The sequence below is a fragment of the Equus asinus genome, chromosome 3, assembly GCF_041296235.1.
Source record: "Equus asinus isolate D_3611 breed Donkey chromosome 3, EquAss-T2T_v2, whole genome shotgun sequence".
NCBI classification, from domain to species: domain Eukaryota; kingdom Metazoa; phylum Chordata; class Mammalia; order Perissodactyla; family Equidae; genus Equus; species Equus asinus.
The window spans coordinates 39,245,415-39,389,593 of NC_091792.1; the positions used below are offsets into that span (position 1 = coordinate 39,245,415).

Below are 144,179 nucleotides of genomic sequence, written 5' to 3' on the forward strand. Positions count from 1 at the left end.
TTAGACCCAAGAGTCCCAGCTGGCATTAGGACCTGCTGACAGAGCGGTATGGCAAAGACCTCACAGAGACAGGCTTGCAGAACTGCCCAATGGAGAAAAAGTGTTTCTGTAAAGAGGAGGAACTTGGCTTACTCTCCTGGGTTGGGGATAAAGCCTTATAAAAATGTGCCTCCTGGGGATTTTTTTAAATCAGAGCTGTGACCTAAGCCATCTCTTGACTCTCTCCCTACAACCAAGTGGCAAACTGACCTCCAACGACCATGACTTGTAAGCTCAGAAAAGGTATGTGTTTGTACACGTCTGTGTGGCCTTAAGATTGAGCAGTAACTTCATCATGATTACATCTATTAAAAACCAAAATTCTGAATCCGTCAATGATTTGTTTTAAAAGCAACTCTCATAGCTTCTATTTTTGAAAGATGTCAATTACTTTTTTCCTTATTTGACAATGGGATAATACGATGGTTGGTTGATATTTTATCTAACCAGGAGTTATCTACATATCAACAAAAGTTATCAGTTTTGCGATGAATTATAACAAAATCACAAACAACCCGAAGCCTGTGGTGAGCATGATTTCGTCTTTGATGATTCTACAGGCACAGGATTGCGTGGTACTTGGAATCATCATTAAGAGCATCACTTGTCACTACGTAGGAAAAATATGGCCATTTGAGCATCGCACATGAGCTTTTGGATAAATGGGCACTCGCTACTGACTTTGAAAAATGATACTTGGGAATTAATAAGAGCTCAAAATAGTTGAAAATTCGCTTTAATACAGATGAAATGTATACCTTTTTACTAAGAGCACAATTGTGCGCCTGTTCCCCTTATGAAAATATGATTACGTTCCACAACGAATGGGCATAAATAAGAGTGACATACACTTGAGGGCTTCAGGGTCCATCCGGTTATTAGTTCTTCAGCATATTCTGGTCTGATGGAGTCACACAGTTGGTGGAGTTAGAGTTTATTTCCAAACCAAAGCAAGGAGGATAATCAAAATGACTTTTTGCTGGAAGCTGTGGTGAGCCCTAAGAAAAGGGCTCATTCTGGGTTTAGGACACACTACTTTGCAGAGTGAATTAACTCAGAGAGCCAAATAGGAGAAGTTACCTCCCTCCCACAAGCCAAAAAGAGCGCAACTCTAGTAAGGCAGGCACAAGTAAAGAGTCTGAGCAGTCATGCAATGCTAAAGTTAACTTTCTGAATTTGAGGCCAATGTGCTCTGGTTGCAAATACACAGCTTACATAAAAAATTAAACAGTCTTGAAAGACACTGAATGATCTATGTTATGAAATTTGCGATTTTCCCTCTTCTTTGCATCCTGGGTTAAATTTCGTAAGTTAATGTTTCATGAGTGTTATTTCAGTGAGTTTCGTGTACATGTTTAAACAAAACAGTGCTCATGTAGAATCATGTGAGGATGTGAGCACTTGGGAACGTGGAAACGACTCGTGCTATGGACTTTCTGTTTTGTGGGGAGAGAGGGATGCTGCACATGATGGTAAGACCTCCTTGCAGATATGTAGTGTTTTCTGGCAAAGCGTCCTTTGTCATTTATCTTCATTGCAACCTCTCAGGTAGGCAGGGAAGGGGTTATGTTTATGGCAAGAGTGATATGATAAAAATAATGGCAACAAAGAGTTTCATAAAACCAGTAAAGCTAAATTCTAACCAAAGTGCCCCAGTACACAGGGCGGAAATGCATTGCAATGCCCAGTCAATAAAGTGATAGGCCACATTTGGGTGAGATACTCATTAACCATTCTCCCATCTGCAACAACTTCATCGATTTCACTCTTCCTTCACTTATTCGTCTCTAGTAGGAACATTTTCATCAAAACTGGGTATTTAGTGTTTAAGAGTTCTCCTGACACTGCTTCCTACTCACCAAATAGACTTATAATCCTTAGCATGTGACTTCAAAATCCTTTACACAATAACCAATTGCTTCCCCAAAGAGGATTGTGACTTCAGATGGAGACTAAGCTGCTGAAGGAAATTAACTCTCAAGAAATGAAAGTCCTGTTTCTGTGCACTTGGAGGCACGAAAGGAAAAATCCAGAGACTGTCATACAAATGCCAAAGCATCCTTTATTCTGCCTATAGAATGTCAGGACCAGACAGGTTACCCACAAGGTTACTCCGCCTTCTGCATCAAAGCTGGTCGGGGAGAGGAGGGGTAGGACTCATTCCCTGGAATCATTTGACTCCTTTCAGTAAACTTGCCCGAGAGGCCATGGCTCTTTAAGATCTCCTCAATTCCCTAACAAAATGATACTCAAACCCTTTCACTTACTTTCCCCTTTAGATTTTTACGCACTAGCTGGATCCTAAAAGATTTTCTGCATTTTGCACTTGAAGAAGGGAGGGGAAAATCTCACAAGTGAAAGGAAACCAGCACATAGCATTTAGTTTGGAAAAAAGAAAACACAGATACACGGTTTGAAAAGTGGTGTATGCATTCTCTTGATCAACATGTTTGCCCTCAAAGTCAAATTAGCAAAGATTATGACAGCAAATCCACAAGAGCATAGAAATGCCACATGAAGTCAGGCAAATCCTCCGCATCTCGTTCTGTGCCCGATCTTTCCAGGGGCACCAATCAACAACGGGTGGACAGCTGTGTGGAGGTGGATGAGCTTGGTGACCAGGGTCGAAGCTCTGAGTTCTGGCATCACTAGTGGGTGAACCTGAGCAAGTCACTCACCTCTGCGACTCTAGCTTTCAGCTGGACTGTGAGGTATGGGATAATACCTGCTCCTTCCTACTTAAGGGGTTGTTCTGAGAGGCAAATTAGACAATGGATAAGAACACGCTTTGTAAACAGTATGGTTAACATCCTTGCACAAAATGAGGTACCCAGACATCTGGATGAGGAGAGATATGAAGGGGTGCTCCCCAGCACCCCCGTGCCAGCACCATGGATTCCCAGCTCCTCCACTGCACGGTTATCAATATATGGTTCATGTCCTTTCCAGCCATTATTTCAGTTAAGGTAACCGTCCTGGGTGGCGTTCCCAGAAGCAGAGCCTGAGATGGAGATTCTTGCATAAGTGACTATGGAGGGAGTATACTCAGGAGAGAAAGTGTGAGGAAGTGAGGGTTGCAGGATGAGGCAGGAGGGGAGGTGAAGGAGAGACGTGGTATCAGTTGAAGACCAGACTCAGCCAGATCCACACAAGCTCTGGAGCATGAACAACTCCACAACATGAGGCAAGGGGCCAGCCATCTGTAACCTGGATCAGTCAGTCCTTGGCTGTGGGCTGCACCCACCTCTCCCTACCTGCACGAGTGAGGGTGGGGTGGGGGTGCCATAACCTTCCAGGTGTTTCCAAGTGATGTAGCTTTGCTGGCAGAGGACAAAATCTCCAAAGGGACAGCTCTGAGCTGTTGGCAGCCAATACTCACAGCAGCTAGGGGAGGTGTGTAATGGCCTGGTGTGGACCACCAACAGCATTAACAACACCTGGGGAGACTAAGGCTCAGAAAAGATAATCTTGTTGGCCTCAGTGCCTTCACTTCTGCCTGGAACTCTCCTCTCCTCCCCCTTCACTTGTCAATTCTTATTGATCTGTAAATTTCAGTTCAGAAGTCATCGTTTGAGGAAACTTTTCTCCCTACACCCCAGATTGTCTAGGTCCTCCGGATGTTCTCACAGCACCTTGGGCCTGCCCTTGGAGGCCCTTATCAAAATTGTAATTTAAATAATTATTTGCACAATCATTTATTTGATATCTGCCTTCTCTGCTAGACTGTAAACTCATTAAGGGCAGGGACCATATACATCTCATTTGCTGTTAGAACCTGTTGTGTAGCTCAGCGCCGGTACATAGTGGATGTTCAATAAATTTTTGTTGAATGAACTATGGAAGCCAGCTCAGTAAGAGAGTTTAAAACCAGGTCTCTCTGCTCAAAACCACATTTTTTCCCGCTCTGCCTTCGATCATGCAAAATCCTTGTTTATTTATATTTAATGTCTGTACAAACTTTTGGAAATTCAGTCTCAGAAGTCAGTTTCCTGCTACATTTGTATTTACATTTATGCTATACCTTATGCCAATAACGGACCTGCCGTAGAAAGCAGTACTTTGGTTCTTTATCTTAAAACTACATCTCGTCAGGTTTCAGGATGTGCTCCTTTGTATGGGTTTACAAGTTTCAGTGAGCCAGACTGTCTCTTCCTCTCCCTCTGTCCTCTTCATATTGTGAAGCCTTTGATCACATCTTGCTCAGCCTTGGAGCTTCCAGGCTGAAGAGTTCCAAACATTTTAGCTTCTCTTCCTACAAAATTCACATTTCCTTGGTCATTTTAGTTCTTCTCTTCTGGACATTTTCTAGCTCCCTATAGCTTTCTAGAGAAGTCCAATGGCAGCTGGGCTCTAGGTGAGCCATCCCTTTGACCATCCCTCATTGATTCTCCACATGGTACAGGGAGGATGAGTTTCAGACCGTGCAGTCTCTCCTCCAGCCCAACACCCACTCCCACCCAGCAAGTTCAGTGGTTAACCTCTCGCCTTCTCCTTGCCAAAAGATTGGGTCATCCTATGGAATCCCTCAGTCTTGACTCCTGTCCTCTCAGCCTCTCTTCAGCTTCCCAGGAAAGAACTGTTCTCCTTTCAAAATTCCATTTTTTCCTGAATCCTGACAAATGCTGCTCCTAGACTTAACTTGTCCCTCTCTTTCATCTCATCCTCTCCTCCTTCGAAACAATTGATGTTAGCTGTTTTACCAAACAATGCCCCAAGTTTCAGTGGCTTAACACAACAAAGACTTAATGTGTCACTTTCACAGAGTCCAATAAGGGTTGGGTGGCCTTCCTCCATTCTGAAGTGATGCTATCTGGAACATGATGGCCTCCATGGTTGCCAAGTCAGGGAAAGAGGGTGATGGAGAAGGCTCATTGACTCTTGCTAACCTCCACCCAAAACTACAAAAGTCGTAGTCTGCTCATAGTCCTGCTCATAGTCCATGGCCAGAAATTATCACATAGCCCCAAATCAATATGCAAAGAAGGCTGGGAAATGTGGGAAAGCATATGGACTATTTGGTGAATGCCAACTGTCTCTGTTACATCTTTACAAGTGCACGAATGTCCTGTGCCTTGAGCAAACTTTGCCTAATCCTCTTGGCCCTCAACTTCCTTTCAGTGAGAAGCTTCCTAAATGAGTGTGTATTTCTCCTCTGTGTATTCATTCATCAGCCACTCTTTCTCTAATCCTCTGCAGTGTGACCTTTATCCTATTGTTTAATTACAACACACTCTCAGAGGTCACTAGTCACTCTTCCTTACAGTCCCCATTTCTTTGGTCCATTGGGAGTCTTCAACATGTCAGCCTTTCTTTCCTAAGGAAATTCTCTCCTTCTTTGGCAAATGTCATCACCCACCACTTTTTCTGGTTTCCCTCACACCTCTCCATTCACTCCTTCTCTTTCTGGTCCTTCCCTGTAGGTGATTCCCCAAACTCAACCATTGGGCCTCTTCTTTGACTTTATACTCTCTGAATTGAAGAACTCATTGTTTTTCATACTTTGAATTATTACCCTTGTGCTCCCGACTCCTGACAAGAATATGGGTTTGAAGTCAGGTAGACCTGGGTCTGCCACTTACCTTGGACAAGTTATGTAATTCCTCTGAACTTCAGTTTCATCTGTAAGACTAGAAGAATAAAGCATACCTCACAGGATTATAGGAAAGATTAAATGAAAGCATTAGTGAAAGCGTTGGGTTCAAGAAAGGTATTCAATAGATAGTAGTTTCTCTTCACCACTTCTAGTTCTGCATTCCACCTGAATTTCATTTGTTGAAGAATATAATTCATTCATTCCATATTCCTTTTACATCTCGACTACCTCCTATCTGCCAAGCTCTCAGGATAGAGATGGGAATAAGGCAGACCCTTCAATAGCCCAAAGTGGAGTGGATATCCCCACTGGGTGCACATGCGAATCTACTACAGTGAAAGTTCTAATAAACATCTAATTCATTTTCATGCAAAAACTAAGAGAGAAATTAAGCTTTGTTAGTAATTCGTATTTCTGTGGACAGTGATTCTTCACTCAGTCTAAAAGGCAGCCAGGCATGGGTCATGTGTTGTACACAGTGGCTCTTGAAGGCTTTAAAGGATGCCCACAGGAGGAAAGGTTGGTGGTGGGGCCGCCGCTCATTGAATGCAGGTGCAGTCTATTACTGCATATATGTTTACACGTACCTGTTAAGTGGATTTGCAGATTGTACCATCTATTTTTGACTAAACTAGCCCACCCAAGGTGGACAAGTGGTTTAAAATGTTTCCTGCAATAAAACTGTGAATTGAAGATAATAATCATAATTAGCATGATTTCCTAATTTAACATCCAAACAGTGACTCTTTTGAGAGTAAAAGGGGCACTATTAATCATTATGCCAGGAAAGTGATGTGAACAGGGAATATCTTAAGCAAACTGGGACACGTGGGTTCACCCTACAAATATGCAAGCACCAGCAAACCACATGAAGACAGCAGAGCTGACATTTTTACTCCAGATGCAAGATTTCCATCAACCAGATTCAAGGTAGAAAAAAAGTCATAATATAACAAAGTCTGTCAAGAAACTAACCAAAATGTTTTTAAATTATTTGAAGTATGAATTTATATTCACTATCATTCACAATAAACTTCACTCAGAGTTTATTGCTCTTTAGACTATTAACGTTAGTTAATCAAATGAGGTCATATAAACAAAATATTTTAAAATATTGTCTTTTTCATCTTTATCATCAATTTCAATTTTTATGTATAGTTTGTAATGTATCTAATACGTAGCATAGTATTATATGTACAAAATTTAATAATAAATAATAGCAAAAAACATTTTACTGACCAGGGTATATGACGGAAAATGTTTGAAGACCATTGGTCTAGAGAGTGCCAACCTAGCTGCAGTCCCATGGCCCAGCATTTTGGTCTCAATGTCCCAATGTCACTCTGAACCCAATAAGTTCAAAATGGAATATATCCTTTCCCCATCAAGAGAACACACCTTTGGCTGCCCATTTTCCCTCACTGGTGCCCCCAGATTTCCAAGCTCAAGGCTTTTAAGAGAGCTTTGAGTTTGCCTTGTTCAAGACAATTCCCCCTAATACTTATTCTTCAGGCTGTTTCTTCGCTTATCTCTCACCATCCTTTCCATTTTTCCTGCCATTACTTTCCTCCAGCCTCTCCTCACATCCTCTCCTTAATTATTATAATAGTTTCCTAACAGCTCTCCCTTCCTTCAAGCTCCCCTTCTCCATCCCTTTAAGCACTTGGCTACCACATTCACATTTCTAGACTACTAGGGTCATTCTGTCCCTCTCCCAATCCTAACTGAAAAAGCATAATAGTAAGTCTCTCATTATCCTTGAATTTGAAGAGGCTATAATCTAAAACCTACCTTCTATAATCTGACCCCACCCTTTCATTGATTTATTTAGTCAAAACATATTGATTGAACATCTCCTTTATTCTAGGCACTGTGTGGGTCACTAAATGTACGTTAGTGAATAATGGAACAACAATGATTTAGTAAGTGCCTACTATGTGACAGACACTGTGCTGGTGAATAAGATAACCCATAACACTGGCCCTTCACACAGACTCATCAGGCTACACTACAAGGGCTCATACTTTCTATCAGATCTTATATTTGACTTTTCCTCCATTTAAATCCTTCAGCCCAAATCCCTTATTCCTTACAAACTTGCTAGATTCATTTTCTAGTTCTCTCCAGGGTCCCTCCCCAAAACCCTCATTAGTCTAGCAGCCTCTCCCCGCCACAATTCATCCAGTCTTTAAAGTACTACTCATTTCCCATGACCTTTGTAGAGTTTTCCTTGACTGCTAACCCTTAGTCCTTTCTTCCCTCTCAAGACCTACGTCATTCAGCCTGTATCATTCACTGACCCGTTCTACTCATTATATGCACATGTGGGGCCTTCCCTCCTAGCCTGCAAACCTCTTACTTTATGCTTCTGTTGCTGTGGTGTTTGTTCCACCACACTGCATCTACTATTGTGGATGCTCCTTAAATATTATTCAGTTAACACCAAGATGGACGCAGTGGTCTTGGTAGGGCAGGGGATTATGGGAGTCTTTTTTTCCAGTATATTTTTCATATTCTCTATAATGTGGCTATATTACTTTTATAATAAAAAAATTGCAAATAAAAACGAATAAAATACTTCTTTAATTCAATTTAATTGAAATCCAGAAATAATTGTTCTCATTTGGTAGCTAGACCCTGGCAGTACTAGGGCTAATTTAGACCAGATTGGAAAAACTCAAAAGTGGTTATTAGCATACACTAGTTCCTCCAAATATAAATTGCTTTTTCTCAATGACAGACCAGATTTTCTGGGGCACGGCTAATTTTGCCCTAGTTCTGGATTTCCTAGAACACCCTCCAGGGTCAGGCCAGGAGCGGCTGTCAGAAATGCCTAATATCAGGATTCACTTATAACCCGTTAAGCCTATAAAAATATGTATTCATGTAGGTTTCTAGCAGTGGCCATATGGATTTTGAAGGATTTCTGCTTTCAGTGTATCCTATAACAGTAAGTTGGAAAATGAAAGAAACCCAAATTACCAAGAAAAGTGGGAGTAGGTGCAAGGTTGTTTTCTCCTACTGCTGTCAAAAGAGAGAGGCATGATTTGAATGGGGTGATGGATATCCTTGGTCTAACTGGCTAATACTTTAAAATAACAGAAGGTGGGGAGGTGAGGCAGGTGGACCTCCTATAAAATTAACAACCAGCCTGAATTATGCAGGTGAACCAAGCAGGTTGAGGTGACACTGCAACATGAATGTCCGCTTTTCTTCAACCACCCATCCCCTCCACCTCCTGCCTCTCCGAGTGACTAATTGAGCAGGGAAATTTATTGCTTTGATTATTTATGTCATATATTTTTATCTCTCTCCCACTTAACTCTCCCTGGTCCATGAAGGGCAGTTTTGATGTCTAGCTCTGTTGAAATTTGCTGGACTGCGTCAACGGACCATGTATCTGGTGTATTAAGCTGCAGGTGCCTCTCCCCACCTCGGTTCTGCTGAAAAGAAAAATGCATTTTCACCCCACTTTTCCAATAAAGAAAGTCCAGAGCATTCAGCTCTCTTTGGATGTAGATAATAAATAGGGAAGACAGAGAAGCTTAGAGGCCTGAAGTACAAGCTGTGTTTCTGCTCAGGTGTTCTTTGCTTGAAGATCATATCGTGGGGGTGTTAAAGGTGGAATGGAAAACTTCTGGATCATACAAAACAAGCACCCCAAATGCTTTCCTTCTCTGAAGAGGTATGACGATGGCATGCGGTAGGGAAGTTGTCCCGGATGATAAATGCTCTTTCTCTTCCAGCTCCCACCTCTTCTCCCTTCTACAGCAGAGAAAACGTTAGCAGGGCTATGATGTGCGACACTGTAAACACTTCTCTTCAGTCAGTTCCAATTGCAAAACGAACTATGGGTAGAACAAGATAATGTGGGGAAATCGAGTGTCCAAGGACTACAGAGTTCAGCATTCTCCCCAGCGCCATCTGAGTAACAGGGCTTCCAGGGAGCGAGAGCCCTCCAAGCGTGAATCCGATGCAGGATAAACAAGGCAAGCTGCCAATGGCCTTCTCTTTCCCCAGCAGGTTACATAAGCACCTTCCCACTTTTCCAGAAATTAGAAACTCTATTGATTTAGTGCTCACCATGCCTCGATGTGATTTATGACCTAGAAGATGTCTGACAACATTCAGGCTGCCTGGTGAGGTTCCAGGCCAAAAACACAACGAAGAAATGTAGAAGGAACTTTCCTCTCTTGCACTTAAGCCTCTGAAAATCTCATCTCTGTCTTTCAACTCGCCTCTGCTTTGCTTAAGGCCTTCTTTAGATAAATCATGGGAGAAATTAAACTTCAAATCTGACCACTTTCTCTGCAAATGTTTATCTCTTTGGAACTGAAATACCATGGCAGCTGCCTTATTCTGTTTTCTGATGGTCTTTTCAACTCTTTTCACCCTCCTGTTTGAGAAATTTAATTTTTTAATGTACCATTGCTTATTTCAACCAACATTTGTCGGATGTCTGTTTTATGCCAGCACCATGATATATTTATGAAACTAAGGAAAATGAATGCATTAAAGCTTATAGTCCTTCCTTCAAAGAGCTGGTAATATAGCAGGTGTGTAGCAAATGTGGGTAGCTGTCCAACAGACTTCATGCAACCCTTCCATAGTGTAGAATGTCATTGGGAGGTAGCCGCACATGCAAGGACTACATTTCCTAACTTACTTGCACCTAGGTAGAGCCACTTGACTATTTCTAGTTCTAAATGTGAGCAGAAGCGTTGGATATCTTCCAGCCATGGCCCATAACTCCACCCCCACCCTCCCAAACACATGCATATATATTTCTCCATTCTCTCTTCCTCTACTGTCTGGGCAGAATGAAGGCGAGTCTTAGGGCAACACTGGAAACTATGTATTGAAAATGGCAAAGCTTCCACCAGCCTGCATCCCTGAATGACTATGTGGAGGAAGGGTACTTGCTGACTTGTTCACCTTCCCTGTATGGTTATTACGTCAACAAGAAATATATTTCTATGGTATTTGAGCCAGTATATATTTTCCAGGTCTGTTAATTATATCAGTTATAACTAATATAAGGGAAGAAAGAAATGTTTTCAAATAACAACAATTCAGCATTACGAACAAAGGAGCGGGGAAAAGCATGGAAGTAGCCAAGGTTCAAAACCGGAACAATTTTGCAGTGAAATCCTTGGGCCAGGAGCAGCATCTTAATGTTAAAGCGGCACAATGGACAAGGACATCAAAATGGGGCAAAGGAATCCTTCAAAATTGTGTTTCCCAAGTGTTAAATGATATAACAAGTCAAATAAGTTGGAATAACTGGGTTAAAGAAAGCTTTACAGATTTCTTCCTCTCAGAAGTTCCCAGGGACTTTAATATCCCACCGTGTACTGGATAGAAGCTACTTAAAACCTTCCAGTGACTGCCTGTTCTAATCATAAAAGCGAAGTCCTTGCCATGATTTCCAAGACCTTACATGACCCATCTCTGCCTTTTCTCTGACCTTACCACGTGCCATGATCCGCCAGAGTTCAGGCATTGAATGACTTGTTCATCACTATGTCCCCAGCACTTAGGAAATAATTTTTGAAAGCATTTCCCAAACTTGATCAAAGTACTCTTATTTGAAGAGCATCTTGAGAACTAGCATTCTGTGGAACACATTTTAAAACATGCTGGTTTAGAGAAAGTCCTAAATCTTTCCCTTTAACTTTATGCGGATTCAGATATATACATAAATACAGTGGAGAATTATAGTTCATCTTATCAGGCACTGGGGATAAGGAAGTGTCCTTTGCTGTTATGAAGAAGACTTTGTCAGGGAGTAACCCGACAAACAGGTTCATAAAGGGAATGTAAAATGGGGGGCTAGACTCTCCATAACTTCCTTGCTTCTCTCCTCAACTGCCAAGATATTGATGATGAGTGTTTTTTCCAGGTCAAAGAATCCCCATTGGGCTTAATGGCCAAGTGTCAACAGCACTTAGCTGATTTAATCTCCAGCAATTCATCAAAGATCCGACCTGCCATTTGGTTTTGAACCAACTTAGTTATTATCATTGGCTTTGCTATAGCAAAGTAGGGTATGTTCAGCTTTGGTGAACCCTCACTTTCCTTGTCCACTTTACACAGCTTCCTCCAGCACGCCAAAGTAGATAGGGCTCACCTTCCACATGTGTTACCCTTTGGGGAGTTTGGCATTGCTGAGAAGTCAAATGAGTTTCATCATCATCATTACCCCTGCAGAGTATGTGCTGCTCACCTCCTCCGAGGCTCTGCGTGCTATACATCTCTGCATAGCAACCTCTCACGAGGTTGGCATCTTAAGGTCAAAGAAATGAGGGAACAGAGTAGTTAATCATGTGCAACTCCCATCTGTTAATAAACAATGTAAATGGGACAGAATTCATCATTTGCTTTTGGAGACACAAAGGTTAACTGCTTTGTCCCACCCTACAAATCAAGGAACTGTCAGAGCCCAGAACGGAATAGGGAGAATTGACTGGGCTTTCTCCAATCCACCAACACCTTCTCTTTCCACAGAAGTGTGAGTTGGCTAAAATAACTCCTTGGTGGAAGTCAGCAGATGGCAGTTAAAGGAAAACTTAAAGCACCCGAAGCAATTGGTGAATGCTTGAGGTAAAACTATGAGGGAGAGTCCAAGTAGAAATGTTCAGTCAACAGATTCCCATCGTCCCCACATTGAAAGGCAAGTGTGATTTGCTAAATCCCATTCCATTAAGACTGTAAAACAAATGAGTACCAGTTAAAGGAAAGGTTTCAAAATTCTCCAATCATATCGACTCATTTACTCCTCATTTTCAGGCTTGTTAAACAAGGCAGAATGCCATCTCATCACATCTGAAAGTAGTTTGGGCAAGATCTAAAAAAAAATGTATATGGACATTATTCGTTATACAACTTTTTCTTAAAGTGCCAAGGGGCAGAGAGAAATATAAAAAACAGAGTGTATTAGTTGGCTGTCAGTCCCCTCCCCGACTCTTAGCTTGTATCTGGCAAGGTTCATACTGTATGGTTTTGGGACTTTCCTGAGAGATATAGTCTGGGTCAATGGACCTCAGATGCAGGAACCTCAGGTCTCTGAGGTCAGAAAGATCCTGACCTACCCTTCCCAGACTTTGGATTTCAAGCTTCTAACTTAGGACAATGCCTCATTTGACTTCTTTTACCTGATAAGGCCCCTTCTTTCCTGGATCACTATACTATTTTTCCAAGTCAAAGCAACTGCTAAAGGCATGGATTCATGAAGCCAAGGACAAGGTTTGATCCTCAGATGGATACCTTAGCTTCCCTCTGTGTCATTGGCACAGGGCGCATCATCTTGGAATCCCATTATTTCAGAGATGAAAGAGTGAGCAAGTGTGGGTGAATTAGAAGAAAGCAACCTTCTTCCAAAGGCTGCTCATTATCTTTGAGATCAAGGCCAAATCCCCTAGTATTGTTGAAAAGATGCACCATAGCCTTGGTCAATATTTCCAGCCTCATCTTTCATCACTCTCTCATACGAACCCTTGGCTCCAGCCTCGCTGAGGTGCTTGCAGTTGCCAGAATTTTCCATGCTCTTTTTTTCCTCCCTGACTTTTACCACATGCTCTTTGTAGTTTACACATGATGGGAATTCCTCAAGGAAGTACGAACGTCCCTTCCTCTGGGAAGCACGTGCCAGGCAGAGTTAAGGGTTTCCACCTTTGTGCATCCATGGTACCTTGAAATATACTTCTTTTGAGCATATGCTATTTTGTGGAATTTCTGTGTTCACATATTTCCCCGCCACTGAATCGTGAGCTCCTGGAGAGAAACTGGGCTTGGTACAATACAAGTACTCAACAAATGTTTGCCAAATGGAGGATTTGATTATTAGAAATACAGCCTTAAGTGCAATTCCTAATGATAGTGAGTGGGAAGTCTTGTCTTGCCTGCATATTTTTACCCATGAGCTTTAGATTTTCATGCTGTAGATCCTTCAACTGTGAGTCTGAGAGTCTGCTAGTGACACTTTGGAATGACACAGACAGAGTCTCATAAATTTAATAGAGAAAAACAACTATTAAAAATTCCTGTGGAAAAGTATTTCAGTTTACTTTATATTTGCATGCAGTGTATCATATTAGTAAAGCTGTTCACTATTTTAGTGAGATTCCATTTTGTTTCTGTCCATCAAGGAGAAGTCCTAGGCAAGGAATTCACCAAGAAAAGAATGGTAAAGTAAAATGATGCTACTATGTGTAATTTTTTTAAAGCTGCAGATATGGAGAAAAGAATGTTCTGAGATGTGTTATTGCGTAATTTATAATCCTCTCAGTCCTAAGAAGCAAATTAAAGTCTAGCAGATGGTTCTCTGAAGCCCTGTAATACAGTTTGTCTGTAGCTATAGCTACAAGTTTTAAGAGTCAGAAACATCTTGGTAAATTGTTATCGAATTGTAGAGCTTCTCCAAGATGTGGAAAGTCTTCTCCACCCAGAAACGTCGGCCAGAAGAGGATGTGTGACTCTGAGGCAGCCAACCTCTCTAGCTCATTTCCTGGCAAGTATTTTCGCAGCTGTCTGAAGCTGCCCTCCCCAGGCAGCTCTTGTCTTAAGGAACAAACCACATAAGTCACCTTGGTCTCATTTGATGGATGAGGCTTGATGTGGAATAACTGATCCCCCTAGAATGCAAGTTCCATTAAGGAGATAGTTTTTTGTAGCTTTTGTTCACAGATGTATCTCAGTCCCTGGAACAGCGTTGATATACAGCAGGCATTCAATAATTGTTTGTTGAATGAACGAATGAATAAAAGATTCTGATAGTCTGTCCTCTTGGAATATCTCTGTGTGACCATCGTGCTCATGTGTGTTCCCCAAGCACTGAGAAGTTCTTGTCAGGAGGGACATGATCCTTGAACTCCTGGGCTTAAGCTCTAAAGAGCACGGGTCTGCTTCTCTCTCTCTACCCAGTACTCAAGCTGGTTCTTGCCCAGATTCCCGTTCAAGTCTCCTTCATCTGCTAGACATCCACTCTTTTTAGCTCCCTGAGAAAATGCTTTGCTTCTCTATGGCTGGAGATGGCTGCTGTTTGTTTTGCCTACTCATTGAACTTGCATGGTACACAAACCACGCCTCCTCTATAGGGTGTGATGACAGGTACTGGTCTTTCCTCAAAGCCCCACCTCCCTGTGAGTAAACAACCATGCCTGTCCAGTGAGCCCTGAGATACACTAAGTTTTGAGAGAAATTATGAGCCCACTGATACCCTGGCACTGAAGCAAATGAGGTCATCTGAGAGAATTGTGGATGCCTCCGTAATTGGACACTTGAGCTATATCTTTACATCAGTTGGTATATTTTTCTAATTCAAGCTTCCTTGCTTGAGACAGAAACCCCAGAGGACTCAACTTCTCCCTTTCAATGGTGCTTTTCAGACAAGACCCTTTAGAGATTACCAAGGGTCATTTTAATCAAAATGAAAGACATCTCTTATTACGATGGCTTTGCTGACAAATAATTAAGATGAATTACTAGCATATACTTGTCCCAGCTGCCTCATTGGTGTCCATTTGGAGTTAGCATATGAAGCTCAGAGTCCATGCCTCAGCTCTTTAAAAGCGATTTATAACGGAACTCACCATCCTAACTACCTGAGAAGATTTTAATCCTAAACCTGTCACCACCCATTATTTTCACGGGGTCCTGACAGTTCTACATTAAAACAGTTTATAAGTAAAAGTTAACAAGGCCTAGAGAGAGTGATTTATGTTTCAGTGTGTGAAACAGTCAACATTCTTTCTCTGGCCAAAGATAGCCCAGAGCTCTCTGTGGACTGAAAGAAGAAAATTATCTCAGAAAGATGAATGGTTCCTGCCTTTGGGCAGGTGGCTGATGTGTGGTCCTGGGCCCGAGGCCCAGGCATCAAGCAAAGCTTATGAATGTGAGGAACAAAATGCAGTCCCTCGTGCCCCCTCCCCGCCCTTCCTTTCTGGCATCACTATCCTCCTGGGTCTCGTCATCTCTCAGGTATTTGGCAGTATGAAGGATGTGGAAGACTTCGCCTTTGTAAAATGTTGATGACTCAGAAATTATCCCTGATTCATTAAAGCCAATAATGAGGCGTCACTAAATTGTCCTGTTTGCCACTGTCTAATATGGTTGGGTGAGTCAGAGGAGGCAGCAGGGGCATTTATGAAGTAGACCCCTCTCCCGCAAAAATCCACATTTCAGGGAAGGTAGAGAGGTTGATGGTTTCTTCAACCCTGATCTCCTTCCCCAGTGCACTGAGAAGCTGTCCTCTCCATAAAAGGACGCCTCACTCCCACCCCAGTTGTGTCAGTCTGCTCGGGCTGCCATAACAAACTACTTTAGATTCGCTGGCTTGCACAGCACAAATTAATTTTCTCACAGTTCTGGAGGCTGGAAGTCCAAGACCAAGGTATGGGTAGGTTAGGTTTCTTCTGCGGCCTCTCTCCCTGGCATGCAGAGGGCCACCTTTCTCTGTGTGCTCACACCGTCTTCCCTCTGTGCACGCACATCCCTGGCGTCTCTCTGGAAGTCCAAGTTTCCTCTTGTAAGTTCACCGGACAGACTGGATTAGGGCCCACACTAGCAGCCTCATTTTAGCTTAATCACCTCTTTAAAGCCTTGACATCAAATAAAGTCACATTCTGAGGTCCTCAGGGTTAGGGTTTCAATATGTAAATTTTGGGGGGACACAATTCAGCCCATAACACCAGCCAATGGCAAAAGCTCTCCAGCTGAAAATACCTTTAGAAGAAATATATCGAGGTTTCTCTAACTTCTGATATGGCCAAGATAATCCCATTTTGAGGAATCAAGGACAGCCCATCTAATAAAAGGAAACAGAAATGCTGTTTTAGAAAAAAGGAAGCTGTCAAAGCACTTATAAACAGCTCAGCAAAACAAACTCCCCCTAAAGATATTAATTGTGTTTCCTTCCTATGCTGCATCATTGATCAAATCTCTCTCTCTCTTTTTTCTCTTTAATGAAGGGGCTTGTCCTTTCTCGTTTTATTCAAGTATATCATTAAGGCGACATCCTCTCTTTGCCACAACTGCATTCCATTTTTGGTACCCAACTTTCTAAATGTGAACTGAAACTAATTTAGAGCGCTCAGTCTGAAGCCGGAATGGTAGGTATTTCTCCATCCATTATTTCAAGTTATAATAAGCGGTGTGATTGGAGCTGCTCCCAAGATAAGCAGGCCACAATATTTTCACTGTCACCATGATCACAGACTAAGATAAGAGGCCAACATGCTATTTTTACTCCCTATTTCTTACTCCTGGTGTTAAATACAAGGAGAACAAGTGGAAAACAAACGGCCTCAGCCTCTGCAGCAGAATACAAAACGCCCAGCCTCTTTCTTTTTTTCAAGTTGGCCATGATGTTCCTCAAGGATGACACAGATACTATTGAGGTGATTCGGTGCTCAGGAGATGCCTCTTAATTGTATTTGCAGCCCAGAGCGGAAAGCATGCCCATTCGAGGTACTTGTATCATTTTTAAATCAAGGCCATCTTTTTCTCAGTGGTAAACGTGAAATGTTTTTAAAGGCCAGACTTAGCATAAAATCTATTGGTTGCTATGGATACCACTTACCACACAGGACCGCGATCTGTGTTCAACTGTGTGATTTTCTCTATTCAAAGGTTCAGCATTGTCAAAAAACAAATTACTTTTTCTGTTGTTTATCTCAAAGTTCATTATGGGGGAGGCAATAAATAAGAAGATATTCACGTATGGAGGGGAGCGACGTGGGGAGTCACTTGGGCACAAGGCCTTAAAATTCAGTATTCTACAATAATTATGGCCAAATTGGCTATTGTTAGGAAATAAAATGCATTTTGATCTTTTTTGTGTATGTGAATATAAAGTAAAGCAGGTACTTGGAAGTCTGCTCCCAACAAAATTACATGGTAATAAGGCATTTCACACCTACACAGCACTTAGCAATGAAGCTCTGAAAGCTCAAGATTCGGCTCTGATAGGCTGGAAACTTGCTACCTGAGGCGCCTGGCTTTCCTCTTTATGAGAGAAAACGTGGGTTCAGGACCTGGTGCTCACTGAATTATTCATGCCATCTTTCCACCACGTATCTTTAGGGTTGAAACCTGTTCGGCTGCTATTATTAAGTGCATAGGGCCACCCCGCTCTACTCTGACACAGCCCAGACACTGGCCCCGCCGGCCTGGCCCCAGCCCTCTGCTAATTAGCTTGACTTTTTGCAGCTTGCAACTCCTTCCAAGCCCCACCTCTTCTTCCAGCCCACCTTCATTCCTCATGGAAAAGCGGGAAGGAAAAAACCCACAAAGACTTGACATAAGTAGCAAGAAGGAGTTTCTTATATTACTGGAGGGTATTCAAAGATAATTTGGTGTCAGCAAGTTCCCATTGGCTGAAGCCTGTAGTATTTTGCTATAACTCCCAATTCATCAAGGAATGCCCTGAACATTGACTTGTTACTTATTTAAGATGCTCTCCTAGCACCTCTCCAGCACTTTTTAGACTCCTTGATTTGGGCTATTTGCATGACAATGAGGTAAAGGGGAGACCTTCATAAAGCCATCTGTTTTTGAATGTGCTTGTTAGCATAGGATGCGTGTAATAATCGCCTGGGGGCAGGTGGAATTCTTATTTGGGTTCACTGCAAACCAGTACACTGATGCGTGCTACTATGCAAATTCCTACTTGTCACAAAAATTATGCCTATAGCTGGTGGAGTCGTGGAGGCTGCAGTGCAATAGTCAAATTGTTGCCTGGGCATAACTACTTGCAAGATGCACTGGCAATTAATTTACATATTGCAGACAGAAAAACAAGGCAAAAGAAAAGCGAGAATGCCCAAGGAAAGTGCAAGTGACATTGACAATCTCCCTGTGCATTTGCTCTTGTGGGAAGCTGGCTGGGTCCGACTTGAAGTTTTAGGCCCGCACTGAAGGAACTGAGACGAGAGCCTGATAGCCAAGAGTTTTGCTCACAGAAAGTCAGAAGAGGCGGCTGTGAAGGAGAGCGCAATGAAGGCAGGGCTGTAATCTGTTTTGTTTATCTATGGATCCATGGGCCTAGAATATTGTCTAGCACACAGTTAGAAGAATGAGAAATCTTTGTTATTGAGTTAAGCAGCAGGCAGTTACTAAGAGGCAGCTATATCAGTTGCATCTTTCTTGCCAGAAATAAACACCTGCACTGGTTAGCTTAAGCAGAGACGTACTTACAGCCACTCCATATAGATAGGTAAAAACCGGACATGAATTAGGGCAGTTCCAGGAGTCTAGGTGGCAGAAATCAATGGAGGATCTCTTTAGGATGCTGCCACTGGGATAGATCAGCTCCAATCATTTTCAGTCTTTTTGCCATTCTGCTCAAGATTCAAATTTCTAGAGAGAGTGTTTGAGGGAGAGTGTCCTTTACCTTAGCTCGGATTATGTGCTCACCTTTTGCCTAGAGTATGGCTGGAACACATGGGGCCTGGCTAGAAACTTTATGTTCCAGCCTCCCTTGCAGCCAAGTGTAGCCAGCTGACCAAGTTCACACTAATGGACTAAGACTCGAAGTAATAGGTAGCCACTTACAGGGCCGGCACTCCTCCATGCTCCCTTTCCTTCCTGCTGGGTGGAAATGGCAAAGACTGGGGCAAGCTTGGAAACCGTATGTTGAGAATGGCAGCTCTGACCTGCTAGCCTAAGTCCCCGGGTGACTGTGCAGAGCAGAGTCTGTCTACTGGCTCTGGATTATTATATGAGAGAGAAATAGCCTACTATCCTGTTTGAGACATCACATTTTGGAGTCTCTTTGTTATGGCTACTAAAGCATTTACTTTAACACAGGGCATGGAAGGGAAGCGTTCCCCTCTCCAAAGCAATCCGTGGGGTCACTTTCATCAGAAGATGGAGAAACGGACACTTGGAAGCAAAAGCAAGTGTCCATTACAATAGTTGCTATTATTGGCCATATGATCATCAGGCATAAGCTACATTCAGCACAAGTATTCACAGCTCCTGCTTCCAGATAGACTGTCTGGTTTGAAATTCCTAACCAGAAAGTGTCTCTTTCTTTGTCCCTCAAACCCATGACTTGCCCCAAGTGTGCAACTCTCCTTTACTTAGTGAAATACCAATCATAGAATTCCTCATTTGAGGGACTGATGAATTAAATCACAACCCACTATAAAATGAAAAGAATGGAAGTTTCGTGCCTGTCTTCTCTGCTCTGTAGCTACCACCACTTGAGATACAGACTAATCTCTAACACTGATTAGCACATGCCCAGCCTCAACAAGCACCATTTTGTACTAACAACTCCTAAGGAGAAGCCGTCACCGGCAAAATCAACAACTCATTAGTGTGGGGAAAGAATGGTTAGGAGAGGCACGGACTCCTAATTTGTATTTTTATCTTGTGATTTATTTTCAATCAATCAACAAGAACTTATTGATTGCTTACTATGTGCCCATCACTGCTTTCATTTTGAGTAGAACGATGTATTGTTTTCAACACAAGTATTGTTATTAGCATTCAATAACAAAACGTTACTGAATTTTCTCCTAGTTAAAATACACACACACACTCATGTATTTTAACTCTTGCTGCTTTGTTAAGGTAACTTTCCAATTTCTTGCTGGAAGTCAAAAGGAAAATGGGATTTACTTAAAATAATTCCATTCTAGGGGCTGGCCCCATGGTGTAATGGTTAAGTTTGGCATGCTCCACTTTCACGTCCCAGGTTCATGGGTTTGGATCCCCAGAATTGACTTACACCACTTGTCAGCCATGCTGTGGCGGCGACCCACTCACAAAACAGAGGAAAACTGGTACAGATGTTAGCTCAGGGCAAATCTTCCTTCAGCAACAAAAAAAGATTGGAGATGGGTGTTAGCTCAGGGTGAAACTTCCTCAGGAAAAAGAAAACAAAAAACACCTAAAATAATTCCATTCTACAGTAAACTTTTTCTGAAACGTGCTTATTTCATTGGAGAGGCTTTATTGTTTTCCTTTTTCTTCAGTTTACTTGTATCCCATTCCTGAGTCAATCTCTTTGCCCACATTCTGGAGTTGGACTCACCAGCCTCTCTGCTCACTTCCATCTCTCTCACTCTGCAAATCTTTAGATATGGTCTTTCACACTTTGGCCAAGAACCCACTTCTGATTAGCCCAGCTCTGATCATTAATGTCTGTACACAACATCTAGATGGCTCCCCCAAGTCTAACCCTCAGATTCCTCCTTGGCCACGGCGCTGCTGGCCCTCACGGGGGCTAGCTTGCTCCTCCCTTCCCAAAGGAAAAGGAGAAATCACTTCAATGCTTCAGCAATCCAGCAGAGAGGTACAGTTCTGATCAGAGGGGGAGAGGCGGCTCTTTGGTGTAGGGAAAACCTTTGAAGAAACTTTCCTTACATAGAGATGAATGGAGCCTCAACTAGGGAGGAGGTTTAGACAAAAAAAAATTGTGGTTTTTTTTACGCATTATAAAGGAATGGAAATATGGAGGGAGGTGAGTCCAGAGCTAGAAGAGGAGTCGGGGTAGAAAGCCTAGGTCAGAACTTTCTGCGATGATGGAACTGTTTCAATTCACTGCTGTCCAACATGGTGGCCACTAACCACAAGTGGCTATTGAACACTTTTAATTTGATTTAATCTTAATACATTTAAATTTAAATAGCCACACATGGGACTGGTGACTACCCTGTTGGACAGCATAGGTCAAGATGGAGAAGGCTCAGCAATTCAAGTTGAAGTCTTGGAACAAAACAGCCAGTGAGAAATTGCCTGTGGTGAGGATGGCTGGAGGCCTTTGGTTTTCTGTCCAGTGTCACAACAGTCAGCCACACAGAGTTGAGAAGGGAAGAGGAGGGCAGAGGATTTATGCGACAAGGGAAGAGGGAGACAAAAGGTCGGTGTAGCAGATGAGAGGGTGAGCAGGGAGACTCAGGCCAGACATGTCTCCCCGTATTTAGCACCCAGTTTTGCCTCATTTCTTTAGGTCCCTGGTGCTTATAAGGTACCTGTGACCCATCACTGCCCTTGGTCTGAAACCAGGTAGGCCTGGGCAGGGAGGCCAGCACCTTTGAGCAGCCCACAGCCCACAGCAGCTGTGACTGGATGGGGCAACAGAAGTGGAGTCTGACCTGCTTTTACCCACAGCCCTAGGACCTCTGCTCCCAGCTAGCTCAGGGCTGTCTGGGCACGAGAAACAGCAGAAGAAAGCAAGATTGCAGAGGAATGCTAGCTTCACTCAGCTGTCTGTTCCTCCCCTTCAGCACGTGTTCTGAGTGGCCACCAGAGGCGAGATTCTTTGGGTTCCTCTTCTGCCTGTGGCCGTCACCATCAAAGCCCAGACTAATGTGAACCCTCACATTCATAAACCTCCACTGGTTCTGAAGTCACAGTGCATCAAAGAGGTGGCACTAGGAGGTGGGGAGGACTGTAAGAAAAGAGATTTACTTGCAAGTACAGATGGAATAATATCTCCAACTTTTCACAACTTTTTGTTTTGTAAGAATTACCCCATGCTAGGAGCAGTAGATGCAGCTGGATGTTGGTGAATCCAGAAATAAAGAAATAAGCACATTATTTATAATTATGGTGGTAACTATAACAAAAATGAAAATCTTTGCTTAAGAGTGGGATGGGAAGATGGAAGAAAGAGAATTTTCATTTTCCTTTTATACTTCTTTGTATGGTTTGAACCTGAATAATTTTTTCAAGAAAAGTCTGGCCATGTTTATACTAATGTTGATATTGAGGAGAAGCAACAGGTCATGAGACAGTTCATTCCTGAAGGCTCTTAGGGTAAGAATGGAGAATTGGAAATCTAAGATGGCATTTCTTGGTGGTACATGTCTAATCATGGGAGGCAATGTGCCAACGTTTTAATGGAACTGTGGATCCCAAAGTGTGGGAAGGGACTGGGATAACAGAGGGCAGAGTCTGGACTTGAGTTCTCTGCAGAAAACCTCAGAATCTTGTTTAGAGACATTCTGTGGACACATTCCTACAGAGCCACCAAATAGGGTATCAGAAGAGGCACAAGAGGAAAATCTGAGGTCTTTACAGAAAGGTCCTTTGAACCCTGGTATCCAAAAGAGTGTGACTTAGATGAAACCAATTCAAACGGAGGACAGAGAAAGTTAGAAGTGGGCCCATAAGGGCTTGAATGTCTGATCTACAGGTTGATGTGGCAAAGCTAAGTGCGAGTAATGAGACGGGGTTTGAATTCTGTTAATGTGGTTTGCAGGACAAAAGTCCCACCCACTGCATTCCACGGCTGAACTTCAGAGGATGTGGTAGGGAGGGGAGGACTTGCTGGACACCCACAGGATAGACAGCCCCCCGGGGCCTACTTTCGGGGCAGAAATATTAATCCCCCAAGTGGTGGAAGCTGGGTTACCCAAGCAGAGGTCGGGAGGCCTGCCCTTCAGAAGCTGCCAAGCGTTGAGCTCATCCCAGAAGGTCCTCTCCTGAAGTGCTCCAGTCTGCTTCATTTCTCCTTCTCCTCCTCTTCCTTCCTTCTATTACATCCTGAATCCTACTTACAGAGAGGAAATGAGCAGAATCACTGAACACCCACGGGATGAACTTGCAGCTACAGTGGCTGCCTGATAAATTTGGAGGCAAATCACTGTGAGCATCCACTGATAAGGGACCTGAGGCCTGTAGCACAGAGCAACGTGAGCCTCTCAGGTGCTCCCCAAATGGCTGGACAATCAAGACATATTCCTCCCTTAGCAGGAGGCCAAGGGCTATCTCCAAGACAAGGGCCTCTGCTCCTCCTTCCGTCCGAGGCTAAATATCTTCTCTGGCTCTCAGTTCACCAGGTGCTGGTCTCAAAGTGCTTACAGACCTTCAGTTCCTCCTGGATCCCACTGCTGACAAATAGCAGGTCAGGCTCTCCCAGGTTGCATATTCCAGCCCTCTCTGGAACACTACATTGGCATAATTATTTGAATTGAACAAATAGGCAACTAATGATGGCAGTTCTGTCAGCCAATACATAATGGAACCACAAAGCTAAAGGAACCGAGGTCCACTGTGAGTGTTTAAAGGCTTGCTGCCTCCGAATGGCTCTCACACTTGGATGGGAGCAGGGGGCTCCCACTCCTTTTGGGAGGGCTAGTTAACGTAGTTAGTGTCAATTCATTGCTTCTGCCTTTTGTGGAAAACCCACCCCCTAGCTCTGCCTGAGTCAGAAGGGTTCTGGAGTGCCTATGATTTCTTGCTCAAGAAAAAGAATACCTTTTTGTATAATTCTGAGAGCAAGCAACACGACTCTCCATCACATCCTGGAAAATTCCGAGATACACAATACATAAAATGAATAGAGGTCCCAGCACGCAAGCCATGATAAGGAGGTGTGTGGCATTCCACAGCCAGTCTCCTGCCTGTGAAGCAACATAAAAGCCCAGTTAGTGCTGTGTAACAGCTGTATTTTTCTTGTCTACAAATTCCAGTTGTATGAACGTGGCATGCAACAAGGAAACACCGTGTCTGCCAATAATGGAAATTGTTTGAGATTTCTGAGGAATTGGTGAACAAGAGGGGGTTGCAGAGGTGGCTTTGGGGGTTTGTGTCTTGGCTTGAGATTTGGGACACAGGCATCTTGTTCTTAGCAGCCCCAAAGAGGGGTGAGAGGAAAGTTGGTACGTATATCTGGTGGGGGGTTTTGAGGGGAGGGGCACGCAATTTGAGGGTCTGTGGAGGCTAGAATTGCAACATGAGGAGAGATGAAGGGGATAGAATTCATGCCCAACCAAGAATTAGGACCCCTGCCTCAGGTTCTCCTTACCTCTGGCCAATTAGCATATCCTGAGTTCTGCTGAGAGGACCTCAGATGAGCTAGAGCCGAGACACATATGTAAGAAGCTTCTACCTCTGGATCAAGGTGTCCCCCACAAGGAGCCTCTTAACTGTTCTCTCACCTGCGTCTCATACCTTCTAGATGTCAGGTGTATGGTGAGGGGAGACAAGGGGCATGGAGTCTCACAACCACTTCTGAGGTGGGCATGGGGGTTGGGTATCCTTATGTCCAGCTCTACAGATGAAGACATGGGGACTTCAAAGCTTTAAATGCTCACATCTATGCAGCCAACATAGAATCAGCAGAACCAGGATTCCAACCCACGCCTTTTGAAGTCACGCTCACTGCTCTTTATTTCCTGCACTGCCTCTCTTGTAGGTGTGCTGGTTTGTGACCATCAACCTACCCTTTCGGCCTCTGCCTTGCTTTGCCCCTCAAAGTGTCCATCTGGCTCTTAACAGCCTGCTTGCCTCAGCTCCAGTCTCCACATGTGCTCCTGTTTCTGCTTACAGGCCTGGCTTCAGAGAGCTTGCTGGTGATTGCTGGCTTCGCAAGTTTCCAAACTTGTGACAATCTATCTGCCTGCTTTCTGACTCCAGCTTCAAACTGCTCTAGGTCTAACAGCCTCAGAGTTTTGCTCTGTCTCTGTGCTTCGTTGGTCATGTTTGCTAGAGGACTGCCCATGAAGCTGGGCCATATTTGGTGGGAGCTGGGCCAGACAGCAGGTCATTAGCCAACGACTGCTCCATGGAGATGCTGGACCAGATGGGAGAGGCAAAGTGAGAGCCAGGAAATGGAGCCAAAGGTGCATCAGGTCCAGGCACCGGGGAGAAGAGGCATCAGACCTGTGTGAAGGTCAGCAGTGTGGGAGCCAAGGGGAGATGCCAGGCAAAGGCAGCTAAAATAGGGGCACTTCTGGAGTTAATTCTGTGAGCACCGGGGGTCTACCCATGGGTGTTCCTTGAAAGCATGGCCAAGCATGTTTTACTAGGGTTTTTACCATATTACGTCACGTGAGATGTGGTGAGGCCAGATGCAGATCAAGAGACAGAGGCCTGAGAGAGTTTTATAGTTTGTTATTCTCACAGTTCCCTGGGAAGAGCACAGTGCACCATGCAGGACCACGCAGGGAAGCACCAGGGTGGGTCACAAGAGAGAGAAAGTGGAACTGTGGGCAAGGGCCTTGATCGTGGTTTCTGTGGGAAGGAACAAGGGAGGCAGGGGAAGCAGACTTAGGATTGGCTAGTTTGAATAATTTCATCGAGCTCTGGGGCTTAGGGGCTGTCCCTGGCTGTCTAGTGCCCAGCCCTGGGGTGATTAGGACAAGTATATCGTGGCCTAGAGTGCGAGAGCCCCATAAAGGAGGTGGTTGGCGTTGTGGAACTAATTAACTACTTGAGTAGGGGAACTGATCAGCCTCTAGCCAGGGCCACAAAACTGGGTCAAGACAGCGTTTATACAAACCATATTACAACGGGGTTGGGATGCACTCCTAAGGAGAATTTTTGATTTTTTTTTTGTGATTACAAAATTAGTATATGGAGGTTTAAAAATTCAACAATACACTGAAAACTGTTTTTACAGTTTTCAACAATACATTGATTTTAAAAGTGACTCCCCAACGTCACCGGAAGATAAATTTAGTAGATAAATTATGTATATAAATTTAAATAGATAAATATGTATTGTTTTCAGAACTTTGGTTATGCCCATAGGAACTGTGTGTCCACAAACACACACATATAGACTCACACATATACATATTGTTTTGTAGTTTATAATAAAGATAAAAATAGGACAATACTATGGCATAATTTTCTTTTTTTTTTAAAGCACAATGGTATAACATGGACCTTCTTCCAATTCAATACATACAGAGGGACATCATTATTTTTAACAGCTGCATAGCATTCCACAGTATGAACCAACCATAATGTATTATGAGTCATTCTACTATTAATTAATATTTATGTTGCTATCAGAGTTTTCCTATTACATTGATTAGTAAACATTGTACACATTTGCATGACTACTCTGGAGAATAAATTCCTATAAGTGCAATTCTTGGGTCAAAAATTACATGCATTTTAAATTTAATTAGGAACTGTTGAATTCTGCTCTGAAAATATTACACCAGTTTATAATCCCACAATAGTTTATCACTGGACATTAGACATTATTGATCTTCATTTTTTCAATCTAATTGGTGAGAAATGTGTCTCTTTGTTTTAGTTTATATGTGTCTGATCACTAGGGAGTTTTGTGGATTTATTAGCTGTTTGAATATCCTCATCTATAAATAAACTCTTCAGGGCTTTTCCCTATTTTGAAATGTTTTCACATATTAAAAATATCAACTTTTCATTATGTAGATCATAAATACTTTTATTAGTCTATTATTTGCTTTTAATTTTGTTGATAGTGTTTTTCTGTGTGAAAACTTTTCTGTTGTGTAATAAAATCTCTCCATATTTTCTTTTATGGTCTCTGGGTTTCCTATCCAGCTTTGGAAGGCTTTCCCATTGGGGGTAGCGTTTTGAGGGGACTAGGCTGGGCTGGGCAATATTCCCAGGCCTGGTATTGTCCTGATAGGAGCTTTTTCTGCTTTCCCGGTAGTCTCCTGGTTGCTAGGGGGCTGGGTAGGGATGCCAAAAGCACAAGTCACTGATTAAGTGGTTCTTAACTTTTCATTTGCTGTATACCTCTTTGAGATTCTGATCAAAGCTATGGACCCCACACACAAGTTTGACTATGATTTCAGAGGTTTTAGACTACCTGAAGTCTATCCTGGAGCTCTGTTTATTCTTTGTCAGATTAAGAACCCTCCCCTACTGCATTTATAAATATCTGATCTAGGTAAACATTTCAAATGATTTCTGCCATCAAATGTATAGTCCTAGTTGTTTCTCCTCTAAAATTTCACCTGGGAAGCTCGTTATGCAGCCCTCCTTGTCCGCTTTGGGTATTCATGACATCCTCATGGCCCCAGATGTAAGGGCAGCAACAGCCCAGCTCAGGACCTGTGTCCCAGCCCCTTCCCAGAGGGCAGCCTCCTCCACTACACCCACGCATTCCCTAGATCACTGACTTCGCACCTGAGTTCAGACACAGGGAGATGACAGCCTGGGCTTTCACAAGCTACACTCTGAGGCGGCCGAGGCAGGGAGGGGGGTTTCCAGGGAGGGAGGCCAAAGGCTGCAAGGGAGTCATCAAGGAGATTAGAATCTACCTATCTTCAGGAAGCCCATGAGGAAAGACAACAAATTTAGCAGCAGGATCTTACAAGGGCTCTGGAGGGGAGAAGCAGAAACTCGGAGGTTCAAGGCCTCTTCTGGGAAAACCAATAGATTGTCATCGAGGGGAAAGGTTCAAGGACCTTGTCAGAGTGTTGGGCCTCCCCAAGTGCCAGGGAGGAAAGGAAATCCATTATGGGGACCTCAAGTCCTTGCAGGTCTAGGAACTTCAAAATAGATGCAAACATCTTCTGCACTGATCTCTCCCTCTGATAGAAAACTTCCTGGACAAATCTAATCAATACTTTAACAGGAGCATGAAGGGGCTGCTCTCAGTTTGAGAAATGTCAGCTTTAAATGGTTCTGATTGCTTTCCATGAGGCTTTGGTCGAGAAAGGGTCAGCTCAGAGCGTAGAGATCGGCACATTCAGCACTTGAATTTAGGAACGTCATCTAAACCCCCATAATGGGAATTCAAATCCCCTCTGACGCAGGCTCCAGCCCTCTGCGGATCTGTTTCTCCTGGGCTTCCCTTTCCATTTTGGATTTCCTTTGGGCATCCATATGCAATGAATAAATGTTTGTCTGGCTAATGGTGCCTCCAAACATGAGCACTCTTGATCATAATCCTCCCAGAGAAATAATTAGCCGAGATTCAACTCAGAGAAATATGGAGAATAAGCCATTCAACTCAAAGGAATGCAGGTCAATCCGATTTTAGCCATAGGCTTTCTTTCTCCCAACTGGCTGTATTTCTTTAATCTTCCATTTCTCATAAAACATTTCAAGTGAAGAGGAGAAAGATTACTACCCACAGTGGAGATCTGGATGAAGCGGAGAAGGCTGCTGGAGTCCCAGGCGTAACCGGTGGCTGCTGGTGAGAGCATTTTTCTAGTCCCTGTTACCATCCGGGTGCTGCTGAGAAAAGCATGCATAATTCCTGCCCTCAAGGGGTTTTCAGTTTAAGAAGCTTCCATTGACAGAAAGGCATGGGCAAACAGTGGCTAAGTGCCATTCAATGCGGTTTTAGATAAAGCATTTGCTTCGTGTACCAACCTAACATGAAGCAGGCCGTACACAAATGAGCCCTGATGGGAATGTGGTCTGGACGGATTGCTGCTTCCCTGTTTTCCCCGGGCACTAAATCCTGACAGTAAGGGTGAGGTAAATACCTTAATCTACATATTCGTAATCAGTGCCTGAGGTGTTTTGTTTTTAACCTTGAGATTTTACCCAAGACAAAAAGACAATCACTGAGTCCACATTCTAGAATAAGAACATTCTAGAAATATATATTTTACTCTGGTGCTTATTTCTAGAGAGTAATGTATACCATATCTTGGAGATCCGATATCAGTTTCCAGTTTCTCCTCTTCAGGGAACACCTGCAGACCCATACTCAGTGGGTCAACAAGAAGAGTGTGTTCTGGTCTGATCTTGAGTCTTCTTCATGGGGATTTTCCCAGTTCTTCTTTCATATGTCCTACAATACTATTATCTGGTAGGGATCGAAGTTGGAGTATCTCTTTCTTGTTTCACCTGCAAGAAATCTTTAGTGTCATCTTATATTCTCTGTCAACTAATTTCTTCAAAGGTTAGTCTTTATAAAACTCCTACAAAATGCTGTTTGTCCACAGCTCACCTCACTCTCTCTCTCTTTTGGTCTGTGTCTGTATTCTCTGTTCATTCTCTGCTGCAATCAGCATTCTCCACACTGTGAAGATGGAAGGGGAATTTTACATTTCTTTTGGTGGAAAAAGTCACTTCCTACTTGGCTCATAAAATCTGAATTGATTTTCTCAACTTCCCCTCCTCTTGAGGCAGCAATATGAATGCCTGGTGATGCCTGCGTAACACACCTAAACATCCTTCCCCCCATTCCCCCCCCACACAATTGCATAAGACCACAGTACTGTAAGAAGGGTTCTTCTTACCATTCTACACCATATTATATAAGTTAAGGGGCAACCCTGGCTAAAGTGGGCAGTATTTTTAGTAATACAGATTCCTGAGCCCACCCTGGACCTTTGGAGTTAGGATCTTAGGGGGTAGGTCCTGAGAGTCCTTATGTCTAGCTAACTTTGGTGATTTGCTTGGCACAGGTGTAAAAACTAGGGTAGTTTACACAGCAAAGAGTAAGTGCTTTGAGGACGTTGCATAATCCTGCTAAGTAAGAGAAGCAGAGAAAGCCTCCCTTTCTTGAAATTGGGGAACGATTCACGGAAGAGTGGGTATTGCAGACCAGCGAATGAAGAGATCTCACAGAGGAGTGGGGCATTCTAGGCAGAAATGGAGCCGGGGGAGATTCAGAAGTGGGCACGGAATAAAGGGGAATTCAGTCTTTTTCCTGGGAGGAATAAAGAGGCACACTGAAAGGCTCCAGGACTTCACTCTCCTGGGATTCTCAATCTTTGATGAGGAAGTGCTTTCATCCCCAAAGCCATGAATAGGAGGAGGGAAGGCTGTGTTGATAGTGATGAAATTCCCAAGCAGACCAAGGGAGAGCCCTACTCTGCCCCCACCCCAGCCCCCAGGAAATCCCTGGATGGAACTGCACCTCCTGCCTGAGCCACCTACCATATGGTCTACAAGCCCACCCACCGTTTTGCACATTAGAATCACCTGGGAGCTTTTACAAATACCAATGCCTGGCCCCTTCCCCAATATTCTGATTTAATTGGTCTGAAGAGGGGCCCAAGCATAGCATTTTTAAGAGCTCCCAGGTTATTCTAATGTGTGGCCAGAGTTGAAAACAATTGAACTGGTCATCTGGAACCCACCAGTTGGGAAATTCTTGTTTAACCCTGTGCCTCAGTTTCTTCATCTGTCCTGAAGGATGTTGCCCAGGTGTCAGGTCTTCAGTGCTGCTCCATGTCTGCTGTCCCTCTCCTCTTCACAGGCATCTGGTCCTCTCTGTGTTGCTCCCTGGGGTGTCTCCCTCTCATCTTTTCCCCTTCATATCTTATCTGTTACGCTTTGGTTCCTCTGGGCCCCATTTCTGCTAAGTGACAAAGGCTGATAATTGCTTAATCAGATGAACTAATTGCTGTTAACACTATCTGGCCAGTTAGAATTCATTCCCAAAGAGCAGTCCCTACAAAGGGAATTTCAGGCAGGGCCAGCAGTAAACACCAGGGCCTCTCAGTCCCTCCAGCCCTCCCCTCGACAGGCCATGACTGTGGAGGGTTCAAAGGGCAGGGATCAGTCCTTACTAGTTGTGTAAAACTGGGACATCATATGGTCTGTCTGCGATTCAGGGGATAGTAACACATCTTCTAGAATCATTGTAAAAGTCTATCAAAGGGTATGGAATATGGTAGGTGTTCTATAAATATTAGCTTTGTTTTCTTTCCTGTCGCAGGCCAGATCCAATTACGTCTCTTAATAGCCACATCTCACTTTTAACACACAGAGATTAAATCTCCAGCTAAGCCACATCTCTTTCATCCTGCACTTGTGCAGTTCATTTTATAAATCTAGATATTGAATTTCGTATTTTTTCTTGTCAAATTTTCTCTTATTTTCTGCTCAGCAACTCATCCTTTCCAGAACTTCTGGATCTTGATTCTATTAGCCAGCATAGTAGCGAAACTTTCCGGTCTGTGCCATCAGCAGAGATAGACAGAGGGTTCTCAATGTCTTCACCCAAGTCTTGGGTAACGTTGTTGAATAGAACAGGCAAAAGATAAAGTATTTTTACACCCTAATCTTCTAGCATGATGTTCAAAAATTAATCAGATCTCATTAGTTTTAGTGTTAGTTTCAATCCAACCAAAGTGTATCTTCATTCAGTTTACATGTCCACATTTCTCCACTATTACTTTTGTGGCAGAAACTAGTTTCCTGCCCCAATATCCATTCTTTTCTTCCTCGTTAATAACAGAACCCTGTACTTAGCAGCGCTGATAAAAGCCTCTTTTGCAGCTGGATATGGCCATGTGCCTCTGTTCTGGCCAATGAGTTGTAAGTAGAATTGTTCTGTGGGACTTCAGGCACACCTCCCTAAAAGTGACTGACTCAGCTGGGAGGAGCTAGCCCTTCCTCCTTCCTGGTGCTTCACTGTGGATGTAATGGCTGAATCTCCAGCAGCCATCTTGGATCATGAGGTGACCTTGAGTATGGAAGACAGAAGAAGCCTGATCTTTGCTGCATGTGGAAACGCTATAGCAGCCTATGAATGCCTAAAGATTTTCTTATAGGAAAGAGAAATAAGCTTTTATTTTGTTTAAACTTCTTAATCTAATCCCAATGACTATACCTTGTTAAAATTCAAATGCTCTTTCTCAGAAAGAAGAAAGATGAAAGAAAGAAAGAAAGGAAGGAAGGAAGGAAGGAAGGAAGGAAGAAAGAAAGAAAAAGAAAAATAGATGCTGAGTTTTCTCATAGGAATTTGGAATTTCTCCTACATCTGGAAGAGTCCTATACCTCCATAACCTTTCCAACCTTTGAAAAACAGCTTGGGAAGTTATTATAAAAAAGAGAAAAACAAAAAGGGAAATTTGTCAGCATGCATTTGAGTAGATCTTCTAACGTTGGGAGCTAGAAAAGCGTTTCTCTGGAGACCTAGGCCATTTCTCACAGTTTCCTTTGAAATCACTAATTATGCTCTAAAAGAGAAGGCGTCACTGGAGCCAGAACCAGCAGCCAATTACCCACAAGAAATCACTCACTGTGTGGGCTGCCTTCTCTCTCTGTTCGCATAATTTCAAAATGTAATTTCTGGAATCATGCTAAATACTTGTAAACAGAAATTGGTTTAATTGCAAGGAGGAACAATTTCAGGGGATAAAAAGGAGAGTTGTTTTTCATTTTGTCGATGACAGAGCAGTCTTCTTTGGGTCAGACTTGCAGTTCCCATGTGTCTTCCCACCCAAGTCAGGTCCCTCTGTAACTCCAATAAGAGATGCCGCCTTCAGCAGAAGGTAGAGGTTGTTATGCAGGAGTGGAAAGAATATAGCACTTGGAGTTTGAAGACGCAAGTTCAATTCCATCTCTGACACTTGCCAGGCTGATATCCTTAGCAAGTAACTCAGCCTCTTGATCCTCAGTTTCCTCCTCTCAAAAATGGGACTGCCACACAGGGTTAGGAGGATTAAGTGGGTAATATATGTGTATAAACTGTGAAGTGCTCTACTGGAATGTAAACTCCATGAGAGTGGTGACTCAGTTTTATTCCCTGCTGCCTTTTCCGGTGCCCTGAACAGTTCCTGGAAAATTGTAGGGGTTGGTATCAGTTACTACTGCCACAAAATTGTGGCATAACAAAATTATAAAATGGCAATGGCTTACCATCATTAACATTTGTTTTTCGCAGGTCTGCAGGGTCTAGCTGAGCTAGACTGGCCCTGGCTGAGCTCTGCTGGGCTAGCTCTTGCCTCTGCACTCAGCTGGGGCAACTTAGCTGGGACAGCCCTGCTCTCTGGGTTTCTCATGCGCCTCTGGGGACTAAGGGCTAGCCTGGGCCCGTCCTTCTCATGTGATGGCAGAGGTACAAGAGGAAGCAAGACCAGTATGCCTGTGCTTTGTCTATTAACATCCCCTTGGTCAATGAAGAAAGATGCATGGTTAAGCCCAGAGATGGGAATTGTACTCTGCCCTCCGAGCAGGAAGACACTGCAAAGTTACACAGCAAAGGACAGGGATAGAGGGAGAGGTGAAGAATTGGGCCATTAATGCAACCTACCACAAGATGCAATGAACTCTACGTTGCTGATGTGAATATACACAGTTTTTGAATGACTGAAGACAAATGTGAGATAGCTGAGGTTCTTAAAGCAAGCCCTCACCTTGCCCACCAAGGCTCTCCTTCTTCTTTCTTCTCATGCTTGTAACCCATTAACCCTTTCATGCGGGGTGGGGGGAGCGTGGGGGGAGGGGGGTGGGAAGCAGCTACATGATCTAACAAAGCCATGCGGTAAAAGACATTTGTCTACAGCTCCTTCCCTCTTGCCTCTTGGAGTTCCCTCCTTCCTCGCTCCTTCCCTGTTGCCTCTCCCGGCACCTAACCCAAGTGTTCTAGCACACTCTTAATGGTTGCCAAGATTGCAATTGATCTCCAAAGTGTTACCTAAAGATGTTGAGCCAATTTAAGAAGTAGAGGGACAACCCAGGTGCAGAGGTACGTTTCTGCCTCCTTTCATCATGCGGAATCACTAGAGAGCTTCCTGAGTTGATGTAAAGAATATATGTCATTTAAAATTATACTAATTATCAAAAGAACCAAAAAGTGGAAACTGTTCATGGTGGCTCCCTTTGAGAAGTAAGACTAGTGGTAAGATAGATGAAGAAGATATTTCCTTTATATTTTATACCTTCCTGTGCTATTGGGGAAAAAATGTTTAACCATACGCATGTTATTTTTATAATATACTTTATAGAAGGTTTAAAGATGCAGTCTGTGAAACTCCTTTCTTGTAGGTGTACTTTCAAGCCCCGGAGGGGTGAAGCTGTAAAGGTGGGAGGCCTGGGCTACAGGAGGCGAATCCTACCCTGTGGACGGTGGCTTGCCCACCCTACTCACAAGGCCTCCATTTAAAGAAAGAAAAAGAAAGCAATTCACCCTGCCTCATCATAATACATGGAAGAGAGCATGAATGGAATTAACATTCTTGTCTGTGCACCTAGAAGAAAATGTCACTGAGTGAGTAAGAAAGCGATTACTTCCAAGGCTGAATGAGCAAACCATTTAGGCAGATGGGGAAGTCTTGTTGTACTACTGATTTTGGGGTTATTTTCCTTGTCTTTCCATTTCTTCCTGCCTCCTCCAGGCTTCCTGTGGGCCTGGGTTTGCATAAAGAGTGTATTTGGGGGAGCATATCCTGGGAAGGCACTGGCTTCTTTTTAGAATTTGCAATTTGATTTTTAAATGTTGCTGTACAGCAGGAAGGCACTGTAGGAAAAGGCATATAAGATAAGAGATTTTTTGGAAAATGCTGTGCACAGCTCTCATCTGGGTAAGGCTTGGATGGCTCTGTTCTCAAGGTTTATTTCTGCTGCAGAATAACACCGGTAGAGTACAATTTGTCCAGAGTTTCACTTTGCATCAGGGCTGGATAGGGTCCTTCAGCTACTGAGTCCATCTCTGACATCACAGCTGATCAGAGACCTGCTGGTTTTCTCCTGGGGAGTAGACTCGCCTCAGCCTCCTCTGACATCATGAGAGGGGAACAGACTCTGAAATTCCCGAGTTCCTTATTTATGGCTAAGATAAAACGCTGTTGTGTGTGTGCACGTACTTGTGAGTGTGTGCTGGGGTGGGGGCCCTTGGGAGGAGAAAGTCTTGGAGCAAAATGACTTTTCCAAAGGAGCACATCACCTACCCTGTGCTCCTGTGGCTCAGCCCATGGAGAACAGAGCAAACCATAAAAATGAAGACTCCAGCCCCTGATAAACTAAGACAAATGACCACATGCCTCAAAGTCTCTCCAACCTTGAGGCCACTAAGAATGGGCCTGGAGTGCCAGGTGACCTGGAAACTCATAGCTTGGCAAAAATCTTTCTGTAATAGGGAGCAACAAGTCGTTCAGTCCTCGACTGGTTACAAGCCGGCGAGGACTTGCCCTCCGAGACTTGGTACCCGGAATAAGAGGAAGGTTTGCTTAGCCCCGTCACAGCGCCCGGGGCCCCTCCTCCCACTGCCTTCCCCTTTGCTCTCTGCAGACATTTTCAGTCTACTGCAGCATCTCCCCATTAAAGTAAATAGTGCTTCCCCGAGAGCACATCTTCGATATTTCTGCAATTGTGCCATAGCCAGCTAATGTGTGATGCCGTAGTTTAATAGTCTATTAAAACACAGCACTGCACATTAAAATCTCTACTGTATCACTGCAGATCTACTTAACAAAGGCGAGGTCCCCAGAAAGCACTATTCACTTGCTGAGTTGCTGCAACTGACTAGGGGAAGTCTCTTATGGCAGAAAGGGGAAATGGAGTGGTGAAGGGGTCAATAAACACTTCCCCTCCGGCCCCCTCTCCCAGGAGAGCAGCCCCTTTGCCCGGCTGGAAGGAACAAAATCGGCTGGTGCTATGGATTGCATCTGGAAATTCTTGGCGTTTAATAACAAATCACTTCAGATCAGATCTCATTACTCAGATCTTTATTTGGAAGCACTTCAGTTTCCCTTCTCTCCTTCTCAGAGAGATACAGGGTTCGGGAAAGCTGCCCCCAGCCTGGAAAATGCACCAGCGGCTCCTCCCTCCAGAACAATTGCCAGGGCGGAGGAATTCTTCAAACAGCTGTAAATCCTCCCACCAACATCTCCCTCCTTTAGAAACTACAACAGTTCCTCACATCAAAGCCTCCTGTCAGCTGCCGAGAGAAAGAATCAATAGTTTAACAGAAAAGAAGCAACACGAACGCTGGGTGCATGGTGTAAACACCTGTATTGCAAATAACTCAAATATCACTTGAGAAATGGAGGAGAATCAACTCCTGGTGCTGCGGGTCCTGAGGGGCCCCGCGGAGGCGTTGCCATGAGGAAGCAGTCAAAACACCAGCAGGGGCTTTGTTGCAGAGTTGGGTCAGTGGGGGAAAGACGGGGAAGACAGAGAGATGGCGATGGGAATCTGAGGGTGGGATGGCCAGAGCCAAAAGCCTGAGTAGAGAAATAACGCAGAGAAATGCGGAAGAGACACACGTATTGAAATGGGCATCAGGAGCTCTGCCAGTCTCCACACTGCCACCCAGTCATTGTGACGGCTCAAGCCAGTAACCTTGGGATCTTCATCCATCCGAGAAGGACAGTGAAGGAAGCCGGAATATGCCATCTCAAAATGTGCCTCTTTGACATAAAAGTTATTTTGAGCTGAAGGCAGTAAGCAGTCAATGCAGAGAAAGCTCCCCCTTTTCTGCCTAAAGCAGGAAGTAAATTCTCCTTTTACTCGAGACAGACTCTTAGTCCAGAGAAGGCACCAGAGGAATCCGCAAACACACTTTGTTAAACTAAGCCTAGTTTAATCTTCCTAGTTAAGGAAGATAAGGATTCCCTCGTCCTAGTTAGACTACCCCCAGTCCAAACTCCTTTGTCTTGTCAGCTCTTCATAAATGTATTGTTTCCTTGTCTAACAGGTGTAAAAGCTTCCTGCTCTGGTCACCTCTTTGAGTCTTCATTCTCTTGTGAAGGCTCCCATGCACATGTTCAAATTCTACAAAATTTACATGCTTTTCTCCTGTTAATCTGTCTTTGTCAGTTTAATTTTCAGACCCAGTCAGGGACCCGAGAGAGTTGAGGAAAACTTTTTCCTCCCCTACAGCGAATACTCACAGAGTTTCCCTCCAGCTCTCTGAGTTCATAGACTCTAAGTAAACCCCCACAGTGGATGAGTGTGTGAGTGTGTGTGCGCGCACATGTAGTGGTGCCTATCTTTAATCATTTTGGTTTTGAACTCCAATGCCACTTGATAGTTATTTGTTTTTTAATTTATTGGGTTGCTGTGATGTCTACTATGGTTCCATGTGATAAAGTCAGAGCTTGCTTCAATATGTTGTAGAACTGCATTTTCCAAGCAAAGCCCCGAGTTATCTCGATTCCGTAGTTTGAACTAGGAATAATTTCCTCCCTGGCTGCCAAACACTTGGCCCGGCTCCTATGGGAGATGATCCAGACAGCAGCCATGGTTTTGCCTCCTTCTAACTCCACACAGAGACTTCAGTGGCCCCAACGCTTTTCTGCCCATGGAAGGAACAAAGAGAGTGTTGCTAAGATCGTCATTTTCAGTGGCTTCAAATCCTTTCCCAAAAGTGCCAGTTGGGGCAGGGAGTGGAAGTCGGTGGATTTTTATCAAGCATCCAGCTCTTCTCAGACCTGCTCACATAACTGACATGGTTTGTGTACTGATTTCACTCTTGGCTTCCTCCTGTCCCTCCAAAAACTCATCTTCCCCATGTCCCAGTGTTCTCACCTACTCGCCTTTAATTTAATCTAAATTGGTATCTTGCAGCAGCACATTTTGAATTGCTTGAAATCCTATTGGAGGTACAGTGGATACAAATACATGGATACATAAACTAACAAGCCCTGGACCTCTTTCTCCCCCAATTTGTAGGAAGGTGCATATGGGGGAAGATGGGAAAACAGAATTTCCTTGGTGACTTGGGGTAGAAATGAGGTGAAATTTTTACCTGGAGTTTAAGTGAAATGGGATGAGTGACAGTGAAAAGAACAAGTGTGAAGTCTTCAGTGTGGATGACAGTGGGTTGTCTGTAAGAGGAGAAATAAAGAACCATATGGACAAAATGATTTCCAAAGTGAGGGGTGATGTTATTTTTTGGTTGTCAATTCAGTACAAAGGCACTGAGACTCTGCTCAGAAGGACCCTGCCAGGGAAGGACCCTAAACTTCCTTGAGTCCCTCAAGGGGCCAGTGGCTTTCCCACGCATTATCTCATCGAGTTCATACAACGACTCTTCCAGACAGGAATTGTTCACATTTTATAGATGGAGAAACTGAGGCAGAAAAAGGTTAAATAATGGGCCCAAAGAGACACACCAGCAAGGGGGAAAAATAGCATTTCAATACAGTTCCTCTGATCATTTCTTTATATTACACCTCCTTATATTACATCGTATTGCATCCTCTGATCATTTCCTCATATTACATTCCATTACTCCTTGCATTACATAATGGGCCGCTTAACCCATTAAAAATGTTGGGCTATAAAATAATCAATAAGGCAGTGTCTTCTCCCACAGGGTATGTAAAATCTGGGAGATGGAGGAAGAAAGTCCAGGAATGCCTATTGTATAAAAAAGGGACAAGAAAGGACAAAACAAGTGTTCTCAGGAAGGTGACAACACTTCTGATTGATTGGTCTAGAGGACCTCTGAGGGAAGAGGGACAAGGTCAGGAAGCAGCCCTCTTCGCTGCTCTGGGTCCCACCACAGCCTTTAGTCTAGAAATGACCCATGTCCTCAAACAGGGTTTCCCTGTGCCCCAGGAATTCCCCAGAGTTCCCCACTGGCCACGTTCCTCAGCCTCAGCTCAACCAGGCAGCCTGGAGGGCACAGGGAGAGGAAGGTGGAAGAGATCCTTGTGGTAAAGAGATAAACAGTTGGGCTGGGACCTAGAGCTGGTTGCTCCTCCCCTCCCTCCACACTGGAGACTGATAATTGTACATGTTTGTCTTTGTGTGAAGGGCTCCCAAATCGAAGAAGTGAGAATTACACTCATAAACCCAGGGGACTGGCTTTAAGGGAGGAACAGTGCACCTTATCTCTGCCCCCAGCTGTGAGCCTGATTGATGCTATTAAAATTCCCAGGGAGCATCACCAGCAGCGCTGATGATGGGAGGTGGGGGGGGAATGTGTGGGAATGTGCAGAAAGAGAGAGAGAGAGGGAAGCAGCCTGGGAAATGCTTGTTGATTTCCTTCTTGAAATAGTCCAGGTGGGAGGAGCGATAACTAAGGAATGAAAACACATGATATGGAGGATTTCATGGCTGTTGCCCACGATAGTGTGGGGTAGGTGCTGTCTAAAGACAAGGCCTAAAAAACTTAGTTGCTCCCTTAGATGCAAGAATTTAGAACCATGTCTCTCTAAATTAGGATAATCAAATTAATGCATAGACTCATTCCTCAGCCTCCTCTGACATAGAATTAGAGGAGAGTTTAGGAATAAAAGAGCTGTGCTCAAGTCTTTATCAGCTATGTGACCTTGGGAACTCCTTTTAATAACCTCTTTACTCTAGATTGTTCATCATCAACTTCACAGTATTGTTATTAAAAAACAAGAAATAGTGAAGATGAAGGCACTTTGCATGCTGTGCAGTGCTGTATGAATAATGCTTATTTATTCCAACCAAACTTTAGCCTTGAGAGATCCAAAACACGGATTTGGAGCTGGGCCAGTTTGAATGGATACCGCGATCTTGCCCACCTGCCGTGGCTCCCTTGTAACTGACATCACAGGGGTCTGGCCTGTGGTCCAGGAAGTCTTGGATGCCGGCAGCGGCTTTCATGGGGATGGCCAACAGAGGGACCCCACAGATGCTGCCCCCTGAATGAGTGCTTTTTCAACAAGTCCTACTCAGGCATGAGGGCTGTAATAGAAATTGGAGGATATGTTGTTCTTCCTCTGGCCAGGCAAGTGAAATGGACCTTGGAACATCTTTAAAGGGGGTCGTGGTTCCCTCTCTGCCAATGAGAGGGGCCTGGTCCTGCCCTTGTTCCAGGAAATAGGGCTGCTCAGTTTGACATCTTCCATTCTCCTCAACCAAGGATGCACACAAAGTCCCTCCTTAGGACTAGCTGGAGAGACAGTGTGTCGTGGGGTGCCACCTCCAGATCTCCTTGGGCCTTTTTTGGCCATTACGTTGTGGTGTAGACTAGCACGCCTCATCACCAATCATTGTGATTAGTTTTATAAGTACCCTTCTCTGTGAGCAAGTGCCAATGTGCTTCTCCGACTTCTTAATTCCCCACAGTGGAGATTCTTGACCCTGGTTCCCTCCCTCAGCCTTCCTCCTCCCTTCCTCCTCCTCCTCTCATCTTCCTTCTCTCTTCTTCCTCCTCCTCTCCTCCTCCTCCACCTGCTCCTACTGCTCTACTTTCCTCCGCCTCTCCTGCTCCTCCTCCTTCCCCTCTCCTCCTCCTCTTCTTCTCTCTTCTCTTGCTCTCACTCTTGTTCTCTCTCAGTGCCCCAACTGTTTCACTTGGCCCCTCCACTTTTGGAGTTGAGCAAAGCATCACCACGTAAGGTACGGGATCTGGCTTCTGAGATGGGGACCTGCATGATATAATCTGACAGTCTAGGGGAGTAGATTTCTCTGGGAAGAAATTTGACAGATGAGAGATGGGAGATGGGAGATGATGGGAGGGAGCCCTGTAGATAAATCCCTCTCCTTTCTCCCTCTTGTACACTGTTCTGAGGTATGAGATACGTTTCTCCTTGCTATCTCTCCAGAGAAAGCCCTTGTGCCAAGCAAAGACTTTTGTTAAGCCCCTGGCTGTCCTTCTTGCCTAGCACTGGCCAGAGTGGAAGGTCATCCTATGGAATCACTTCTCACCTCGACTTACCTCACCTCCCTTTGACCTTCACCACCTGGGTTGCACCTCTCACTTTTTCCCCCCAATCTCTGCTTTTCTAGAGGATCAGGGCCAAGACACCCATTTTATTTTTTTTTGAGATCAAAGCACACTTGTTTACTTCTCCTCAGAGGTATTTAAAACATCTCTGATTGTGGCCTTTCTATTTGTTATCCATTACAGAAGGGATGTGAAGGAGGAAGAGAAACTCTGAGGAGGGGAGGAGGAGAGACAGAGGTCCCTGTCTTGCTCCTAAAAGCCCAGCTGCAGACCCTCTTTCATCCTGAAGAGGAAACCTGCCCTTTGTGTGGATACAAAGTCCCAAGCTTTTTAGAAATGGCTGGGCCTGGGGCACAGTAATCTTCACGGGGTGGGACGTAGAGAGAAGAGTTTGGCAGGCCTTTCTAGGAAAGGCTGTCCATTGACTAAAAACTTGCCCAGAAAGGAGACATCATAACAGACACAGATCAGCCACAGAAGGACTTCTGTTCTCTCTCTTTCTCTCTCTCTCTCTCTCTCTGTCTCTCTTCCCCCATCTGTCCCCTGCCCTTAAGACAATATAATCAATGAAAGAACTTAGAAAAAATGAACTGTAAAGAGTATAAGGAGTCTTGAGATGGACTTTCAACATGCATTGCTTCTCTCATGGGGGTTTATTTTTATTTGCCTTTTGAAAGATAAGACTGTGTCAATGGCAGCCAATCATCTCACAGCCTGGCTGAACAGGCTGAGTTCATGAACATGGATGGGGCACAGAGAGAGGCGGTCTTTTCTCTGCTCCTATTCTGGGCTTTCTGGAGTTCCACATGCATCATGTGTGCCTGCGACCAACTTCTGGGACGTAGTGATCAGCTCTGTGGCCAGTGTCTGGTAAATAAGAACATCTCTGATGTACAGATTGCAGAAACTGGCTTCTCCCTCTGCTCTCCTGCCAGGAAATGAAGACTGCACAGAGGAGGAACACTGATGTATGAGGAATATTTGTTTCCATTTCACTGTCTCTGGTGTTGTGTTTTGTGGATTCAGGGAAGACCAATTGGAGGGACCAATCTAGAATGGGCTGGATGTTGACTTGGTCCAGCCACATGGGCCAGGGAAGGCAACTTCAACCACTAAAAGGCAAAAATGTCACATGAATGCTATGCATCTCCATGCTCATGCAGACTTAAACCCCAACATGCCCCAAATGGAGTTCCTCATCCTCCTTCTAAAGCCCGTTCTTCCTGTAGTGGTCTTTCTATCAACTGATGGCACTGTCTTCCACCTCGTCTCAACTTAGCATCAAGAACTTAGGCCACCCTTGACCCTTCTCTTCCTTATCCCCATGTCCCATCATCAATCTCATTGGTTTTGCTTTATAAGATTATAAGATCTCTGGAATCTTCTCTCCTCCCATCTCCACTTTTCCACCATAGTCCATCACCCCTCACCTCTTTCCTGGGTGATTGCAATGGCATCACTCTTGCTATATGCCTACATGTTCCTGACCCTGCGGCAAAATTAAGTTTTTTGAAAATACAAATCTTATTATTATTCCTCCTCTGTAAAGCCTTTTAATGTCTTCCCATTGCCCTCTAACTTCCTTTTAAGCACCGTGTAAGTTTGAGTTCAAGTCCCAAGGTCCTTAACCAAAGTTTCTAGGCCTTTGTCAGTACCTTCCTGCCCACTCCACTCTTCTCCCTCTCCACTGCTGGGTCCTTTCAGCCTTTCACGTGTTCCACACTTGCCTCCGAGCCTTTGATTATGTTGTTCCCTCTGCCTGGGAAGGCCTTCCTTGCTCCATTTGCCTTCATAGCACTCCTCAAGCCTGCTGTTACTTATTCATCTAATTTTTGTATTCTTCACTAGACACTCAGCTCCATGGAAGAAGGTACTGTTTTGGTTACCGCTATAGCACTAGCACTCAACACAGTCCTTGGCACCTAGGAGATGCTCAAAAAATTATATGCATATATATATATATGTATATATAGAATTGAGGAGATTTTGGTAACACTGCTTTAGAACTGTAAAGGCTATATAATACTGGTGATTTTTATTTCTACTTTCTAGCTCAGAGCAAGCAGGATAGAATATCCTATTATCATTTGGACTTGAGTGGAACTTATTTATATCTGTGTGTGAAGGCTTCCAGGCATTTGCATCTTAAGCTTTTTATTTATACCTGCAGAATGAAAGGATTTGGGCTTCTTTAAAGGAATTTCTGGCAATAGCCAGCAGGTGGGTTCATTAAGGAAGGAACAGAACACTCTCCTCCCTATTTTTATTTCTCTTTTATAGTTTGGAAACTGAAAAACAACGAGACAAGCAGCTGAGGCCAAAGAAAGAAAGCGGGGGCTACGCTCTAGCTTTGGAGCGCTCTTCTCACCCCCTTTCAAAGGATTAACCCCAGGGTCCCCATCTGAAGGGGATGGGGCTACTGGCCTGCTGGGAAGGTGGCTTTGTGGAGTAGGAAGTGCCAGCTGCCCTCAGACACCCTGAGTTCAAAGCCTCTATTAGCTTTGGGGCATTGAATAGCCACTTCATTTGTGCCTCAGTTTCTTCATTTGTAAACCAGAGATCAAATCCCTGATCTCAACATTATTGGGAGGATTAAAGGAGATAACGTATCAGAAAATATGTTGTAAGCTGCACGTACAAATTAAAGGTGATATAATGGGATGCTACTAAACCAAACTTTCCAGACATAGAAATAAAGTCTGACATTTCTTCGTCGTGAGCTGCCCCCCGCCATTGCAGCCTCATTGAAGCCGTCTCAGCAGCTTCAAGATCAATGCTGAGGATTTGCATCTCTCCCTACTCCAGTGATTTAGAAACTCAGAGATTGGCCCTAGTCATCTTACATCCCTAATAACCAGCAATGTCAGACACCCAGGGCACTTTGAATAAATGTTTGTTGATTGAATATAAGGTGGGAAGCAAGGAGGTGGAATGTATGAAAAAAAAGGTCAGTAGGGGAGGGGTGGGCTAGATCCCTAGTGAAGTTTACATTTTCTTAGAAGTCAGGGAGAACAACAGAAGAGCTGAATTAACTGGGATGTTCCCTCCTAACTCCCTTAGGCTCAAACCCAATTCCTAGAACTCTCCTGGCCTGGAGCCAGCTGCAGGGATGAGGATGAGGAGGGAACGAGGTGCTCTTTGTCTAGGCTTAATTCAGCTGTGGTGGCCTCCACTTGGGGGCCCTGCTGAGCTGCTGGGAGCAGTGCTATAATCTGAATGCCCAGGTTCCCAGATTTGGGAGCCTTTCCAGAGATGCATGCCCTGGTCTCACCCTCAAATAAAGCTGATAGAGCCAACACACAAAGAAACATTTCTTCCCAGTCCCATGAAACCAACTAGACATCTATCCATCCACCGAATATCTGTTAGGTCCCTGCTGTGTGCTGGGCTGGGTGCTGGAGTGACATAAAAGGAATCACACCCTGTGCTGGTCTCAAGCTCGGGGAGCAAGACTTCTCTTCCATGCGAGCAAAGCCCCTGGGGGAGGGAGCCATCCCACAGGTCCTGGTCAGGGAAGAATACAGCCCCTGCCACCAGGAGCCTGGTATTGCCACCTCTCTCTCCATTGCTCTTGCATCACCCTCAGCCTGTGGGTGCTACAGGTACATGGTGCCAAGAATCCAGGGGATTTCCTTGAACCCTCCACCTTACTGAGAAATTGAAAATCACCAAACAGGATGTTGGTCATGAAGCAGACCTTTGGAACTACTGAACAGCTTTCTGTAGCAATCCTTTCTGGGGCCGACAAATAACGAAATCATTCCCTTAGGATGGAAAAGATTTTTTTTTTTTAGAGGGAAATGGTTCTCTATGGTGAACTGAAATTAGATCTCCGCTTGGCTGGAATGGAACCCATCTCTCAGTACTACCTGAGGCCTAGGATGTGATAATCTAGATATTTTTCTAGGGTCAAAGAAGGGTATGAGGACCCACCTTCCCCACTGGCTGCCTCTTAAGAATGTGGCATCCAGCTTTCTCGTGGTGCAGAGAGAGAACAGCCCTGAACTGGATTGCTGAGTGTCCTTCAGCTGAGGGAAGATCACTTCAGGGCAGATGGAGCAGCCACAGAAGAAGAAAACGGTAATTACTCAACTGGTCCTGGGCCCCATATTGAATCTATCCTGCTCTTCAGCTTTTTCCACACACAAAGCAAGAGGTTCTTTGTCATTTGAAAAGATTGCACAGGAGCGTGAGTGTTGTCTGAGCCTTCCCTGTCAGAGCCACTTTCTCAATACATTTAACAAGCAGGGGCTGCCAAGGGCCCCCAGCCAGCCCCGCGCAGGCCTGGATGACACTTGAGTGAGGTTTTGCCACAATTCTGGCAGAGCCCTTTCAAGCTCCATTTTTGGACATGCTACAGCCAACTAGCTTTCAACAAGGAACCCCTCCACTCCCAAAGCTGGTCAGTCAGGCAGCTTGACTGCGAGGCCTTTCTTCCCAGGCCTTGTGGAAAGAACCAAAGGAAGCTGCCTCCACTCATGCATGTGCTATTTCTGAACAAAGGGGCCTGTGTGCGCTGCCACAACAGTGTCTCTGGATCCAGAGCATGGGCATCGCTTAGTGCCTTGGGCTGGAGGGCCAGCAGTGTGTCTGAGGGCGTGCTGGAATACAGATTGCTGCTGAGCCTTTGGGGTAGTGCCCGTCATGTGGCTGGGCCCGGCTCTGGCAGCCCGACATTCGGCTGTCAACAGCTTGCAGGGCTGTTTGCTGCATGGCCAACATCCTGTTTGGTGATTTGACAAGAGTCCCAGGCTCTCTTTGCATATCAGAACTCAGATCTCGGTGCACCCAGCGTGGGATGACTGCATCTGGACAACTGAGACGTTCCTTGCCATTGATCAACCACTCACTCAGCTCAGAAAATGCAGCTGGAGACTCTCTTAGAGCCTCTGCTTACTGCGCTTCATCCACAGACTCTCACTGCAAAGTGGGCCTTCATTATTCATGGAAAGACAGCGGTATCCGTTACAAGGTAGGGTCTTGAAAAAGGGCTGAAATACTTCAACAGATTCTGATAGAGAAGAAAGATTGGATGGCCTCTTCCCTTATTTTCTAAACACTCCCCCCCAATAATAATAATTAGTGCCATTGTTGTGGGACCCAGTCTAAAGGGCACTGTCCAAGTGGGCTGAGATGCACCTTATATATTTTCCCCTTTAATCCAGCTTCAGTGCTTTTGTGTGAGCAATTTGCAAAAGGTACATGGCTCGTTAGTGTGGAGGTTTGCTCTTCACCTGTATGCCACTCAGTAAATTCATAAGCAGGATAAGCATCTTCTTCGATCACGTCTGTGCATCCTCTCAGCTCTTTTTTGTCCCACTTCTGTGTCTCCCTCTTCTCCTCATTCATCGGTTTTCTCCTGCCTTCTCTTCCTTCACTCTCCTACCGGGACCTAGTGGCTCATCAGGTCTCATCAGATCTCTCAGCTCCCCTCAACTCTCAGCAAGCAAAATCCCAACTTGGATGCTTGGAAGCCCTCACAGCCTTTGCCTTTGCTAAATGGTCGAGACTGAGCACTCTTGGGCAATGGATACTCCCGTAGAGGCTGGGCCATCACAAGTGCATGACCCCCAACCTCCACTGGGTCCTCAGCGCTGCCCATGTTACCTTTTCCTGTTCTCCGAGAGCTCCCTCCTCTTTGTCCCTAGGTAACCACTCCAGGTCTTCCAACACTCACCAAGGCTCCCATCCAACCTTTAGTCTCTCAAACCCAGCAGATAAACTTGTCTCCAACTTCAAGACCATCTGTCTCGTTCTCCTTCAACTTCCTCTACGTACAAACACTTTCACATCCACGCTCACCTTCACCTTCAGTCTCATAGGTGTGTCCCTCTGTCTGTGTCCTTCACTCTCTTCTTGATGCCTACTGGCAGACTTTGATAGTTACCCTTCTTGTTTCATTTTTATAAAATCTCTTCTCTCTCCCTTTCAGCCTCTAAATATACTCGAGTTTTATGCCGTCTTCCTCCAGTTACTTCTCAACTTCCCCTCTCCCGCTCGCTTCCAAACTTCTTGCTGTCTACACATCCATTCATCCTCAGCTCTTTGTACTCTGGCTCCTGTTTCCACCCACCAGGCTACTAAAACTGCTGTCACTGAGGTGACCAGCAACTTCCCTGATAACCAATTGAATAGACTAGTTCAGCCCTTTCCTTGCTAGAACTTTCTGAGGCATTTGAAAATATGGACTTCCCTTCTTTGAAGCTTCCAGATCCCTTAACTTCCATCTACTACCTTCTCGGTTCTCCATTGTCCCTCTGAAAGGGCCTCCTCTTCCTCTGCCTGTCACAGGTGCGTGGGTGTTCTCTAGGATTCTGCTCTGACTCACTGCTCATCTTGCTCTGCCACACACGCTCCCTGGTGAAGCTCATCCTCTCTTGTGGGATGTGCAGATAACTCCCAAATCCCTCTCTAATGGAGATCTTTACCCCTAGCTTCTCCGATAGGCGTCACTAATCCAGCATTTCCAGAATGGCAATTGGGGGCAATTTCCCTCTTAAACCACCTCCTTCCCACCTTGCTGAAGGCACCGTGGTCCCCCTGTAGGGGTGGAGATGTTGCTACGCCATTCCTTCCCCCTCTCTACATGCATGCACTCTGATCACCAAGTCCTCCCAGGTGTCTCTGAAGTTTATCCCTCTCTCCCTACTCTCCCTATGACCACTCTCTCGCCTGGCCCAACACAGCAGCCTGCGGATGTCTGCCCTCACCATCCTCCACCTAGCTGCCGAGTGACCCCTTGGAAAGGTGAAACTGGACTTGTCAAGTCCCTGCTTAAAACCCTTCCATTGTTTCTTTCTGGTCTGGACTCTCTGCAGGTCATACAAGGCCTTCTGGGACCTGAGCTGCTGGCCCTTTTCTGCAGCCTTGCCTTTTCTGCTCCAGCAGCACAAGTAACCTGTGCTGTCTCATTTTCTCTTCAGCTTGGAGTGCCTCGTCCTCCTCCTCTGGCCGCTCATCTCTTCACTTGGCTGACACTTACCCATCTTTCACAACCAAATAATTTGCCTTCCCTTCATTCCTCCTCCACAACCATCTTGTATGTGCTCCCATGATATTCTGAGCCTATCCCCACTGTTATGGGTTGAATTCTGTCCCCGGAATTGATAGTCGAAGTCCTAACCCCTAGTACCTCAGAATGTGACCTTCTTTGGAAATAGGGTCATTACAGACGTAATTAGTTAAGATGGGGTCATACTGGAGGAGGACAGGCCCCTAATCCAATACAACTAGTGTCTCTATAAAAAAGGGAAATTTGGACACAGACACACGGGGGTACGCTATGTGAAGATGAAGGTAGAGATTGCGCTGATGCTTCTACGAGCCAGTGACTGCCAAAGACGGCCAGCAAACCATCGGAAGCTAAGGGAGAGGCCTGGAACAGATTCTCCCTCACAGGCCTCTGAAGGAACAACGCTGCCCACACCTGGATCTCACACTTCTAGCCTCCACAACTGTGAGACAATAACTCCCTGTGGTCTAAGCCATCCAGGTTGTGGTATTTTGTTATGGCAAGTTATGGCAGCTCTGGGAACCAATACACCCACCACTGCACTCTTGTATTGTCATTACCTGCCTATGTCCCCCGCTGCCCGTCATGAACTTGCTAAAGGCAGGAAATGTGTCTTATCCATCCTTGTATCCCCAGTGCCATAAACAGTGTCTTACAACATAAAAAGACTCAAGTATTTGAAGAATGAACTAGTCAAAGCCCAACATTCCACAAAGAGTCAGACAAGCCACAGACTAAGAAGCTTGACAGGTTTGCTGCACCTCAGCTCCCTGAATTTCTTTTTTTCTGATGGATTCTTGTTGAATCTGTCCATGTCGTCTTGTTCGTCATGGGTGAGTGTGCTGGTGGTTCTTCGGTTGGCCTTCCAGAAGAATGTTCTGCCGTTTCCTGCCCATTTCATGCCTGTGGCTACAGGTCCTGCTGTGCAGCCCTCTCTCAAGGTTCCAGCTCTCACTAGGATGTGGCCACCCTGCTCTGTCCCCCGGCCTCTTTAGGCCTAGGGATGGTTGGGACACCTCACTGTTGCTAGACCCAGGAACTTCATTCCTTGTTGTCCCCTTAAGTCTGCCTACTCCTCTGTAAATAGTTTCTCCACTTAACTCTGAAGAGCCATCTGTTTCCTGCTGAGACCTTGAGAAATATAGTCAGTAGGCAGGTGGGTGGGGACTAAAATGATAAATATGGTGCAAAAATAATTGCTTGGTTTTTTAAAAAATAATCTTTTTAATCCCATTGCTTAATTCCCTCCCAGTTCTATTTTCAAAGTACCACATATCTAACATTTTTGCATAAAGCCTGCTATTTGACCTTATCTATGCATTTGACTAAATATAGAACATGTTTGGTTTAATTTGATGTTTTATTGAATACCTGCAATTTTGCCAGGCACGATGATGGGCACTTGGGGTCAAAAGAGGAAAAGATCCTACTTCTGCTCGAGAAGACCCAGACTGTAGAGGGGAGACAGACACATCGTGGATAACACGAGGGTGTGGGAGCACCAAGGAGACCATTGTGCCTGGCCTTGGGTTGGGTCCCACATCTGAATTAGTACTGAAATGTGGTGGATTATGTCCTCCCAATGTAAACATCTTAGAGCAGTACTGGCCCTTCCACTTCAGTTGTTTTTCATAGAATAATCTTCAGATTTTTTTCATCAGAGAGATGCTTCTAACAGCCAAATACATACAAGATGATCATTTAAGGTGTTTTTGGGTGAAACTTCCACCTTATATTTCCTAACGTTATAGGTCCCTTGTTTTGGCAAGGACTTTAAATGGTCACCTGGCCTACAAATTCCCAATTTTGGATGATGATGGGAGTGGCTTTTTAAGAAAATTGGTTCCTGGACCTGGCCCGGTGGCATAGCAGTTAAGTTCGTGTGCTGCACTTCAGTGGCCCAGGGTTTGCACGTTTGGATCCCGGGCGCAGACCTAGCACCACTAGTCGAGTCATACTGTGGTGGCATCCCACATAAAATAGAGGAAGATTGGCACAGATGTTAGCTCAGGGCCAATCTTCCTCACACACACAAAAAAAGAGGTTCCTGAGCCTCATGGCCATCTACTGAATCAAAACCTGAGGGGGGCAGAGGGCCACAGGGGAACAATGGGAGAGGGATCGCTGGAGATCAGGATTTTTTGTTTTTGAAACCCTTGTAATGATTCTGATGTTCAGTCTGGCTGGCAACAATTGTTCTGGATTAGCTGTTATTCACAACAACTATAATTTAGACCAAGGTTTTTCCAAATGTGGTTCCTCAGCCATCTGAGTGTGTTGTACTGGCATAAGGATAGACATATATATCAATGGAACATAATTGAGAGTCTAGACATAAACCTTTACAGTTATGGGCCATTGATTTTCTACAAGGGTGTCAAGACTATTCAAAGGGGGAAAGAATAGCCTTTTTAACAATGGTGTTAAGACAACTGGATATCTACATACAAAAGAATGAGGTTGGACTCTTACCTCACAACATATACAAAAGGTACTTCAAAATGGATCAATGAACTAAATGTAAGAGCTAAAAGTACAAAACTCTTACAAGAAAACATAGGCATAAATTTTTGTGACCTTGGATTAGGCAATGAATTCTTAGACATGACACCAAATGCTCAAGAAATAAAAAGAAAAGTTGATGAATTGGACTTTATCAAAATTAAAAATTTTGTGCATCAAAAGACTATCAAGAGAATAAAAAGATAACTCACAGAATGGGAGAAAATATTTGCAAATCATATCTCTGATAAGGGATTTATATCTAGAATATATAAAGAATTCCTACTACTCAACAACAACAAAAATACTCAAACAACCCAATTAAAAAATGGGCAAAGTACTCAAATAGACTTTTATCTAAAGAAGACATATGAATGGTCAATAAGCACATGGAAAGATGCTCAACATCACTAGTTCACTAGGGAATTTCAAATCAAAACCACAGAGAGTTATCACTTCACACCCACTAGAATAGCCATGATAAAAAAGATGGACAATAACAAATCTCGGTGAGGATATGGGGAAATTGGAACCCTTATTCATTGCTGATGAAAATGTAAAATGGTTCAGCAGCGGTGGAAAAACAGTTTTGGCTGTTACTTGTGACCCATGAGAATTAGAAACATATGTCCGTACAAAAGTGGGTACACAAATGTTCATATCAGCATTATCCATAATAGCCAAAGAGTGTAAACAATCCAAATGACCACCCACTGATGAACAGATAACTGAAATGTGGCATATATACACACAATGGAATATTATTCAGCCATAAAAAAGAATGAAGTACTGAAACATGCTACAGTATGGAGGAACCTTGAAAACATTATGCTAAGTGAAAGAAGCCAGACACAAAAGACCATATATTGAATGATTCTGTCAGTAGGAAATATTCAGACTAGGCAAATCCACAGAGACCAGAAAGTAGCTCAGTGAGCGTCAGGGGCTGAGAAGGAAGGGTGAAGAATGGGTAGTGACTGCTAATGAATATGGGTTTATTTTGGGGGTGATAAAAAAGTTTTGGAATTAGATGGTGGTGATGATTGCACAGCTTTGTTAATGTACTAAAAACCCCACTGACTTGAAGAGTTTAAAAGAGTGAAATTTATGATATGGGAATTATATCTCAGTTTTAAAAATTAATTAATTAAAAAAAACTCCCTGGGTATTTGGAGCCTGGAAATCTGCATTTAAACAAGTCCTCAAGATGATTCTTAGGCACATTGAGATTTGAAAACCACAATTCCTCATTTGTATCACTTTATTCCTTGAAAATTTGAAAGACCTAAAATCTGTTAAAAAACAAAACAAACAGAAAGCCAAAAACAGGCAATCCAGGGCACAGAAAGTGATTATTCATTGAACAAATGTTTAGCTGCTTCCTGCCATGTAGCAGGTAGCATGCTGGGCCCAATGAGCTAGTCACAACCCTGCTATAGAGGAATTTAGGGCTCGAGAGGGACACAATCACTCAAGTAAATGGTTACAGTACGAAAAGACAATTGTGACATGTGGTTTTTACAGAGTAGGGCAAGGTCAATAAGGAGCCCCAGAGACAACTCGGAGGAGCCAAAGGAGGAGGCAGTATTTGAGTTGAGACTCAAGATCTGGGCACCTAGGAAGGTGGAAGAAAGAATGAAAGAGGGACAAGGAGGGCCTTGCAGGCAGAGGAACATCATGTACAGAGGCACAGAGGTGTGGGAGAGCTTGGTATATTAAAGCAACCGTAACAGGTTGAAACAAGATGCCCAAGGGAGATGAGGCAGGAGAGGAAGAGAAGAGTTAGCTTAGTGTGCGGTGAAGAGCCATTGGAGAATTTAGAAAAATAGGGCACCAGTCCCAGATTGGGAAGATTAGTCTGATGGCAGGGTGGGAGACTGGGGCAGAGGGAATGGGAGCCTGGGAGGCTGGTGGGAAGAAGGATTTGTCTGAAATGCTAAAGGTCCGTACTAGAGCAGTAGAAGAGAGAGGAGGAGGGAAATTGAGTCTATACTTATTTAGGAAGGGTACATATAATCCCTGGGGATTGACGGAATGCATTGTAGGATGTTTAGCAGCATCCCTGGCCTCTCCCCACTAGATTCTAGTAGCACCTCTCCAGTTGTGAGAAACAAAAATATCTTCAGAAATTGTGTGGAGGGAAAAATCTGGGGGACAAAATCTGCTCCAGTTGAGAACACCACCGGTCTAGGTAAGTGAATGCTCCAATGGGATATTGTCACATCTCCCTCAGGGTGACTTTCATGCATCTTTTGAGTGCCTAGATGAGAGTGAGCTGAAACTGCACTGAGCTTACTGACCTGATCATATGACTGTTTTTGTGCTCGTTCACTAATAAACGCCTGTATGTGAGGCAGAATCTGGTCCTAGATGTGCTTTGATTGTGAGGTTGTTGGTGAGGAGACCTGTAGCCCTTACCTTCCTCTAACAATTGGGAGATACCATCAGCTACCAAATAGATACTAAATGTGAATAACCAACTGACTTAGGTCAGTTTGCAACATGTCTTGATGTCTTGTTGTTTTCTGGCTGGACAAGGGATGTTATTCCCTGTTAAATTAGTTAAACAAAGAGGCCATTAGACTGAGTAGCCTATGTCAGCAAACCAAAACCTAAGCCTGAAATACCTCCAAGTTTAAGAAATCAAAACCTAAGGACAACCAATCACAAACAGCCAACTTGGCTTTCCCAAATAAGGCAACCCCTTAAGCTATAGCCAATCACATCATTTCCTTGCTTTGCTTCCACTCTTCTCTACAAGTCTTGCCCCCAGCTCAGGTGGGTGGAGCACTCCTAACCACTTCCGGTTTGGCTCTACCTGATTTGAATGGATTTTTTCTCAAATAAGCTCTTGAAATGTTTAATATACCTCAGTTTATCCTCTAACACCTGAAATAGAGGATCTCCAAGAGAGTGTTCATGGACAAAAGTGAGAGGCAAGATGCAGCAGAGCTAGCTCCAAGACTAGGAACTTTTAGAATGCACAGAATGCATTTCTTCTGGGTTCCTCAAGTGATTGATTTATAGGAATTTTCACCCCAAACTCATGGGTCTGTGATCATCACAGCATGGCCCAAGCACGGTTCTGCCCAGCTTTGTGGTCAAGCAGATCTCCTCAGCAGAGAGCTCCACCTTGATAGCCATGGCACCAGGTAACAGCCACAGGATGTCTGAGAAGGAAAGGACCTTAGAGAGATCACTCCTGTTATCATCCACAACCGTTCTGTGCCACCTAACTAGTGTTCTAGCTTCTTTCTTCTTCCCATATACCCTATTCTCCACACTGCCTCCAGAATTATTACTTGTAAGTAAATCTATCTTGTCACCTCAGGATGAAATCCCTTCAATGGCCTCTCATGGCATTTAAAATAATTCCACAATTCTTATTTGTTTTACAAAGTTCTCAAAATCTGCTTTCCAACTTCATCCAATCCTTGTCTCTCCACTGAACTCCAATCATAGTGGCCTCCTTTTGGTTTCTGGAATATGCTTAGATCTTTCCCATCTAAAGGCCTTGGACTTTGGTGGTCCCTTTTCCAGGAGTGCTTTTCTCCAGGTCTTTCTATGGCTGCCTCCTTCTCATTCACCAGGCTCAGCTCAGATGATACCCTCTCAGAGAGGCCTCACTTGCCTTCCCTATCTAGGGAGGCTCCTTTGGTCCCCATCATTGCCATCATATCACCTCTTTACTCCTTTGCTGCCACTTTCACTGGAAGAAATTATCTTGTTCATTTGCTGATTGATTGCTTGCTCCTCCCTCTAAAATGCAAGATCCTTGACAGCAAGGAATTGCCCAGGCCTTGGTCAGCATTTTGTCTCTGGTGCCTAGTATGTGGTCTGCCATGTCTCAGGTGCTCAATTGATATTTGATGAAGAGATGGATGAACTTTCGGGTTTGTGCCAGAGTAAATCCATTCAACTTGTGTGTACAATGATGGCCAAGACAAGACGTCCCTGTATCCTTGTCTTTGCTATAAATTAAGAACTGTCTTTACTGACTCCTGCGAAGGCCTGCTTGCAGGTCTCTAATCATTTTGGAGCCTCCCACCCATCCCCCTGCCCTGTAAAAGGGTAAAGATGTCTTTGTTTAAAGGCAGATCCTGGGTCTTTCAGATCGAATTCACAAAATTGTTGCTTCTGTTACGGTGGTTCTTCTCTTCTTTCCCTCCCACCCTCCCTCCCTCTCTTTCTCTCTCTGGCCTCTTCCAGAAAAGTTCTGTGTTAATTGAATAGCTTAACATTGAATCCGTCTTCCTGTTAACTTACAAAGTAGCTTCAGAAGCCTCATGATTCAGTTCTAAAGGCTCCAATTGGCTGCACTTTAGCTTTTGGCCTCTTTGTAAAATGATTAATGATCTGTAAACAAGCACTTACATAGAATGGTGAAAGCACCCACTATTTAGAGGCCCCTTGTGGTGAATCCTTTTTGTGAATGGAAGAACTGTCTGGTTTATCTCCTCTGTCAATATGGATTTTCCTATTTCAGAAACTGTGTCAGTTACACCTGCATCATTTACATGAATCCAAAACGTGCTGCTACCCCCTCTCTCTCCTTTCACCTGATCATGCCATCCAGTCATTCAGTATACCTTTATCAAGCACCTACTATGTGTCACAGGGATTAACAAGGCAGCCCCTGTCCTCAGTGATGCACCATCTGATAGGGGAAAATGGACAAGAGAACGACCAAATGTAGTCTGATGTAAGAGCCCCAGCGAAGCCTCCGGAGATCAGGGAGCACTTTATTGATAATCCTTGTGCTGCTTGGGGGAAGATGAGTGACACGTAGCCAAGCAGAGGGAAGGCAAGGGCCAGGAAGGGCAAAGGACCATTGTGGTCAAAGGCATGGATGTATGAGAGAGTGGCTTTTCAGAATGACTCCAGCCAAGTGTGGATGCGGATCACTAAAGGGCTGAGGCTGGAGGAATGAGCAGCACCATGAAATTACACAGAGGACTAGAGAGTTTATTCCTCAGGTGATGGAGGACAATCAACAAGTGTCAGGGGAACCATAGGAGGCCACGGGCAAAGCTGCACTGTTAAAAGATTGCTTGTGCAGCTCTTGTGGGGAGATGATTGAAAGAGAGGTAGGATGGGTGGCAGGGGGAACTGTCAAAGGACATTGTCATAGTCCATTCAGGCTGCTCTAACAATGTCATAAACAAGGGGGTTTATAAATAACAAACATTTATTTCTCACAGTTATGGAAGCTGGACTGTCCAGGATCAAGGTGCTGGCAGATTTGGCGTCTGCAGAGGACCTGCTTCCTCAGTGATGACTGTCTTCTCTATGTAACCTCCCACAGAGGAAAGGACGAACCGGCTTTCCAGAGTCTCTTTTATAAGGGTGCTGATCTCATTCACAAACATGCAGACCGTAGCAGACACCAAAGTTATCCAAGTGAGAAATGAGGAGGCTCTGAGCCAGAGATTTTTCTCCTTGGACATGGTGGCACCTGGGGAGGCACGTCCTCACTGGGCTTTGGAGAGTCCAGAAACTCTTTTGTGGAAAATGTGGTATTCGCGTGAGCATTCTTCTGAGAAGAGGACCAACAGCTTTCATCAAATTTGCCAAAGGATCCATGACACTGAACCAAGACCAGAGCAGAGTGGATGGAGAGATCAAATGCAGGAGGAGACAGTTAGAAAGAGTCACTGGGAGGCATGGCAGAGAGGATGTAGGTGGAGAGGAGAGGGGGGTGATGAGGCCAAAGGACAGACTTCTGGCTTGGGCCATGATTAGGAAAATTTGTATCCTTTACCTAGAATCCTGGTGAAAGCACCGTTTGGGGGCAAGGGGCAGGAGAGGGGGAGGAGATAAATTATTCATTGAATCATCAATTATTCATTGAGTTCTTACGGTCTCAAGTACTGTCCTAGGTGCTGAGGATTCAGCTAAATAAAGAAACTTACATTCCAGTGATGGGAAACAGACAATAAACACATTCACGTAAGGTGGTGATAACTGCTTTGAAGAAGAGTAAAGCAGGGTAAGGGGAGAGAGAGTGATGGGAGTGCTATTTTTGACAGGCTGGTCAGAGAAGCTTCTGTGAGCAGATGGCATTTCAGCAGAAACCTGAGTGAGGTGAGGGAGGAGGGTTGTGGCTATCTGATCTCGGGCAATAGCACTTCAGGCAGAGGGAATAACCAGGACAGATGCCCTCTGATAAGTGCATCCTTGGCTTATTGGAGGAACAACCAGGAAGCCAATTTGGCTTGAGTAGAGTGAGTCATAGGAAAGTCTAGCTGATGAGGTGCGGGAGGGAGCTAGAGGTGAGATCATTTAGACCCAGGGCTTGAAAGAGCATAGTAATAATTATGAACTTTTTTTCTAAGTGCAATGGGAAACCACTGGAGAGCTGGAGAGCACTAAGGACCCACCTTTACTTTGGGACATGTTAAGTTTGAAAGGGTGTATGAGACATCCAGGTGGAGGGGTGCAGTGGGCAGTGGATATGAACCTACAAAGGGCTGAGGGTTAGGATGTATTTGTGAGAATCATCATCATCATCTATATGGTAGTGGAAATCATGCATGTGGACGAGTTTGCCTTGGAATTTTGTAGAATGTGATGAGAAGGGGAGCAACTTGAGGATACCAGCAGTTGAGGGGTAGAGAGAAAAGAAGTTTATGAGGAAGCTTGAAAAAGAGTTGGCAAGACAGGAAAGAGAAGAACCAGGGAAGAGGGAGTCGTCAAAGTAATGGTGGAGAGATTCTGAAGGTTGATAGTCTCAGATGCTGCAGAGAGAATAAAATGAGGCCCAAAGAGTATGCTTTGCATTTCTCCATCTATAAAGTAGTGCAGAGGGATTGGAAGTGGGAAGACCATGTGGGCTAAGGAATAAATGAGCCGCAGTGAGTCAGTGTAGACATCGTCTCAAGTTGATAGACCTGGCCCAGACTTAATGTTTACATCTTCTGAGCCATGCCCATTGGGCTGATGGCCACATTGCAGGCTTGGTTATCAGTAGGACAGAACCAAAATACCTCACGCCAAGTGGTGGAGTGGTCAGCAGATCAGGAGGTTGTGATCTTAGGGTTTGTGTAGATTGAGGAGGAAGCAAAACTGGGAAGATTCTGTTAAAGGGGAGCCAATGGAAGAGTTAGGGTTTGAAGCTCCTGATAAGCTTGAGGTGTAGGTAATGTGGGCATAACAAGATGGGGGGCTAGAAGAACGGGGGGCTGAGGTCCGAGGAGATATTGCAGTCACGGATTTGGAAGGTGAAATAGAGAAAAGCCAAGGGCGTGGAGAATATGGGTTAGGTGGAGCAGAGGTGAAGTTTACTGACCTTGAGGAGAGAAAACCTAATTCTGCTAATGTAGGCTGGTGACTGGGGAGGCTAAGAGATTACAACCATGGAAAGATGGTTTGCCTAAACAATTTAGTAGATCCTATGCAGCATTTATTTGTTTTTTTAATGGAATGAAATAGAATAAAACAGAAATTATCTGAAAGCATCATTCTTAATTTAAAAAGAATGTTTCAAGAAATTTGTTTTAATAGTGTGTGTGTGTGTGTGTGTGTGTGTGTGTGTACTGGGTCAAAATGCAAAATGTGTTGCTTATTGTGGATCATGATAAAGAAAAAATTGAAGCTGAGAGGTTATGAACTCCAAGGCAGAGTTCTTGCAGGAAGGTGGAAGGGTGTGGAAGGTGAGACAAGAAGCTTCAGCCTGAGCCTCTTTTGGTCTAAGCCACACGGAGCACAGGAGAATGGAGACTGGTCCAGTGGCAGACCAACAAGAGTACTGGGTACTTGGTTCAGCTATGCCAATAAAGGAACTCATTCCTCTGAGGTCCAGAAGCTCTAAGAACTGAGCTTTCCCAGAACAAGGTGTGATCATTACAAATGGTGCCATTTGGGGATGTAGGCTCGAGTCACAATATCCAGAAATCATAACATCAAAACAATCAATCAAACACTCTTATTTTGGGAAAGAAGCAAGGTCTGGCTTAAATTTAGCTCTGTCAAAATGCAGCAAAATCTGCTGATGCCGTTCTGCGGATTCTGCCTTAGTTTCTTAGAGGCTTCATCTTCAGAATCTTGCGTAAGCAGAAAGGGTGAATGTCAATTTTTCCCTCTTTTGTAAATTTCATTTGACTTTTCCCTTTTAGAGTCCTCATTATCTTTTTTTCCCCTTTTATTCTCCTGTCCGTTTTGTTACTGTGCTGAAATTTGCCTGTAGTACCATGAATGCTAAATAATCGGGTTTAGTTGCAAGAATGAAGACGAGGAAGAACAGGTCTTAGGTTTCCCAAACATGGCGAGGAGTGTCCCCGGAGCTGGCACACGCCCTGGGTGGCAGAGACTGATCGCTGTTCTGCAAACTCATTTCTCCTGAGCAAACAGAGAGACTGTCTTCCCAGTCTCCTTTGCAATTAAGTATAACCGTGTGACTAAATTTTAGCCAATGGAGTGTGGAGGGAGAGGCGACAGGCATGGCTTCCAGGCCTGGCCTATAAAAACTTGCCACATTCAGTCCTGTCCACTTCCCCCATCTGCAGGCTGGATGTCAATGCCAGGGCAGAACTGGGAGCCTCAGGTTGAAGATGACAGAGACTCAGCCAGCCTGGGCCCTGAGGACTGCCTGGAGCAGAGACCTCCTCCACATCCCTCCCATTCCCAGTTTGTTGGACTTTATGGGCATGAGAAAGAAACATTTTCTTCTCTTATTTATTTTTATTTATTTTATTGCAGTAACATTAGATTATAACACTATATAGTTTTCGGATGTACATCATAATATATTTCGAATTCTGTGTAGATTACATCATGTTCACCACCCAAAAACTAATTATAGTCCATCCCCTCACATGTGAGCCTATTCACCCCTTTTTCCCTCCCCCCGACTTCCCCTATGGTAGCCACCAATCCAATCTCCATTGCTATGTGTTTGTTTGTTGTTGTTTTTATCTTCTACTTATGAGTGAGATCATACGGTATTTGATTTTCTCCCTCTGACTAATTTCACTCAGCATAATACCGTCAAGGTCCATCCATGTTGTCACAAATGGCCAGATTTCATCATTTCTTATGGCTGAGTAGTATTCCATTGTGTATATATACCACATCTTCTTTATCCATTCGTCCCTTGATGGGCACCTAGGTTGCTTCCAAGTCTTGGCTATTGTGAATAACGCTACAGTGAACATAGGACTGCATGTATCTTTATGCTGTTGTGCTTTCAAGTTCTTTGGATAAATACCCAGCAGTGGGATAGCTGGATCATATGGTAGATCTATTGTTAATTTTCTGAGGACACTCCATACTGCTTTCCATAGTGGCTGCAGCAGTTTGCACTGCCACCAGCAGTGAACAAGGGTTCCCTTCTCTCCACATCCTCTCCAACATTTGTTGTTTCCTGTCTTGTTAATTAGAGCCATTCTGACCCGAGTGAGGTGATACCTCATTGTAGTTTTGATTTGCATTTCTCTGATAGCTGAAACATTTTCTTTTGGAGTTTGTTACAGCAGCTTGCATGACCTTAACTAGTACACCTGGCTCTAGTGCATACTTCGATGATCAACGCTGGGTGATACCTGCATATCCACGTTCATTTATTTTTTGCCTTTGGAGCTGGAATGTGAAGGTGATTTCATTTTCTCTCTCCACTCTTTAGTGTTTTGAAAACAAGCTTTCTTAGTTGTTTTCATTTTACTTTGCATTTTTATTTTCTCACCATTGCTGAAAAAGCAAGCATCGGAGCGCTCCCTGCTTTCCAACCCCACCGAATCAGGAGGAGTGCTATCTCCCCAGCAGATCCTTCCTACATGTTGCTCAGCTGATTGCTGATTTTGCTTTAAGACGTTATTTTTCCTCACTTTTGGAAGTCCTTAACTTAATTTACAACTAAGACAAGCCAAGTGTTAGTGGAAATTCCCAGTGATTGTAAATCATCATGACAGTTACCACACATTGGGCTTTGCAAGATGCCCGGCACTGTGCTAGACGTTTGACATTTATTATCACTAATCTAATAACCCTGCAAGGTAGGTATTAGTACATCATTTTAGTGATTCTGAAACGGAACCTGAGAACAGCTGCAGGACTCGCCAAGGTCACACAGCTTGCGATTGGTAGGAGCCGAGAATCTGACTCAGATCTGACTGGCTTAAGCCCATTCCTGACTCCTTTGCCCCCAAATGTGTGTCCTTACGTTGCTCACCGCACTTCTGCTCATTGCTTTCTTCTCCTTTCCTTTGACACCGATTTTCCAGCTCTGCTCATTGACTGGTTAACACAGTGTACCCTGAATTCAGCCAGGGCCACTTAATTTTAACAGAGGAAATAGAACTTGGGCCATTCAGAGCAGGGAGCTTCAGGCCTCCGTGCTGGATATTAGGATACATAAATATTTGCATAATTCCTCCAGCAAACCTATGAGTGTGACTGCTCACTCTAAAGAGCAACAGCAAAAGGCATCCCCTATCAGGCTTCTTAGAATCCTCTGGCTCAAAGTAAAAGATCGCCAGTAGAAGTTAAAATTCTTGAGGTCACATACTACATTGAAGAACTTTGCACCCCTATCCTTACCTCATGCCTTGCATAGGCCTGAAACGTGAAGGGCTTGTTGAATGAATGTTAAATGAGTTGCCAAGTTTGCATCTGAATATGGTTTCTATTAAAAACAGGTGGCCGTGCTAAGTCAGCAAGAGCAGGGGGCCCAGGAGGCCGACACCTAGGCACGCTCGGGTGTGGAGGAGAGGGGAGGAAGGACTGATGGGTTGGGTTTATGAGGTGGTCATTTTAAGGCTTACTGGATTGCCACCAAATGGCCTTGGCCATGCTTCAGGACTGCAGACATTTGGCATTCAGTCAAGCTCCCCTTCTTACCTCAGGCGAGTTTCTAAACTCTCAAGGAACTGAAACCTGCCCACAGGCAAGAGTCGGTGCTGGGAGTCCCTGCTAATGCTAAGACACAGGAGTTAAGAGGACTGGCTCTGAAGTCGTGCAGTCCAGGTTAAAGTCCTGGCCCGGTCACCAGCCAGCTATGGGACTTGGGGCAAGTGGCTCAGCCATCCTGAGCCTCACTTTCCTCAGCATGGAAATAAGGTTGATGCTATTACCCCCACCACAAGATTATATTAGGGGCTAAATCACTCCCGTAAAGCATTAAGCATCATGCTTGACACACCTAGAAAGTGCACAGTGAATGTGAGCTACTGTAATTGCCTGTGTTTATTGAACTGGGCTCTTCTTTTTTTTTGGTGAGGAAGATTGGCGCTGAGCTAACATCTGTGCCAATCTTCCTCTATTTTGTGTGTGGGACACCGCAACAGCATGGCTTGATGAGCAGTGTGTAGGTCTGCACTTGGAGTCCAAACCTGCGAACCCAGGGCACCAAAGGGGAGCATGGGAACTTAAGCACTATGCCATGGGGCCAGCCCTGTGCTTTTCATCCCGTCCCCTCACTGAAGCTTGAATTCATCTAGTAAAGAAAGGATTCTGTTCTGGACGCTGGGATTTGCCCAAAACTGAAAGGGCCTTGCCCCTGGAGAGCATAGAGTTTACATCCAGGATTTAAGTATTAAGACTCACAAGATCTTGAGCAAGTGACTTCACCTCTGTGTGCCTGAGCTTCCACGTGTGGAAGGAGAGAGTGGACAGGAAGGAACTGTCCAACCCAACATGTCCGTGGGCCTCGATGTTGGCTGGGACTCAATCACAGGCAGAAGGAAAGAATGATTAATCACTACCCTGGTAAACATAGGAAAGTTATCATCCCCTTTTATTAATAGACCAGGCTATGCAAGCCATAAAAATCGGGGAGCTTCAAAATTTAAGTTCTTTGAGTTTTAGTTTTTGTTGCAGCTGATGAAATAGGAAAAGAGAATTGTGTTATGTATGGACCTTGTATAATGGTCTTCTAGTTCACGCTGCAAATCAATTACTTATTAGCTTTTATTGCCAAGGAAAGGAAAATATATTACTATTCATTTTAGCCTTTTCCTTATCGATTCTGAGCGTATAGTACTAGTCCTTTAAGAAAAAAGATTATATTCATTCTTTCATTACAAAAGACCTATACCACATTACATGAAATTAAAAGGGGGAAAAATAAGCTTACCATGCTACTCAGCTACTGTTAGTGTTTAAGCATTCTACTTCATTTTTCTTCTGCATATTTTACACCTTTGGGTATTGCATTTTTCACTAAACACTATATAACGAGCATTTACCATGTTACTACATAGAGCTCATAATAATTTTTAATTGTAAAATACTATCCCAGGAGGTATACCCTGTTTGTTTTACCATTTCCCTATTCTTGTCAGAAGGCGAAGGAGAGGGAATCCGGGATTTGGTGCCACGTTTCTCAGTAGTGTGACCTTGGTCAAGCCACTAATCGCTCCAGGCCTCCAGGTCCTCGGCTCTGAGAATACTGGCCGTACGGGTACCGCTCTCGTCCTGTTCTTGCGAAGACTAAACGAAGGCTTGTTCACGGAGGCTGCCCGGTATCTGGAATGTAGTCGGGTTCATGCATGTCAGAGGTTGCTACTGCTTTCAGCTTACATTCCAATCTGATGAATGATTTGATTTTTATAAACATCCCACAAGAAAATGCCTATAAAATATCAGGCCATGTCATCTCATCTCTCTGGCCTCGTTCCTCCTTTGCAAAGTGAGATGGGCAGACTCTGAAGTGTGACCTCGAAGGCCCCTTCCACCATGAATGCCCCACGGTTCTCAGTCCCTAGTAAAAGCAGCTGTAACCACTGCGAGAAACAACCTACAGAAACTTTCAGCCTTGCTCACGAAGACAGAACCCCGCGTCGGCCTGATGGCTTGGATGCACCAGTTTCTCTTTTGGTCCAGACAAACATCTGACATTTGCTCTGTTGCCTTCCTCCCCAAGGCCTGTCCCAGTTCAGTTTGTGTACTCCTCAGATCTCCATTTTTCAAATGGCTTCAGCGGCCAGTGTGCTCACCCAAGGTTTTATTTATCCATTTCACATTTCTAATGTCGCTTTGCTGCTGTGATCATTTTCCTATGTGGTCATTTAAGGAAGATAAATTGGACTGCAAATCTCAGGAGAACAGGCATTGCTCTTAGTCAGTCCCCAAGAGACAAAGAAGACTTTTTTTCCACTCCTAACACTACCTGCTTGTGTTCTCCTAAAACCTCCCAAGAAGTGTTTTTAATTAAAAAAAGAAAATTCTGACACCAAAGTAGTTGGCTGGGCCCCCGCCCAGACATGCACTGTTACCCCTAACGTTCAGACTTCTCAGACCCCCAGAGCAAGCGCCAAAGGAATGGAACCTCACGTTTGGATAAGAGCTGCCACTGCAAGAAAAGAGATGTCATCAGCATAGAATGGCCACCTGCCACCTCTGACATCTTGTTTCCAGGAGCCAGCCTTCCTGCCCACTCATGCACAGTGCCTCTCCAGGGGGCACTCTGTTGCATTAGAAAGGAAACACAGGCAACCACTGGGAGGTGGAATACAGCTCAAGGTCAAACATGTAGGTTCTGGATCCAGACTGCCTGCATTTGAATCCTTACACTGTCCCTACTGTGTGGCCTTAGGTAGATTATTTAACCTCTCTGTGCCTTAATTTCCAAAATGAGATACCTTTCATAAGGTATGAGACAACTAAATGCGCTAATGCCCGTAAAAGATGCAGAATGTGCCAGGAAACATGTTCAATAAATAGCAGCTCCTACCATGGGTAACCGTGGATTATGTGCTAATTGAATGAATCTGATCACCCCTTTAAGGGACAGTCCATAGTAGTGGAAAAAGTAGTGGAAAGAGAGCGGAAAGGTTTTAGAGATAGACCTGAGTTTGAATCCCACCTCCTGTTTGTGTTTAACTTTCAATAAAGTGCTGGACGTCTCGTACCCTCAGTGTCCTCGTCTGTTAAATAGGAACGCTTTACCTATCCTGGAGGCTCACTATGAGGACTAAATGGGAGCATGTATGTTAAGTGCTTAACACAACTCAAGTGCCTGGCACGTGATCGGCCTCCAACAATATGGGCTCCTGTTGCAGCCCAGCCCAACGGGAGCCAGACTCTCCCCAGGTTTTGCGAGGCAAGCGCTGTTTCAGCTGTTCCTGGTGTTTGCTCTGTTGCTGCCAGCCTCGTCTTGGCAGTTCTTGGGGCTTGGGTCATCAGAGCCATTTGGAAAGTCTCCCTTTTCCTCCAGCATCTCCCTGCTGGTTGAGGAATGCCCGCCACCAGCCAGGGTAGTCCATGTGTTTTTGGGTTGCACTGCAGCTTTCTGGAGCCTCGGCTGCTGTGTTCTTTTACAAACCAGCCCCTAAGAGTCTTCTCACACACGCCGTGGCTTCCTCGCTCTCAGCTGCAGCTTGGCTGCCCTCCACTGCCAAGAGACAAAATGGATCTCATAAAGGCAACAGGGTCCTGTTCTCTGTCCTCCCACTCACCTCGGTGGAGGGATGGGACCGTGGAACGACCATCCCTTCCTGGAACTGTCTCTTCTGGGAGCTCCTCTTCCTACTGTTATTTTGATGTCTCCTCTTTTTCCTGAACCTGGCCATCTCCTGCACCCCACAGTGTCCTCCCTGCGTACCCTGTCCCACTGCCACCTCCCCAGGCGAGGCTTCAGAGCCCAGCTAAAGTCCCATGTTTCTCATAGAGATCTCCAGACCTCTCCAGGATCCATAGAGCTCTCTCCTCTGAACTTCCAAAAGCTCTACCCTTCATATGGCTCAACAAGCCCCTAGAAGGATGGATGCTGTGTCAATTTCCCGGTGTGTGGTGCTTCTCTATTCCTCTGGTTTGCAAGCTCTTTGAGGGCAGACAGAACCTTCTACACAAGAGGGCTTTTATCAATATTGATCTTTTGCTTGATATACTATGAATAGTTCCCATTTGTTGAGTGAGGCCAGGGTATGTATGTATGTATGTATCTGTCTATCTCTATCCACCATGTATCTTATTTGTTTATCACAACATCTCCATGAAGTGGCTATTACTATGCTCATCTTACACCTGATGAAATTTAGGTTCAGAGAGAAAAAAGAACTTGACTAAGACCAAATGGCTAGAAAGCAAGCAGGCCCAGGATCACAATTCAAGCATATTTCCCAGGTCTATGCACCAAACAAGCAGTCTCTAAACTTTCTGTGTTGAGTATCCCTTTCAGGAAATACGTGTATCTTTGTTTGCTTGTCATTTATAAAGTACATGTATCTACCATAATATTAATATGTTATGTGCATTATAAAACATACATCAAAAAATATAAATAAAAGGATAATGTAAACCTAAGTATAGATTGTGGTCTCTAAATACCATTCCCCCTAAAATGAACCAGCTCCTTGAAGAAGTCTGAGATGTGAGCTTGGACCATCTTGTCATACCAGAAAGCAAGGAAGCTATCAATTATCACTGGGATCATATCAAAAGGACTCAGGAGCCAACTTGAATAGGTTCCCGTTGGCCAAAAATAAGACACTTTGAGCAATTGCAATGGGTTAAACCACCTTATGTATACTCAAATTCATGTGTTTACAATAATACTAAAAAATATTCTGGTGAACACTTTTGGAGACTACTTGGTGATCAACTTATTATTTTGAAAACTGGTAAAGAAAAAGAAGCATTTTCCTGCCTTTTCTGTAAGAATTGTGCCTCAGGGTTGGCAAATAGCTAGTAAGAAGATTCTCTTTACAGAAGTATTCCAGCTAATAAATGAAGACAGATAGATAGAATTAGAACACCACACTTTGTAACCACTAGTGAATTAAAGGATTTGGCAATGATCATTGAAGAATGCTGAGATCACAAAAAAAGAAACAACCAAATATTATGTTCTCCCAATAGATGTCCATAACACCATCTACCAAGTGTTCTTGCCAAAAATATTTAATTTGAACCTGATGGAGCCTCTTGACTTTTCATTTACAGGAAACACAAGGGATGGAGGCACATGATAAATGATACCAGGGGAACATAGTCAGCAAAATCCAGCCTGTAGAAGACTAGCCAGAAAACACAATCCAAGTTCTTCAGCAAAAATATTGCAAAAATAGAGAATAAGAGATTGAGAGAGGAACCAATAGATTAAAAGGGACTTAAGGGACATATTTATCCATCACAATGTGTGGACTTTGTTGGATCCCAATTCAAACCGTAGAAAAATACTTATAGGACAATTGAGGAAACATGAACACTGGATATTCGATTATATCAAAGAGTTTAGGAATTATTGTTGATGCCCTTGGAGTATAATAATGGTATTGTAATTATGTCTTTAAAGAGAGAGGACCTATTTACAGACTCGTTTTTTAGATTTGTCTATTGAAATATTTACATCTGTAATGATAGAGTGCCCAGCAGAACACAGAGCATGGGTGATCAATTCCAGGGAGCAGAGCACTGTGCACTGGTTACTAATCCCAGGGGTGGACTCTGAACACTTTTGCCTATTGCATCTTAGTATTGGAGTCACCAAGGAGAATGCTGGATGGAACAACTCTTTACTTACATAGAGAAGAAACAGAGTAATATCAGCTTCAATAGTGGGCACTGGTCTCCCATGACCATCAGGTCTCTCCCAGCAGCCGACACAGACAACTGGCCTACATGCATCCCTCTCAGAGCAGAAGGGCCTCACCCCTTCCCCCATGGGGTCTGACATACTGAAGGGGGAAGGGCCATTGATGTACACGCTTAAGCAGAATAAGGGAACATTCACTGAACCTACAATAGGGAACGATATTCCCACACAAGGTAATAAGCCCGGCACAGGCTGTGTGGACTCTCTATCTCTTGGTAAGGAAGTGCTCCAGGGGAGTCAAAAGACTTCATGCACAAGACTGCCTTTCGCAACATGTAGTGTCTGGGCTTTGCATCAAATAATGTGGGAGGAGGAGGGGATGGGGCAGGTAGGGGAGTGAATAGAGGAAAAAAGACTAGCCATGAATTGACAATTCTGCCGTGATAAGTTGGATGACGGTTGCGTGTGTATAGAGGAAGTTTACGATATTATTCTACTTTTAAATATATTTGAATTTTTTAATAGCAAATATGACTTTGTAATAATAACATAAAAGTAAATATAAAAAATTTCAATACTTTCTTTCTTCACTTCCAATGGGTAGTTTGGGGATAGCACTCTCTGTGTGTGATCCCCCACTTTGTAGGCCACTGCTCTAGTCCGCTATGCAGCATCACCGCTCAACCCAGGGCCAACAGGAGACATGGCCATCAGAGAGGTCTCTTCCACCCAGGAACCAAGGTCCACATCCCACCTACAGGCCTTCAGAGGAAGAGATGTGACACCCACCTTGCCAAATCAGCAGTAGGTACTTTAAGTCTTGGCATCAAGAATTCCTTCGTTCTGTGCAACCCGCGTCCTTTGCATAATAATGGAAAAAATCGGCTTTTCAAGATCCCTTCAGAAGGAAAGATTGGCATTGTTTGAAGAAAAAAAAGAAATCTGGTGTTTAAGAAAAAGGAAAAAGACAAAGTTCTCCTTCAAGAAGTAACAACCCTGTCAGGTTACTCTGGGTGTGAAATAATGTCCTTGGCAATGAGATTGGGGTGTTCTATCACAGTCTCAATAAACTTTCTCTCCCCTGGGTAGTATTTTATAGTTACTGCTTCCATGCCCCATTGGCCCAGGCATAATTTATTATTTGTTTACGTGTTTTACTTACTCTGCTAAGGTGGAAGCCCAGTGATGCATTATTACTGAGAGCTAAGAGCATCAGTGTGTGTGTGTGTTTGTGTGTGTGTGTGTGTGTGCATACGTACACACAAATCGAAAGGCTCAAGGGGATCTGAACCTTCAACTTTCCACAGCGCAGGTGGCCTCCCCAGGACTACAGGAGCCTCCTTAGGCTCTCGGCTTAGACCATGTGTGCCCATCGTCTCCACAGTCCCTTCTCCTTCTCTGAGAGGAGCAGGACAGTGCCATGAAGATGCAGGCTCCCTGTGACCGCCCAAGTTCTACATTCCTTTCTTTGACTTACCTTCCTGTGTGAAGATTAAATTCCTTCCATTCCAGGTGGAATTTCTGTTCGCACAGTACTTTCCTCAAGACAATCGTGCAAAGGAAATAAAGCGGATGTTATTAGCTGCCCTTTATCTCCATACGAGACCCAGAGAGGTCAAGGGCATGTGCAAGTTCAAACAGGAATCCAGCCCGGGCCAGCTCTGATGGGAGAGGAATGGCCCAGCTCGCCCGGTCACTTACCAGCTCTCTGACCTGGGGCAAGTCACTGAAGGCTCAGGTCCTTCACTGTTAAAAGATGGAAATGATAGTACTTACTGCACAGGGCTGGGTCTGGAATGATGGATTCTTTAAAATGCTCAGCAGAATGACTGGCACGTCTGTCATAAATGTTACCAACACTAGCGGTCTTTTCAAAGCATTGTGTCTGTAAAAGCTCTGGGACTTTGTAATAAAAACAAAAATAACAACAATAACAATAGGTAACTCACATAATAATAATAATAATAATAAAACCAGAATAGGTAACTTACTACATACTAGCCACTGTTTGAAGCCCTTTTCATGAATTAACTCATTTATTCATCACAACAGACCCATCTAGTAGGCATTATCATAACTTTCTCATTCCGGATGATGAACACATAGGGTTGTTAGGTTTAAGTAACCTGACAACTTCCTTCCCTTTGAAAAGCCGTAGCCCACGCATGAAGAGTTTTCTCGCTCTGGCATCTTTTCCATCATCACTCAAGGTGCACGGAACTGTGACTGCTGTCGGGGCTCCAAGTCCCCCATCAGCGCTTGCTGGGGGCTCACCACCTCTGCAGCTTCCGCTCCCTAACGTCCCCCTGTGGTTAGGGGAATAGTGAGATTCACTATTCAATGTGCCAGGGTTTCTTTTGGTGAGGAAACCAAGACCAGGGAGAGTTGCCCAAATCCACATGGTGAGCTCCAAAAGTCAAGTCTGTATTCTTACCCTACTCCACCATGTCCCCAGGCTGCTGTAAGAGAGCAAAGGGCCAAGCTGCCTGCAGCCCCCCTGGCCTCCCCCTTAGAAGCCCTGGACCATTGCACTGAGCTGCTGCAGGTGTAGCGGACAGAGGGACAAAAATATTCAGTAGGGGGCACCTGAGAGCCCTGATGACCGCTGAGGCAGGCAGAAAGCTGCTGGCTCCCGTCCCGTCCCTCGGGGCCCAGCCGACAGGGAAGGGCTTGGAATTTAATCCTCTGCATTCCATTCAGGGTTCCCGTGACATAATAAAGCCCAAGGAGGGAGCTCGAGTGACTTGTCAGCAGAACCCCTAGAGGGTTTTTCTATAGATAGCCAGGGTGTGTCTCAAGCTCAGTCCTTCGCTGCGGGAGGAAAGTTCTTTTATGCCTGGGCTGGGCAATGCCCTGTGCGGCAGGTGGGTGGGGTGGGGGACCCGCCAGGCGCTGGGCCCAGAAGACTTTGCAAGGCTGGGAGATGTGTGGCAGCAGGGGAGGGGGGCGCAAGGGAACCCAGACCAGGAGAGGGAATTCCAACTATGGCGTTTTGGAGAAAACTATTTAGTTATTTGCCCTCCCTGACCTCTCCCCACGTTGCTTCTGTGACCGCAATGAGATGTCCCAAATACTGAGCCGCATGCAGCCTTTGATGCTGGCTCTGAAAAGATTCTGCGGCATGAGCCAGGCTCTCTTTGGGGAGAGAGGCGTGTTTGGAATGTTGGTGTGCTGGGGCTGTGATTGGAGGTTTGGGGTCTCAGAGATCCTTAATTTGCATGGCCGTGAGCAGGGTTGGTCATTACTTTACACAATCGAGGGTTGGAATTTGAAACTCTGTTTACCTTCCAGACTCCAAACAAGCAACCTTCTGATCAATAACATCACATAAATACTGGCATGATAGCATAGACTCCTGTCATTACTAATACTTTTTTCATCCTGTCTTCTAGCAGAGAGAGATTCTCAGAAGCCATGCATATGTTTTACATAAAATAATAGCTAAGCTGCCAAGGGCTTTAATGATATAATTTCATCATGGGATTCTGGGCTCTTTGGTTTATGCTGCCATCAGAAGCCCAAGACAGAATTAATTCATGTAACTGGGACAAACCCAAGTGCTGTTTCACATTTCCCCTTATAAGTGAACTCAACCATTTTGATTGCCCAAACATTTGGTGGCTAGGGTATGAGGTGAAGAAAAGCCTGTCTGATGTAGTCATTAGCTTCAGAATCCTGACTTGACCCGAAAGCTGTGAAAACTTGAGAAAGTTATTGTCTCTGAGCCTCTGTTTACTCATTTGTAATGTGCGGTTGCTAACACCTCCCTCTTTGGGATGTTGAGAGGATTAAATGCTGTCGGAACCGACGGAATGGATGAATAGAATACCTGTAAAAGGTTCTTTATACAGTGTCTGGAGCACAGTAACTGTCAATACATGGCTGCTTTATTACTAGCTCCACGGCAAAAGTAAAACATCCCTGAAACTGTCCCCTGACACCAGGAAGGTCCAGGAATCTTCGCCACTTCCAGCCAGGAGCTTCTCTTTTTAGCCCCTAAATTCCCCAGATGCTCCGCATTTGTGAACTGTATTCTTCCCAGCCAGAGAGAGCAGGGTGGCGGCCCCTACCCTGTCTGGAATCCCAGAGCACCTCTGAGAGTCTGACCTAGCACAGCTGACTGCAGCAAATAACTTAGGAAACATGAAACAGAACATATTGCTGTTCCACAGAAAGGTCTGGAGAGTGAACTTTATGTCTCTCTCATGGATCCGCTTTCTCCTGCAGAGGAATGAAAGCAGGGCTCTGTCTAGAAGAGTGCTGCCTTCCCACCCCACCAGGCGAGAAGCAGGCGCTCCTCAAGTGCAAAAGATGGGGTCCATGAGAGCCCCATTTTCCCCTAAAGTCTGTTACAATCCTTCTTTGTCCATGGCATCTGGAAGGGCTAGAAGTAAACCTGCCCGTAAGTAGAGCTTAGCTTTCTAGTACGAGACTATGGCTTCACATCTTGTCTCCACTATGTATTAGCTGTGTGATCTTGGGCAACTTAAAGTTTCTGAACCTGTTTATTCTTAGAATTTGCAAGATGAAGAGAATGGTAAACCCCTCACTGGATGGTTGGGTGGATTAAATGGCTTATTGCATGTAAAAAGCCCAGTATAGCTTCTGGCACACGGTAAACCTCCTATGAAGCTTATTTCTCTTTCAAACAGCCAAGAAGATCAAAACAGAGAGGCATTGCACGTTCAGTTCCCTCCTATCCTCTTCCAAGAGAAAAGAAGACGGAGTAAGATAGAACGTCACTTCAGAGAGAAACGGATGGCGATGTGATGTCACCTACCAGGGTCCTCGGGTGGTGGGGATGTGAAGCGTCACTGGAAGGCACCGTCTTGCAGCCGATATCCGGGCAGGCTGCACAACTCTTGCCATCACAAGCAGCTCAGTTATTGATGCCGCTCACTGTCCTAAGGCCTTCTCTGAGTACATCAACCTAAATGACCCAAGGAAAGGTATCTTGGGGATCCAGATATTGCTGTCAACTGTCAAAATGAAAGGAAATTTTGTCTTAAAAAATAATTTTTTTTTTTTTTTTTTGCTTGAAATCTGGTCACCCTATTTCCTAGCTGTGACCTTCAGAACCGGGAGTCCCAGTTCATTGGGAGTAGAGTTTAGAGTCTTTAAATATTCTGACCCATTTTCCTTGTCAAGTAATGGCAGCAGATAATCATTAAAAGGAGAAGGGAAGTGACATACAGAACAGGCTGCAGGCAGGGTCCCATGTAGGATGCATGTTGAGATTTTCCTTCATAACCGAGTGACTGCTGCTTCCTAATAGCCAAGAATTTGTGTTGGCTTTATGCAGTCTCAAGTCTTTTATTATTACTTATTTTATGCTATGCAACTTTTTCTTATGTACTTCTGCTCTCTCTGAAAATATTTTCTTCTCACCTCTGAGTGAACTGGTTACAGTCTTTTTAGGAACTGTGAATGTAGTTGAATTTATTTGCAGGTCAACTCTGCAGCTGCCAACTGCTCGAACAGATCTGTGGACAGAAAGAACCCCAGCTACAAAGGAAGATAAATGTAGCCTTGCTTGTTTTCACCTCTAAAGCAGGTACCGTGCCTGTTAAGTCCGGTGTATTTCCCCCACAGCACCCAGAATAGTTCTCTGTGGTGGTTGGCATTCCACAAATAGCATAGTCTAATTTCAAGTTCAGGAAGGGATGCAGAGGTAAATGGAGTGGAGAAGGGGCTGCTGAAAATGGAGTCCCCTCCTTTTAGTGACCCATTGTTTGTGATTGACATCATTATACATCCCAGAGGGCTAAGTATATACTTTACAGTAAGTCATTCTGAGAAAGTGTTAATACAAAAGATGCTACATCAAACAGCCACTGGACACTCTTTTAAATGGTAGTCACCAAAGAGGCTGAACCCCTGCTTGGTCTGCTTTGAATCGTGCTCAGTACGATGTTACTTATAAATAGGTTCGAAAATAAATGCTGTTAGAAATTGACAATGATGCTGCAAAGATCACTGGGCTGGAATTGCCTCCATCTTTGCAATGAACCAACATGTCTCTTTGGTAAGTCTCTTGGCTCTTCTGGGTCTTGGTAATATTTTTTAAATGACCAGATTATTGCTTTTCAAACTTTTTAACAGTAAAACAATTCTTGGACACCCTCCTCCAGCCCCACCACAAATATTTACTGGGTACTTACTACGTACCAGGCACTCTACTAGGATTTGGGGGTACCATTGGTGAGAAAACAGATGTATTCTTTGCCCTTATGAAACTTATAGTCTAGTGGGAGAGACAGACCCAAAACAAATGGCCATGCAAATAAAAATACAATCAAAAATTGTATTAAGTTCTCTGAAGGAAAACAGAGATCTATGAGTGTAGCATGGAAACCTAATTAGGAGTTGGGGAAGCACAGAAAAGGCCCGTGTTATATTTTTAATGTTCTTTGAAAAACCACATAATGATAAAAAGTCATTGTCAATTGAATAATGCTTTAAAATTATTTGTATTTTATTAATCTCAGCAGTATGTACAGACATGTGGAAGATGGTAGTTTATATATGTCTAAGACAGCTGGAATCCATGAATGCTTTGTATGGACATGGACACCTGGCGTCCTGCAAATTCTGCAGCCTCCCAGGGGACTGAGCGCCACTTAACTAGAATATCCCTCATCCTTCACTGGCTCTAATGGCAACTTTCAGGGATCCTCAGGAGAGATCTCAAAAAACAGTTGGTTTCCTGGTCAGGATGCACATCAACACACAGTGAAGGCTGAGTCAGCTCCCTCCTGCCCAGAGGCCAACATACCCTCAGCTGACGACTGAAGATGGGTCTCCCAACCAGAAGCGCAAGCTGTGTCCCCACCGCCCAGCAAAGTTTACTTAGCTTGCGGGTTGATCTGATCTAGATCAAACCCAACATTCAAAAACTACAAGTCCTTTCAATATTCAGGACAGAGGAGGCTGCGAGGGCCTCTTCAGGCCCCCTGCCAGAACCCCAACGTCGTCAGTCTATGCTTTATTTCTCAGAGCTCCACTAGGTGATTGCATGTTACCTCCCAGAAGCAAACAAGTATTTCTTCCATAACAGCCTGCTGGCTATGTAAATGGCTATACACATTTGATTTATGTTTCCAGATTATAGTCTTTAAGGCTTTCTGTCAAGCTCCCCATTGGAAGCAGAAGTTCTCAATATTCTAATCCTTCTTGCTTAACCAAGAAGCAATGAATGCAGAAAAGGCGCTGGCTCTAGGATGGGAATGACCCCCTTTAATAGGCAAAACACCTACGGATGGATGAGGAATTCAAATTCCGTTTCTGACTGCCTGTCCCCTCCAGGAGGAGGGAGGGAGGAGGTTCATTCCCTGGGAGGCCCGGCACTGAGGTTGGGGCAGTTGCATCCCTTACCGGAGCAGATGTGTAGAAAAGGAAAGTCCTTGCAGAGTTGGTAGTACCTCACTTAGACCCTAAATCCCTGGACGGCAGAGATGGCATCTTTGTCATATAGCCCCAGTGGTGGCTAACCCAGTGGGCACACAGTTACTGTTTGTTAAAGAGCGAATGGTTCTGGAAAAGTGTTGAGGTAAGGCCACTGAGCCAGGCAAGTGGACGGAAATCAGCTGCAAAAGTACCAGGAGCGAGTCTGAAGGTAAAGAAGCAAAGGAGGGTGCACTGAGAAGTCAAGCGGGAGGCAGAAGGAGGCCTTGGGAGAGTGCTGCTCCCCTTAGCCAGCCAGGACAGCACGAACGAGATGCACTTTCAGAAAACAGTGCAAGCTCGCGGGAATCTCCATACACGAGTGCTGAGTTCTGCTATTGCAAAAGGACTGTTCACCTTGCAGAAGGTCTGACTTTGCCATCCCTTTTGATAGGAGATGCCTCACATTTGTTTGAAATACGATTGTGTTTACAGTTTATTTTTTTAGAGACTGCACCTGAGGACATCCCAAATATGTAAAGCACACATTTATCTGCCACGTAGGCTATTTATGTTTTTATTTAGATCCTATCAAAGTCTAAAACAGGATTTGAGGTGATGAAGTACTCATAGATAACTGGTGAGACAGGCGAATGGAGTACTAAAACAGTGTTCCAGAAAGCACCTTCTCACTCACGCCTGTTCCATCCTCACCGTGGCCCCAGGAGTCAGGCGCTGCACTTGGTGTTGGAAGAACTGTGTTCAAATCCTGCCTCTGCCACTTAGCAACCATCGGCCAGTGTGAGCTGGGATAAATCACTTAACCTCTCTGAGTTTCTTTGCCTTCTCTCACTTTATTGTAAATATTACCTTTATTTTTGTAATCAGTTTTAGTATTTTTATGATGTGGCAGTGAAACAGGGTTCTAGGGCTTAAAGTCAAATTTTGTCAGAGTGATTCATGTGCATGATTAAAATATCAAATAGTCCAAAAGGTTTTGTAATGTAAAGAAACAGCACCCTGACCCACCTCTCCCCACCCTCATTCCGCCTCCCATACATGACAGCCTTTAACCAGTTTGTGTTTTTAGCTCTGCTTGTGGTTTCTCCTGCATCTCCTGATGATATGTTTACACTGCTATGTCTTGATCAACAACGTTGGGAGACACTGTCTATCCACTTCCTTTAAGGGTAGATAGAGTTTTCATTCCTATCCTCCATTTCCTCCCAAGTTTGGAAAGTTTTAGCTATTTTAGTTTCTCTGTTACTGTTGTAACTGTAGACCAACCTCTAATTCTTGTTCCATCAACAGTGAATGATACCTCTGACTGCTGATCCAGTAAGATGAAGATAGAAACAGAAAGTCTCTTTCTTTCACCTCTCGACCCCTTCTACCGCCCAAATTCTATCTATTCTGTAACCACAATTAAGTTTCCCTTGCTCTGTTTATAGGTTGATTCTAAAAATTGAAAACCAAAAAACAGTGCTTACATGATGGCTATGTAAATATTGTTACAGAGCTAAGGAGTGCACGAGGATTACGTCTCTTCTCTACGGTTCCAATGGCATGACCCCAGTGCCACTCAAAGCAAAATGTTTCTACCATCAGGAACAAATAGTCTTCTTTCTCACACTCATCCAGTTGCTCAAAATATGCCACATTTCAGTTTAGTTTGTATTTGGACTATGACTTATTTGTACATTTTTGTTTGTTTTCCTGGAGTTTCTGACTGTCTTTTTTCTTGTTGGTAGAAGGAACGTATGCTTTCTTTAGCATATTCAACTTTTACTCCTTCCACCTATTTCCTGGAATCCATTCCATTCTTCTTGAAAACATTTTTCTTAGAGTCCATTGATATTCTCTTTTAATTTGGATTAATTGCCTGCTAGGTCTGCCGACAACTGGCATCCAGGAATTTCCTGGATAAATTCTATTATTTGTAATAGTAAAACCTTTCCCCTTTTTGGGGATTTTGCTTTGGTTTTGCAGAAGTTGACACATTCGAGTAACTCCCTCAGGAAGGATATATAGGAGTAAACTTCTTTCATTATTGAATATCTGAAACTGACCTATTAGGGGTTCACATTCAAATGTTCGGTTTGACATAGAATTTTAGTTTTAAAATAATTTGCTCTCAGAACTTTTAAAGACTTTATTCTACTGCATTTTGGCATCTGCGGTTTTGGATTCAAAATCTGATGCCAGTTGGATTCTCTTTCCTTGTTGGGACTTATTTTTTCTCTTTGGAACCTCCTAGATGCTCTGGTGTTCTGAAATTTCACAGTGGGTATGTCTAAGCAGAAGATTTGTTTCTTTTTTCTTGCTGGGCATTTGGTAGTCCTTTTGTTTAGAAATTCTGAGCCTTTTCTTCTATTATTTCCTTGATTATTTTCTGTTTGTGTTTTCATTGCTCTGTTTTGAAGTCCTAAAAGGCAGATGCCAGGACTCTGGAATTGATCTTCTGTGCCTTCTTTCTTCATATTTTCCATCTTATTTTTGTTTTCCCCTATGTTCTGGAAGATTTTCTCAACTTTGTGTTCTATCATTTCTATTAAATGTTGTAATAGAATTTTTTAATTTCTGAGAATTCTTTCTTGGTTTCTGATTGTTCCTTTTTCTTAGCATTCTGTTCTCATTTATATAGCAATATCTAACCAGATCTTTCTAGAGTAGGGTGATTGTCTTAATCAGCTTGGGCTGCTATAAAAAAAATACCATAGACTGGGTGACTTCAACAATAGACATTTATTTCTCATACTCCTGGAGGCTGGGAAGTCCAAGATGCAGGTGCCAACAGATTCAGATACAGTGTCTGGTGAGAGCTCCAGCCTCATGAGCTAAACACCTTCCAGAGGTCCCACCTCCTCATATCATTACATTGGGGGTTAAGATCTCAACATATGAATTTTGAGGGGACAAAAACATTCGGGTCACAACAGAGATTATATATCTTGGTTTGTCGGGGAGCGTCATGGTTCATACCTGTTGTCCTGGAATAATTATTAACAGCTCCCCATATCACTTTCAAAATTGTCCCAGGTTGGATGACAAATTACATGGTCACTTTACTCTGAAGATATTGATGAGAAGTTTTTTTTAAAATTCTCTTCCATTCTTGAATTATTTCTGTTTCTTCAGGGTGACATTTTCAGGTTATTACTTTTAACCTTCATGGTTCATTGATATTTAAGAATGAGGGATTAGGCAATAGGAGCTCTGGGTGCATAGGGCTAGCTGACTGGTGGACTTTGCTCTGTTGGGAGTAAACAGGGAACTGACTCTGTTCTGGAGACTTTTGAAAGAAAGAATAAGGACCGTATTCTGTGGTGCCAGTAACCATACCAGCTGTTTACCTTCTTCTCAGGCCACTTTCTACCTTCCTTTGGGGATAGGGGAAACTTTGCTTTGTTTTGTTTTTAGTGGCAACAATTTCCTGGCTGTCCTGCACTCTGTGTAGGTGGCGGGGGCCAGAGGTGGGGGTGGAGGTAGGAACGGCTCTTCCGTACGTGGACCTTTAATGAGTCTCCCCTTTGAGTTCTGGTTGTCAGTCTTCCCTTCTGCCTTACCTTCCACCTCACACCCAGAACCTCTCCTGGGTTCTGCCAAGCAGATAGACTCCATCTCTACTGCAAATCCCACCAAAGTTTCTCACATGCATTTTTGGGGCAGAAATTTGCTAAAACCGCTCATCGACTGATAGTGCCCCTTCTGCGTGCTCCTCACTGTTACGGGTTTACACTTTTTTTTCCCTTTACTAATCTTTCTCTGAGGCATCAGGAGGGAGGAGATGTGCTCAATTCAACATCTTGAACAGGAAGATAGGTGTACCTTTTTAATTTTTTATCCTTTATAATAAGGATAATGATGCCTTTCCTATTTATTTTCCTGACTGGTTTCAGATTGAACTCCAATACCCATTCTCCATCATTTGTAATAGAGCTCCCTTTTTTGGCCGGCACATGGCAACTTGGGACAATTCTAGCCTCCCTTGTAACTTGATGTGGCCACATGACTAATTTCTGGTGAAATGGGGTATAAGTTTAAGGGCCTTGTAGCAGTTTCTTGGAACTGTTCTTGACAGCTAGGAAGCATGTACCTTTGGCACTATTTTGGGCCTTGAGGTTGAGGCCGCATAAAGAGCCTAGGTTTCAGGCACCGTGGAGCCCAACAGTAGGTCTGGACCACTCACTGAAACTTCTACGGGACAGAGAAATTTTGTTTTGTTTAAGGCGTAGTTATTTTCAGTTTTCCTTCACTGCAGCCAGATTGAAACCCAACTAATACAACCTTAAAAATGATCTGTGAGGTAGCAAAAAGATGATAAATGTGAAACTGATTTGTAAACTGTAGAGGGTTATTGAAATGTCAGATATTATTATTATCATGGTACCTTATACTAGACTAGATTTTAAGCTCATCCTCTGGACTGGTTTCTTTTCAAGGGAAGCCCCCTTATCTTATTCAGTTTTTTCATTGATAGCTGCCATACAGTAGAATTGAATATATTTATTTATTACATAAATAATTTCAATGGTTATTAGTTCTTTAAAATAATTTCAAAACCATAAAAAGACAAAAGAAAAAGTGTTAAAATACTTTCAGCTCATTAATCTCCCTAATGAATGAAGATCTTCTAAAAATAAACAAGAAAAGACTAAAAACTCCATAGAAAAAAAATGAGCCTAGGACGTGACACTGAAGACAAAATGCAAATTGTCCTGAAATTTAAGAAGCTCTCCGAATGTCAATGTATATAATAATTTGTTATATATACCATGTGACTTTTGTGTAAGAAAAGGAGGGAAGTGAAAATATTAATTGATAGCAGGATAAAGAAATATTATAAGGAGGCCAGCCCGGTGGTATAGTGGTTAAGTCCGTGCGCTCCACTTCAGCGGCCAAGGGTTCGAGGGTTCGGATCCTGGGCACGGACTTACACATTGCTCATCAAGCTATGCTGTGGTGGCATTCCATGTACAAAATAGTGGAAGATTGGCAACAGATATTAGCTCAGGGCCAATCTTCCTCACCAGAAATAAATAAATAAATATTGTAAGGATAAATAAGACACTAATAAAAATAGTTACCTAACAAGACAGAGAGAAATAGGGACAAGAGTGAGACTTCTCAGTTTTATTTTTGAATTATGTAACTAAAATGTGTATTTGAAAAAAAGAAAATGTAATTTAAAAATAAATAAGCATGAAACTTTAAAAAACATTACAATTCCCTATAATGTATGCAATGTTTAAAGGACTGCAGACCCCACCAGACTTCCCAGACATACAAACACATTTATTGTATTAACCTGATTAGAATAGAGTTTCAGATTATAGAATCAAGGACTGTCACAATTGGTGAGTACCTTGGAGTCTGCTCATTCCAATCTCCTCATTTTGCAGTTGAATAAACTGAGGCCCCGAGAGATTTGGTGACTTGTCCAAGTTCACACAATCATTCACAGAAGAGGCAGATTTTACTCCAGTCGGCCAGCTCCCAGCCCAGTGTTCTTCCACCGTGCTGTGCTCCACAGAGTACTTAAGAGATATATTAAGTGACACATAAATTCAGACCATATTGCTTAAACTGGAATTTAATGCAACTAATTGATTTGTTCACCAAAGATTTATTGTGCCCCTCTTATTCCCTAGACCCTATGTTAGGAGGTAGAGCTACAACCAAGCCAAGGACGTCCTGGTCCCTCTGCTCTGTTTTCTGTGCTCCATCTCCCATAGAACCGTATCCCCAAATTAAGTTAGGCCAGGTAGTCACCATATGTTCTTGTCTGGTCTTCCTCTTCTCCCTTCTAGGAGATGTCAGGATCTGCCTGGCCTCCAGGTCCCTTGGTTCTTATTCTTGCCCACGGTCAACAAGCCAGAAGGCAGATGCCGGAAGTCCTGCTCTGGACATGCTGAGGTCAACCAGAAGAGCAAGGCCAAATTTGCTGGTTTTTTAAGGCTTGGGGTTTCAGGGTAAAGAGGAACTAAAATATGGATCCAAAGTGAGAGGCAAACAAGAAAACAGGAAAAGCAAGATAGAGGAATAGGAGTGGGGGATGGCTTGGAGCTATTGTAGAGACAGAGTTGTATGAGTCAGGACAGGCTACTGTGACAAATAACCCCCCAAATCTCACTTACTTATGACAACAGAAGTCTATTTCTTGCTTGTGAAAAACTTCCCTAAATTCAAGCGACTGTCCAGAGCAGCTCTCCTCTCTGCAGCGACACAGCAATCTAGGCTTTTCCATTTACGTCTCTTAGATCTCACCTTAAGGTCTACATGGCTGCAGGGATAGGGGAAGAGAGACTTGGTGAGGAGGGGTCGCATACAGCAATGAAATCTTGCAGCCCAGAGCAACATACATCACTTCTGCTCACAGCCTGTTGGCCAAAACTAGTCACAGACCCCCATTCTAACTACAGTCATACACCACATAAAGATGTTTCAGTCCACAAGGGAGCACATATATGACAATGGCCCCATAAGATTATAAAGGAGCTGAAAAATTACTATCATTTAGTGACGTCATAGCTTCTGTAAGGTCGTCGTGGAATACATGACTCACAGGTCTGTGGTGATGCTGGTGTAAACAAACAAGAGAAAAGGAAACTACAGAAGAAAAAGAAGAAGAACCCCCAAGAAAATTCACAGTGAAGCATTTAGCAGAGGCTTCTGCAGACCTCAATAAGCTCCTTAAAAAGTCTGAAAATACTTGTCAGACCAAAAACCTAACACCGAAAGGTTTTCATTAACAGAGAGGAATGTTCATGGAACATTATCTGCCTATAAGCAAATTTATAATGAAAAAAAGAAACAAACCAAGAAAACCACCATGGACGTATTTCTGAAAAGAGTGACACCTCCTCAAGAAGAGTCTCAGGCAGGTTCTTCAGGAGGTATTCCAGAAGAAGCATTGTTATCATAGGAGATGACAGCTCCATGCGTGTTATTGCCCCTGAAGACCTTGCAGTGGGACAAGCTGTGGAGGTGGAAGACAGCGATATTGATGATCCTGACTCTGTGTAGGCCTAGGCTGATATGTGTGCTTGCATCCCCGTTTTTAACGAAAAAGTTTACAAAGTAAAAAAAAGCAGAGCTAGAATTTGACCCAAAGCAGTTGCTCCATAATCCCTAATAGAAGGCCTGCTGCAAAGCGTTTTGATAAGTGATTGCACTTTTTCAATGATCTTTTAATTGGATACCTCTAACCAAATAATGACTTTGAGTCGTTAGGCTGAACTACTGTCCCAGGCAGAAGCTCTGGATAAGCAAAAGAGATGAAGGCAACTGAGCTTCCGTCGCTGTTTGTTTACGAGTTTAACAGAGATAAACCCTCTGCAAAAAGGGTGCTGAAGTAATTCCAGTGACGCTCACCCTCCTGCCTGGGTTACAGGATTCACAACCACTGCATTTTCCTGTTGTCCTCCCAAACCTTAGTTCCACCCCCACCCCGCCCACACATACATATTTTTCAAGTGGATGGTTTGCTCAATGGAGTGACCTGACGGGGGGATCACACTGGAATACTGTAGTTCCCAATGGGGTTGGTGCTGCTCCTCGGGAGCATTTGGAAATTTGAGAATGCAGTTTTCTTGGTGGTCACAATGATCGGGGGACTTCTGGCATTTAGTGGACCGCTGCCCAAGACTGCTCTCATGATGAAGAATTGTCTGCATCCCACACAATTTTGTCCTACTGCACGCTCATGTCGGTGAAAAACCTGTTTTTAATCATCTGAGCCTGAAACCTTAATACAGAGTTTTGTGGGTTTTATTTTGTTTACAGTTTTATGTACCCTTAATTTCCAAAGAATGCAGCCACTGTGTAAATCAAGGGAAGACTGCTGTTTATTTTGTTTGGAACATTATCAGAAGACTACTGGATTTTTTGGTGAACACATCCCTGACTGGGACGCCACTCATCATTTCCCAGTCACCCATGTAAGGTATCCTCAGTCTACATTGTAGCTGGCACATTCATGGGGATTTCACATGGGTGCCTATCTGAGCACTACCTCACGTCCAGGGGCGTGGTCATGGGCATGTTGAGACACACGTCACTTTCTTGTGCGTTACCTTCTTTATATGTTCTGGTCTGTGTTTCAGAGTTTTGGGGGGAAGATTGATGAAATTCTACACTTGATTTTCCAACCATAGAGATGTTCCTGGTCAAACACATCATCATCATCAAACAAATTTTTCTGAGTGCTTAGATATTAGGCAGGATATTGCTTTATTGGAAGTTATGTATGCATATAGGTTATATTATCTATGAATTTCACTTCAGGGAGGTGAGGGGGCATAATAAATAGTTGTTTTAAAGAAGATCATTGGGCCTGACGGATCAGAGAATCGCCTCTCAAGCACCCTCGGAGAAGGAGGCAGCACATGCACTGCAAACGCACAGCACCGTCGAGAATGAGCAATACAGGCAGTGACGGAGCCTGCCCCCATCAAAGCCCGGCTAATCACCACGTTGCAGATAATGATCAGGTTGTTGCCGTACCCTGTGAGCAGCTGCAGGAAATCAGTCTGGCTGAGGGCATGCTTTCCTCTGAGTTGCTGGAGTCAACCTTGGCTTTGATTTACAAGAATTGGCAATTGCACTAAGTATATGACAGATCAACAGAAGTCTTCCATTTGCAAGGCACCTGGGAAAACCTCCTAATAGACGCACTGCACGATTGGCATTTAATGAATATGTAACAAAAGTAGGATTTGATTGAAGTAGGAGATTCTGGCCTGTTTTTCTGGGTTGTGGGAGAATGTTGATGAAATTCTACACCTCTGGCTTGATTTTCTGACCATAGAGATGTTCCTGGTCAAATTCATCATCATCATCATCATCATCATCATCATCACCACCATTACCATCAACAGTTTTGCTGAGTGTCTGATTGCTATTCATAGCTGCAGTGCATGAGTCTGCTCATCTTGATGGCACTGAGTATGATCATTGCAATTTTTATTATCCAACTCATTTATTCAACATTCAACCAATGTCTGTCGAGTGCCTACTCTGTGCCAGGTTGTGCCAGGTATGAAAAAGAAGATGTGCTTCCTACTCCTGTGGAGTTCACAGATTCGGGGAAGAAATGGACATTGAGATATAAATATGCAATTGTGTGTGCATTTATAGCTGATTTAATTATGAAAAAAGAGAAAAATTACTTGAATCCCCCATGGTCACCTGAACTCATCGTTTTTGCCTCCTACTCCCAAGCTTGCTTCTCCCCAAAGTCCTGATCTTAGTTATGTGCACTTCCATCCAACCAATTGCCCAAGTCAGAAAACTGAGTCATCTTAGCAATCGCTCCTTCCTCACTTCCCACTCAACACCCAATTAATCACCAAGGACAGTGAATTTTATCTCCCAAAGATTTTTCTAATGCGTTCCCTCCTCTCTGTTCCCACAACTCTCTTTATTATTGACCTGGATACTCATAGCAGTTCTACGACAGGCCTCCCTGCCTTTAGTCCTGCCTTGGTATCAATCAGGATTCAGGCACAGAGAACAGAAGCCACTCTCTCCAGTTTGGGCAGAAGGTGATTTGTTAGAGGGCATCAAATGGCTTACAGAAGTGCCGGAAAAGCTGAAGAGACAGGTTGAGCTTTCGAAAATGGCTTTGAGAGTCACAATGCAGAACCTGGATACCCAGGGAACTACTGCGTCTTTCACAATCAGGAAGCTGCTTGCCAAATGGAAAAGCTTGTACTTCAGCTGCCAGCTCCAGAACCATGTGTCCGCTGCCATAATCAGGATACCAGCATGACCAGGAAGGCATGACAAGCAGGAAACAGCCATGTGACACCACCACAGAAAACCCCAACATCTCCACCAGCGAGCTGGCCAGCACGACCAGCAGAAGCCAAGCATCTGCCTCGTCTCCACCTGCCAGATCTTGGACAAATACTTCTCATTGGTGACACCTCAGTCACGTCGAGAACCCTAGCTGCAATGGAGTCTTAGAAGTGTAGTTTGCAGCCTCCTAGCCCCCGCGGAAGTGCGGTACAGGAAGGCTCTCTAGGAGGAGGTTGGAACAGATGTGTGAACGCACCACGTCCTCCGCGCTCCCAGTAAAGTCACCAGAGTGGAGTAGTTAAAACATAAACCTGACCACGTTGTCCCTCTGCTGGAACCCTTTCAATGATTCTCCATTGCCCCTAAAGTAAAATCCACGTTCCTTGGTTTGACTTCTCCTCCTCTCCTATCATATTATAACAGCCATTCACTCTAGACTCTAATGGCACTGAGGCGTATTCTCTGTGCTGTTTCAGGACCCTGTGTCTTTGTTCCTGCTGTCCCTTCTGTCTGCAGCGCACTTCCCACCTTTACTCTTCCTTCCAGACTAGTTCAGGAGTAACTGAAGCCCTTCTCAAACTTGAGGGGCTATGTGCTACCATTGCAGCTTCCCGGGCATGCCTAGATGTGAAACTATCAGCTCCTATTTCTCCCTGTGCCAATAGATATGCGTTTTCTTACAGCAGCAACTGAGTCTTATTTATTTTTGTACTTTCAGTTCCTAGCCCAATACCTTCCCCCAAGTACATGATAAATAAAAATTTGTTGGGACCTGCCTGGTGGTGTACTAGTTAAGTTTGTGTGCTCCCCTTTGGTGGCCCTGGGTTTGCAGGTTTGGATCCCAGGTGTGGACCTAAACACCACTCATCAAGCCATGCTGTGGTGGTTTCCCATATATAAAAAATAGAGGAAGATTGGCACAGATGTTAGCTCAGGGCCAATCTTTCTTACCATAAATAAATAAATAAAAATTTGTTAACTTGAGAGGAATGGTACTGAGATAAGCATGTCTTCATTTGGCTTCCCCAGAAATCCGACTGAGAGTTTGCACGTAGGAAGTTCATTGGGAGCACCCTAGGGATCAGCCTCTGCAGTGCTGAGAAGGGGGTGTGTGAAGGAAGCAAGATGGGGCAGAGGGAGACGGCAGACTGTGGTGTGATCCTAAGAGCCCTCAGCCAACCCTGTAGTGGGCTCAAAAGCTGGAAAGCCCCTTTAGAGTTGCTCATCTTGAAGCAAGAGGGCTGGGCCTTTATATCGCCATGTCAGCTAGTCGCTGAGTATGTGAAGAGGGTGTCACCTTGGGCTCAGGGACTCCCTTCAACTCCCTTCGTCATTTCTAGAAGGTTATTGCATCAATCACTAGGATGGATGGGTGGATGGAAGGACAGAGGGATGGACTGACAGAAACATAGATAGCATTCATAGTTGATTTAATTTTGATAAATGAGATAGATGATAGATAAGATGTTTATTTATTAAAGGGATTTGACTTTATGCTATTGTAAGAGCTGGTTACACAGTTCACTTGAGACTGTTGTTTCTGTGTCTGGTGCTAGAGCCTGAATTTCGCGAGACAGGTGGTCAGGAGAGAAGATAGAAGTGAAGTGGGGGAAGTAGGACAAGCTGGAACCCAAGAGGATGGATTGGAGCTCATGTTAGTCTGTCTAGCCAAGCCACCACCTTAGCTAACGGGTGTGTAGGGAAGCTCCAGCCTTCATCATGGAGCTAAGAGCTGTCAGCCACCAACACTCCCAGTGTCGGGGGAAAATGAGTGCCTCAGTCCTGAAAGAGGGGATCTGGGCAGAGGGCCACAGTAGACACTCTGAAGTGCTGTACAAAGACCACCACTCAGCACAGGTCATTCCCTCTAGGGCCTCACTACCCCAGGATGACAAAACCTGGCCTGGGAAAACAGGTAAATCACAGTCAAGTGATGAAATAAAAGTTAAACTGGTTAGCAAATATCTTACATACATTCACTTACTGTGAAATTTGAGGTGGGAGGAAAAAAAATAGGGAACATCCAAGGGCCAGAGGGAATTTTCAAGGAGTTCACAATGGAAGATGGAAGGCCACAGTGAGAGGGAGATCTGAGCTGCAGGGATAAGGACAAGGAAACAAATTATAAAACTGTATGACGTGTTGTTATTTTGATGGGGAATATGGGAAGTGGGTTTTGGAGGATGAAAGTCTGGGAAACAGTAGTTTAAAAACAGCATATTCTGCCAGTTAATTGTACATTTCTAAGGGAACTTGAGAAAACTATTCATTCTTCTTTTCTTCCAGCCCTTCCTACTTCTTGGCCATGGTCTTAGCCAAAAGTGATACAATGTTGCTCCTTCTCACGCCTTGCCCATGGCAGACATCACTAATCAATCACAGCACTCTTTCGGGATGTACCCAAATAAAATTTCAGAATTCTTCTTAACCTAGCTTTCCAGATAGCCATACCAATTAACTGGATGGAACTTAATAGTCTTCCCTGCCTATAATTCATTCTATTCATTAATACCTAATTTACCATTTCCTCTAAAAATATCAGTTTCTCACACCCTCTTTACCTGCTGTAAAGATCTAGGAAGCCAGGATTCTGGTATCTGTTCTGTATCCCTGGCCTTCATATTAGGACAGAGTAAAAGGATTGGAGCCTTCTGATCCTGTTTCTCCAGCTACGTCACCACAGCACAGTCCAGCTTCTCAGGGACACAGATTTGGTACCCAGGATTAGGACAAGTGAGAAGAAAGGCAAGTGTGTTGGGGGGATACGCCCACTCGCCATTTTCTGAATAGAAATCATTCTTGAAAAGCAGTCATGGGAAAGAAGTTAGGAGAAATGAAAAATAAAATTATATATGCAAAAATAATAGGGAAACCTCTGTTTTCATTAATAACAATTATGGAGATGATATATTTAGAGTTGTACCTTGCTTTTGGCAATGGATAGACATGAATTGAATTTTTTAAATCAACTTATTGGCTTAGATGATCATTTCAGAAAACTTGATCTTTGATTTATTACCGTAATATTTTAGCAATGCATTAATAGTGCATTCCTTTGGCCTTACTCTGCAATTAATTTTCTGTAGGCAAGCATTTAAACGTTAAGGAATGTTAAGGAATCTCTTTGTAAGGCAAATGATTCCTTTGTAGTGTAAATAACCTCGGTTTATTTAATATTGATAATACCTGCTGCTGTTATAGAAATTTATATTTTTCAAAGCACTACCATACTTAAACATATTTGATGATCCAGATGACTCCGTAGGATAAGTGTGGGGCCACAGTTACTCTCACTCGCCAAAGAAGAAAGAGGAAGTATGTTTTATAAGCCTTTGCTCAACTGAGTTCACATGGCTAGTTAATGACAGTTAAGTTCCATGTCATCTGACTTGTGGCTAAAACTGACTGTTTTCCATTGGAGTGTCTTATGTCAAGTTACACATCTGCTTGTTTATTTTTTAAGGTGACATCAGCTGTATCAAGTTCTCTGAATTCAAATATATTCCAAAATGATCTACTTGCAGAGGAACTGAACTATGGTCTTACTCAATGGTTCTCAATCTTTGGTGTCCATTAGACTTATCTGAGATGCTTCTTAAAAATACAGGTGCTGGGTCCCACCTCAGACCTGTCAAGTCTGAATCTCCGGGGTGGTGGGAGGGAAGACATCTGCATTTTAACAGGGTTTTCAGCTAATCCTAAGACACATCAATGTTTGAGAATCACTGGTTGAACTTACCTACCTGTCTTCAGATCAGCGCATATGGCCATCGTAAGGTTAAGATAAACAGTAGCCAGTCTCAGAAAGTTAATGTGCAGCCATCAGCTATAGATTATACTAAATACGCCATTATCTTTAGATACACAGACTAATCTGGGATTTTGTCCATAAGAGTATGGTGATGAGAATGACCAAAAGGATTTTTATTACGGCACAGTTTGCAATCACAAAACCATGAAATAGCTTTTCTCTCTACGCTTAGATACACACCGAGAGAAAAGGACGCGATCCCCTGGGACTTTATTGAGACCTTCAAGTAGTAGGTTCTCCTAGCATTTGAGGAAGGTCTTGGGGTTGGGGATGAACTTTTGGGGAACCCAGACGTTTAATGTGGCAGGTACAATGCCATGGGCTCACCAACCCTGTTTCTCATCTTCCTGGCAGCATCACTAGGCTAACTTGCAGTGTCCTTGCACGTAGATGAATCCACAGGACTAGTTCCCATCACTGGAACATGAGAGGAAGTATGGTGTACTATCCAGGTGGTGAGAGCAGGGCTGCCTTCTTCACGTGACCTCTCTTCCCTCAACTGCTGAATGCAGAGCATAGAGCGGAGAACCTCCAGCCTCAAGGGGAATGCCAGAGACACAAGAGATGGAAAGAGGCTGGGTCCCTAAATGACTCGGTGCAGCAGAGCCCACCATCTTAGCCTCACCCCCAAGCCTCCAACCCACATTGGGCTGTGACAGCAGTGAGGTTAGAGGCAAATAAAATTTGGAGGCTAAGCTGCCACTGAGCTTCGAAGCTGTTTGTCACAGCAGATTGCCTGCCCTCACCAGCATGGATAGATCCTCCCGGGTTTCATCTTTCATCTTCTTCCCGGCTCTCCACTTGGCTCCACGGGGGCAATCTCAGGACCAGAAGGATATATTTTTACTGTTTTATGCCCACTCTCTTCCCTATCTCTTTCAGCACTTAGAAATCAATTCCTTCCTCTCCCCCTCCCTGCTTTCTGGAACCTACACTAGTTTTCCTGTCTACAACTGAATTTTGCCTGGAAAATCTTAACCACAATTTACCATCAATGCAGGGCCTATTCATTTTCCACCACTCTGCCAACATTTAAGTTCAATATATAATCAGAAGGGAAGAAAGGGGGAAGAAATCCTTCCAACATGAATTTCCAAGATCTGGTTCCCCAAGTGCCTAAAGATACAAGCCAGATGGAAGCCTGTCTGTTGAAGCTGACCCGTTTGGGTAACAGTTTCCCAGAGTTGCCCTGTCCTCCTCAGAACACATCTTCAGCCCCCAGGTGACCCAAAAGGAGGTCTCCAGACATCAAATATCTAACATCAACTGGTGGCGGACATTGCATTTGGGAAGGATTTCCCCCCCAGCTTTATTGAGATATAATTGACATACACCACTGTGTAAGTTTAAGGTGTACAGCGTGTTGATTTGAAACACTTATCTTTTGCAAAATGATTACCATAGCGTTAGCAAACACCTTCATCACATCACATAACTACCATTTCTTTTTGTGGTGAGAACATTTAAGATCTACTCTCTCAGCAACTTTCAAGTACATGATACAGTATTATTAACTATAATCACCATGCTGTGCATTAGATTCTCAGAACTTATTCCTCCTAAAACTGGAAGTTTGTTCACTTTTTTGCCCAGGTTGTTCTTGTGTTAACCCCCAGAACTGCCTTCTCTGGAGCTGTTAGGTGTACTGTGGCATCAGACATAAGGTGGAAGGGAATGTGCTTAGTGAGCAGAGAGGGCAGGAAGAAACATCTCCAGCTCTATCACTTATGAGCTGTGTGACCTTGAGTGATTTAATTAACCTTTCTGGGCCTTAGTTGCTCCATTTGTGAAATAGGAATGGTGTTAGTATCTACCTCATAGGTCTGTTGTGAGGATTAAATGAAACAATGCCTGCAAAGGGCTTAGTGCTGGCACCTTGCAAGTGTCAATAAATGTTAGCTATTGTGGTGGCAATTGTGCTTGTGGTTGCTATTATAACATCTGGGTTTCTTCTGCTTCTGTTTTCAGCGACTGTCCAGCTACTCTATAGGATGACCTTGTCCCCAACTACAAGTGAACTACAAATTTCTATATTTTTAGAGATAGAAGGGAAACCCCTTTGCGAAAGCCCTCATTGTACAGGTGAGGGACCCTGGTCCAGAGAGGAGAAGGAGGGTGCTCCGTGATTTGATGGCATCAGCACCAGAACTGAGGCTTCTCTTCCAGTAGTCTTTCTGCCACCCTACCCTCTCACAGGGCCTTTCCTACAGCCCTCGGGGTCTGGAACTGGACTTCCTGGGTTGGAATCCTGCTTCTGCCAATTACTAACAGTAACACTTATAGGAAGGATGCTTAACCTCAACAGGCCCCAATTTGTCCTCATCTGCAAAGTGGGGAGAATAACAGCTCGTACTTCACATGGTTTTTAAAGGATTGACTGCCACTGTCTCTGGTCCACAGAAGGCCCTCAGTGAGTGTAAACTGCTAGCAGTGCAAGCCCATGAGGCAGGGGCTGAGCCAGCCTTCACCTCTAGAACACCGAGAACTTCAGGACCCTACACACTGCTCTGCTGACACGTTATGCTCCATGGGCCAAGGCTGACCCATGACCCTAGTAGTAGTCTTTAGCATTTCTAGTAAGTTTTCCTAGCAGCTTTGCTGAATGGCACTGCCTAATCCTGCCTGCCAGCTTTACAAAATCAATCTAAAACGACTTCATGAGAGTGACCTGCCAGGATTTGCAGTCATTTCTGATGGCCAAGAAAATGAAGACCCAAGAGGGTCTTCTACTGCGTCCTGAGTCAGTGACAAAAAGTCAGAGCTGAGCCCTCCTGGACCCTTCTTGAGAGCGTAGGGGCTATTCACACTAACCCCACTCCCACACACACCTCTGCCCTCATACTTCCAACCCTGGACACCTTGGATGGGCTTGGGCCCAGAATTCAAGCAGGAATTGCCAGGACCTCACCTTCCTTTGACTGGTCACAGACAGAATGTGCTGCAGTCAAAAAGCCGTAAGGGAGTCCCCAGAACTCCCCGTCAGCAGAAAACCCTCCCAGAGAACAAGGCGGAAGTGCGGGCAGCAGAGGAGAGGGGAGAAATCCTTCCACAAACACTCTTCAACCCTATGTGCTAATGAGAACAGGCGAGGCTCTAGTGGTGAGAGACATCGGTTAGATGCCCCTGTGACCTGAATTTGATCCTTGCAAAGGCAGATTGGGTGGTCTTAGCCCACTTGCCCCAATCATAAAAGAAATCACCAGCGGCCCCTGAACTGGATTTTTCTAAAAAGGAAACCAGAGACCTTATTTCTCACCGCTCTCGCCTCGGCCCTATTTCCCAGGCTCCTTTTCTCCCAGTTTCAAGCTGCTGATCAATTTCCGCTCCAATCACCGTGTGACTTCCTCAGAGGAGGCGCACGGGACCTTAACCAGGACCCCAGAATCCCAAGTGGTTCTGCTGTTCCACATTTCCCCGCCTCTCTCAGCTTCAGCTTTCGCAGCGGGGTCGGCCGCCCGTCAGCCACGTTGGGCAGCGCCCCTCAGACGGCGCCTGGCGGAGGGATTTGTGGCCTGTGTGGTTGGGGCAGCACCACCCCTGAATCCTGAAGCAAACCGTTGGGCTGAATAAACGGAAACGTAAACCTTGCTGTTTAAAGCTTCATCAGTTTACCTTCCTCCTATGAAACTTCAGGCTGACAGAAACAGCCCCAGATCCCACCCCGAAGTTACTGCCTCCTGTCCTCCTGCCCTGGAAAGTAGTGTTTGTTCTAGGCTGAGATTGGAGGTGGCATTTGGGGTCTGCAAGGGTAGCCCCTTAACGTGGACACGATGTACCGCACCTGACCCCGCTGCCCGCCCCCCTATTCCCGCCACCCACCCCTCGCCCTTTTAATCAGTGAGACAGGACTATGATTGTGGTTAGAAATGATGTTAAGCCACGTGGCCAGCGTATCAAAGTAATCCCCAGGCTTCGATGGCACAAACAAAGCAGTCTCCGAGGAGGCCTTGAAACACGAGGCTCGGATGAGATCAGAGAACAAGCTCCTGCCCGGCACCCTCAACGCTGTCTATTGTGGACTCTTTGTAAAAGAGAAGGGGGTAAAAAGCCCACGACAACTGCAGAATTGTCTTGCTTTTGTTTTCAACGGAGAGATAAGCAAAACAGTCTCTCTCTAAAATTCAATTAATTTTTCTTTCCTGGCTAATTCGTTTAGCCTTGTTTATCGCGGAGGCTGAGACGTCAAATCTCGGTGGGCGCCACTCCCCCCACCGCGATGTTGCTGCACAAGAAGGAAACAAGGCGTCCTGACCAAGGTCACCCATCAGTCACGTGGCACCGCCGGAGCCACTTCTCCTGGGAGGTAGCAGACCAGGCTCCTCTGAGTCATCGCTCCTCCAGGCTCCCGCGAGCCAGCTCCCCGCTCACAGGCTCGGCGAGCTCCCCTCCACCCTTCTGTGATCTGATACCCGTCTTTCTTCCCTGCTGGGCTGCCTAGGAGAAAACTTCTCCCCACCCCCAAGCCCCCTTTTTAATAAAGGATTTTTGCAGTTGAAAACTAGAGTTTCTGTCCGTAGAATTGTCTGAGAATGTTGTAGCATACCTTTGCCCAAGGCAACTGAATGTTAAAGACTTTAGTTAATTAAGTCTCAGAACGCTCCTCGCTGTCTTATTTTCTCCCCGGGCCAAGAGACTAAAGAGTACAACGCCTGCAGTCAGTGCCAAAGAAAAAGACAGTGGGGAACGAAATTCCTCCCATCCTGGCATTCAGCACCTTAAGTCGTCTCAGAAAGGGTTGGGTTCCAAATTTAGGTGTCGGAGATGGGGCTGCCTTGGGATAGAGTAGACTGTATCCTGGGCTCCATTCAGAAGATCTGAGAACACACCAGGCCCTGCCCTTTCCTAGCAGTGTGACTTTGGGCAAGTGTCCTAACTTCTTTGAGCCTCAGTTTCTGCATCTGAAGAATGGTGCATGATGTTGCTGGAAGAATTATCTATGGGAATATATATGAAAGTGCTGTAGCAATGTTTGTACCCATTGAGTCACACGGGCTTCAAAGAGTCGGGTCACTTGCTGAGGCTTCCTTCAGATTCTCTAGGTCCAGCTAAGAAGCAGCAACAGAAGTCAACTGAAAACTCCAGAGCAGACCAGAGCTAAAGGCCTCACTTTATAGGCAGGGATGTGGCAATCTTTAGAAAATGACAGAAACTCTATTTATGCACCCTAAAAAAACAAAAACAAAAACAACACTTTCTAAGATAGAATCAGGTAAGTTTCTAAATTTGTTCCTCAAAATTTGGTTTGTAAAAGTCTAATTTCTGAAGTGGATTTCTCTCCCTGAAGTAAGCTGAGCATGCTTGAATTTCTCCTTTTCTCTGCTTTGATGCACCTCCATGGAGCCGCTCAACGCCGTCCATGGCTTGCGCAAACAGCCTGCTCGAGATTGTGAGCCAGTGACAGAGCAGGCTTTCAAGGTGCGCTAAATGAGAAATGTACAATTTAGGCAAAGCATTCACATGTTTGAATGAAGGACAGGAACTGTTGAAGCTGCTGCCACGGACAGGAAATTGATGTCCCTGTTGCTATTTACCTAGCAGAAATTAGTTCTGCAAGATCAGTCTTAGCAAGAGGGACAGAGGGGCAGGTGGTTGGAGGAAGAAAGCGAATTCCCTTGAGAGGAGTTTCCCCCTCTGTCTTTTGCACCTTCCTGGTCCATCCCTTCTGGCAGTTTCCTTCATAGGTCTTTGCTGGTTACACTTAGTAAATGTGATCCAACCTCCCATGGAGAGCGTAAAGTAGCAGAGACATTAACAAAGCAGGGCAAGAGACACCCAGCAGAGACCCAGATCTCTCACGAGAAACTGGGATCGGCGAACAGCACGGATGGACCTTGAGCAGAAGGGCTGAGTGGGGAGAGGCAGCCTGTGACTTTTGGCAGGGGAGATACCCTTTGCTTGTATGAGGGCATTTGTCCCAGCCACGCTTGGCAGAGAAGGGAGTGGAATCACTGTAGTTGGAGGAAGGCCCTTGGCATGGTCTGGTAGCCCCCTGCTCCCGACAACCCCCCTCCCGAGACACAAGGCAGGCCCAATGACCCAGGCGAGGCTTGCGAGGATTCCACTTGCAGACTGACCAGCCAAATCCAAATGCATCTAGGATAAGGCAGGGTGTGAGGACTCTGGTTGAGACCCCGCGGTCCCTCCTCAGGGAAGCAGTGAAGCAGACCCTCTCTGCTGCGATGACCAAGCTTGAAAGTCTGTACCTCTCCTCTCTGCCTGTTTCAACAGCCAAAGAATGTTCAGCCATCGGTCTAGGCCTCATGCTTTCACTGGGCCCTAGATCGCTTTGCACTGCCCTTTTCGATGGTGAGTGTTTTTATATCTGTCCCTCACATGCCAGAAATAAGCACCCCAAGCACAAGCAGACCCTTATGAAAAAAAAGTGCCCACAATAAATCTCACATTGTCATCAGTCATCACAACCCCTGGGCGAGTGTTCATCTCGATAATCTTGGCTTTTGGTGGTGGTGGGTGGGCGTGGGGGGGTTGTTCATAGGCCCCTTGGGAATCTGATGAAAGCTATAGGTTCCAGCTACAGAAAAATGAACACACGTGAAAATTTATATATAATTTGAGAGAGTTCACACTTTCCTTGAACTTTGGATTCACAATTCCTACTTCACTTGTTTTCAAACTTAAGGAGGTGCCTAGATCTCTGTCTTCCATCTTTGGACCAGAGGGACGTTTGCACAGCATTTTGGTAAAGGCATTGGTCATCCCCACACACAGCTTCCTTCACGTGGGCAGTGGGATGCTGATTCTAGTCTCTGCCGTCTAGAGAAACGGTGCTTTTACTGCAACAGGAGCTTCATCTATAAATAAATGGATCCAGAGCACGGGGCATGTGCGTGTGTGTAGGGAGGCATCAAGATAAAAAAAAAATCCCTCCTCTCACCCATCAAATAAGAATGAAATCTGGTGGAAATTGGTTTTTCTTTTGATTTAGGGCTCTTAAAATACAAACTATATTTTCATGAACTCCTTCTTAAAAGCTCTCCAAGTGGTTTCACACCATCAGCACATCCACATCCGCTGTCGAATACCTACTCCAGGGTAGTGCCTTTTTCTTTTGAAGGTTGGTTCCCAAGTAAGTCATAGAAAAATGTTCATGAAATACCTAAAGGGGTTGGGGTTCCTCGTCCAGAGAAAAGGGCTGCCTAGAAGTTTCTTACCTGCCCCTACATCACTTCGTAGAGGAATGGGGATTCAGCAACTCCAGTTAGTCAGCTATAGGTTCAGAACTCATAAAGATGAGAGGACTCCACGGCTGATGGCACCTTTCTAGGGTGGCTGTGTTTGAACTGGGTGCTCGGAGAAAAAGAGAAAGCTGAGGAAGAAGGAACAGATCTTTAGAGAAGCTCAGAGACCAAGCTCTAGTTGGACAGGGAGGAGGAGAGAGCAGCCTCAGTGCCTATGGCAGCCAGGAAGATTCTCTGCAAAGTCACTGTCAACCATTCCTCCCATCTGTGTGCACATGCTGCTCTCCCTGTCAGGACAGCGCTGTTTACCCTCCCCATGAGGTCCAGCTGGCTGTATAATTTGCTTTGACCAGTAGCATGTGTTGAGAGTGATGCAGGTGACTTCCAGGACAGGCCCTCAGAGGCCTTGCAGTTTCCATTTCCATCCCCTTGAAAGCCGGTCACCATGTAAAGATGTGTGGGCTGAGTTACTGAAGGATAAAGAACCACAAATGAGAGTTTACATGAAAGAGAACTGAGGGCCCAGCCCACAGCCACACCAAGCCCCAGACATGTGAGGAAGGCTGTCTTGGATCCCGGAGCCCCAGTCCAGCCACCCCAGGTGACACCGGGAGAAGGGAGCAGTCCAGCCACACTAGCCTGCTCATGTTTGGGAAGCTGAAGCCCAAGACGTGGTAGAGCAGAGACAAACCATCTCTCCCAGCACTGACCCACAAAGTCATGAGAAAAGAGAGTGGCTGTTGTTTGAAGCCACGAGATTTGGGGGCAGTTTGTTATGCAGCAAGAGGTAGCTGCTACCCAATATCCCTTCTTCATTCTTCTTTACCAGAAGAAACCAGATTATACTCTAGGTACCGTAGGGGAGGAAGACATTTCCTCTACCTGCTCTGGGTCCTTCTGGCTGGACAATGGATTAAATTCACATGAGACAGAATAACAGGAGAAAATTAAACAAAGCTTTATAACATATGTACATGGGAGGAGGCTCAGGGAAACTGAGCAACTCACCAAAATGGTGGAAGCTCTCACCTTAAATACCACCCTCAGCTAAAGACAAAGGAGGATGTTGGGGGTGGGGGGAGTCAGTTACGGGAGGTTACCAGAAAAGCACAGTAAGCAAGAGTAAGGTTATTATGCAGATTTAAGTCCTTGCCTTCTGCATGGATTAAGAGTTTCTAGAGATAAGGTCATCCCCCATTCTTCCTGGTACAGAGAGGGAGACACATTCACAGATAGAGATTTCCTTTACAATGTAGATGTCTCTTAACCAAGGGTAACTTCAGCTTCTCAGAGTTTCTCTTATGTTTGCAGTTGTTAAAAGTAACCAGCCCAAAATAATCCTCATGCCAAAGAGACATATTCTTGGGGTGGCCAATTCCGGTCCCCTACAGTAGCAATATGTCTACTTGAAAAAAATGGCTTCCTCATCTGTCTTTCAGCTGACCTTTTTCTCATCTTTCTTTCAGGTGACCATGTGACTAAATTCTGGTCAATGAAAAATCTTTTGGAGAGCCCTAGGAGAGCTTTCCAAAAAGTTAGATATGTCCAACATTCCTTCTCCCTTTAAGCACTTGGCCCCATTACCCCTCTCTCTGCTTCCAGACTGGGACACAGACAGCATGCTTGGATGGGCAGCAGCCACCTTGAAATCACGAGGACAAAAGTCCCACCTCTGGATTCCTAAGGACATGGATGACTGCCTACTTTTGAAATTATTTCATGAGAAAGAAAAGACTTTCAATTTTTTAAGCCAATACTACTGGTTGTTTTGCTTTTTGTTATTGTTTTGTTGGATTTTTGTTGTTGTTTATTTTGTTTACTCATGTGAAATACATTTGAAACTTCCAAGTTATAAATTCCAGGTCCTCGTGACACCCAGCTGCATTTTTCCTCTTGGATTCTCTGAGATAACCCTGTATCTTCATAATTTTGATTTCTTTTCTTCACCTAGCTTGAGGAGGTTTCTGTTGCCAGCAATTAAGCAATCCCTTGCCAAGACAAGGATGCTTGAGTTAAGGATACGAAGGAAGAGTTTGGCAAGGATAGTGTTCTCTTTCACTGATGACATGGCCAGAGACCACTTTTCAGTAGCAGAAGGGGTCAGAGCTATGACCTACTCATGTCACAAGCCACTGGAAAGGTTGCCAGGGGTCTTTGAACAACCTCCTTCCTTGGAAATCGTTTGAGCAGGGTAGGCCACTGCCTTTAGCAGCTGTTTTAGTTAGGTATGGCCCTCCCTGTAGACAAGAGCATCAAAGAGCTGACCTTGAATGTGAGATGCAATGCCTTTGTGTAATCAAACAGGCAAGTCAAGCAAAGAGTTAAAGGCATGGCTTGGCCCTCTGTCTGCACTCTGGTGAGTACCTGAAGGAGAAATCCCAAGCTAAAGGGAGCACTGGGCATGGTGCTTCTGTTGGTATTCTGTGTCCATGGGCTTCAGTGCTCTGCTTAAGGGCATAGAATGGAATCAGCCCATTGACATTCATTAGTTCTGGTTTCTTGGAAGCACCTTTCCATAAAAATCCTCCAACGGCGGACTTGCCCTTTCCTGCCTTATTGAAGCAGTGGTATGAGATCTTTAGATCTGACTGCTCTTGTCACCTTCAGGGGAAATTGATCCTAGGTAAGACCACGTCAACTCTGCTGCAGAACATTCAGAGACCCTGAGGGCGCTGGGCTGTCTTGATGTGGTCTCCAAGTAGCACCATTTCAGCCCTCTTGTCGTGCTTACTGGTGGCCTTTCTAAAATCCAGGACCAATCCCCATCCTGAGAGGCTGGTGGATCCCAGGTTGCTGCTGCTCCCCAGAGGGAGAGGGCATTGTTCTCTGCTTTCCACCTTGCAGGATCTTTCCAAGTTAGAAAGGGCCTCCTGAAAGCACAAGCGTTCATTTCCTTCCCAGAACAGCTGAAAGCCTTCCTTTTTTGTATAACCACAAACTTCCTTCCAATAGAACTGTTGATATTTAAATGTCATCTCAATGGTGGCAGAAACTTTTAAGTTCTTCATTATTTGGGGAGGGGGCATGGGGAATGATGAGAAATAGAAAATTTGATAGTTCTTTTAGTTCTTTTTAAAATGCTTTATATAGAAGCATTTTCTGAAAGATGTTGGTTTATTACTATCCAGCATTTGACCCTAAAGAGAAAATTGCATCCTGATGGAAAACTAGAAATTCATTTCTGAGCACTAAATTGTAGACTTTTATCTGGGAAGATGCTAGCATGTATTTTTAAGTGAACAATATGGGTTACAAAACTGTGCATAGAATGATCTTAATTTTGCTTAATTAGAGAGAGGAGAGAAAGAAAGAGAAAGGATCAGAGGAAGGTAAGGAAACTATTTTAAAGATATATTTATGTATCTCCAAAAAAGACTGGAAATTTTAAATATTAAAAATCATTATAGTATTTATTGAGGGTAGAACTACTTGCAATTTTTAAATTTCTTTTACTTTCTCTACTTTTCAGATTTTCTGTAATGAACAAGTATTACTTTAATGTTATTAAAAGTGTTATTTTAGCTGATATTAATTTCTTATCCAATTTCTAAAAACCTTATATTGCTGGTTTCTTAGAATATTAACATACATATGGATTGGTGGTTTATTTTCCAGCTATAACTAGTTATGTTTTTGCTAATGAATGGAACAGATAAACTAAAGCACATCAAGAATTCAAAAGTATTATGTTAGAATTTCATCTTCCATCCTTCAAGATTATTTGTAAGTTTCCGGTTGAATTTGCCATGCTTCCATTAGTAATCATGGCCCTTCATTCACTCAACAGATATTTTTGGGGCATCTACTATGTGTGGTGAGCTAGAGAGAAACTGTGACTAAGAAAGACACCGTCTCTCTGGAGTTTACTCAGGGTGGATAGGAAGTTCCATCCTGAAAAGCAGCTTCCGCTGCTGGTCAAAGTTTGCTGGAGCACATGTGGGGGAAATGCTGTGAGACCAAGTATGTGGTCAGGCAAAAGAGTGCCATGATCTACTAGTAGGATCTGCCGTGGCTGTAAGAAGGAACAATGGCAGCAGGTGCACTGGAGATAGACCCTTCCTAGTTGATGTTCATGGTCAACGAAAGAAAGAAAAGCAGGGAAGGAGCGAAAGAAGAAGAACAATAAATTGGATTAACCTAAGTAAGAAATAATCCACTTTTGCCTAGGAGACAGCCAGCCTTTACCCTGTATACCACCCCTAATGCTGCTGTTTTCCCATTTGCTTTTCCTGTATACACTGCAGTTCTTCACAGGAGCTCAGAGGCAGGCCTGGCTGAAGTATTTGCCCTTCCCGGCCCTTTTCTCCCACATGCCATCCAAAGGGAGCACCTTCAGAGGCAATGATGGTGCCAGAACCTGGATCATTGCATCTCTGCTAGCATCCTATCCGTATATAGGATAATATGGGTGTCCGTTGGAATCTTGTTTCTTTTCCATTGAGGAAAGCAAAGATCAAGGTTAAGAACTCAGTTTTGACAAAAATAAAATAAATTTGAAAATGCTGGAGATAAGTGGTTTGCTGGTTGCCACCCCTACCAGCCACAACTATTTACAAATCTTTCTAACGTTTTGTCAGGTTTTGGATCCAATACCTTGCAGTCATGCAGAGGCGCCCATAATGGTTATTTATGTGCTTGGTGAGTTTATTTCTCCCATTCTGCTAGGGTCATTTATTTCCATGGAAGGGTGATACGTACAATATTGGTTTTCATGAGGTGCTGCACTGACATTTTTGTACTGCAGGAGTGATGGGGGCTTAGGGAGGCAGATTAAGTTCAAGGGTACCCAGCTTAGGAACGGATCAGAGCCGAGGAGACTCAGATTTTCTCTCATTCCTTCATGCCTCTCCTTAAGTTTGTGTGTTGTTGTTGGCAAGTTCTAAGCATTTTTTTTAATCATGGGTTCCCCAAGTGGGGGTCCTGGGAGTGCCTAATTTAGGGAGGAGCTCCCCTCACCTCTGGGCTGCGCTCCTCTCGGCCTTCAAACACTAGAACGTGAAGTGAGGGAAAATTAGCAGAGGAAGGCCCACGATGGAATTAACTCAGTGACTTAAAGAATTCCTTGGGAAAAGTGCAAAAGCCACAGAGCTCAGAAGAATTCAGGCAGGCAAAAACCTCTCTCCAATTTGAGACACAAGCAATAGGATGGATTCTACCTCAGCCAGCTTCTTTAAAAGCTGGGGTGCCCAAGGAAAAGGGAGAATTTTCTTTCACGGAGTAAATAAATAGTGTAGGTTAACGTTGGATGGGTTATGTGAAATCCCCAGAAGTCTCAGGGCATTGAACAGCACAGTAGATTAAAGGACAGCAATTACCGTTATATTACCATGAGAGAATGATTAAAGTGTGAACCATCACAAGGAATTTGAGTGATCTACAGGACTCAATCAGCAAAGCCAGCACACCATGAGAAGGTTTTGAAGCTGGCAGAGAAGCCCTCTCCGCACGCCAAGTCGCAAAACATCTAAGTTACAATTCAACCTGTGGTAGAAGACAGGTGCTCTCAAGCCACGCAGCATAAATGTACATCAATTCCTAAAAATTAACGCTATGGCATCCTAATAACTTACATCCGAATAACTCTTTGCAGACACTCCATGTAGGAGTTTTCATTAAAAAGTTGACACATATTATTACAGAGCATTTCTGCTCCAACGACAATTCATCATAAGGATAGAAAACTCACAACAGAGAAGTGTTGTTATTATTAATAAGCATTTATTATGTCCCCACAGCATGAGACTTGCTGAAGAGGATATAGACATAGAGAGAGACTCTACACCCAACTAAATTAAAATCTCAATAAAGGAATATTAACAAAAATTATGTGTGAGGCTGGTTGTGTGGGTACATGGAGCAAGTGCTGGTTATGAGAAGTCCAGTGGGCTCTCCAGCAGGTGCAGGGAGAATGAACCTGAATGTGTACCTTCCATTTGCAATGACAGTGAACAGGGATACACACCCTCCTAGCTTATTGTCTTCCCATCCTAGTCCTGCAGGAATAGAGTTGGAAATACAACTGCATATAAATTTTTTCCATGTAGGCAGTTTTTCTAGGATGGTCTCTGTCAGCCAGCTTGTCCTGGTGACATTTCATATAGAAACTGTAAATATCCTGGCCTCAATAGAGAGTCCTGATATTACCCCGGTGAACTGAAACACTGTGGCATCATTATGTTCTTTCCATCTTACTTTAATTTCCTCAAACACAGCTCCTAACAAAGAGCCACCTATTACTCTGCCCAATTCCTCTGACCTACTTTGACCAAATGAAATAACATCCACGTTTGAAGTGGTTTCTCCCCCTGACCAGGTAAGTCCTCTTCAGAGGAGATGCTAGCCTGCACTGCAATCTTTCTATATTTTTCATGCTATAACCTGTGGTCAGTCTTGTAAATTAAGATGATTTGGTCTAGGTGGACATACCCTTTGGGACATTTTCCCCATTCTGCCTGAATTTTCCCTCCACTGTTTCACTCCTTCCCTCAGCTGTCTCGGCGAGTTCCTTACAAGGCAGAATGGCTTGGTGCAGAGGAGATGGACTTTGAAGGCCAGTGGTCTTGGGGTGCAAGTCATAGAAATCAGGCTCTGCTACTTTCCAGCTGGCCTTGGGCAAGTTACTTTACCTCTCTGAGTCTAGTTCTCCTACATGAAAAATAAGCACAGTAATTCCTCCCTCAAAAGGCAGTTACAAGGGTTAGGTGAAATAATACATGTGAAGTTTTAGACATGCAATTGATGATCAGTGTCAATTACCAATATGACCTTGCTTCTTTGATAATCCTGGGGTCCAGGACCTGCTTGCCTCATGATCACTTGGCTTCATCACAATCAATTATTGAGGTTATATTTTTGTTTGTTTTTTTGTCTTTAAGCTAAGATGCAACGGTTTAAAGTAAATAAAGGATAAGTGCACAAAATGTGAATGTATCACTTTATTTCTCCATTTCAAAGTATTGGTATACTCTAACTATATATTAAAGGTGAGTTCTGAAGTGGGCTGTGAGTTTAGTGACTGCAACATTTTTTTCTAACAGAAAGCAATTTGAATACTGCGACTAAGCTAAAAAAATGGTATTGTCTAATATTACAAAGAAAAGAATGTTTTTGATGCTATAGACATGACCAATGGGAGGAATTGGAATGATTTTTAACAGTGTGTGTCAAACTTCAGTGTACGTGGAAATCACCCTGATATTCCCGGTGGGTGCTGAACAGCAACCTGTATTTTTGACAAACCCACTACGTGATTCTGATGTAGGAGAACCACACTTTGGTAAACACTAATTCCGAAGTCCATGATTAGAAAAAGAGACCAGCAACATAACCCAGCTGCCAAGAAATATTTCTTGTCTCCTTCTCATTTACCTCCTTCTTCCTCCTCATCATCTTCCTCCTCTGTCTGTCTGTCTGCCTTTGTCTCTATCTCTCTGTCTCTCTCTTTCTCAATATGGCTCAGCCATGAGGCTGGAGAAGAAATGGATATGTAATTGTTTCCCTCATGTAAACAGTCAAGGTGGGAGTAGAGAGTTAGGAAGTACTACTGAACAGCACTCACTGAATGAGAAAACCTGTGGCAATCAAAAGGTTCCTTTCTGGGGTCGGCTCCGTGGCCGAGTGGGTAAGTTTGCGTGCTCCGCTGCGGCAGCCCAGGGTTCGGATCTTGGGCACAGACATGGCACTGCTCATCAGGCCACGTTGAGGTGGTGTCCTACATCCCACAACTAGAAGGACCTGCAACTAAGATATACAACTGTGTACAACGGGGGTTTGGGGAGATAAAGCAGAAAAAAAAATTGGCAACAGTTGTTAGTTCAGGTGCCAATCTTTAAAAGAAAAAAAAAAAAGGTTCCTTTCCTGATGGCTGGCCCTGTGGCCTAGTGGTTAAGTTCAGCATTCATGCTCCCCCTCAGCCACCGGGGTTTGGTTCCCAGGCACAGACCTACACCACTGGTCAGCCGCCATGTTGTGGTGGCGACCCACCCACAAAAGAGAAGAAGATTGGCACAGATGTCAGCTCAGGGTGAATCTTCCTCAGCAAAAAAGAAAAAAGAAAAAGAAAAAGATTCCTTTCCTAGAAAAAGTTAAAATCTGCAGCTTCAGAAGAGCTACAAAATGTAACCATTTGGTGAAACTCCTGAAATTCCTAGATTCCTAGTCAAGCAGGGAGGCTGAGCACCTAAGAGGAAGAGAAGATAAATAAACCCTAGTCCAACCTAAGGCCACAGAAGACAGTCCTGGGTTGAGCAATGTTTAAGAAGAGTTAAAGATGAGTGAAGAGGTGCCTGAATCTATGTAAGCATTTATATTTCTCCAAAATGGTGGTTTTCACACTTTTAAAAGCTACATGTATCTGTCAGGATAGGCTGCCTTATGCCGCAGTGGCAAATCAACCCCCAATCTCAGTGGCTTAACACAACAAAGGATCATTTCTAACTCATGCTGAATATCTCTTTAGGGTTGGTTGAATGCTCTGCTCTGTGTCGTGCGTGTCATCCTCACTCTGGGACCCACATTGATGGAGTAGCCGCTACCTGAAACATTGCCAGGGACCATTTCTCTCAGTCAGCTCGGGCTGCTATAGCAAGATATCAGAGACTGGGTGGCTTAAACAACAGATTTTTATTTCTCACAGTTGTGGAGCTGGGGAGTTCAAGATCAAGGTGCTGACGGATCCCGTGTCTCATGAAATCCCCCTTCCTTGTTCAAAGATGGCTGTCTTCTTGCTGTGTCCTCACATGGCCTAGAGCAGAGAGAAGCAAGCTCTCTCAGGTCTCTTCTTATAAGAACATTGATCCCATCATGCAGCTCCCCCTGTCATGATTTAATGCTCTCCCAAAGGCCCCGTCTCCAAATACCATCACTTTGAAGACTGCAGATTCAACATAGGAATTTTGGAAAGACACAGACACTCGGTCATAACACTGTGGCAAAGGGAAAAGGCAGGGGAGGGGGTGGTCTGAAGACTCTTGCATTGGGAATTAAATGCCCCAGACCAGAATGACATGCTCATTGGCCAGAATTAGCCCCATGGCTCTACTCAACCATCAGGAAATCGAAGTACAACTCTACTGTGTGCCTGGAAGGAGGAAGAACCAAAATATTTGGTGGAGCACACTAATGGCACCACATTGTAGAACAGTTTTCATTCAAATAAAATATTATGCAGGACCCCACAAAATGAGATATGCAGCTGGACCTGCTCTGATTAAAGCTAGGGTGGTGAGGTGGCAGTTCAACCCTTCCAGTCCCCTCCTCAGTGGCCCCTGACACATCTCTGAGGACCCAGGATTCCTGGGGACAGTTTGACAACCATTGCTCTAAAACACGCCCTGCGTTGTACGTCTTATTTAAATATTGTTCTTTATTTATTGATGATTAATTGTTTTAATAAGTGATTTTATTTTAATGGAAAAAGTATAATTAAATGGAAAACTACTGCTCAGTGGCAAGCCTTGCTGTTTGAACAGAGTGGTTGTGAATAAAACATTATCTTTTACATATCATAAATGCAGACAAAATGCTTATAAAAAAATGAGCATCCCTAAAAACAGCCTCTGGACTTGACACCCAGCCCAATCAAATGAAGCACACACAAAAGTTGGTTTTAAAAAGTGTACCCAGGGCTAGTCCTGGTGGTCTATGGGTAAATTTCAGTGCACTCCGCTACGGTGGACCAGGTTTTGTTCTTAGGTGCAGACCTACATGACTCGTCTATCAGTGGCCATGCTGTGGTCATGGCTCACATACAAAAAGAGGATGATTGGCAGCAAATGGTAGCTTGGGTGAATCTTCCTCAGCACACACAAAAAAAGTATGCCCATGCTATAACATGGATAAACCTTGAGGACATTATACTAAGTGAAATAAGCCAATCACAAAAAGACAAATACTATATGATTTCACTATATGAGGTATCGAGAGTAGTCAAATTCATAGAAACACAAAGTAGAATCGTGGTTAGCAGGGGCTGAGGGGAGGGGAGAATGAGAAGTTGTTGTTTAATGGGTATAGAGTTTCAGGTTTATAAGATGAAACAATTCTGGAGATTGGTTGCACAAAAATGTGAATATACTTAACACTCCTGACCTGTCCACTTATAAATAGTTAAGAAGGTAACTTTTATGTTTACGTGTATTTTACCACAATTTTTTTAAAAACTTAAAAAAAGAAAGTATACCAATAGTTCCAAATTCATTCTCCAAAAAACGTTTATTTTTCATTATACCTGTTCACTAGCTATATTTTCTTTTCTTTTCTTTTATTTCTTTTCTTTTTCTTCTGTATCTCTTATCAAAATTAAATTTAAAACTTGACTTCCTGACCACAACAGTGAGAAATCTGCTAAAAGTTCAGTCTTTATTTGCTGGAAGCTTCATCCTCCATTCTAAGTCAAAACGAGAGGTTTAACTCGTTGCTCCCAGCTTTGCCTGGTGGAGAGGTGTCTCGCCTCCTACCGGCCCACCCAAGGGTGGAACAAGCCTGCACCTGGTCTTTGGAGAATCTGTGCTTTTTGGGCTTTTCTGGCCCAGACGGGAAGTAGATGCTGCCATTTCTAGTTCCACCTGATGATAGCCTGGCATTGCAGGGATTTGCTGAACTTGCTTTTGTGGAGGCCGGCACGGTGTGGAAGTCCTCCACCTGAAGACACGAGTGGGCTGTGGGCAGGAGCAGTAGGACAGTTGGTGGTTCCCTCCAGAAGATACTGACCAGACATCAGTCATTGTCAAGGACGAGAGCATGTGCTAGGGGGGGATCATGTGAGCTGTGGGGTCTGAGGGACCAGCTGTGTGATCTCAGGCAGGCTGTTTAACCTTGAGCTTCGGTTTCCCCGCCTACAAGACAGGAATTAACTACACTCTCAGGATACAGGAGAATTCATTCACTTATCCAAAAAATACTTATTGAGTACCTTATCACGTGCCAGGTGCTGGGAATGTGCCAGTAGATGAAACAGACAAAAATCCTTATTCTCCTGGAGCTAAGATTCCTCACTGGGGGAGACTGAGAATAAACAGGTAAAGAAGTTCAGTATATCACAGGTTAATGGTGGTAAGTGCTATGGAGATAAACTCTGTGTGTGTGTGTGTGTGTGTGTGTGTGTGTGTGTGTAATTTTAAATAGGGTAGCCAGGGAAGCCTTCAATGGGAAAGTGATATTTGAATAAAGAAAGACTTGAAAAAAGGCAAGGGAGCAAGCCACATGGATATCTGGCAGAGTGAGCACCAAGTGCAAAGGCCTTGAGGCCAGTGTGGCTGGAGAGCCAGGAGGGGCCTGTGGTAGGAGACGCGGTCAGAGCAGTGGCACAGGGTGCAGAGGCAGATGGTTTAAGGTATGACAAGCCATTGCAGGGACTTTGACTTTGACTTTGAGTCAGAAGAGGGCACACCGGGGCAGTGGGGAATAAAATGATCTAACTCGCATTTTAACGGGATCTTTCTGGCTGCTCAGTTGAGAGTACACGGGAGGGGTCAAGCACAGAAGAAAGCTGGTAGCAAGCTTTTGCAGTGGTCTAGGTGAGAGATGCTCCGGGGTGGCTTGGAGCAAGATGGTAGCTGTGGAGGAGGTGAGATTAAATTTAGATAACACCTGTAAAGCACTCACCACTCTTTCTGGCACATGGTAAGAGCTCACGGGTGGTCATGTGGTTATTATTATTAACAAAGTACAGGGAAAAGTGTGAAATTCAGGGCAAAAAGATACAACATTCTGTGTGCCAGACGTTATCTGGATAAGGAGAAGGCAGAGCCAGAAACCTGGGACGATGACAGCCTGGGCATCGGGGGTAATCACAGAGGCACTATTTTGGGACCAGGATAAAAGATTGTTCTAAGCCTCAGAGGCACCATGTGGTGCTACAGTGAGGGCACTGTCCCCATGCCAAAGCCTCCAGAGAAGCAGAGAACTAAGGAAAGTCAAGGTCAGCTGGATTCGGGGACTCAGAGAGACACCATGAGAGCGTTGAGTTTGTATATTTTTATGCATCATGACATACAAAGCAGAGACCTCCTTGGGAAGTTAGAAACAACATCAGCATCGAATACCTGGTTTAAACACTTTAATTTCTCTAAATCAATATAAAAAGGAGCAAATGTAAAGCGAATTTTCAGAAACTAAATGATCCCTTTCTGTTTCTGGTTGGGGTCGGTACTGGGACTTCTTGCCATGGGCTGTGTTAGACGAGGAGCTCCATTTGAGGAAGCAAATCCTTTAAGGGCACATTTCTTTGAGGTATTTGAGGTCGCCCCTCGGTGACTGACTGGGTCACACTCCTGAATGTGCATACAAGTTTGGAGTAAAGGACAGTGGCCAATTTCTCCCAGGGCTTCTTGCTGTCTGTAGCCCTCATGCCTGCAACTGCACCAGAGGCTCCCCGTGTATGCTTGCAGGCATCAAAGGAGGGACACTCAGGGGTGGGTCACCATCAAAAGCCACTGTGACAAATCTCCTCCTCTGAAAAGAATACTTATTTTAGAACTGTAGGACATAGTGGATGTGTAAAAATGCCTCCATTTTGCATCAATCTGCATGTAGGTAGAAAATGACTCTAGGACACCACTGTTGACTAGCTCTTTCTACAATGATGGAAACCGTTCTACATCTGAACTGCCCAAGATGGGTGCTACTAGCAACTTGTGACTATTGAGCATTTGAAATGTGGCTACTGAAACTAAGGAACTGGATTTTTTCTTTTTTCCTTTTTTTTTTGCTTGAGGAAGATTAGCCCTGAGCTAACATCTGTGCCAGTCTTCACCGTCCACTTTACATGTGGGATGCTGCCACAGCATGGCTCACAAGTGGAGTAGGTCTGCACCCAGGATCTGAACCTGCGAACCCTGGGCTGCCGAAGCAGAGCGCACAGAACTTTAATCTCTCAGCCACAGGGCCAGCCCATGGGGTCTTAATTTTAGTAGTTTAGGGAGCATGGGTCAAGAGTGCCACATGATCCCAAGAGGATTGCCATAGCCCCAGAGAACAAGGTACAGATGCTAGCAGCCATAGGACCAGGACAAGCCCTGATGTCTCTCTGAGCCTCAATGTCTTCACTATCTTCTTCACAAGCAATTCTAAGAATCAAACTACTCTAAAAATTGAAGATGATTTTTCAAAGAGGTTATACTGTTTCTTTAACAATTTCAGGGCCTCGGAGCCTCTGAACAAATGGGAAACCATTTAATGATAAAGACGTGTAGAATATTCGGGATTCTTCACTGGTTTCTAAATTCATCCCATCCTAAGGCAAGAAGGAAAACAAGTAGCCTTTTTTGGCCATATTCCCTCTATTTACAATGTGAAACCTCAAGGCCAATCACAAGCCGAAGTGGCAGAAACACAAACAGTGCCAGGCTCTGAAAATAGCAACCGCAACAGCCAATCAGAGGCCCGAGGTTGCATTTCCACAAAGTGGAGTGTTGCGCTGTTGTTTACATGACTTACCTTCGCAATTAAAATCCCAGGAACAGAGAGTGATAATGTTATATCAGTGACATGAGCTTTAAATGGGAAGGTAAATGATAAATACAAGAATCTATGTTAAAGAGAAAATTTGTTAATATTACTGAAAAGTGACTGAGGCAGATACTAGCCAGGGTAAAGACAGAAACTGTGGACTGCATAAACAAGGCTGGACATTGGAACAGGAAATATATGTATGCAGCACCTGTTATGGGGCAGACACAGGAAGAGGCTTTCATTGACATATCATTTCTTATTTGATCCTTTCAACAACCTTATGAGGAAGCTATTATTATTCCAAGAGAAGTTAAGTAACAAGCTCAAGGTTACACAGATGATCAGTGATAGAGCTAGAATGCTGATCCCGGCGGCCTCCACCCAGGGCCCAGGCGCTCCACACCCAACAACAGAAGATGGCTCAGAATAACTTTAAGAAGTTTTTATTTTTTTAAGTTCAGATTTGTATGTTACTTACTTCCAAAAGACTTGAAGCAGCTTAAAGATGAAAACAGTGCAAGAGAAGACATTTAAGGATAACACTCCTGCTGAAGAAGGCAAGAGGAATAGATGGTTTCAGACACCTGAGTGGAGCAGATTCGAACACTGGGCATTTAATCGGGTTCTAACTTTACTGACAGCTAAGCCAAAAAGAGAAGCAGATTGGGTTGCATAGACTTTTGTTTTCTTGACAATATATAGCACACACATTCATCTACAGAGATGAAATGTTTTCCTGGATTTAAACTTAGGTGGGAATTCATCACATAGGTCCTTGGATAAAGGACATTGAATAGCACAGAGAAACTTACTCTCCTCATTTGTAAAATGAAGGGGCTACATTCAAGTCACCTTCCAGTGTGGTGAGTGTAAGAAACAGTGCTAACTAAAGTTCCACAGAAGAGTTAGAAACACTGTTCAACAGAGCACTACTTTTATTGACCTTCTATGAAGACAGAAGACATAATATATTAAAGCGTGGCTTAGTGAAGGAATTTCTAGGAGGAGCTGGAGGAATATGAGGTGGGACTTTGCTTTATGGGGTCCAGCAATGCAGGGAGAGACCCGGAGAATAGCAGTGATGAAGGGTTACCACGACCATCGACTCTCCTAGACATTACATGTGGGGGCTGATGGGACCGTTACGTGGCTAATGCAGAGGAGAGGTCCCTCTTTGGGCGGGAAGCATCTATATACAGGTTCAAAACAAGGTATGTACATGTGTATTAAATATTTATAGTCATTCGTGTAAAAGAAGTGAACAAGATTCTATTTCAAAGCTGCCTACTATGGAGAATAAAAAGAACAGGAAGTATGGTTTCTGCCTTCAGGATGCTTTTAATCTAGCACAGGATTTCTCAACTTTGCACTGTTGACGTCTTGGGCTGGATATTTCTTTGTTGTGGGGGTGCTGCCCTGTGCATTGTAGGATGTTTATGCAGCATCCTGGCCTCTGCCCATTAGATGCCAGTAGCACCCCCGTAGTGTGACAACGGAGAACGTCTCCAGACATTATCAAATATGCCCTGGGGTAGGGGTGGGGAATCACACCCTGGTCAAGAACCATTATCTATTATGTAAAAGAACAGGAAAAAATCATACGCGAAGTAGAAAATTCTAATGCAATGAGTATAAACTGTTACAATGACCCAGAGCCAGGAAAGCTCTCGCCCAGTGAGAAAAGCAATAGAAGGAAACCGAGACGGCGTTTAAACTAAACCCTGAGGGATCTGATTAGATTCTTCACTGTGATGAAGAGGGAAGGCATCACACAGGAGAGAGCAGCCTAAAAGGCCTGGAAAAGAGAGATCGTGGAGCAGGTGTGGAGAATCATTTCTGAGGAGCACACAACTCTATATAAGGGAGAGATGGAGATAAGGCTGAACACTCGAGGGCAGAGAGGGGAAGGCTTTAAAATTTCAGGCAGCAGGTATGGGGCACGATTCAGCAGTCCAGAGGGAGCTTTGAAACTTTTGAGCAGAGAAGAGAATTGTCCATCCTGCCGGCAGAAATTCATAAGTGGCTGTGTAAAGCCTGGGTAGGAAGGAGAGAGACGACAAATGGGGACCCAGGGAGGATGCAGCAGGGCAGACAGAGAGCGTGAGTGAGGCAAAATCAACAGAAAGTGACCATGTGACATGACAGGGAAAGGCAAGGGTGCGGGGACCCAAGGTGTCTGCGGGTGGGTGGCTGCCATCAAATATCCACAACCATCCCTCCAAAGGACCTTATAAAGACCCCACGATTGCCGCCCTTAAAAATGTGGGCTTTCACCTAAGATCCTCTAAGTGAAGATTGAAGAGAGGCCCCTGGAGACACAGGGATGGTCTGCATTTGAGGAAACCCTCTCAAGACCTCACATTAAAGCTGCGTTGAGAGCATAGCTATTGCCACGTGTCTGCAGCTCTGGCCCCGTCCCTGTCCTCATTGACCAGGTTGCCCCGACCCCTTTTCTTCCCAAGGGCTCCAAAGCTCTGCTGCGTGGAGGACTGTTTTGCAGTGAAAGCACGAGAAAGCCCCTTTCCTTCAGCACGATTCCAAGCTTCAGGACAGAAGACGTTTTCTAGTCTCTCTGTTCCTTCCAGTCTGCTGCTCTGTTGGGGCTGAATAAATATTGACTAGCCCATAAAACATCAGGCCTTTTATTTATATGCCTTCCTGCTCCAAGGGCTGCACTGGAGTCCAGCCCTGGACAACACGGTGTGTGTGTGGAGTGCTAGGGGCCACGACTGTGGAGCAGCCAAAGGCCCCAGCTGCCAGGACAGGGACAGCCTTTTCCGGGGTGCAGCCTACAGCTGCAGGTGTGAGGGCTGAGGAGACACTGATGGAGGTGACTGTGGTGCTGTATCAGTTAGGAATGGTTATTTTGTATCAGATAAAAATAGTTTTGGTTGAAAACATTTGAATACCAGACCACTACTAGTCGCGTAAGCAGTAAACCTACTTAGTTATTCTCACGTAAGAAGTGCGGAGACAGGAGTTCAGGACTGTGGAGTGCCATGAAGAATCTGGCTCTTTCTAATTCTTTGCTTTGTTTCCCTTAGCTGTGAGCTTTTCATCCCTAATATTGTTGTTTCATGGTTCCAAGATGGCTGCTGGAGCTCCAAGCTAGAAGGAACTGGATAAGGTAATAAACTTTCTCCTAGCCAAAGGAAAGCCCCCATAAATTTCTTTCTGCCTTTTTCTGTCTTTCTGTGTCATTGGCCATGACCGGGTCACATGTGCCATCATTGGCAAAGGAGAGGGAGATAACCATGGCTGGCTTAGACTCCTCGTGGGTCAATCCCTGGGCTTGCGGAAAGGGTCTACTTTGCCTAAGAACAAGAGACCTCTGCCTGACCCAAATCCCAGGTCCCATAGGCAGGAAAGGAACAAGATGATGGCTGTAGAGTCAGCACTGAATAGAGTACCATCCACTGCCCTCAGATGGGGCGTGGGCAGGCCAAGGTGCTGTTGTAGACTGACATCATTTTTTCAGCAGCAAGTGCCCGCCCCTTTGGACAGTGGCCGCCTGGACACTGTTCTCCTTCTCTGCTGTGAAGGGACAGTCAGGTCTTCTTAGGGGGCTCCGTGGTCAGAGCTAACCCCCTCTCCCACAGACCTGCAGCCAGGCAGATGTCATGGGGGAGACAGTGGGTAGAGCAAAGGCTTGGAGTCACCTGGGCCAGCATCTGAGCCCTGGTCCTGCTACTTTTTCAGCTGTGTGGCCACAGTGCATAAGGCAGGGTCCAGTCAGGAGACAGGAACCACATGATGGGGAGGGTTTTATATAAAGAATTGTTAACTAGAAAATCGAAAGAGTAAAAAAAGACACTAAGATATCATGAAGGTTGCAACTTTAGGAAGCAGCCGCCGCCCAGGACTAGGGGGACTCAGAGTTGGAATTAGAAACACCCAGAAGCTTGGAGGAGGGGCCCTGGAGAGCTAGGGCTCAGATCTCCAAGGAAGGGACACTACTTGGCTGGTGCTGGAGTCTCAGAAGAGGCGCGCCAAGGCTGGTTCTGCAAGTGTTGGAAAAACTATAAATTGCACTCTACCGCTGCCACAAGAACAAACACCAAGTGCTGGACAGAACCGCGAGGAAACCCTCAGAACGCGCCCAGGTTGGGGCAAGTCCCTTCTCCTCCTCTCCAGCCTCCCAGCCTCCCAGGCTTTCTCTACCGCCCCCTACTGGTAGAATCTACCAGTCCCAGCTGGCGAAGATGAAATAAATATGGCTTACGGAGTCCAGCTCCAGCATCACAAAGCACGGGACCCAAGGGGAGGCTGAGCTAAGAGGCAACAGCTTAATAACAGACACATCATGGCAGGTACTTTACACGTCACAACTTAAATTCTCTAAATCTTAGTGACATTAGCTGTGGAAAGGGGACAGTATTACCTGTCTGAAGATCGTTATCTACAAGCTCCTTGGAGAGTGCACATTTTATCTGCTTGCTTGCCCCTATTTTTCTAGCTCCTGGAACAGTGCCTGACCCATAGTGGGCATTCAAGAGTCATGGTAGTGATTGTCATTATTTTATCATTGCTAATAAGTGCAGGTGCTAAAGCCCTGAAATTTAAAAAAAAAATTTTTTTTAATTAAAAAAAAAGGTAGGGGGACTTGCCCAAGATTAGTAAGTCACCCAGTTGTCTAAGTACCAGGTCCAAGAACAGAGCCTGCAGGCCTGTCCTGTACCCTGATGAGGACATTATGTGATAATAATGGTTTTAGTCTTTGGAATAGTGATGAGAATATTATAAAACAATTTAGCCATGCAGACATGAGGCATTATCTGCTTTTCTGTGAGGATGTTTGCCAATTAGTTGTTATTCCTGGTGTCCAGCACTGCTTCTACTTAGCCCAGTGGTGTGTGTCCCTGAGGTCCTCAGAGGCCTTTGCCCCGGGGCTGGGTGTGTGGCCTCAGTGGTGCCCAGGAAGGGGTTTGTCTTCTCTGGCTGCTCCAGGGCACTGATGCACTCCTTCTGGCTCAGCCCTTCTTGCTCTGTGTTCCTCATGGACATTCTTGCCTCCCAGGCCACATCATTTCGCTTAGGGAATGTGTAATGAGCTGGCCCAGGCCCGCTGTGGCTGTCTCCAGACTGTCTCAAAGGCTGTTGGACATCTGCTGGGTTGACTGTGGGTAACTTTCCTTTTTGCTTTGTGAAAGGGCTTCAGGGGAGGAAAAATGGCTGGATAATCCTGGAACCTCTTCCTAGAGATTGGGCAGTGGAATTTGTTCTGGCTGTTTCTGGAGGAAGGGAAACCCATGCTGCAGCTACTCTGACAGCTAGTTCTGGCTCAGGTGGCCCCAGGAGCTGCCTCTCCTCCTGGGGCTGGTGAGAGCAGAGCTTGGCCAACACTCTTTGGGGTTCGGGGGACTTCACCTGGCATGGGTCTGCCAGTACATCCGGCCACATTTCCCTCCCGCTTTCAGGGGGAAGCTTTCCCGACAACATTTAATTCCAATGCAGCATGTTTCTGCCCAGGCGAGAAGTCAGGAGATCCAGAGCTTGTTCTCCTGCTTCTGTCAAAAGTGCATATTAGAACAGAGAAAATCGGTCAGATGCAGGAGCAATTGTGGAAGGGACTAGGAGAGAGCCAATAGGCAATGAAGACATGCACGGAGCCATCTCTGTTACTTTCTTTGACCCAGAAATGGTCTTTACATCCTTGTGGTGATGGCACATTGAACATTCCAGGGAATTCCAATACTGGAAATGGAGAAAGATACTTGCTATAAAGGCTCAGAAGAAAATAAGTTGTCGCAGGGTCCATGGCTTCCTAGGCTTTCTACTGGAACAAAGGACTGGTCCCAGGGCATGTTCCAAGTAGTCTCCCTTCCAGGCACTGTCACAAAAAGGGAGCACCCCTGACTTGGGGTTCCAGAGTATTAGGTCTTCTCTCCAAGCCCAAATCTCACTGGGGGTACACTGCTGCCTAGAGGCTTCCCCAGGTGCTTAGGATACGTCACTGGCTTCAGGGAAACAGGCCAACTCTATTGTCTTTCCCATTCCCCCAGCTTCTTTTCCCAGCAGAGTGTGGGGCTTGTTGTCCCAGCCGAATGGGCTCAAGGGCCTGCAAGGCCGAGTCTTGACTTGAGGAGACACTGTGAAGGGCTTCTTAGTGATGGAGCCTGGCTGTGAATCTCAATTTCCTGACTCCAAATCAGCTCTGCCCTAAGGCACTGTGAGGTGCCTCAGGTACTTCTCAAGGTGGGGGGATGGCGGAAGGGCAGGGGAGGAGAGCTGAATGTCTCCCCGCATGCTCACACACACAATTGCAAAGAGGCTGTTTCAATTTATCTCTTATACATACTGGGTTATAGTCATTCATTCATTCATCCATTCATTCAGTAAATATGAGCTGAACTCCTACCGTGTACCAGGTACCCGGCTAAACATCCAAGGCAGGATACGGAGGTGAAAAAGAGACAATATCCCTGCTCTTGTGGAACTTAAGTCTTAGTTCAGGAGACAGGAAATAAACAAGTAAGCAAACAAACACGTGATTTTAGGTAGTGGCCCATAGGTCAGCTTCCACAGGAAGTAGCCTCTGAGACAGAGATCTGCGGAGGTTTTGGGGGAGTACTCTCAGGCACAACTCGTGTGAGGGGCGAGGGACGCAGGACGGGCAGAGGGAGAAGTTTAACTGTGATGCACTTGTGGCAGAAGCCTCACCAGTCCCATCGGGGAGCTCTGGCCTTGGGACGACAAGCAGAGTTGTCTCCATTAAGACCAGGGGATTGAGTATTTGTACCCCCACGTGACATGACATTGGGTGAAGCAGCCTCTTTTGGCAAAGGCCGATGCCTGGAAAGTGGCTCAGGTGTGAGTTGTTGGCAGCCAACACTGCCAGCAGCTAAGGCAGTGAGTGCCCGTCAGTCCAGAAGGGGGAGCTGGGTGGCACAGCACAGCATCTACTACAAAACGCGGTGCGGGGGACAGGGGTGTTGGGGAGCTAACCAGGAGCTAGAGAGTAGGAGTGAGTCAGGCTATTTTAACAAGGTGGTGAGGGAAGCCCTCTCTGAGGTGTCATTTGGGCAAAGACTTGACTGGCGTGAGGAAATGAGCCATTCAAAGTCAAGGGCGCCAGTGGTTCTAAGCAAGGGCAACAAGGAATGCAAAGCAGAGAACAAGTTGGCACGTTTGAGGAACAACAATAAGTCCAGTGTGTCTAGAGCCAAGAGAGTGAGGGAGGGAGTGGTTCAGTCAATGAGGTACCAGGAAACCAGATGGTGGAGGGCCTGGTAGACCACAGGGAGGAGTTTGAATTTTCCTCTAAGCACAATGGGAAACTGGAGCATTTTGAGCAGGTGAAAATCATGATCTAATCCACATTACTAAACACAGTACTTCGCTATATAGAGAGAGAAGGTACAGATGCAGGAGTGGAAGCAGGAAGACCTATCCCAAGGCTATCGCAGTAATCTGGCTAAGAATGGATGGGGGCTGGAGACAAGGAAATATAATACTTACTACCGGTACACAGAACAAAGGTAGGGGGGCCCTGGCTTGGAAGGAATGGGATTCTAAACATATTTCGTAGGCGGAAGCAGGAGTTTGAGAAGACAGCACCTGAGAATGACTTTAGGTTTTTGACCTGAATTGGAGAGGAGGAACAGGTGCAGTGGAAGGCAGGGGATCAGGAATTCCACATGGGTCTTGTGGTTGAGGTGCCTATTACACAGCCGAGTGGAGATGCCTGGCATATGGATATGCTCACCTGGAGCGTGGGGTCCTTTGTGAGATTTTGTTTGAAAATTAGTAGTATTTTTAAAATCACACACACACAGAAAACCACTGCATCATGCCAACCTATCTACAGTTGAATTTTCACATGCTGTGGAAAGTCAGCTAGAGATCCTGTGGAAAAATAAAGGTACCCTTGGACCACCGATTCTAAGTTTGAAAGAGGCGCTGGCCATCTGCTTCCAAGAAGTACTTCCATGGGGTAAGTTTGGGCCTTCTTTTTTTATTTGAGGCGGTTGACTTTGTCAGCAAGCCAAGAGTGGATTTCTCTCGTAGGGGTGAAGTCACGTGATCAGTGTGATCAGGCTCCCAAAAGACTGAAAAAACAGAAAGTCTGTTTGCCTTGAAAAATACAGTCATCTCAGGATCATGTAAACCGGTTATACCCATTCTTTCCCTACAGGTGGAAACATATGGGAAACCACGTTCAAGTCAAGACATTGCTTGGTGAGCTGGAATCAGAGAAAGAGAATGACTTGAATGATGCAAATATGTAAGTTATTAAAATATTAAAATAATTTGGAGCTGATTGGTAAACAGCTTCTGCCCTGAGCCTCTTTTATGCTCCTACTCACTGCCCTTCCCATACCAAAGACCCGACAGACATCCCAGCCACCAGAGGATAAATGCTGGGCGTGGTGCTGACCCTAGGTCCCTGTTCCGGCTGTGGTGAAGGACTGACTGTTTGATTAGTGCCTGTGCCATATGGGTTGTTAGCAATGTGGACTATCGTCCCTGCTTAGGGGAAACAAGTCATGATGGCTTGAAGCCCCTTCTCATCTCCATCACAGAGACACAGCCAAGAGAGGGCCCAGGGCCTTCTAATGTGTAGGCTCCCTGACCCCTCTCTTATCCCAGTCTTGTCTTGTCCGAATCTTGAATAAATCCTGATGGGCTCACAACCCCAGCCTCCTTTATCTACATGTCCGTGATGCTACATCCCTCTCTGACAGGCCCTTCTGTCCCTGGGGATATTTGCGCTGTCAGTCCAGACTGCTCTGATCTGAAATCCATCCTGTCCATTTAAGGAGATTCTGAATATATCTTCTTTGATCTGGTGCCAGCTGGTTTTATAATTCTTCTCTCCGAGGGAAATTTCATTTCCCATTTCTAAGCTCTTGGGGGATGCCTCACAGTCAACCGCCATAGACGACCTACCCCGAGGAGTTTAATTTTCATGGAATCCAACAGAGCTAGGGCTGAAAGAGACCTTAGTAATCATTTAATTCAACCCTCTTGTTTTGTAGACAAGGTAACTGAGGACCAGAGAAAGAATGGCAGGTTGAATTATTGTTTGTAATGAATATGGTATTTACTACCAGTACAAATCACAAAGAAGACATTAATAAACTGATCTATATCAGAGAGCTGCTCACTCTGCTTTTTTATGGCGGTATAAGCCTGGTGACCTTCCTGAACAAACAGAGGCCAACGCCTCCACCAGGGGAACCACTGGGGAGGAAGCAGAGGCCAGGATGGCACCACAGGCAATAAAGAATCCAGGAGTGGAAGTCCCAATGCCCACCTGACAAAGAGGGGGAAGAACTCAAGAAAGAGGTGGTAAAGAGCTTTAGTAAATGTTTAATGAAGACAGAGCACAGAGGTCATCCAACCCAGCCCCCTTTTTTTCAAGCAAGGAAATAAGTTATGTGATGGATGTTTGTCCTTGCTTTGGCCTCCCAACATCCATTTCCTCTTTCGACAGCTGCTGATTTTCTCTTGAGGAATCATTCTCTCCAACTCAGGGTGGTCTTAGAAGGCTGTGAACCTTAGTCTTCGACTCCCATCACTGAGGCCGAGACTTGAGATCTTTCCGGCCACCGCCCCAGCACAGCGGTGAACCTGCAGGGGAGCTGTCCTCCAGGACTCTTGAGCACACTCATCTCAGCCTGCATGCCCTGATCAGAGTGTTTCCATGACAGCACAGTTCCTGTGGCTCCTGCTTGCCATCCCTGGAGATGCCAGGGAGCCTGCCTGATTCTCCAGCCTTTGCATCATGTCACTGTGCTCTCAATACCATCCCATTCAATACCCTTCTTGCTCAAGTGAGCCTGGATTGTTTCTATTGCTGACAACCAAAGGACTCCAACTGATACACTCTCCAAAGTGTATCACCCAGAGGCAGAGTCACACCTGAGACCCAAGTTCCCCTTGAATCTCACACAGGGGTACTATTATGGGCTGAATTGTGGCATAATATTTATGTTGAAGTCCTAACCCCCAGTATCTCAGAATGTGACTGCAATTGGAGACAGTATCTTTACAGAGGTTATTAAGGTTAAATGAGGTCACCGGATGGGCCCTAATCCTATATGACTGGTCACCTTATAAGAGGGAGAGATTAGAACATAGTCCAGCACAGAGGGAAGATCATGTGAGGACCCAGTGAGAAGGCGGCCATCCACAAGCCAAGGAGAGAGTCCTCAGAAGAAACCAACTCTGCTGACACCTTGACCTGAGACTTCCAGCTTCTAGAACAGTGAGAAAATAAATTTCTGTTGTTTAAAAGTCACCCGGCCTGTGGTACTTCGTGATGGCAGCCTGAGCAGCCTGATGCAGGCACTTTCTGCTGCCACAGTACCACTCTTTTTGGACATCATGCCAGCTTCACTGCACCAGTCAGCCCTGAAGAAGCTCAAATTAGCAGGCTGTTCTTAGAACCAAGTTTCCTGGACAGGCTTCAAAAAACATTCTCCCTGGTGATACAGACGTTGAGAGCCACCAAAAAAACCCACGGCCTAAAAGTGGATCTGCCCTCCGTTCATTTCTGTAGTAATGGACAGTGTCTAGGAAAGCAGGATAGACGGCTCCTTGGAAGACACAGAATCATTCTTAATAAATAAATGAGAATTTAGCGCCCAAGCTGACAAGGAATTTTATCTTGTTCTCCCAGCATCTGCATGGAGGAGGGGAGGCAGAGGCTTTATTCTGATATTGGATTGGAAGGGGGAGGGTGAAGTTCTGCAAAAGGCCCCCTTTCTCCCTCCCACACTCCCCTCCTTGAACACACTCTAAGCAAAGCATCACCAGTTCTCCCTGTTGCAGGCAAATAATTGCAGAGGTCTCTCAGGGAAAACAGTCCTGATGTTACCTCACGGAGGGTCAGAGGGAACTGCTTGGGGCTGAACGGGTGGAAGAGGGCGGAGGCCAAAGGGCTGAGTATTAATGGCGGCTATCATCACCAGCTCTTAGCATAATGGAAAAGCCCTTTGCAGGGCAATGCTGGGGCTGGCCTCACACGGAAATGCAATCTCCTGGAACATAGAGTGGGCAGTGACAAGCAGTTTATCTTCCATTACTCCAAGGCCTTAAATCATTATCAACCCAAAGCCAGCAAAGGAACGAAACCACTGACTCCCATTAGGCTAGTCCCTTATCTTCCTAGCAAATGTAAATATGCACAACAGTAAGGTGCATTGTTATGGGTTGAGTTGTATCCCCCCTAAAAAAGATATGTTGGAGTCCTAACTCCCAGTATCTCAGAATGTGGCCTTATTTGGAAATAGGGTCTTTATAGAGGTAATCAAGTTAAAATGAGGTCCTTAGCGTGGACCCGAATCTAATATGACTGGTGTTCTTATAAAGAGGAGAAATTTGGACAGACAGACACACACAGGAAAGTCACGTGAAGATGAAGGCAGAGGTGGGAATGATGTCTTCACAAGCTAAGGAATGCCAGAGATTGCCAACAAACACGGGAAGCCAGGGGAGAGGGCTGGCTGGACTCTCTCTCACAGTCAGAAGGAACCAACTCTACCAACATCTCGCTCTCGGACTTGCAGCCTCCAGAACTGTGAGACAACAAATCGCTCTCGTTTAAGCCAATCACTTTGTGATACTTGTTACAACAACCTAGCAAACTACTAACCACATGAAAACTCTGGTCCACCAAGGGAAGAAAAAGCAGTCCCATCTCATCATAAAATAATCCACAGAAATGGATGGAGAACAGAGAGTCTGAGTCATTCTTCTCTCATGAGTTTGCCTGGACAACATTTACTCAACGAAGTGGAGGTCCCAAATAAAAGTCATTTTTCAAGGAGCATTTCCTCTTTTAAAGAGCTCCTTGGGGCCAGCCCAGTGGTACAGCAGTTAAGTTCACACGTTCTGCTTCGGTGGCCCAGGGTTCGCCAATTCAGATCCTGGGTGCGGACCTACACACCATTTGTCAAGCCATGCTGTGTCAGGCATCCCATATATAAACTAGAGGAAGATGGGCATGGATGTTAGCTCAGGGTCAGTCTTCCTCAGCAAAAAAAAAAAAAGAGGAAGATTGGTAGCAGATGTTAGCTCAAGGCTAACCTCCTTCAAAAAACAAAAAAAAAGCACCTTCCCAACCCCAGCTCACAGGAGCAGCCACACCTGCAGAAGTGGGGTTACAGGTGGTGGCAGGAAGTAAAGAGTCTTCTTCCTAAACTGGTGATGGACTTCCTGGTAGGGTTGCCAGATTCAGCAAATAAAAATACAGGATGCCCAGTCAAATTTGAATTTCAAAGGAATGATGAATAGTTTTTTAGGTGTAAGTATGTTCCAAATATCTGGGATAAGATGCCACTATACTTTTTCTGACAGCCGTACCCTGGTCCCCCTCATTCATCTCCCCGTCCATTCTCCCCCTTTTCCTAGTGGAGGATGGTGGTCTTTTGGTATCAAGGTTAAGGTGTATGAGATGAAATATCAGCAAGTGGCAAGTTGGTTTATCTCACGATGCTCCCCTCTGGAGGAACGGCCTCTGCCTCTGACTTTGGAGAAGGTTAAGCCTCCAGCCTGTCAGGATCCACTGACAAGGCTGACAAGAGCAGGCTTCACGGCTTTGACTCCATGGGGTTCCTATCTAGGGGTGAGCAGAGGCCCGGGAAAGAAAAAAGAGAACAAGGTCAGGAGGAAAGGGGCCCCTGGGCACCCGTCCATAGCTGACTCTATGAGACTACAGGGTTACCTTAAGAGACAGTTTTTGAACCATGCTCTGGACTCAAATATTTGTATGATTATTTGTTATTCTTAAGTTTGAGATCTTTCTGGTGAGAACTGCAACTGTGCATTGCTTGAGATGCCCAAACTTGCCTGGGCTTTGTTTATTCCTGGGCAGCCTGCCAACGGACTGCACCCTGCACTCTGCCTGGCACATGCGGTGATGGTCCGTGAACATTTGTCATGCGCTGAAGGAACGGTGGTCACCGCAAAGGAGCGTCCAGCCACTCTCTCCTCCTCGGATATAAAACCCAGGAGGTGGACCCTGAAGCTCTCTCTCATCCCAGGCATGTTGGAATTGTCACCCTGCTGAGTGCCAAGAGCCTGGCTTGGAGAAGCTGAGGATGCACTCCCGAGTAGGGACGTGAGCTGAGGTGTGAGCAAGGCCCAGTATGCGGAGCTGGCCTTGGTTCAAGGCTAAATAAGGTTTGCATGGACATATCGGTGTTAGTGTAGCTGGAGGAGAGTCTGACTTATAAGCCCAAATGTCCAAGACTTTTCTCACAGGCCAGAGAGAGTACACTGGTGGGCCTCAGGTGGAAAACAGCGCCGGGCCAGCCAAACCCCAGAGGGTTGAAATCCAAACAACCTGCCTAGGTGATAATTTCTCTTACAATTTTTTAAAAGTTGAACTTGGAGCAATTGAACTGTTGTCTGTTGCATGTGACAGAGAATGTCATCCTGCTTCAGACGCAGTGTATATGTGGAGGGCAACAGTTTGGAGGGAGGGAGGGAGGGAAGGAGGGAATGAGGGAGAGAGAAAGAAAGGGGGAAAGGGAGGAGAAAGAGAATTTGAATAGAAATTTAATCTGGCCAATATCCGAATCTGGTTTCTTTCTCTCGGCACGGAGCAGCCTCAGTGGACAAAGAATTCAGCTCAAGACTTTTCAAACTGGTGAGTTTCTTTTTAGAGGACAAGGTGCATTTGATCAGCTGCCCAATAAATTACAGGGAAGGGCTGGGGGGGAAGGGAAGAGCACAGTCAGAAGCTGGTAAAGCAAGAATAGCTTCCCTTCTGAGGCTCACGGGGCTCTTTGAACTCAGTGTTCTTCTGTTAACATATCCCAGTGCAACGAGAACAGGTCTAATTCGTGAAATCCACACTGACTGATGCATGGATGGATTCAACAACCATTTATAGAGCCTATTAGGTGTGAGCAGGCACCCTGCTAGGCCCTGGGGACGCAAAGGCAAATGTGGTGGAGACCCCATACCCAAAGCCCTCCCAGCCTAGAAGGCACATTGACACATTGAATAAAACAACATGCTCAGCTGTGCCTAGGGACTACCCTGCGGGCACGTGAAGAGCACCTGGTCCAGCCTGGGGACAGGTGGGGGAGGCTGTGACACAATCTGAAGGCTTTTAAATGTCACAGAATCCACATACGTTCACCTCTTTAGGGACCTACGGCAAAGATGTCAGCACCATGGGCATCCTGCCCTCTCCAGTCAACTCTGCCATTTGTCCTTCTGCTCTGGTTATGCCGGTGGTAACGGGCCAGTAGTGACTATTTAGTGGTTATGAGGTTTCTCTTCACACAGCGTATGTTATATACACCACAAAATCCCTGTGCACTGTATCTACTGGACTGTGTTAACGAAATTCATAATATGAAGTTCCTGACATCTCCCCACGTTCCATTTCCTTATTCCACTGTCATTGGTGAGTGATGTGGGATTGTTCTTTCTGTTCGTTTCCATTAAAACCTCTAACATGTCTCAGGAAGTTTCATTCATTCATTCAACAAACATTCGTCTGATACTTCCATGTTCCAGACACTGTGTCAATGTGAGGGATACGATGATGGGAAAAGTAGATGTGGGCCTACTTCTTGGGGTTTATAGTGGTTCTAAATTGGGCTGTGCATGACAATTACTTAGGGAACTTGTTTAACAATGCAGATACTCAGCCTGATCTTGAGGAAAATTTGATTAAAATGTCCCAAACAAGGGGACAGACCAGCGCACAGTGTGGGGCTGTTAGGGTGAGGAGTCCCCATCATCCAGCAAAGGTGTGAAGATGCAGTGCATTCCTGAGAGCCTTGGTCTGCAGGAATGTGGGGATGCGGTGAGGGGGCCATCGATGTCAGTCCCCTGGCACATTGTCCTGGCGAAAAGACCTAGATGTGGAAAGGAACCTGCAAAAGGATGACCCTCTGTGTGAAAACTCCTAGCGTTTTTGCCTCATTATTATTCCATTTTGTCTAATTGCATTTTAAAGCGCTCAGTGGAGAGAAAAAAAAAAAGCCAAGTCTTTTAATAAATTAAAAGCAGGTCTGCTTTTTAACCTGCAGCAGGTTTTCAGAAAGTCCTGCTGAGGACACGCTGCTCAGAGATGCGGACCATGCAGATGAAGGTAATTAGTGAACACCTTCACCTCTGGAGCTGGGAGGGAGTGTGAGAGCATCTGGCTGCTGGAGTAACTTCTTCCTGATCTGAAGGCAACTGGGCATTACAAAGGATGCCTGAAGATTCAGACACTAGCTTCTGTCGCAGCAAATCAGGAGGCAGAGCGTGTGCAGAAGCTAAGAGCTCGTGGGACCATGGGGCACAGCTTTTCTTGGCTCTGACACCGAGATTGTGCCTGATGTTTCCTATCTGATGGGCCGAGATCAGGGACCCTAGGATGCCCAGTAGAGCCAGATTTAGGGGCAGAAGAGCTGGGCAGGTGTCCCCGTTATCAATCTACAAAGGGCGCTAAAGGATCACGGAAATAAATCAGAAACACGGAGCCAGTTAACTCAGGTTTCCACGCGTGGCTCCTGATATAATTGGCAAAATGCAAACTTCAGTCCAAGAACCACCTCCCCCGCCCCCATCCTGAATAGAACCTAAAATACACTCCTGACGGGTGCAGAAAACTTTGGTGGCTTTAGAGCCCGGAGTCTGAAGCCAGGCTACCCGGATTCAAATTTGGCTTTCACGACTTACGCATGTGTGATGTCAAGCACGTTATTGCACCTCCACGTTCCTGCTTCCTCATCTGTAGAATGAGGATTACAATAACACCAGTTTTGAGGAGGAAATGGGCACAGACGACACGCTTAGAACCCAGCCTGGCAAGTAGCAGTCACAATATGAGGGTTAGCTATTGTTGTCATTTTTGTGCCTAGCTCGAGCGAGTTGCCCACTGCTATTCAAGTCTGCCCCTCTATCTGAGACCAGCCAGCTGATGTTTCCAGAAGACACGGGCTCCGTTAGCCACAACTCTGGGAGTAAGTCCTGCATAAGGAGCATTTATTATGTACAGGCAATTAATTTCACTCTCTTAAAAATTTAAACCCCTTAGTATGTTAAAGAAACCATCTGACTTAGAAAATACAAGAGGAATCTGAAGAAAATCAAGCATTACAGAAAAGTTTTCCCCTCTGAAATCTCACCCCACCACCCCCTCCACTCAAAAAGCAAAAAAGAACAACTTTGAAAATGATGAGCAAGTCTTTGTAACATATCCCGGTGTGTATGACTTCCATCCTAACCGGGCAAGTAGGTAAACTCTCTTCAGTTAGGAGTACTGGAGAAACTGTAAAAGAAAGACCATTTTATTTTTTTATTTTTATTTTTTTTTTGCTAGGAAAGATTCAGCCTGAGCTAACGTTGGTTGCCAATCTTCCTCTTTTTTTTTTCCTCCCCAAAGCCCCAGTACATAGTTGTATGCCTTAGCTGTAAGTCCTTCTGGTTCTTCTGTGTGAGCTGCTGCCACAGCATGGCTACTGACAGACGAGAGGTGTGGTTCCATCCCCAGGAACCGAACCCAGGCCACCAAATCAGAGAGCCCTGAACTTTAACCACTAGGCCATCAGAGCTGGCTCAAGAAAGACCATTTTAAAAAAGTCAAAATGTTTAACTATGTTTGGTGTTTGTTTTTGTTTTTTTTATAATTTATGTGGACATTCCCCTTTTCAGGAGTTGGAGCTTAAATCACCCTCCACTTCTTTTTTTTTTTTAAAGATTGGCACCTGAGCTAACAACTGTTGCCAATCTTTTTTTTTTTTTTATTCTGCTTTATCTCCCCAAACCCCCCAGTACGTAGTTGTATATCTTAGTTGCAGGTCCTTCTAGTTGTGGGATGTGGGACGCCGCCTCAAGGTGGCCTGATGAGCAGTGCTATGTCTGCGCCCAGGATTTGAACCCTGGGCCACCACAGCGAAGCGTGCGAACTTAACCACTCGGCCACAGAGCCGGCCCCTGGTGTTTGTAATAAATCCCTTACCTTGAGCGTAGAGGCACATGAGTTTTACTGAAAATCAGAATTTCTCTATCTCCACTAAATGAATGTGGAACAATATTCAAGGATACACGTTGGAGGGTGCCAAAGTACTGGCTTGCTCAGGCCTGATCCGTCAGCTTGATCCTCGGGCCCTGCCTGCTCTCCTCCCACCCACCCTGAGCACGACTGAAGGCAGAGCCAAGAGCAGAACCAGGACAAGTACAGCTGTGAGGTTCCAACCCCAGCCCGGAGTTATGTCAACCAGGACCAAGCGTGGGACGTTATCTCAGCACTGGATACGATGGGATTGAGAACACTCAAGGCCTAGTTACAACTTGCCCCAAGACGTTTACATTTCCTTTTAGACTACATATTTACTTAAAATTTACCATCTGCGTGGGACCTGTGGGTGGCTGATCTGCCATTATACTGCTACCCTAGTAGTTAATTCTTCTGTCTTATTTCAGTTTTGTTTTAAAATGTAGACTAATTTAAATATTTTTTCACTTTAAAGGTGATACATGATCATTTGCAAGAATGTGCAAAATACAGAATTGTATAAAGAAGACCGGAAAAATCGCCTACAACTCACAACCCAGAGGCCACAACAGTTAATCATTCGGTACATTTCCTTCCAGTCCTTTTTTTTCCCCCTATGGGTAGATCTGTTTTCCTTTTCTAAATATATTTATTTATGTGCAGAGTTGGAATTGTACTATTTGCTGGGCTGATTCAGCCAGTTAACTTTATATTGTAAGCATTTTTTTTCCTGCATCACTTCAGTTGGAGTCCTCCGGGAATCAAGTTTCCCTCTACCCTCCTGAGGACAGGTGAAGGGACCAGAAGGGGTGCTGAGGAGCACCTGGACCCAGCACCTGGAGGGGGTGCCTCTGCTAAGCCTGCAGGGCCAGGAAGGGGACACTCACTGGAACTAGAAGGGAGGGGAAGGGGAGGGGCTGCCTGACACAATCTGTGGCCTCAAGTAGAGAAGCAGCCCAGGAATCAAAACCCTGCCTGCCCATTCTCCTGCTGTGGCTCCCACTGGACAAACCCAGAGGGAGTTCAAGGGCAAGGAGCCTGGATGTCGCAGACTGAATCTAGAGGGCAAAAGGAGAACATCCATGATGCATGTCATCAAATACGTCTAAGTACACTTTAACAAAAACAAAAAAAGGGACTGCCTAGTATTCTCTAGTATTCCTTTATAGGAAAGTGCTATAAATTATTTAACCAAGTCCCTGGGGATTCTTTCTGAGTTGTTGTTTTTTGTTTTTTGGGTTTTTTTTTTACTGTTATGACTAACACTGCAATAAACATTCTTATACATACATTTTTCGGCTGCACCTCTAATTATTTTCTCGAGGCAAATTCCCAGGGGTGGAATTACTGGGTCAGAGGAATCTACATTTTTAAGGGTTTTGTTATATATTGCCAGATAGCCCTCCAAAAGGCTAGTATACCAATTTAAATGCCCACAAGTAACACATGTAGTTACTAAGCTGGGGAGAACCTGCTGGTTAATCTATGACGAGTTAACCAAAAGCACCACCTTGGCCTGGAGACCTGGTGATAGCTGCCTGGCTTGGAGGAGAAGACCCTGGAAGGAAGAAGCAGCCTCCCCAGGCCTGCCCTGGAGACCCATGTGCGTGAAAGCTCACACCTCCTGAGCCATGAAAACTGACCTGTTTTCAAGCCAGAAGAAAGCTTCAGAGTCAGTTCACTTGAGGGTCAATCGGAGTGTCTGACAAAGAGAAGTGAGCTGATGGCCACTGGGTTGGAATTTTGTTTCATTTGACCTCATTCACCTCAGGCCAAGTGTAGAGGAAACAACAGTGGATGGTCATACAAGGCTCTTGGTGGGGTTATTTCTTTGGGGAGTAGTTCCACCCAGCCAAGAGAGGGTCAGGGCAGGACTGGGGTGCAAATGAGAAGCCAGGATAAGTTAGGACACCAGGGTGAGAGGAGAAGGAGGGGGAGGTGGTGAAGGGTGAACCCAGAGCTGGGGCTCTGGGCCAGTGAAGCTCCTCCCCCGTGATTACAGCCCCCCATCCAAGTCCGTAACTTTCATGGACAGGGGCAAGCAGAAAGGACAGCGGGGAAGGGAGCAGGCATCCTTCACGGAGGAAGCTCCATGCTGGGTCTATTTTCCTTCCTTCAAGGGAGACAAACAAGTGTCTGAGGGGCCAGAGACAGTCTCTTCTCTGTGCATCAAAAGGGGTTCCAAGTTCTAGGGTCCCACCAGATAAACGAAAGGATGACAGCATTGTGAATGAGGCTCCCTATATTTGTTCTTTGGCAGATAAATAACATGAATATTTAATTGGTGGCTTACAAACTCAATACAAAGAAATAATAAGCCAGTCCAAGTGGGCATAGATATATAGATTTATAGTTTATTCTCGATTGAGAAGAATAGTAATATTAATAATAGCCAACCTTTAGAGCATACTCTGTGCCCTCGGTGCTAAGAACTTCACAGATATTCCGTAATTTAATCCTCCTGATATCTGGAGAAAACTAAAGGAACCTATCCTGTCCCAGCCAGCTCGTATATTCTAAACCTGCTCCTGACCTGTCCTTCCCACTCCCACCCCCACTGGAGGCAAACAAGGAAAGACGGAAATGATGTTGTGAATAAGTGTGCCCCGACTGCCATCTGGACAGCCATTCATTCTCTCATTCGTAAACAAATATTCAGGGGCCCCAAAGGCATGGTGAATACAGGACTGAACAAACACACAGAACCCTGTTCTCAGGAAGCTGTGCCAGTGGAAGAGAGAGAGGTGACTTTGTTTTGCCTCAGGCTCTTTGCACTTGGGGGTCCCTTGGCCTGGAAGGCTTTTCTCCTGGGTATCTGACTTGGCTGCTCTGTCATTACAATGCTGCCTCATCCAAGCAGTCTTCCTTGACCACCCCATCTAAACTAGAGTCCATTCAACTCTCTGCTCCCTTATTGCGCTTTATTTTTCTCGTATTGCCGTCTGATACATATGTGCATGTGTTTGTGTATGCGTATGTGTGTATGTATAAACATTTATTTATTTGTTTATCCCCTCTCTCTCCCACTTGAAGAGTGACATTCTGAGTTTTCTGCAGGAGGGTGAATTTTACACACTGTTTACCTCTTGGGACTGGACAGTTGAGCCCATTTCCCAGGTCCTGATAGCTTAGCTGGTCTACACTGTCTACACTGTGTCAAAGCACTGGTTGTAAGCAACAGAAACCCACTCTGACTAACTTGAGTAAAAGGCCAATCCATTGGGACACAGAAAGCCTGGAGGGCCAGGCTAAGGCCCAGGAAACACATAGAAAGCAAGGGAGGCTGGGGAGCTGGAACCAGAAGCCAGGCCACTATGGCTAGAACACTGCAGGAAGATATCCCTACACTAGACACTCAATGCTGCTGCCTCTAGGCTTTCAACACCTGCCAATAATTTATAAACTGCACCTGTTTCTTTCTGCCTCTCTTGCAAGATTCAGAGTCTCATGTGATTGACTGAGCCTGAGTCACAGGTCCACTCCTTCTTCCCCCACCCCAGCTTTGGCTTTCACTGTGGGAGGCAGTGCATTGAGACCCTCTAAGATAGTCCACATTGGTGAATTCCTCCTAATTAAACGAAGGAATGCATGCTGGAAGGCAGCCACTCTCTCACAAATAGCTACAACATATATTGCTAAGAGGTGATGTCATTCTTAAAATAGTGATGGATACTCACTAACTTCCCTTGGTAACAGGTAACTTATCCACATGCCCAAATTCTGGACTCTGGAAGTTTTTCCTTCTGCCAGGAGCTGATCAAAGCCATGGCATATGTTTTTAAACCATACACAGGCAGATCTAGCAGGATCTTGGAACCTTGGCCATCACAGGCGGTCAAGGAGAGCAGTCTGCGATGGTGGGGCTGTGCTGGTCAGGAGCACCTGTGAGGAGCCAGGGGATGTTTCCATGGCAGGCAGTAGACACCCTGCTCTTCCTGGACCAGGATAATCAGCTGCCTCCCTAGGGTACTGTCCTATCTCCGATGGGATGTTTTTCTCTTTAGTAGCCTCTCCTAAGGAAAGATCAATTAACCTCGTCTGTCTTCAAAAGGAGAGATTCTTTTTTCTTCTGAGGAACAGAAAAGGGATATGGAAGCAGACATATTCCTTTATTTATTCTTCATGGACCTCTATCAGGGTTTTAGAAAAGCAATGCCTCCTTTGCAGTCACCCCAGGATGGCCCCTAAAACCGGACTCAAGAATAGTCTGGAAACCACCAAGTCAGTGGTCCACAGGTTGGGGTAAGCTGTGCTGGGTCTTGTTGAAGGAGGGGCCTTGTTTCGGACTAACAAGTGCCTCCTGATGTACAAATTCAACCAACTCCTCACCTGCTACAGTGAGGACACATACCAGGATTTCTGGCTTCAGAGGGAGATATATAAACACCCACAAGAGAGCTCAGCTTTTGGCTCCTTGCAGCCTCCATAGCCTGTCTCCCGGATACCAGACAGGAGGCCCTTAAACTGTCCCGAAATGATGGGCCTCAGTACTATTTTTAAAAGCTCTCCAGGAAATACACTTGCTGCCTACACTTCCTCACCACCCACTTGCTCTTCGCAACTTCTGATCTGCCTTCCGCCCCACCTCTCTCCTAATGGAGCCTCAGGAAGGACCCCAGGGACCTCCTCCTCAGCCACAGGGCAGCAGCTTTGCCCCATCCTCATCCTTGGGCAGTTCAGCATTTGACAGGAAATCTCTCCCTTCTTGGTTTCTGTGACAGGAAGCTCCTCATTTCCTATCCTCTTAACGTGCCCGAGTCCTCAAGGATCTGAGCTTAGTTCCCCTCCTTCTCTGTGCTGCCTCCTTCACTATCTCGCCCACTCTGGGGCCTCACCTGGCACCTCCATGCAGATGGTCCTCACATCCAATCTCTTTTGTCAACCCCCCACTCTGAGTGCCGGCCCCCTGCAGGGCATCTTGTCCCAGGTGCCTCTCCTGCACATCTAAATATCCCAAATGGAACTGGTCATTTTCTGCTCCACATCTGTTCTTCCCTTCATATCCTCCTCTCTTAATGGCACCACCGCTCTTCCAGTATTCACTCTTAAAATCTTAGCATCATCGGTGGCCTACCCATTGCCCTCACTTCCCAAATCCAACCAGTTGGCAAATGTTGCAATGTCTCTCCTATATCACCATCTTTCTAGCTCCATCAGGTGCTTGTTTTCTGCTTTTTTCCAGACCACTGCAATCACCTCCTAACTGATCCATCTCTACCCTCCCCTCCTGCCACACCCCTCCACCCACAATTTCCATTCTGTGCTTCTTCAAAGGTACTCTTCTTAAAGTGCAATCAAGAAGGCATTATCTTCTCACTCCCCCACTCTAAAACCTTCAATGGCTCCCATTGATGATAGTATAAATTCCCAACATCTAAGCCTGGCATTAAACTTGTCATAATTCAAAGCTGTCCAGGTCTACTGCCCTTTATTTACCTTTTAGTACAAATTTAGCGGTTTAACTCAAATTCTCACCCATCTCTGAATGCTTTGTGTCTTCTCATCTCTGGGCTTTTGCTCAAGCTGAATCTTTTTCATGTAATGCCTTTTCTTTTTATTTGCCTCTATCAAGAGCCTACCTTCCCTTCAAGGTTCATCTCAAATGCCACTTCTTCCCTGAAGCCTCCCTGGGTTTCCCCAGCCAGGAGTGCTTTTCCTTCCCTGTTCTCTTAGGTTCACCGTTTTTCTCTCACCACATTCATCATATAAATACTCACATATTTGAGTATGTGCCTCATGGTTCCCACTAGGGCCCCTTGGGCAAGGATTTTGTCCTACTAGAGGAGTAATTTGCTCACGGTTGATATTTGTTGAATTAAGTCATCAGGCTAGACACCCATACGCTTGTTTACTTTTCACTGTTTGAAAATACGTGTTTAAAGTAGATCTTCACAGGGTCCACATCAAAGTCAGGAATATGGAAATATGCTCTGTTCACATCCATGAGCGCAAATCAAAAAAGTAGATCAAAACCCAGTTTTTGAGTGACTCAAACCATTGCTGGATAGACTTTAATTAATCTTATGGAAAATATTCAAGGGACTAAACAAGCCTGGGAAAGGAGGAGGGAGCAAGTGAGAGCGAGCCAGAGCCGCTGCTGTCAAGAAACGCTTTCTTCCTGTAACCGTATCCCCCGGGGCCCGGCCAGTACCCCTGCTTAATCTCCCTCTCTGTGGTCACTCAGGATATGATTACTGGCATCAGATGCAAGCACATGTTTCTGTTCCATTAATCTGAGAGAAGCTGAGACACTGAAAAGGGAGCCACAAGGGCATTGCTGTGTTGGTCTAGTTACCACCTCAAAGAGGAGCAAGAGAGGGGGAGAGGAAGGATCTGGCAGATGGGCTGGGAGGGAGGCCTTACGGAAGCAAAGGGAGATGAGAAAACCACACAGAGAACAAGTTCCTGTAGCAGGGAGCCCGATTCCTTTCAGCTGTTGCAAGATGGGGCCTGGAGGAGGACTGCACACAAACACACACACAAACACACAAACACAGGCACCCACAAAGCAACTGATAGACTCAGAGCTTCTCCACCTTAGGACTTTGGCAACGGGCCTGACGCCCCTTGGCGAGCACTGTTGCTCGGGGTGTCCTGTAGCCTACGTAATATAAACCTATCTCATACTCGGTAACAGCCTAAATGGGAGGCTGCAGCACAGTAATGAAGACGTGAACAGCTGAAATGCAATGTCAGATGGCAGTGGTGACATCTGAAAGCCATAATTTGTGGCTCAGCATATTTTTGTTCCAGGTACCAGAGCCTGCACAAATGCTCCCCGACTTGTCTCTGCTGAGCAGCATCTCCACTCAGCTTGGCCGGGGGCCAGGCCATCTTGGCCTCGCCAACAGGTCTCTGCTGTGGAGAGCTCGAGAAGCCTTTCCTCTGTCGTTTAATGGGGTGGAAATGGAGGAACGGAGGAGCTTTAGACACATGCCTTATTCCTAATGTGCGGGTAAATTACCATTTCCCCTCAGTCCAATCAAGATGTCCAGGCCAAACATTTTGAAGGGTGGCTGGAAAGGACCAAAATAATTTTAGCCAAGTCAAGGATTAGGGGGTAGCTGGAAAGGAAAGATCATATGTTATAGAGACAGAAGTACCCGATTCAGTTCTTCGGCTGTGATTCTCCCTTCTTTTAATCTGTGACTGCTCCATCCTTCCTTTCTCTTCTCCTCCTTCTCATTGCTACCTTCCTAGAACCTCAGCAATGCAGACGAGCAATTTCTTAAAATAGAGCCCTTCAAATTAAAGGTTACAATTTCAGTTCTACCTAGTTGCCTGGCAGGAAGTGGAATCAATGCATGAGTAAAGGTCTATAAATGCGAAGGAAGGGGGTGCCACCGAGCAAACACGGTTATGCTTAACCCCAAGGAAGCAGAGAAATTCAGCGTTCTGGGCAGAGGGGCCTCTTCCACCACCATAACCCTCCCTGCTGGGCCTCCACTCAGCAGCCCGTGTACATCTGTTGACCGGCGGCTCTGACTGCCTTCCTGCCAGGCTCCACGGAGTGGGCGGAGAGGATAAAGTGACTGTTAACAACAGGAGTCTTAACTCCTGGCCTGGGTCCCTGAAAGCACAGGCTGTAAAACAGTTTGAGCTGTCACCAAAACACCCCTCTGGTGGCTCTGGGACACTTGCACTTGCGCTGAGAGTTTGCCTCAAATCGCTGTGAGGACTCACCCTGAGCTTCACTCCAAGGGTTGGAGTCTGTGGGGGTTGCGGCACCCACACCAGTACCTCATATGTGCATTAGAAGGCTGCTCTGAAGCCCCCTTACAAAGGCTCAGCCCCTCCTTATCAGGGATACCTGTGGGAGCAGATGTGGAGGGGACATCCACTGGGCATTGGTCTGAAGGCAACCTGTAATCATCAGCGAGGGAAGCAGGATCTGGGCCCAGAACCCCGCCCTGCTCCTGAAAAGCCTGTCCGTGGCCTGCTTTGCAGACAGCCTGTCTGCCCCTCAGCGCTTTGGATTCCAAACATTTTCCCACCTGGAAAACAGCACACATTCTTCATCAGCTGTGGATGTCAGATCACCTGGGGACCTGGGGGCTGGTTTGGTCTTTCACTTTTTATTGTAAACATTTTAGAATTTTTTTCCCATTTACGTTTTATTGGGATATAATTTATACACAGTGAAATTTACCCTTTTTAACATATAGTTCTACCAGTTTTAACAAATGCAACTATGTATCTATCACCACAATCAAGATGTAAAACTTTGGGCCGGCCTGGTGGCAAAGAGGTTAAATTCGTATGTTCCGCTTCTCGGCAGCCCGGGGTTCCTGGTTTGAATCCCAGGTGCGGACACGGCACGCCATGCTGTGGTAGGCATCCCACATATAAAGTAAAGGAAGATGGGCACGGATGTTAGCTCAGGGCCAGGCTTCCCCAGCAAAACAGAGGAAGACTGGCAACAGTTAGCTCAGGGCTAATCTTCCTCAAAAAAAAAAAAAAAAGATGTAAAACATTACCGACCATACCAGATAGTCCCCTCGGGTCCCTTTGTAGTCAATCCTGAGGGCTCAGCCCCAGCCCCTGGCAACCACTCGTCTGATTTCTAGCCCTATAATTTTGCCTTCTCCAGAATGTCCTATTGTTGGAATCATACAGGATGTAGCCTTTTGAACCTGACTCCTTTCTGTTAGCATGATTCACTTTACATGTACACATGTTGTTTCACAGATCCATGGCTTGTTCCTTTTTATTACTGAGAAGTATTCCAATGCATAGATGTACCACAGTTTATTCATCCATGAACCTGTTGTGGATGTTTGGGTTATTTCCATTTTTTGGTGGTTATTAATTAATTAAGTTGCTATAAACATTCAAATGCAGGTTTTTGTGTGACCATGAGTGTTCATTTCTCTCTGGCAAATACCTAAGAGCGAGACTGTTGGGCCATTTGGCAAGTGTTTGTTTAACCTTATGAGAAACAGCCAAACTGTTTTCCAAAACGGCTGTACCATTTCATTCCTACTAGCAATGTATGGGATTTCCAGGTGTTCCACTTCCACATCAGCATTTATTATTATCAGGTTTTCTTTTCTTTTCTTTTAGCCATTCTAAGAGATGCATAGTTGAATCTCGTTGTGGTTTTAATTTGCATTTCCCTAATGATACTGATATTGAGCATCTTTTCGCGTTCTTATTTGCCATCTATATAGCTTCTTTGGTGACATATCTATTAAAATTTTTTGCACATGTTTTATGAGGTTGTTTGTTTTCTTATAATTGAGTCATAGGCTTCCACATATTCCTTTTTTATTGAGATATAATTGACATATCCTATTAGTTTCAGGTGCACAACGTAACGGTTCGATATATGTATGTATTGTGAAATAATCACCACAATAAGTCTAGTTAACATCCATATTCTAACAGCTACATATTCTGCATTTGAGCCATTTATCAGAAATGGGTTTTGCAAATATTTTCTCCCAGTCTGTAGTTTGTTTTTTTATTTTCATAATGCTATCTTCCAAAGAGCAACGTTTTCAACTTTGATAAAGTCCGATTTATCAATTAGATTCTGTTTTTTGTTTTGGTATCTAGGAATTCATTGTTTAACTCAAGGTCATGAAGATTTTTCTCCTATGTCTTCCAGCAGTTTTACAGAAGTACGGGTCAATATTATTATTGTCGTTATTGATGTTTTTGATAGGTGTCTAATTCGTCTGGCACCATTCACTGAAAGTCTATCTTTTCTCCACCGGATTGCCTTTGCACTTTTGTTAAAAATCAACTCAAGATATGTGTGTGATTCTATTTTTGGACTCTCTATTCTGCTCAGTTGATCTGCACATTTATCTTTTCACGAATACAAGAATATCTTGATTATTATAGCTTTATAATAAGCCATGAAATAGGCAGCACAGTTCTCAAATTTTTTTTTAAATTGCTTTGGCTATTCTTGTTTCCACATACATTTTAGAAGCAGCTTGTTGATTTCTACAAGAAATCTTGCTGGGATTTTACTTGGAATTGCCCTGAATCTGTACATCAATTTGGGAAGAATTACCATTTTTAACAGTATTGAAACTTTCGATCTATAAACATAGTACATCTCTCCATTTATGTAGGTCTTATTGGATTTCTTTCATCAAAGTTTTGTAGTTTTCAAAATACAGATCTTGCACATATTTTGTTGTATTTTAACCCAAGTAACATTTGTAGGTGCTATTGCAAATGGCACTTTTTATTTTAAATGGTGTTTATTTAATTTCAATTTAAAAATATTCATTGCTAGTGTACAGAAATACAATTGCTTTTAGTATATTGAGTTCATATCCTTTGGCCTTGCTAACCTTACTTACTAATTCCAGTAGCTTTTTTAATAGATTCTTTGGGATTTTCTAGTTGAAAGTATCATGATATTTATAAATGGAGACATTTCTAACCTAAATGTTTTCATTTCTTTTTCTTGCTTTCTTGCTCTATTTAGGACTTCCAGGACAATTTTGAATACAAGCGGTGAGAATGGACACCCTTACATTGTTCTCAATCTTAGGGGGAAATTTTTCAGTCATTCATCATTAAGTATGATGTTGGCTGTAGGCTTTCTTGTAGATAACCTTTATCAGATTGAGAATGTTCCCTTCTATTCTTAGTTTTCTGAGAGTTTTTTTTTTATATCGTGAACAGACTGAATTTCATCAAATGTTTTATCTGTATCTATTGAGATGATCGTGAATTTTTCTTCTTTGATCTGTTTGTATGGTGAATTACGTTGACTGATCTTTTAAATGTTGAACAAATCTTGCATTCTTGGAACAAACCCCACTTGATCCTGGTGTATGATTCTTTTTACATATTGCTGGATTCAATTTTATAATATTCAGATGACAAATTTTACATTATATTCATGAAGGATATTGGTTTGTAGTTTTCTTTTCATGCAATATCTTTGTCCAGTTTCGGTATTAGAGTAATGCTGGCATCATAAAATAAGTTAGGAAATGGTTGCTCCTCTTCCATTTTCGGAGAAAGTTTGTGTGATATTGGTACTATTTTTCCTAAAATCATCTGGTAGAATTTCACAGTAAAGTCATCTGAGACTTGGGGTTTCTTTATAGGAAGGCTTTTAACTGTAAATTAAATTTCTTTAATAAGATATAGGATAATTTCTTGCCACAACTAAAAGGACCCACAACTAAAAATATACAACTATGTACTGGGGGGCTTTGGGGAGAAAAAGCAGAAAGAAAAAAATATAGATTGGCACCAGTTGTTAGCTCAGGTGCCAATCTTTAAAAACAAAAAAAAGATATAGGATAATTCAAGTTATCTATGGCTTCTTGAATATACCTTTTAAGAAATTTGTCCTTTCATCCAAGTTGTTTAATTTATGGACATAAAATTGTTTGTAATATTCCCTTATTAGCCTTTTAACATCTGTCTGATTTATAGTGATGTTCCCTCTTTCATTCCTTGTATTGGTATTTGAGACTCTTTTCTTTCTTCATCAATCTGGGTAGATCTTAAAGATCTTTATTAATCTTAAAGAACCAACTTTTTGCTTCATTGCCTGTCTGTATTGTTCTTCTGTTTTCGATGTTATTGATTTCTGCTCCTATATTTATTATTTCCTCCTCTCTGCTTATTTTACGTTTAGTTTGTTCTTCTTTTTACAGTTTCTCATGGTGAGAGTGTAGATGATTTATTTGAGACCTTTTTTCCTAATTAGATGTTTATAGCTATATGTTTCCCTCCAAGCATCGTTTTAGCTGCATCTCAAAAATTTTCGTTTGCTATGTTTTCATTCCATTCAAAATTATTTCTAAGTTCCTTTGTGAGCTCTGTTTTGACTATAGGTTATATAGAAGTACATTATTTAATTTCTAAATATTTTTGACTTTTCCGATATCTTTCTGTCATTGATTTCTAGTTTAATTCTATTGAACTAGGAATCTGGTCAGAGAACATACTTTGTATTATCTCAATTCATTAAAATTTGTTAAGATTTATTTTATGGCCCAGAATATGATCTAACTTGTGAATGTTCCATGTGCACTTAAAAGGAGCATGCGTGTTCTGCTATTGTTAGAATGTTCTATGAGCGTCAATTAGGTTAAATTGGTTGATAATGTTGTTCAACCCTGTATCTCCTTCCTGATGTTCTGCCTACTTCTTCTACCTGAGATAGGAGAGTTGAAACATCCAATTATAATTTTGGATTTATCTGTTTCTCTTTTCACTTCCGTTAGTTTTTGCTTCATATATTTTGAAGTGCTATTTTTAGGCACATATCTCTCTAGTATGGTTATGTTTTCTTCATGATTTTATCCCTTTATTATTATGTCACATCCTTTTGTAATCCTAGTAATATTCCTTGTTCTAAAATCTACTTTGTCTGATATTAATTAATATAGTCACTTTAGCTTTCTTTCGATTAGCATTTACATGGTATATCTTTTTCCATCCTTTTACTTTTAACCTGTTTACATTTTCATATCTAAATTGGATTTCTTGTAAAGAGTACCTAGTTGGATCTTGCTTTTTTATCCAATCCAACAATTTCTGTCTTTTAATTGATGTGTTTAGTCATTTACATCTAATGTAATTATTGATATGGTTGGGCTTAAATGTATTGTTCTGCTACAGATTTATGTGTTGGTTTTTTTTTAACTGTTATCTTTGTTTTCATCTATGTCTCTTTGTTCCTCTTTTTCTGCTTGCTTTTAAAGTGAATACTTTTTATTCCATGTTATCTCTAGTATTGGCTTATTATTTATACCTCTTTTAAACAATTTTAATGGATGCCCTAGGGTTTATACTATACACATTAACTAATTACATTCCACCTTTAAAGAATATTAGAAGGCTTCCTGTGTAGTCTGAGGGCCTTACAACAGTTCCGTTCCTCCCTCCCATCTTCTGTTCTATTATTGTCATGCATTTTACTTCCACAGATTTGATAAACCTACATCTCTACTGTTTTTGTTTTCGAGAGTCAGTATCTTTTGTTTTAGGTGATGATAAAAAATAAGAAAAAAGTACTTCTATATTCACTTTAGCCATTTTCAGAGATCTTTAATTTTGAGGGGAGCAGATCTAAGTTTCTGTTGGAGATCATATCTCGTCTCCTGGAAGAGCTTCCTTTAACATTTCTTGAGGTGCACAGTTGCCGGTAGTAAGTTCTCTTAGCTTTTGCCTGTCTAAATAAGTATTTATTTCACCTTCATTTGGAAAGATATTCTCATTCTGTATAGAATTCTATGTTGAGAGACTTTTTCTTTCAGTGCTTTAGAATTTTCATTCTCTCGTCTTCTAGATTATCTTCTATCTAGGGTAGTTTTAGAATAGAAATCGGTTGTAATTCTTATCTTTTTCCTTATCTATGGTTTTCAGGAGTTTACATATCACGTATCAGGTGTATTATTTCCTCCCCCTCCTCTTCCTTCTCTTATTCCTCCTGCTTGGGATACTCTAAGCTTCTTGGATCTGTCAATTGATGTTTTTCTTTATTTTTGGAAAATTCTGTGCCATTATCTTTTCAAATATTTCTTATGCCCTGTTCTCTTTCTTACTCTTTAGGATTTCAATTATAGGCACATTAGACCATTTTATATTACCCCATGGTTCTATTCTGTTTCTCTCATTTTTTTTCTTTTGATGTTTCAGTCTGGATAATTTCTATTGACCTATTTTCAAGTTCACTATCCCCGGCTGTGTCAATTCTACTTGTAAGCCCTCAAAGGCATTCTTCATTTCTGTTACCTTGTTTTTAGTTTGTTTGGCTCTTTCTTATAGTTTCCATCTCTCTGCTCAAATTCTCCATCTTCATGCATGTTATCCATTAGCCCAGTAGAACTTTTAAATATTAATCGTAGTTATTTCCTGTCTGATAGTAACAACATCCAGATCATCTCTGAGTTTGATTCTGTTGATAACTTTGTCTCTTAACAATGAGTTGATTTTTCTTGCTCTTTTATCTGTCTCATAATTTTTGGTTGAGTACTAGACATCATGTGTCAGTAGGTTTGAGTTGGTTTTTTGGGGTTTTTTTCCTTAAAGATTGGTCCCTGAGCTGACATCTGCTGCCAATCTTCTTCTTCTTTTTTCTTCTTCTCCCCAAAGCCCCTCAGTCCACAGTTGTGTATTCTAGTTGTGAGTGCCTCTGGTTGTGCCATGTGGGGTGCTGCCTCAGCGTGGCGTGACGAGCAGTGCTAAGTCCACGCCCAGGATCCCAACTGGCAAAATGCTGGGCTGCCAAAGTGAAGCATGGGAATTTAACCACTCAGCCACAGGGCCGGCCCCAGAGTTTGAGTTTTATTATTCTTACGGCCACCTTCAGTGCACTACCAGTTTCAAATTTCTCTAACACAGTGATTCTCAACCACGGGTGGTTTCACTCCCAGAGGACATTTAGCAATGTCTGGAGACATTTTGATTGTCACAAGTCGGGGAGGGGCATGATACTGGAATCTAATGGGTAGAGGCCAGGGATACTACTAAACATCCTACAATGCACAGGACAGCCTCTCACAGCCAAGAATTATATGGCCCAAAATGTCAATAGTGACAAGGTTGAGAAACTCTGGTCTATTTTGCCTTATGCTTAGGGTTCTGGGTCTTCTATCCTCGTTTTTCAGCATCCCGTATGCACCTGTACCTCAGAGAAGCTCTCTTCCAATGCTCTTTCCCTCCATCCAGCAGGAGACAGCTGTTGCTTGTTACTTCAGGTTTGCTACCCTGGTGGTGACAGGTGTGTGTGTGTGTGGGGGGGGTATCTTTGTTGTCCTGACTCACCCTCAGTCTTAGGCAGGCTTCATGTCCTGTGTCTTAGTTTGGGGGTTTTCTCAGTGATGCTGTCCCTCCTCCCTGTGACAGCCAAACTTCGCCTTGTATCTTTGGTAAGTCTTGTGTGGAAGAGAACTTTCTGCCCTCCTCCAGCAGTAGGAGACCTCTTATGGTATTGGGGCAGCATCCTGGGCCCAGGAGTGCCTCCTGACCAGAGGTAGAGGTGTTTCTTCCTTACCCTTTCCCTGGGTCCTGTGGGTGTCAGGGTTGTTGCCCACCTTCAGGAGCTCAAGGCTTTTGCTCCATAGGAGAGAAGACTTTTGTGCCTTTCCTGCTCTGGCAGTTGCTCCTTCCTCCAGGTCTGCTGTCTCAGGTCTCCCACCCTGCCCCCAGTCTTACCTGTGAGCACTCAGAGAGGGCTCATGGAGAAGAGCCTGGAAGTGGATACACTGTCCTTTATCTTTGTGGCTCCCTGGCTTCTATGCTCTCACGTTAGCCTACTTCATTTTCAGCAATTCATTAAAATTTTAGCTAAACTTTTCTTACCTATGAGTACAGCTTATAACATCTCTTCCTCCCATGCTCTGCCATAGGAGAACCAGCGTTCATGCTCATCTTTTTAGGGAGAAGCCCATCTTTCCTTAGATTTTAGTCTACTTGACTGCTCTGCAACCTCCACTCTCCCATGGTTGAAGAAAAGCTTTAATTTTGTAGTTTATCTACATTTTCCTTCTTTTGCTCTCTCCAGCTGTCTATGTCTAGGCACCATGTTTACCGGGCCTAGAATTTTTAATACCATCTGTTCTGTGGCAATGCAAGCTTCTTTAATATAAATTAGCTAACAAGCAATCAGCAAGTAGAGGATGAGGTCAGTATAATGCAGAAGTTGTGTTTGTTCTTATGCAATTTTCCCCGGCATATTAACACTTTGAAGCAATCTGAGGCAAGCTTTCTCAAAATTAAAATTAAAGTCTTACAAAGGTTTGCCAAACTTCAGGAAAACCCCCAAAATCTACAGTCTTGTTTTTTTCTTTAGTGCATGTATTGTCTGGCTTAGTGCTTTCCAGCATCTTATGTTTCCACCATCTTAAGCTATTTGGGGCAGACTGAGAGTGAAGAGAAAGAAGCTGCAAATATGTTATGCTCTGTGTGAAAACAACAAGTAAATGAAGAAGGCTATATGTAAAACCCAAGTTTTAAGATTGATAAAACGTTCTCTATTAGAAATGAATGCCCTCCAAGACAAATATTCCAAAAGACGAAGTATGAACCCCAGGCCACATATACCTGTATATTTACCTATGCCACTATTTTTATCAGGATTGCTATTGACTTTTATTATTATTTTGTTTTTAAACTCCCATAGGTTTGAGTGACTTGTCTTAATCCTATTTCCCCATAAACTCTGTTATTTTTGGTGCACAATTTTGTAGAATGGGAATTTTTATGAATGCAAGAATGGTAATATAGCAAAAGATGGCTTTAATACGTATTTTTTTTCTCATCATGAAAGCAGTACATGCTCATTATGGAAAATTGGAAACTATGGAAAAGGAAAAGGAAAAAATCCAATAACCGATAATTATCCCATTCAGAAACAATTTTCAATTTACATATACATATTGTAAACATAACTGGAACGAAAATACCACATTTTTCAAAACTGAAGAATACAAACCATTTTTAAAAAACTTTCTGCACCAATGAGGGAGAGAAATCACGTATGGAAACTTAACATGCACACATACATCCCAAAAAACAACCTTCCCACCCCAAGAAAATAACTCCTTATGGCGGAGAATGGGCATATTCATACTTTAATCCAATTGAAGTTAAAACAGATGGAATTTAGCTCATGATGATTTTTAAGCACTTCTCAGTTCTCCAAATATGATGACCTTGAGATCGGGGAACTTTGAACCTTGAAAGGCATTTTCTGAATCAAGGGCGTAAAAATATATGTTTCATCCAGAATCCAATAAAACGTTTGTTGGTATGTATACTATGGGAAGAAATCCGTACTGCAGTGTGACAGCACAGCTCCAACACTAATTGTGTAATTCTGTGTTCACAATGACCATCTTGATGAATCTACTTAAGGAATAATCTTCCACAATGCTCTCCACTCTCCAGTCTTGTACTTGAGAATTCTGCAAAGGACCAGAAAGAAATGATCAGGGCAAAACATCTGGGGTAATTCAACAGGAACGTGATATGTGTATTTCGTTGACATAATGGTCCACACATTGCAAATAGGACTTCGAAAATATTTTTTTGCCCACAGGGAAAGATCTTCTCTCCCTCTCTCCTCCCCCGTCAAAGAGAGAAGCCTCACAAAACAGAAGCAAAGACTCTGGAAATTCTCAGGCCTCGAGATGAAGGCTGACGATAGTTCCATTCGTTAATAGCAAAATAAACTGCAGTCAACATGCTCACATGGATGGACAGGAACAGGCATGCACAGTTATTACTAGACAAAGTAAAGCTCTCATTGAGCATAAAAATCAACAAACAAACCACTAACCTGTAGGTCTGAAGCCAAGGCTGTGGTAGATAAGTGAGTACAACGACTAGGCTTAGACTGTCTATTTTTGATTGCCGTTCTAATTTACTTTGATTTACTAGAACTAATTTGCAGTAGTGACTGGCAGTCAGCCCTTGGAAAGGGAGCTTCTAAATTTAAAATTCAATTTTAATTCATTTCATCAGGAGCTTATTGAGCCCTTTCTAAGTGCCAGGGAATATGCTAGGGCCTGGGGACAGAGATGTAAATAAGAAACCTGGTGGCCCTGAGCACAGTCTAGCAAATTGTCAGAATGAAGGTTATCCACTGATTTCCCTCACAATACACCAACTCCAAAACCCTTTCCAGGATTCCAACCCATGCCCTCCACTTAGCCAAACGTCCAGGGCTGCCTCATAGGCCCAGGGACCCTAAGGCACAACCTCTGGGAGTGGCAGGGTTTGTGAAAAGATGGAGCTGCTGGTCCAGCAGTCCTAGTGCTGGGGGCATGGATGGGACCAGCCACAGCTCAGCAGCATCAGTGCCCTCATCAGGCAAGCTCTGCAGCATGATTGGGGCTGCTATTCCCAATGTGCAGGCCCTGCAGAGCCTCAGCAACTCTGTGAGCTAAATGTTAGAGCTTTAGTACATTCCTTTTCTGATGGTCAGCCAGAATCTGTTTCTGTTGCATGCAACTCAGAATCCTGACGATATATCTGGGTAGACTTCTGCTCCCTGAGAGCATTCTGTTCGGTTTCAAATCACACGTAGAAAAACACCTGGAGAAAAATTGGATTATGTTCTATATGGCTCTGATGTATTTTATCATATTAAGAAAGCCCTCTTAACCAGTGGTTCTCAGCTGCCATGCTTGTTCACATGGTATCATCATCAGCTGTAGGTGGTGCCTCTATAAGTCTGTGACAAATAAACAACTGAAGTTTAGGGATTTTATTTTATTTTTTTTATCACATTAGAACAGATTTAATGGTACCTGTGTCACTCACTTGCATTTAGATACACTTCTTCAGTTAGAGAAAGACAGTGGGAACCAAGGCACTGGGAATTTTTTCATAAACTACAGTTTATTCTGTGTGGGCTGCAGCTTGAGAAACGTCCTGGTGTAGGAGGCATCTGGTCTAAACTCCGTAGAGTCTTTCCCATGTGTGTGGGAGAGCCCACTTGCACACACTGAACAACCACCGTTTCCAGGAGGCCTGCATTTGCAGAGCTAGGTCCACTCAAGGTCCACGTTCCTTGCAGGAGCCCACCATTAGCTTTGGTAGCCATGGTACCAACCCATTCATCAGCGGCCTTTCATATTAAGTTACGGAACACATATCACAGGGCCCAATTTAACTTGAGGACAAGGAAATGTTTTAAATTCTAGAGCTGCTCCGAGCCATATGAGACCGGTCATGTTGTGTAACCTTTCTTTACTATTTCTATGCGCACTCTACGCTCAGCTGTTGCAAGGTACAATATTATACTTTGCCCAGACTCCAGCACCTGTTGTAGGCAAGTTGAAATAAAAACAGGTTGGTGGGGAACATTGATAAGATATCTGAGAGCACCTTTCACTCACTCGGCATACCCCTGCAGACTATTCCACCTCACTAGACTCGACAACCATTCTTCTTTGTCATTATTTGCCAAGAGAGGGGGGGAAAAATAACATGTCTCTTTTTACAGAA

General features: G+C 44.3%; 1 long non-coding RNA gene across 2 annotated transcripts; it reads left to right on the forward strand.

Annotated features, from left to right (window-relative positions):
• Positions 1-202: 202 nt before the first annotated feature.
• Positions 203-71,612, forward strand: LOC139044959 (uncharacterized). 2 transcript variants are annotated; one of them, XR_011502444.1, is made up of 3 exons: positions 203-282; positions 34,055-34,277; positions 71,293-71,612. It is a non-coding gene; the product is annotated as an uncharacterized lncRNA (long non-coding RNA). The 2 variants fall into 2 exon arrangements; XR_011502443.1 differs by lacking the exon at positions 71,293-71,612 and adding an exon at positions 55,374-57,590.
• The last annotated feature ends 72,567 nt before the right edge of the window (positions 71,613-144,179 follow it).